General features: G+C 45.5%; 4 protein-coding genes, 1 long non-coding RNA gene and 3 pseudogenes across 6 annotated transcripts; 4 read left to right on the forward strand and 4 right to left on the reverse strand.

The window, feature by feature from the left end:
- The first annotated feature begins 20133 nt into the window (after positions 1–20133).
- On the forward strand, positions 20134–24860 carry LOC123395199 (beta-fructofuranosidase, insoluble isoenzyme 4-like). The gene is made up of 9 exons (XM_045090142.1): positions 20134–20262; positions 20509–20563; positions 20959–21085; positions 22544–22552; positions 22642–23513; positions 23618–23776; positions 23957–24198; positions 24303–24396; positions 24485–24860. Exons 5-9 carry the CDS (start codon positions 22647–22649, stop codon positions 24671–24673), a joined length of 1551 nt encoding a protein of 516 aa, XP_044946077.1. The 5' UTR covers positions 20134–20262; positions 20509–20563; positions 20959–21085; positions 22544–22552; positions 22642–22646; the 3' UTR covers positions 24674–24860.
- A 19190-nt stretch (positions 24861–44050) lies between these two features.
- LOC123395200 lies at positions 44051–45790 on the forward strand (annotated as a pseudogene).
- A 12985-nt stretch (positions 45791–58775) lies between these two features.
- On the forward strand, positions 58776–65407 carry LOC123395201 (beta-fructofuranosidase, insoluble isoenzyme 4-like). 2 transcript variants are annotated; one of them, XM_045090145.1, is made up of 9 exons: positions 58776–58923; positions 59211–59262; positions 60019–60142; positions 63024–63032; positions 63129–64003; positions 64115–64273; positions 64467–64708; positions 64824–64917; positions 65002–65407. In XM_045090145.1, the coding sequence occupies exons 3-9, from the start codon at positions 60136–60138 to the stop codon at positions 65212–65214; spliced, it is 1599 nt and encodes a 532-aa protein (XP_044946080.1). In that variant the 5' UTR covers positions 58776–58923; positions 59211–59262; positions 60019–60135; the 3' UTR covers positions 65215–65407. The 2 variants fall into 2 exon arrangements, with proteins under 2 accessions (XP_044946080.1, XP_044946078.1); XM_045090143.1 differs by lacking the exon at positions 58776–58923 and adding an exon at positions 58996–59083.
- Positions 65408–78953: 13546 nt separating this feature from the next.
- Positions 78954–79733, reverse strand: LOC123399628. The gene is made up of 2 exons (XR_006610412.1): positions 79639–79733; positions 78954–79314 (listed from the first exon to the last, which is right to left on the reverse strand). It is a non-coding gene; the product is annotated as an uncharacterized LOC123399628 (long non-coding RNA).
- Positions 79734–86160: 6427 nt separating this feature from the next.
- On the reverse strand, positions 86161–89849 carry LOC123395204 (inactive poly [ADP-ribose] polymerase RCD1-like). Its single transcript, XM_045090150.1, has 6 exons — positions 88116–89849; positions 87676–87917; positions 87490–87566; positions 86911–87096; positions 86714–86809; positions 86161–86541 (listed from the first exon to the last, which is right to left on the reverse strand). Exons 1-6 carry the CDS (start codon positions 89174–89176, stop codon positions 86464–86466), a joined length of 1740 nt encoding a protein of 579 aa, XP_044946085.1. The 5' UTR covers positions 89177–89849; the 3' UTR covers positions 86161–86463.
- Positions 89850–89944: 95 nt separating this feature from the next.
- On the reverse strand, positions 89945–91911 carry LOC123395205. Its single transcript, XM_045090151.1, has 2 exons — positions 91646–91911; positions 89945–90440 (listed from the first exon to the last, which is right to left on the reverse strand). Exons 1-2 carry the CDS (start codon positions 91657–91659, stop codon positions 90149–90151), a joined length of 306 nt encoding a protein of 101 aa, XP_044946086.1. The 5' UTR covers positions 91660–91911; the 3' UTR covers positions 89945–90148.
- Positions 91912–97050: 5139 nt separating this feature from the next.
- On the reverse strand, positions 97051–97902 carry LOC123399631 (annotated as a pseudogene).
- Positions 97903–99483: 1581 nt separating this feature from the next.
- LOC123397451 lies at positions 99484–100354 on the forward strand (annotated as a pseudogene).
- The last annotated feature ends 43825 nt before the right edge of the window (positions 100355–144179 follow it).

The raw sequence follows: 144179 nt of genomic DNA on the forward strand, positions 1-144179 counted from the left end.
TTGAGCAAAGGGGGTTACTCGTAACGATGAAACCAGTCTCTCGTAAGCGTACGAGTAATGTCGGTCCAAGCCGCTTCAATCCAACAATACCGCGGAATCAAGAAAAGACTAAGGAGGGCAGCAAAACGCACATCACCGCCCACAAAAAATTTTGTGTTCTACTCGAGAAGACATCTACGCATGAACCTAGCTCATGATGCCATTGTTGGGGAACGTCGCAAGGGAAACAAAAATTTTCCTACGCGCACGAAGACCTATCATGGTGATGTCCATCTACGAGAGGGGATGAGTGATCTACGTACCCTTGTAGATCGTACAGCAGAAGCGTTAGTGAACGCGGTTGATGTAGTGGAACGTCCTCACGTCCCTCGATCCGCCCCGCGAACAATCCCGCGATCAGTCCCACGATCTAGTACCGAACGGACGGCACCTCCGCGTTCAGCACACGTACAACTCGACGATGATCTCGGCCTTCTTGATCCAGCAAGAGAGACGGAGAGGTAGAAGAGTTCTCCGGCAGCGTGACGGCGCTCCGGAGGTTGGTGATGATCTTGTCTCAGCAGGGCTCCGCCCGAGCTCCGCAGAAACGCGATCTAGAGGAAAAACTATGGAGGTATGTGGTCGGGCTGCCGTGGAAAAGTCGTCTCAAATCAGCCCTAAAACCTCCGTATATATAGGTGGGAGGGAGGGGAGGAGGCAGCCTCAAAACCTAAAGGTTTGGCCGAAATTGGAGGTGGAGGAGTCCTACTCCAATCCTACTTGGAGTAGGATTCCACCTTCCCACTTGGAAACTCTTTCCACCTTGTGTTTTTTCCTTCTCAAACCTTATGGGCCTTAGTGGGAACTTATTCCAGCCCACTAGGGGCTGGTTTACCTCTTCCCATAGCCCATGAGACCCCTTGGGGCGTGACACCCCTCCCGATGGTCCCCGGCACCCCTCCCGGCACTCCCGGTACACTACCGATGAGCCCGAAACCTTTCCGGTAATGCACGAAAACCTTCCGGTAACCAAATGAGGTCATCCTATATATCAATCTTCGTTTCCGGACCATTCCGGAAACCCTCGTGACGTCCATGATCTCATCCGGGACTCCGAACAACATTCGGTAACCAACCATATAACTCAAATACGCATAAAACAACGTCGAACCTTAAGTGTGCAGACCCTGCGGGTTCGAGAACTATGTAGACATGACCCGAGAGACTCCTCGGTCAATATCCAATAGCGGGACCTGGATGCCCATATTGGATCCTACATATTCTACGAAGATCTTATCGTTTGAACCTCAGTGCCAAGGATTCATATAATCCCGTATGTCATTCCCTTTGTCCTTCGGTATGTTACTTGCCCGAGATTCGATCGTCAGTATCCGTATACCTATTTCAATCTCGTTTACTGGCAAGTCTCTTTACTCGTTCCGTAATACAAGATCCCGCAACTTACACTAAGTTACATTGCTTGCAAGGCTTGTGTGTGATGTTGTATTACCGAGTGGGCCCCGAGATACCTCTCCGTTCACACGGAGTGACAAATCCCAGTCTTGATCCATACTAACTCAACTAACACCTTCGGAGATACCTGTAGAGCATCTTTATAGTCACCCAGTTACGTTGCGACGTTTGATACACACAAAGCATTCCTCCGGTGTCAGTGAGTTATATGATCTCATGGTCATAGGAATAAATACTTGACACGCAGAAAACAGTAGCAACAAAATGACACGATCAACATGCTACGTCTATTAGTTTGGGTCTAGTCCATCACATGATTCTCCTAATGATGTGATCCCGTTATCAAGTGACAACACTTGCCTATGGCCAGGAAACCTTGACCATCTTTGATTAACGAGCTAGTCAACTAGAGGCTTACTAGGGACAGTGTTTTGTCTATGTATCCACACAAGTATTGTGTTTCCAATCAATACAATTATAGCATGGATAATAAACGATTATCATGAACTAAGAAATATAATAATAACTAATTTATTATTGCCTCTAGGGCATATTTCCAACAGAGATAACTCCATTCGAGGAATGGGAAAAGAAAAGGTTAAAACTCTCTTATCTACGAACCTGGGGTTGTTTGGCAAAAGTCAATGTGCCAATCCCAAAGAAGCGCAAGCTAGGACCAAAAACTATGGATTGTGTTTTTCTGGGATATGATTTTCATAGCATTGGATATAGATTCTTGGTTGTAAAATCTGAGGTATCTGACATGCATGTCGGTACAATCATGGAGTCGAATGATGCGAGTTTCTTCGAAGATATCTTTCCCATGAAGGATATATCTACCTCATCTAATCAGGAGATGCCTAATTCATCAAACCATGAATTAGTCACATTTACTGAACCTATCATTTCGATGGAACACTTTGAAAATATTGTGGAGGAGAACAATGAAGTTCCTACCAGGAGCAGGAGACAGAGGACTGCAAAGTCCTTTGGTGATGATTTTCTTGTGTATCTCATAGATGACACTCCCAGTTCTATTTTAGAGGCCTATGCGTCTGAAGATGCTGACTACTGGAAGGAGGCAGTCCGTAGTGAGATGGATTCCATCTTGGCAAATGAAACTTGGGAGATCACTGATCGTCCTTATGGGTGCAAACCTATAGGATGCAAATGGGTATTCAAGAAGAAGTTAGGCCTGATGGTACTATCGAAAAGTACAAGGCACGGCTCGTGGCGAAGGGTTATACCCAAAAGGAAGGTGAAGACTTCTTTGATACTTACTCACCCGTGGCTCGACTGACCACTATTCGAGTACTACTTTCACTAGCCGCCTCACATGGTCTTCTCGTTCATCAAATGGATGTTAAGACTGCTTTTCTAAAGGGAGAGTTGGATGAGGAAATTTACATGGAACAACCAGATGGGTTTGTAGTACATGGTCAGGAAGGGAAAGTATGCAAGTTGCTGAAATCTCTATATGGACTTAAGCAAGCACCAAAGCAGTGGCATGAGAAGTTTGAAAGAACTCTAACTACTGCAGGCTTTGTAGTAAACGAAGCTGATAAATGTGTGTACTATCGCCATGGTGGGGGCGAAGGAGTTATCCTTTGCTTGTATGTTGATGACATACCGATTTTCGGAAAAAATCTGAATGTTATTAAAGAGGTCAAGGATTTCCTATCTCAATGTTTTGAGATGAAGGATTTAGGAGTGGCTGATGTCATTCTGAACATCAAGTTGTTGAGAGACGAAGATGGTGGGATTACATTGCTCAATCTCATTATGTGGAAAAGATCTTAAGTCGCTTTGGGTATAGTGACTGCAAGTCCTCTCCCACACCATATGATGCGAGTGTGCTGCTTCGGAAGAATCGAAGAATTGCTAGAGATCAATTGAAATATTCTCAGATTATTGGCTCGCTTATGTACTTAGCCAGTGCTACAAGACCTGACATCTCTTTTGCTGTTAGCAAACTGAGTCGGTTTGTCTCAAAACCAGGAGATGTGCATTGGAAAGCTCTAGAGAGAGTTTTGAGTTATTTGAAAGGCACTGCAAATTATGGAATTCACTATACTGGAAACCCGAAGGTGCTTGAAAAAACGATCTTAACAAGGTCAACAATGGAAGCAGAACTCACACACTAGATACAGCTACGGTCGAAGCAGATTGGCTTCGTCGGCTCTTGAGTGACTTGTCGGTTGTTGAGAAACCAGTACCTGGTATCCTTATGAACTGCGACAATCAAACTGTGATCACGAAAGTGAGCAGCTCAAAGGATAACATGAAGTCATCAAGACACATACAGAGAAGGTTAAAATGTGTCAGGAAAATGAGAAACTCCGGAGTTATTGCATTGGATTATATCCAAACATCTAAAAATCTGTCAGATCCTTTTACTAAGGGTCTATCACGTAATGTGATAGATAATGCATCGAGGGAGATGCGTATGAGACCCACAATTTGAGTTGTTCACAGTGGTAACCTATTCTTTGTGATCGGAGATCCTGTGAATTAGATGTGGAAGACAAGATGTTGGTCAACTGAGAGGAAAATATCCTTATCATTAATGATACCACTCCATGAAGATGCAATACTTTCCTGAACTGCATGGCAGGTTGATATACATCTTAATATGTTCTAAGTTGCTTACTGAAGCAGAGATGTTGTCCTGCAGAACATCTTTTGAAGAACATACCTATATGAGTTAGATTGTTAAACGTCGCAATCTATGAGAGTAGGGTGCTCTCTAGTATACTCACGAAAGGTCTCGGAGTATGACGCATAAGCTCCATCTGCGGGGAAGTCCCACGGCAGCCTAGTATCGGTCAAGGATCTGTGTGAAGCTAGATTCGCAGAAAACTTGCAGTTCAAGGCCTAGTCCACTGTTCAAGTTGCTTACTAGTGTAGCATAGAGTTCTAGGTGGAAGTTCAACTTAACAGTCTCCACTGTAGTATCGGTATATAAAACAGTGTTTTGGAACCAAAGGCAAATTTTGTGTGCCCCTGGGATCTGGTGGGGGATTGCTGGAATTTTGTATATTTATGGGCCAGCCTAGTATGTTATTTCAGAAATTCCTAATAAATCCTAGAGGCCCACGCAGCCCATTTGTGCAAGGCAAGAGGTGGAAATGTTTAGTCCCACATCGCTAGTTTAGTGGGAGTTGGACCTCCTTAAAAGGGAGGATGTTTCCACACATGTATGAGCTTGAGAACAAGAGAGACATACACGCGCGCTCCTCCTCCTCCGCCGCCCGCCTCGCCACAACGCGACGCGACGCGGGAATGAGCCGAGCCGAACTAAATTTTTGCCATGCACGACTGGTATATGAAAGGCCACTCGGAGAAGCTGTAGTGGATATTGAAAGCTCACGCCGCAGTTTCGTCGCTGCGTCTGTTCGCTTCACATCCCGTCGCTGGCCTCTCGTCTCCTTCTCCTGCGCCTATAAAAGAGAGGTCGCTCCTCTCCAGAGACGACGCATCAGAAGTTCCCACTCGCCACCGGTTCTTCTCTCTGTGCTGCTGCTACGTTCTTCCTCATCCCGTCCTGCGGCGTGCACCGTTCGTCGGGACAGTAGGCCTCCGAAACTCCGTCTCTTCGAGTCCTGTACGGGAGAAGGGCGATAAGGTTTTTGGGGAGCTCTCATCACGACTACTGGCTTCCATCACGGACTCCGACGATCTCTTCCCGAACGACGACTACTTCCCCGACGTCGACCACCTCTTCGGTACCATGGCCAACGACAACGCCAACACCAATCCTCCTGCTGCTGCAACTCAGTACGTACTCATGTGCTTCTTCTTTGAATTCCTATCACACCTTTTTGCTATAGTTTCTCTGCTAGATATGTTCCGTTTCTACTCATTACTCCATATGATACCTTATCTTTGTAGAACGGTTTTACATATGCTCTTTTCTGGATCCTACGTGCACATGTCTTGTGTCTTTTCATCTCTATATAGCTTGCCTTCTTTCGTTGTTGTTATGTTGGTTATGTTTTTCCTAGTTTTTCCTGTAATAAAATCCTATGGTAAATTGCTCATATTTCCAACATCCATCACCTTCCCCCATCTATATTCAGCGGTCCACTCTCCGGCAACCCGTTGTACCCTCTACTTGAACATGGTGCTTTATGCTTCATATTATTATCCAAGGATGTGTTGCCATCCTATGATGTCTGAGTAGATTTTTGTTGTCCTATCGGTGATTGATGAATTGCTATGATTGGTTTAATTTTCTTGTGATTATGTTGTTGTCCTTTGATGCCCATCATATGATCGCGCGCGTGGATCACACCATAGGGTTAGTAGTATGTTGATAGGACTATGTATTGGAGGGCAAGGGTGACAGAAGCTTCAACCTAGCATAGAAATTGATGCATATGGGATTGAAGGGGGACCAATATATCTTATTGCTATGGTTGGGTTTTACCTTAATGAACGTTAGTAGTTGCGGATGCTTGCTAATAGTTCCAACCATAAGTGCATTGAATTCCAAGTAAGGGATGACATGCTAGCAGCGGCCTCTCCCACATAAAACTTGCTATCGGTCTAGTAACATAGTCAATTGCTTAGGGACAATTCCGCAACTCCTACCACCACTTTTCCACACTCGTTAAACTAACGTACTTGTTTCTAACCAGCCCCTAGTTTTTATTTACGAGTTCTTTCTTTTCTTGCAAACCTATCCTTTCACTCCTACAAAGTACTTCTAGTTTCATACTTGTTCTAGGTAAAGCGAACGTAAAGTGTGCGTAGAGTTGTATCGATGGTCGATAGAACTTGAGGGAATATTTGTCCTACCTTTAGCTCCTCGTTGGGTTCGACACTCTTACTTATCGAGAAATGTTACAATTGATCCCCTATACTTGTGGGTTATCATCGACATCCGCGTCATCGGCGTAGTCATCGTGATCGTGACCATCATCATGATTGTCGTCGTCACTATGCGCCTCGTTGTCGATGTTGTCGTTGAGATCTCCGCCTGTGCCGTGCACGGCGTTGTCGCTATCTCCTTGCGACCTATGCGCGTCGTCGTCGGTGTTGGCACCATGATGATCACTACCATTGTGGTCACCTTGGTTGGGTGTCTTGCCAACCACCTGGACATCCTCCCCTGCATCATCATCAGTCGAAAATTCAACCGTGAATATGTTACCGTTTGGAGCATCGTCGGCTGCGGCGCTCCAATTCCACGCTTGGTTTTCTTCAAACACGACATCGCGTGAAATCCGTAGACGCTTGGTTTGTGGATCGTAGAAGCGGTATGCCTTGGTGCCGGAACTCCTCTCATATCCGATGAACACCATCTTGGTGCTACGATCGGCAAGCTTTGAGAGGTGCGGCTCCGTCGTCTTCACATGTGCCACGCACCTGAACGTCCGTAGATGAGACACATTCGGCTTACTTCCATAAATTTCTTCATACGGAGTCTTGCCGATCACCGCCTTCGTTGGAGCCCGGTTGAGAAGATAGACCGCCGTCGAGACAACTTCTCCCCAAAAGGTCCCCGGCAGGTTCTTGCTCTTGAGTAAACTCCTTGACATGTCAACGACGGTTCGAGTGCGCCTTTCAATGACCCCGTTATGATGTGGCGTATAAGGTGCCGTGAGGAACCTTTTTATGCCAATCTTCTCGCAGTAGTCGTTGAACTCGTTCGACGTAAACTCTCCGCCGCGATCTGTGTGTAGAGCGCGAACCTTCAACTTGTGTTCCATCTCCGTTGCAGCCTTTAGCTTCTTGAACGCTTCAAACGCCTCATCTTTAGATCGTAGGAGAACGACCCACATATATCTCGAGTAGTCATCTACCACAAGGAAGAAGTACTTCTTTCCTCCGTGAGTTTCCGGGGTGATAGGGCCACATAGATCACCATGGAGCAGCTCGAGTGCATCACTTGCACGATAGGTAGACTGAGCAGGGAACGGCATGCGGTGTTGTTTTCCAACCAAGCACCCGTCACATACTCGATCAACATGGTCGATAACTGGCATCCCGGATACCATCTCCATCTTTGACATCTTCTTCAAGGCGTAGAAGTTAACATGTCCAAATCTAGCATGCCATAACCACGAATCATCATCACTCTTGGCGAGCCAACACTTCGGCTGAGATTTATCAAGGTTGAGGATATAGAGCCCGTTCCGTGTGCGAGTAACACAAGCTAGCACGTTTCGGAGGTTGTCGAAGATCGTCATCACTCGGTTCTCGATACCCACCTTGCATCCATTCTCGTCAAGCTTCCCAATAGAGATGATGTTGTTGCGAAGCCGTGGGATGTAGTACACTCCGGTGAGTATGCGATGTTCGCCTGTGAGACCCTCGAAGAGGACAGATCCTTGTCCACAAATCTCCATATTTGAACCATCACCATACTTTACCAAGCCTTCAACATCATATTCCAGCTCGAGAAATTTTTCCTTGCATCCCGTCATGTGGTTACTGACACCCGTGTCGAGATACCACGACATGTTGTGATCCCGGGATAACTTAGGTGTCATATTCTTCTCATGACGTAGCACCTTCCGGCTTGGTTTCACAACCACCGTTTCAGCGAGATCACAAACTTCGGCCATCAGAAGACCTGGACCTTCATCTTCCTGCTTTGCCAAATTTTCCTTGATCTCCCGTTTGTCAGGCTTCGGACAATCCTTCGCAAAGTGACCCATCTTATTGCAGTTATAGCACTTGACCTCGGACAAGTCCAAGTTTCGTGGCTTCTGCTCTTTAGATTGGCCCGCCTTACCACAACCTTGTGGTTTGCCTTTTCCGGTTTGTCCATCGCCCTTCGTGTTGCTTGAGCCTTCGCCCCCGTCACGCCTTCCTTTGCTACTTGGGGCCTCCCAATCTGTGCGCGAGTACATGAGTTGGTCACTACCTCCTCCTTTGCCTTTCCGACATCCACGAGCATTCTCTTCCCATCTACGCAAGCGTCCGATCGCCTCCGTTATGGTCATGTCGTCGATGCCGTAAAGCTGCTCGAGCGTGGCGATGAAGTACGTGAATTTATCAGTCACTGAACTGAAAAACTTATCCACGATCTCGGTCTCCTCGAGCTTTGAACCAAGCGCGCGGATCTCTCCCACCACAGTAGTAAGACGCATGGCGTAGTCATTCACAGATTCAGTTTCCTCCATCTGGAACTTGTGAAATTGGCGCTTCAGCACTTGTGCCCGAGCCTTGGTGACGCGATCTTCTACGATCCTCATCTCCTTGAGTGCGTTTCACGCCTCTCTTGCCGTCTCGAACTCCGCCAATGTCATCAGCATGGAATCCGGCACAGACTGGGCTATGGCGGCCATGGCACCTTCGTCGCGCTCCTCGTCGACGTCGTCGTCCTTGATGGCCTCCCACACTCGAAGGGATCGGAGAATAATCTTCATCTTCACCGCCCACACGCCGTAGTTGGCGTCGGTTAGCACCGGGTACTGGAGGAGGATGTTGCGATGCGCCTGGACGTTGGCGCCGCCCATTCCCCCACCACTGGTTGCTGACTTGCCGCCCTTCTTCACCTTGTCGCCGTTCTTGTTCGCCTTGGGACCGCCTTTGCCGGACTTGACCGACTCGGCGTCGCTGTCCGTCATCGTAGATTGTAGATCGTCGAGGCTCTAGATACCAATTGTTGGCTTTTAAACCGTAGATCAAAACACCCAGGAGCACCACGTATGTGTACGTGCAAAGCTAACTCGAACAAGCACACTAGCAGCTTGGTCGATTAGCCCTTGTACACATGTACGTGTAACTAGCCAGAGACTTGCGTATGAATACGCTTCAGCCGGCTAGCTTCGGTTGATTGGATCAAGCACGCGGCAACGGATCAACTCGGCTCTCTCAACAAGAACGTAAAAATGCGAAGGCACTGAATCATTGATGGCCACAGGCTCATGTCGAGCCTGTCGTAATACTTTGTATTGCTTTGCTATCTGATCTTGTGTTACAAGCACCATCCCTAAGGTGCCTTTTATACACATCCACAAAGGACTATGAAAATAGTGTAGGACTAGGTATCCTAATACTACTAGGACTCGGTTTGGCTTTTTTTCCTAATCCTACGTGTACAGGGCAACGTGATTAACTCACATCGGCCCAAATATACGGGGTCTGATGTGATCGAAAAAGGGTCCAAACACGTATATTCACCGGAAATTTATGGTTCGAACACTTTTACTAGAGTTGCTCTCATGGACAATCAAGCTTCACGTTCAAAATGATTGCCTTTCTGCTGAAGAATGTTCTCAAATTTCTGAACCGACAGAATGTCCATCTGTTGGGTTAAGCAGCTTAACCCAAAATAGGCATGTTAAGAAACAGAATGTCTCCATTTGAACTCGAACTGAACTTTCATGTTAGTAGGATCAATTGGTTGGCGTCGACGTGTCCATATTACTCTCTAGTGAACTAGTCTACTCGACAACGGCAACGGTGACCAACAGATTAGCCATAGGTATATTACACCTGACACCCAGTGTATACCTACTCTTTACTTGCCACCATCAGTCCATCACCAAAGCCTTGTTCCGTGAACGGCAATCTAAGTTTCGCTCTCAACTTCTGATAGATACGTAGCTAAGCCAGAGGGAGAAATTCGGAACATATATATTTTCTGAATACCAGTAGCTGCATATCTGCTGAAAATGAATCGATGGTCTTGCTGTTTATCTCTGCTTTGTTCAGATTCTAATTTCTAAACTGATTATAATAAAACAATAACAGTAATCCAAGTGCCTGCTAACCATGCGGATGCAGAGGCCGGGGTTATCCTCTTTTTCAAAAAAAAAACATGGCTGGGTATACCTACCTAAACAAATATGCTTGCCTAGGTATAAAGCCAGGTTTTGACCAGGTTAATTTCATAGGCATTTCTAAAAAATATCTTACTAACTTATATATAATCAATCAATAATAAAACATGTAAAAAATCATGCCTTATTAAGAATAAGCGCACATATAAAAAATAAATTATTCATGAAATTATAAAAATATATATTAAAAATAACATATTTTGAGATATGTTCATTTAACTAGACAATAATTTTTTAAAAGGTTTATATAATTTAAAAAGTGTTCTCATATTTGAAAATGTCCATGTAATTTTTAAAATATTCATATAATTTTACAGCACCATGTATTTTAAGAAGTTTTACTTATAAAAAAAGTAAGGAAAAAACAGAAGTAAGAGTAGAAAAATGAACCAGAGAGAAAAAACAGTAAACCAGAGAAAACATGCACCACGTAAAAAAGCAAATAGAAAACCGCATAAACAAAAAACCTAGTCTCAATCAGGAAAAGTCAAAAACAGCCCGAGACATGGTTTTGGTGACATTGCTACTAAGGTCATACAGTCGCATTATTCACAAAGAAACTTTGATTGGTTTGTGTATCCTCACGAGTTTACTATTCTCACCCAAGCAAGATTTTGTGCATTCCTATATTTCTAAGATAATTGCCAAAATATATCCTACTCGATACTTCACTAAAACACATTTCGTTAAAATTATAAGCTAAATTTTCAAAACAAGATATAAGAATGCATGGCTTTCCGCACCAAAAAAGTGTGCGCCGCGGAAGGCCTCGGAGGCGTCCCCTTTGGTTAGTTGGTTCCAAGGAGAGGGCGCCCCCATACTTCGCACGTTGCGAGTAAAAGGCAGGTGTCGCCCACAACTAGGGCTAAACTGGCTGCAATTAGTGCATCACACTAAAAAAGGGGAAATGCTACACCCACGTAATGTTACGTGAGGGTTCTAGGTAAAGGCTGATTTAAAAGTAGTTAATTGGATTAGGATTAATGGTGGGGCCCATCCAGGTTGAAATCATGGGGGAGAAGAGTATTTAGGGAAGGGTAATGTACACTTTTTTATCAGACATAAAAACTATCTTATGAATCTACATAAAATAATTATTTAATAACAAAATAAGTAATAAATTGTTGTCTTATTCAAAAATAAACAAAAATTTCAAAAATAAAATATTCATGTAATCCTAAAAATACCATGTAGTTTAAAAAGGTATTAAAATATTTTGAGAAATGTTCATGTAACTAAGAAAAGAACACGCATTTTAAGAAAATCCAAATAATTAAAAATTATTCTCATATCTGTAAATATTCGGGTAAGTTTAAGAAATATCCATGCAACTTTACAAAACCATGTACTTTTATGACTTCTAACTATAAAAAATTAAAAAAAGTAAGAAAAAAGAAACTAAGTAAAAAAAGAAAACAAATAGAAATAAAAGGAGAGAAATAAACTAGAGAGGAATGAAATGCTAAAACAAAACAAAAACCTGATTTCCTGTAAAAAAAAAGGTCAACAGAAAACTGCAAAAGAAAAACGAACAAGTCGAAAACAGCCCGAGAGGTGGTTTTGGTGCCGTTATTACTCAAGGCGGCGCGGTCATATCATTCACAAAGAAACTTTGTTTGGTTAGCATATAAGAGACTTAATAAATACCTAATGATTTGAAAATCTTAGTCCTTTTTAAAATTTAAAAATAGAGTTTGTGGGATAACTCTAATTGTAAGCTTTTCTATAAACCAGGTTAGCGCTTCCCATCCAAGCAAGACTTTGTGCATACTTGTGTTTCCAACATAATTAGCGGTAAACCTGGTTCTCGAGAAAAATCATACTCCACTAAAACGCATTTTTGTTAAAATTAGAAGGTAAAATTTACAAATAACGACATGTATAGTGCTTGTGGAAAACGAGGAAGGTGAATGATGTTTGGGTCCCCCTCCTACTGGACCAGCCGACGTCTTACATGATGTTCGTGGGACACATGACAACTGGCCAAATGTTGGGTGGGCGTGACAAATGCCACACGAGGAGGCAAACAGGAGGAGGAGACAATGTTGGATCTACGTACTATAGAAATTGTGAGTGTGGTCACGGTTTTTGAACGGCTCAGCACATCACATGCATGGATCTACGGACCCACGGCAGGGCAGACACACAAATTGAGGAGCAACAAGAAACATGCATACCACACACACACAAGTCATGGGAGCCCCTTCCTAGTACGTACAACATCACTCGTAGGGGCGGCGCCAGCACCTAAAAAGTGTGGGTTCAGTCGCAAAAAATAAATAAAAATAAAATGCATTAATCTTTCTAAAATATCCTATTTTTTTTACTAAAATATAAATAAAACAAAACATGTAGTAAAAAGCCGTGGAATCAGCTGACCCATATCTGACATGTGGGATCACCATTGATACTCGTCTTCCTTCGAGGCGCGACCACATTTGATGTTTTGACCCTTTTGCGAAAGTTAAGGCAGGCCTTGGTTCGACAAAATTTTAGGATCTGACCCTTTTCGTACTACCGGGATCGACGACGGTAGGATATAACTGCCTACCGTCAAGGTAACTAGAAGTAGCCAACTTATCCACTTCGGCATAGTGCAGCCCTACCTCCAAACATGCTAGTGATAGTCTCTGCAACCCTACCGCCAAGGTGTCTGGTGGTGGTTGGTGCAAGCATTGTGTTTGATACTTACATTTTTTTTTACGTTAGGGCATGCGACCCTACCAGTAAGGACATCAGTGATAAGGAGTTATACCCTACCGCCATCAACCCGGACGATAGGAAAAGGATTAACTCGGACTTAACTTTTGCAAAAGGGCCAAAACACCAAATTTTGCCTTGATGCGCTCCCTAGATTCACGCGCTCTATCTGGGACGATAGCGATGACGGCGCAAGGTGAGGGATTCTTTCTTGCTTGTCCCCTCCCTCCCAACCCAGTTGTTAGGGTGGAGGTTTGAGCTCAATCCGTAGTTTTTAAGATATAGGATACAATTTGTTTCATTTTCTTTCATGAAACTAATCCATATATAGTGCATTTAATTATGAAAGAAGTAAAAATATTCATGTGCAGAAGAAAATATTCGTACATGTCAAAAGTAAAAATATTCACGTACTTCTAGAAAAATGTTCGTGATTTACATATATTGTTTGAAAATGTTCATATGACTACAAATTATTCATGTAACTAAAAAGTAATAGCATATTTTTGGAAAATATTTGTGTAATTTTAAGAAATGGTCATGCAATTTCAGAAGGTGGTCCCATGTTTTAAAATATTCCCATGTGTTTATCAAGCTAGCATGGAGCTCCTTGGAGATGGCGCCCACGCATATGGTGCTGATGATGGGCTTCTCGACTACGTCCTCCTTCACGAGGCCACACAAAAAGTGAAGGCGCCCAGCAAGGTGCTCTCCTTGTTAAGCTTCTTTCATTTGATCACTTTGCCAAACGTGATTTGCCCCGACATGTCTAGGTGGAGAGCGTGTCGTTCCGACCGATGAGGAGATCATGGTCTGGATTGATGCAACAGAAGATGCCTTGGGCCATCCTCTTCAAGTTCTTCGCTTGGTGACTGCTCGTCTTTTTACATTCATGGCTTCCTCCCATGTCGCGACCCTTGGCCCTTGGGCTCATCAGGCTTCTCTGGTGTTTCAATTTGAGACCATGCGAAACACGTGTACCTTCTTTTGATTCTCAAGGTCCAGACCTGTTTCCTCAAGTTGTCCTTGTACTTGGAGAAGGCCAAGTCCTCCCATGCCATTTTGAAGGTGGGGGTGATGTGGCTCTCCGAGTGAAGTTCGATGAGGACTTGCGGGGTGGCTCCTTGAATCGTGCATACGACTAAGCATCGAGGTGTCTTGTCTCTCTAGGAGTGATGATGGCTTGCTGGAGCACTCTCTAAGAGGGCGACAACATTCTATGAGAAATACAATGCCATGGAGCTACATGGAATTTATTCAAAGGAAAATGTTGGCTCACCACCAGCTTTCCTCAACAGAACGTTTCTAAAATTCACACACATTATTCAAGCACCTGAATATTTATTCACATTGATGGACATTTTTTCAAACTCACAGTTTTTAGAAAAATAATGTGAACTTACTATAAGTTCGACAATAGTTTTTGAAATCTGCAAATTTATTTCATGACACTTTAAAAATACTTTAAATATCTCAATTTGAATATTTTAAAGAATGCTTAAAAATATAAATGTTTATAAAATTTAGACAAATGTTCTCAAAATTTATGAACTTGAAAATTTATGAAAGCTTTTTTTGTTGATATTATTTATAAATTAGGAAAAAATAAGTATCACATGTGAATGTTTTTATATTGTATGCCAATATTATTTTTCAATTGTGAACATATATTTCAAAAGCAAGTTAAATATGTTCTTAATGTTTTAAGTTTTTTTAAATGTTCGTGCAATTTTCAAAAGTGGCAACTTAAATTTTTTGGTAAGAATAAAAAAATTATTAAAATGATTTGTGCTGGTTTCAATGACTTTTTTTTGGTTAAAAGTTGACATGTCTGTTGAACATGAATTGCCATGGTGTTTACACCGAAGTTGTCATGATATGTTTCAGCTATTTTTTCTTCTGCCGTAAATTTTGATATATTCTAAACGGAGAATTAATAAATTAGACTTGACATGAACCATAAACGAAAATTGTCATGGTGAATTATTTTTTAACATAGTACATACGCAAGCGTTCATACATACGCGCATACATTCACATAGTGAATTACTTAAATTTGACATGATACATGCACTTAAATTTGCCCTGCTTCATACAAAAAATAATTTTCATGGTCAAAGTAGTGGTATTGTCATGGTCAAAATATTAATATTGTCATGATCTATAAATTAAATTTGTCATGATGAATTATTAAAAAATTGCCATGATCCACGCATTAAATTTGCCATGGTTAATGAATTAACATGGCCATGGTCAATTAATTAAAATTTCCGTAAAACTAGTTGAAATTATAGCAATAGATTTAAATCTAGAAGAAAAAAAAGTTAGAACATGTCATGGCAAATTTAGTACTTCCTCCATCACAGTTTATAAAGAATGCACGTGTACCTAGGTCGTCAGTTTGACTTATATAAAATATATTGTTTAACATAAAAATTATATCATTAGAAAATAGAACATCTAAAAATTTTAATGATATATTTTTTGTAATATATGCCTCTCACTAAGTTGGTTAAATTGACGATCTAGGTACATGTGTCGGACTTGTAAACTGAGACGGAGGGAGTATAAACACTATGGTAACTACTGTATAAACATGATGGCAATTTTTGGTCAATTTTTTTCAACGTAACATATATCAAGATGGGATCTAGTTTTGAAGATCTCGTCGAGACGAATTTAATGGTGAAAACGGATTTTTAATTGAATTTTTTATTAGGAGACAAAACATTTTTAATCAAAAATCTGAAAAGATATCTCCTATGCCATCTGTTTTAACGTGACAAAATGGATGATAATGAAGGCGCGGAGGCGTTTGGGCCATGTTGGTTCGTGCCACGCCTGTGGGCGTTAGCTTTTTCGTATATATATTCTACCATCTAGTGATAGTTACCCCTTAACTAGCTAACATTAGATCCATCAAGATTCGTGCACACTTAACGAGTATGTAGGAGAGCAATGAATTGGGTTTCGTTACTTTCTACCCGTTTGGATCTTAACTATATATATGCATTATATGTTCCAGCGATCTGGATAAATCATCCTTTTTCTCTAAGTGGTGCGAAAATAAATTTAGTTACTTGCCATTGAAAAGAACGCCGCTGGCCATTCATGGCTCCGCCATGAAAAAGGTTGACCGGTTTCATAGTTCATCATTGTAATCCAAAGCATCGACGTCCTGCCGATTTGTTTCAAAATCTCCCCTTCTCCCATAATAATAAAATGCGCAGCGTTTCTGACGTCCGTTGTTGGTCATTTTGCAGAAAAGCCCTCGCAGTTTCAGGTAATTAACCCGCGATCCAATTTTAAGTTAGAACGACCCTTTTTTGTCATTTTGCAGAAAAGTCCTCACAATTTTAGATAATCAACTCGCGGTCCATCTTTTAGTCACAGCCGAACCGTTTTTTTTGCATTTTTCATAAAATCCCTGATGTTTTAGGTAATCAACCCGCCGTCCCTATGTAAGTCAGCCGAAACGTTTTTTTGTTTTAACAAAAAAACCCTGACTTTTTAGTTAATCAATCCATATTTTATCTAAAACAAAATTATCCATATCTTTTAAACCGTAACTTCGATTTTAACATGTTATATATGAAATTTGATTGAAAAAATGTGTAGAATCTAAATAGGATGTTATTTTTAGTTGTTGAATACTTCTTAAATATTATTTTTGGTGCAAATTTAATCTGTAGTGCACGGTCCTTTTTTTCCTCTCTTTCCGACGACCATACGAATTGCAATAAATATCCATTAAATTAAAATCAAATTGAGAGAAAAGAAAACATCGTTAACCACACATGCACACCTTTGGAAAATCTCGTGGGGGAGAAACAACATATTTCTCATCTTATTTCGAGTGATTGTACATTCAAACACGTTTTCGTTGTGTGAGCACTCAGGCCATCGTCGACAACACAAATGTGATGCCATGTAAAAATATATTGCGTTCAAAGCATGTGTTATTTTCTCTTCCGTTGCAACGCATGAGTTTTTTTGCTAGTAATAATAAAGCACGCACTGCTTCTGGCGTCCGTCATGGCATTTTTGCAAAAACACCCCTGTAGTTTCATCTAATTAACCCGCGGTACGTTTTTAAGTGAGGCTGAACCGTTTTTTTCACATTTTACACAAAACCCCCTTACTTTCGTGCTAAATAACCCGCAGTCCAAATTATATTCAGAACGAATCGTTTTTTAAATTTTTTACATACACCCCTCACATATGCGCTAAAAACCTCGAAGTCCATTCAGAATAAATATGTATTTTCAAATAACAATATCTTTTAAACCGTAAATCCAATTTAAACATGTTATATATGAAACTTGATTAGAAAAATGTGTAGAGTTTGAATATGTTGTTCTTTTACATATTAAATATTTAAAAAAATACTATTTAGGATACAATGCTAATCAATATTTGTCTTTATTTCGTACCGACTATTTGTATTGTAACATGTTAACTTAAGCATCAATATTTGGAAAATGTTATAATCTTTGAACATGATATACTTGCACTAGGTTCTTTCTTTGTACATATTTTATAATCTAAGACCTTACGTACGTGCCTTTTTTTATTTTTCTCCCGTTGCAACGCACGGGCATTTGTGCTAGTATGGAGAACAATACTCCACCGGTGCAGTACGTTAGAAGATGCACGTGTATGTCTAGCTGATCTAATCTCTGGCTGTAGTTGCACCACATGCAGTTGTTACTTTTGAGATTAAAATCTATTTTTTCTTCCTGGAGATTGCATAAAGACTCGGAACTTCCGTAATGAACGATCTGTTTTCCGATGCCTAACGCCGCCATCTCTAGTGACCAATTAGTCGCCCCCTAGTTATTAACGATATGTTATGGATGGTTCAGGTTCAGTGGATCATGTGGACTACGACAATAATTTACAAGGAGCTAGATTGCTCCATCACCACGACGGAAAAACAACGATGTACGTTTACTCATGGCTGCTAGGTAACTGGTTGACAGTCCTGGCACGATGACGATGACGTACAACAACACACAACGGAGGGCGGCAATCCTGCCTGTTCGGTGGCGACGGCAACGGCGGCGATGAACGGTTGCAAAAGATATGTTGTCACAACAATTTTCATAGGGAGCCGAGGTGTGAGAACATAGCCACATGCAAAGATGGTGAAAGATAATAGTGTATACGAGTGCTTGTTCAATTTAAGGTTGAGAATTCCATGCATGGATGAACCAGTTGTACTGTTGAACAAATAGATGTGATATACTGTGAAATATACTATTTCTTCATACTACCTTCTTTGTTATACTACATACTTCATACTACTTTCTTTGTTATTCTACGTACTACATACTGCCATTGTTTAGTATACTCCATGCTATCTTCAATATACTCCTTCGTCAGACGAATATACTCCTCTCTGGGAGTGATGTATGCTTTTGAGTGAACAGTAACATAAACAAAAGTATTAAATATTTTTAAAAAATTCTGAATTTTTTGTAGATGATTGTATTAGTGTCGATAACATCCATGACAATTTCCGTACGATAAGTGGCAACGGTGTTTCGTCAGCAAAAAAAAAAAAAAACAAATTTAGAATGACATTTTGGGGTAACTTTTGGTGTTTAATTTGTTTTCTTGCACAAGCTAAAATGTTTTACCTTTTTGCCTCAAAATTTACAGGTAACATTTGAATGTGACAAAGAACACAAATAATTTTTGTCTTATTTTTTTTCATTTCAAACTTTTTTTTGGCCCCGGGAACCGAATTGCATTTCCACTCCTCTCATGAATACACTCCCAAAGTGCTACATCATACACACATACCACATAGACCATCCTTGATCATACTCTCTTTCTATATCATTGACATACTCTTTTGTCTTTATACCCCAAATCTTAGTTAAAGTACATACTCCATACGCAGCAAAATAGTATATACCCAAAACGCCTCTGTCCACTCCAAGACATATATGGAGTATATTCTGTTCTTTTTTTGTTAGTATATTCTGTTAACGGATCTTCCCATCCACTAACCCGTTTAGCATTGGCGTACGGGAGGACATGTGATAGCTAGGCAATGTAGTGGTAAGTAGCACTGCCTGTAGATAAAATAGATTCTACCACCAAGTGGTAGTTACCCCCTAGCCAGCTAACGTTAGATCCATCAAGATTCGTGCACTCTTAACGGGTACGTAGGAGAAAAATGAATTGGGTTTCGCATAGAAAATTTTAAAGAATGCTAAAAAGTAAAATAATGTTTATTAAATTTAGATAAATGTTCTCAAAATTTAGGATCTTCAAAATGTGTGAAATATTTTGTTGTTTATATTATTTACAAATTAGGAAAAACAAGTATCACATGGGAATATTTTTATACTGTATGACAATATTATTTTTCAATTGTGAACATATATTTTAAAAAACAAGTTGAATATTTTTTTAATTTTTTATTTGTTTTAATACTTGTTCAATTTTTTAAAGTGGCAACTTAAATATTTGGTAAATAACACAAAGGTGATGCAAAAAATATTTATGCAATTTTAGAATGGGGTCATATATTTAAATAAATACCCATGTATTAATGAAAAGAAGATAAAAAAGACATGGGAGACAAATTGAAAGCAGAAACAAAACCAGAAAGAAGAGCTGGAAGGAAAAAAAATACTAAAATCGGACAAAAACCGGTTCCCCTAAAACCAGGATAAGACCACATGTAAAGAGATTACAGATACCAAAAAAAGAAACACACACAAATCACATGAGACATTATTTTCGGACCAGTGGAAGGAGAAGCCGGAGGAGAAGTGGACAAATGTTGGCTGACCGGGACAGATGCCACCACATAACACAACAACTCGCTCTGAGACAAAACAGCTTGAGAAAGCCAAGAGGACAGGAGGAGGAGACAGATACAGCACATAGTACAATGATGGATGGATCTACGTGATGGATGGATGTGGGCGAGTCATTTTCCACGGCTCATTTCGAACGGCCCAGCACATTCACATTCAGTCATTCACATGCATATTTGTGGATGGATCCGATCTACGTACGTTTGGACCCCAGAGAACAGGTGAAAATGGCATTTGTCTCCAAAAAAAAAAAAGGTGAGGTGAAAAAGACATGGTAGCACGGACCCATCCATGTCGGCCACACAAAATTACTAATTGAGCAAGTGAGCGCACAAGCAAACATGCGTCCCACCCACCTACCCGACCTCAGTTCAAGCCAAGGTGACCGCGCTCCCTCCGCCGTTCGCCGGGGAGCTAAGATTTGCGCGCTCCGCCGCCCGCTCGCCCGCCGGAGGCGATGGCGATGACCGTGCAAGGTGAGGGCTTCTCCCCTCCTGACTTTCTTCTTCCGCAGATTGCAAGTGTATAATGTTTCACTGACATATATAATGGAGTGTCTTCCGCTGCCTGGCTGCTGCTGCTGCTGCTGTCAACTTGCTCTTGATCGATGTCTACCTTGACAGTGTGAGTTCATCTACTGCTGTTCCATTGTTGTTGGTCGAGTTCATTAGCTGTTCGACTTGTTTCTTCTGATTAATTAGTTACTTCTTCTTCTGCTGCAGCTGGCTTGGTGGCCTTGCGTGCATCTTCTCCACCAGCCTTCTCTTCCAACTCGTGGTAATTATGCCTAAGACGATATTCGCTCACTTTCCTCCTACCGTACACTAAAGCTCCTATTTCTTTATGATTTGAAACTTAATCTTATACCTATAAGACGTGCAATGCCTATCATTTGTTTCCGTTACATACACTCTGTTTCGCTCGTCTCTGTTTGCCATGTTCACCCACTCTCTGTTTCGGTAACATATTTTATTTTTACATTGTCTTGTAACAACTGTTTCAAACTGTTGTAATTCAAGCGGCTAGTTTTTGAACGGTTAGTTGTTCCTGTATCATTTTATCAATAATGTAAGCAAGTATATCTTGTTAATAATAATCTTGTAATCTCGCCCAGCACCAAGCTAGGGCCTCCCTAATACTTGAGCTTTGGTGCTGGTTCCCAAATTTCTTAGGCATGGCCCTGCAGCAATGGAGGACCCTTTTTCTTCTGCTCACAGTCTTCAACAAAGGTCCCCTCCATTGTCAGCCAGAGGTACAGGACTGCCTACCACCTCCAGCCTCCCAAAAACTGGATCAACGGTATGTTTATGCCTTTTGGTTCCTTTTTAAGCTTCCTCTCTGTTCAATTTTCTAGGTCATCTGTTCACTTTTGTTTGTCGCAATCGTGCGGTCTCTCTGATTTGATGTGCTCGGTGTAGGTGCTGCTGCATTTAGATTTTGAGTAATAATACCATAGTACGATGGTAGCCATGTTCTTTAGATGCTTCCGCAAAACCCAAATCGTACAATTTGGCAAAATTTTAATAGGAACTCACACAAAATATTTGAAATATGGGCAGAGAGATTTTTGCAGATTTCGGTTTCATGTAATTGGAAGAGGCATCAACAATTTTCCTGGTTTTCCAAACTTATCTGGATACAGTTTGGCTGGGGACGCAGGGACCGACGCCTCCTACGGTGGAGGTGTCAACCCAGGTACCGTGACTGATGTTGGGTTAGGCGTGAAAGGAGGTCCCTTTTACTCTTTCTGTCGTGGTTGAGTCGCTTCGATGGGGACGCTTGGTGGTTTCTCGGGCTTGGACGCCGGGGCACATGGTTGGCTCTCCGGCGGGCACCATGTTGGTGGTGGTGGCTACTCTTCTTGGTCGTGTGGGCGGTGGGTTGCTCGGGCGTGTTCTCTGTCTTCGGTAGTTGCGGCGCCCCGACCCGGGCCTGGGGATCCGTTGTCATCTCACTTGTCTTGAAGACCTCGAGGTGGTACATGGGAGCTACCGAGTGAAAGATCTGCACTTTGTCGCCGACGGCGATGACGCTTGTGGGCGCCGCTATCATCTTAAAGACGTTGTCGTGGTGCTCCTCGTTGTGCCAGGGTTCCGGGTGCGGGTGAAAACCTATGTCCTTTACGGACTCGACTACGGGGACGCTTAGCGTCGTTTTATCTCTTGAGGGCGTTCTGTGAAACCTAGGTGTTTTAGTGCGCAGCGTGTCGATGTACTCAGATCTCCTATTTTCTTTTTCGGTTGTGTATTTCATGCGTGATTTGGTATTCTGGGATCAGTGTTGTACGAGGGCTGCCCCTCCATCTTGTATCGTTCGACCGTGTATTTTGTTTGGATGTTGCTTTATTTATAAAGTGGGGCGGAAGCTTGTTTCGAGATATAAATCATTTAAATGGGGGGGGGGGGGGTATTGCGACATATTGAATGGGCGTATGACAATGGGGAAAAGAGGTGGAGTTGATCCAACCAGAGGCAGAGAGAAAACAAGACGATTGAGGAAAACTAAGTATAATTATAACGCTGAAACAAGGGTCTTAAATCATGTGTCTGAATTATATAAGAGAGATCTAGTATGCTCATATAATAGTAATGAAGTAAGTACTAGCATATTTTAAATCAAGAGTATCTTTGGTCTTGTTTCTACCAATAGTCATACCCTATTAATTGTACATTTCTTGCAAGTCATTGACATTCTCTCAACTTTTCCTCGTATATTTGATGGACTGGCTTCCCTTGGAAATCTACGACAACAAAAAAGATCCATGTGGTATGAATATCTCAGGCACAAACACTTTTAAGTAGAAAAGAGAGGAAATTGGAGCATTCTATCTTATACTGTATTTATAAAAATTTCAGGACCAATGTACTACAATGGTATCTACCATGAATTCTACCAATATAACCCTGATGGCTCCTTCAATCCGAATACCTCGCTCAACATAGTTTGGGGCCATTCGGTCTCAACAGACCTTGTCAACTGGATCACTCTTGAACCCGCAATAGAGCCGGATACCCCAAATGACATAAAAGGTTGCTGGTCCGGCTCAGCCACAATTGTATCTGGTGATCAACCGGTCATTATATACACTGGTGTCATCGACATAGAGAAGCATCAGGTCCAAAATATTGCGCTTCCCAAAAACCGGTCTGATCCGTACCTGAGGGAATGGACCAAAGCAGGCAATAACCCGGTGATCCAATCGGGTGTACCAGGCTTGAACTCGGGGCAGTTCAGGGATCCGACAACCGGTTGGATCGGGCCGGATGGACTATGGAGAATAGCTGTTGGTGCTGAGCTGAATGGCTACGGTGCCGCACTTTTGTACAAGAGTGAAGACTTCTTGAACTGGACTAGAGTTGACCACCCATTGTATTCATCCAATGGCACCCGTATGTTTGAGTGCCTGGATTTCTTTGCGGTACTACCCGGAAGTGACAACGGACTGGATATGTCTTCAACAATCCCATATGGCGCCAAGCATGTTCTCAAAATGGGCAATTTCTTTCAAGATGTGTACATGATTGGGGTTTATGATCTCAAACGTGATGCCTTTGTGCCAGATATTGTCCTAGATGATAGTCGACTATGGCCAAGGATCGATTACGGCAATTTCTATGCTTCAAAAACGTTCTTTGACTCGAAACATGGAAGGCGGATAATATGGGCTTGGACTACCGAGATGGATAGTTCTCCAGATGATGTTGCAAAAGGCTGGGCAGGAATCCATGTAAGAAATCTGCTCTTAATTGACTGTAATTGCACCATACTGAAATAATGATTTAACAAATCAGTGAAACATCTTTAACCTCAGTTTTTCTGTTATACATTTAGTCATTCCCTAGGACAATTTGGTTAGACAATGATGGCAAAAGGTTGCTGCAATGGCCTGTTGAAGAGATTAAATCCCTTCGAAGAAATGAAATCAACCATCATGAACTAGAGCTGAAGAAGGGGGATCTATTTGACATTAAGGGAATTGACACTTTGCAGGTAGTTTCCTTTTCCAAAACGTTCTTACCTGGTCTCCCCAAGAATATTATTACTACAGAAAGAGGCATGCCAGTAAAAGTTGCAGGGTGTTCCGATATTTGTTAATTATACTTATGGAGGTATTTTGTCTGTTTTTGAGAGCAGTTGTAGCTAATCAGGTACATAATTTTCTTGAAACAGGCTGACGTCGAGATAGATTTCGAGCTGGCGTCAATTCATGATGCCGACCCTTTTGATCCTTCCTGGCTTTTTGACACCCAGAAGCATTGCCGGGAAGCGGATGCATCGGTTCATGGTGGCATAGGGCCATTTGGACTTGTTATGCTGGCCTCCGACAACATGGAGGAGCACACTGTCGTGCACTTCAGAGTTTACAAGTCACAGAAAAATTACATGATCCTCATGTGCTCTGATCTAAGAAGGTTAGTGCTTTTTGCCTTAATCTTTGTTAGTCTTTCTACAAATTTCTGTATTTATTGATGTCTGGAAGGAAACTAAAAAGAAAGTTTTTCTTTTCTTTGCGCAGGTCTTCCCTGACACCAGGACTGGACACACCAGCCTACGGTGGCTTCTTTGAATTTGACCTTGAAAAGGAAAGGAAGATCTCTCTCCGAACTCTGGTGAGTTTTGTGGCATTCGTGTCATTTCTCGTGTTACATCTTATATGTTCACTCCCTGATATAACTGAAAATGTACACCGCCGTGCAGATTGATCGGTCTGCGGTGGAGAGCTTCGGCGGTGGTGGCAGGGTCTGCATCATGGCTAGAGTTTACCCGGTGTCACTGGTCGACAACGACCACCAGCCCCTCATGTATGCATTTAACAATGGCAGTGCCACTGTCAGAGTGCCTCGGCTCAGGGCGTGGAGCATGAGGAGAGCACAAATGAGCGTTTAACATGGAAGAACAATTCTGATTTGACACGTGATTAGAGGACTGTATTAAATCTAGTTATTTGATGATTTCAATATTTAGCATGGGTATTTGAACTAGAGTCATAAAGTAGACGCCCACGAGCTACGATTTCAGTTTGCATAGATTTGGAATAAATAGTACTCCTGCCAGAATTCCTGATGGGAATGCATTTGCCCTTGCAAGATTGTAAGATACCGCTCTCCGTCCGGTAAAGCTTGTCGGTGGCGTAGTGTTCTGACGATTTTGCAAAACAAAACTTCTACCTTCAAATCTGTTATAAATAAGTTCATGTCTCCTTCCTCCGTTCGTCGCTGCCGCACTACTAGAGAAAACCCTAGCAGTAGCGTGGGTTTTTGAACTATCAGTAGTGCGGGTGCCCCCATTACTGCTACGACGCTATAGCTAACATTTCACAGTAGGGTCGTTTGCCCAGCGCTACATCTAACGTTTAGCAGTACCGTATCTTAGACAGCGCTACTACTAACCGAGTTATCAGTACCGTGCTTTTCTAACCCGCGCCACTGGTAACGCACATTTTTTTTATATGTATGTTGTATTTACACACGGTTACACATATTAATATACACATCAATAATTATTGAGCCAACAACTATATTTAGTTAAAGTGGATGAATACAAGTGATCATGTTGAATTAGAAGAAAACATCATATTTTCCTTTAATTCAACTTGATCACTTGCATTCGTCCATTTTAATCAAATATATGACATATAACTCATCATCATCTTACTCATTTAATAACTCACCATCATCTTAATCATACTAAGTTAAAATCTCCTAAAACGGAAAAATATCATAATAATCATCATCCTAATCGATCATGCCAAGTTAATATAAACCAGAAGAACTTATCTCTCATAGGACCTAGTCCTCTCTCCTAGATAAAATGTCATAAAACAGAATAACACCTATGTCCCCGTGATGAAGCAGAGAGATCCAACGGTCTCTAACTTGTGGCTTGCGATCCTTCTTTATTTGTCTCCATGCTTCAATTTGGAGCCGTCCTTTTAATTTGCGCTCAGTCGAGTATGGAGAATCGATCTGAGCCCTTAGTGGGCTTTTAATTGTCATATGACCTTATAACAGACGACAAAGAAAAGCTCGTTTGCCGCCAGCTTTGTAAAATCACAAACGGCAAAAAAGTTAGGTAAATACTAAAAATAGCATTTTTTTTCTAGCCGCATATCTGACATCCCGCAAGCAACATATCGAGTGTCTGGCCAACAGTGTGTCCCACGTCCTTTAAGCGCCGTGTCCCGCGTCCTTTGTGCAATGTGTCCGGTGTAGTAGCGGATGCCGCCAGCCATGGCCGGAGTAGCAGGAAACAACGGCGGACATGGCCGGAGCAGCAGCTGACGATGCAGCCATGGAAAGGCTCCGGCGGGCTGCGCACGTACACGAGCGGCACGCAAACACGGGCGGGCTCTGGAGAGCAGCTGCTGCTTTGGTGGTCGTCGGAGTTGCCAACTACCGCAGATCTGGAACTCGGGGCAGAGAGGATGAGTGCGGCAAGGCGCGTCTCCGGCGAGGGGCGTAGAGGAGGTGGCCGGGGAGTCTCGCCCGTGGCAAGGTCCGGTGACGAGCATAAAGGAGGAGGCTTGGGAGGCTCGCTCGTGGCATGGCCCGGCGAGGGGCGAAGAGGAGCACGCTAGGGAGATTCGGTCGCTGCGGGATCCGACGATGGGCGACCGTGGAGGGAACCGGCTATGGGCGATAGCGGCGGAGCTGGCGAGGTGCAGAGAGGCGAGATCCGGTGAGGGGCGGAGAGGGAGCTGCTGGGGAGGTTTGGCCACAAGTACTGCTTTCTGCGCTCGGGGCAGAGAGGAGAGAAAGAGATCGAGGGAGATGGGGTCGTGCACGTGAGAGAGAGAGAGTGGTGGGGTTGGCGTGGGAGAGAGAGTCTGGATGGTCAGTGTGGGTGAGAATGAGATCATGATGTGTGGAGCGGATCATGCCATGTCATCAATTCGTGGGATCGATCTGCGCCGTGTGTTTTCTCTTTGCCGCCTGAAAAAAAAACGCAGACCACAAAGAGCTCTTTGTTGTTTGTATAAAAAACGAAGACGGACAAGTATTTTTGTCGTCTTCTTTTCTTTCTACAGACGATAAAATATATTTTTGTCGTTAGTATTTCTTTGTCGTGAGTTGCTGACGGTAAAAATGGTCTTTATCGTTTGTCCCGATAGAAAGCTGACGGCAAAGATCCTCACAGACCGCAAATTAGCTGATTCATGTAGCGTTAGCTTTTATGTTTCTAGTCCATCGTATCCGATTTATCATGTTTAATAATTTTATGATGATGTTAATCTAGATTAAGACTAAACAAAACATGTCTAATTTCTAACGAAATGTTGGGCGGACGGAACAAATATGACACAACAAGTGCAACATGTGTGAATCTTGACAGCAATAACTCCACAACTTACGACACAGATGGAGAATGGGAAAAATAGTGCTGGGCCAAGAAGACAGGTGACACAAAGAGCGGAGTTTCTGTTCACGGGCTCATTTGTACCCGCACACACGAAAAAAATCTAAATAAGTACTAAGAAAACTAAAAAATTCCAATTTTTTGTGTAGTTGATAATTTGATGTGTGAGAAACGTATCAAATTTCAATTTATTTGAATATCTGAACAGCTTTTAGCAAAAAAAAAAAATCGAGATCTGTAAAAAAGATTTACTGTTCCCGAACTATTCTAATCTGATTTGTCTTTTTTTCCTTGAGCTGCTCAGATGTCTAAATAAATTGAAATTTAAAACAGACCTCATGCATTAAAATATCTACCACAAAAGTAGCCTTGGATTTTCGAGGTGACAGATCCATATCTTGGCAAAAAAATAAATAAATCCATATCTACTTGAAAAGACCAAAACAGTAGGAACCACAGCAAATTGAGCGTCCGACAACAAACATGCATCCCACGCAAGTGAGGGGTGCCCCTACCCACCCACTCCAGTTCATAATTACATCGCTGTTCTTCAGTCAAAACGGGAAGCTTCATTTGCGTGGTGTTCTGCCGCCGGCCGGAGACGATGACGATGACCGTGCAAGGTGAGGAACTCTTTCTTACTTGCTAATTCCAGCTCCATAGTTGATTAGTACTACTTGCCAAGTGTTTGTCGACTAACTTACTGGATTGTCTGCTGCTGCTGCTGGTGGCTTGCTGGCTGATGCTGCCTCTGTCAACTTACTCTTGCTTGATGTGTGTTTTGACAGTGTAAGTTCATTCATAGTTTGATTATTTGTCCAGTTCATTAGCTATTCGACTTGTTTTGTTTCGCCTGATTAATGTGTTTTCTACTTGTGCTGTTACAGCTGGCTTGGTGGCCTTGCGTGTATCTTCTCCACCAGCCTTCTCTTCCAAATCCTGGTAATTAAGCCAGCCATATTCATTCACTCACTCGCCTCTAATTATAGCTAGCTCCTCTCTTTATTCAATACTCTCTCTGTCCTAAGAAAAAGCCGTTGCTTTAGTTTAAATTTATACTAACTTAGTACTAAATGTGCGTCATTTATTTAGAGACCGAGGGAGTAGAATTTAAATTTATACTTACAGGCAATGCCAAACTGCCAATCATTTTTTTTAATTCACGTACTCGCTCTCCGTTTCAGTAACTTTGTTGAGGTGCAATTTTGTCTCACTATCTATTAGTTTCTACAATTCATTCAATTGCGCTCAATAGACCACTAACTAGTACTCCCTGTGATCCAAGTCGCAGCGCTAGTAAAATGTTGTACTAGGGCTGCCACAATTAATTTGGATCGGAGGGACTAATAATTTCTTGATTACAAGTACTCCCACAAACTAACTTTTTTCTATAAGTAAATCGAGCCTAATTAACTTGAGCCCTAATATGTCCATTTAGGTAGGGTCCTGCAGAGAGGGAGTCTTGTTCTGCTCACAGTCTTCAACAAAGGTCTCCTCCACCTCCATTGTCAGCAAGAGGTACAGGACTGCCTACCATTTCCAGCCTCCCAAGAACTGGATGAATGGTATGCATGCTTTGTTGGTTCTGAGCCAACAATTGGTATCTAGAGCTTGGTTTATTGACGTGATCTTCGGAAAGCAATCGAAGGATCATGTCAAACCCGGGCAAGGAGATCGTTGTGGCAGGAGCTAGAGCACCGATGCCGATGGTTGGGGGGTCGCAATTCCCCCGGCTGGATCGAGAGGACTACGCACTATGGGCGATGAACATGGAGGTCGCGATGGAGGGAGCGGAATTTTGGGAAGCTGTCGATCCCGGCGGCGCCGAGTACGCGAAGGGCGCGGCAAAGTACCGGACAGATCGTCAGGCGTTAACGGCGATCTACTCCGCCATGCCGAAGGATGTGCTGCAACACCTCGTCGGAAAGAAAACGACGAAGGAGGCATGGGAGACCATCAAGATCCTGCACCAGGGTCATGACCGTGTCAAGGAAGCACACCTTCAGTCCCTCATGAGAAGCTACGAGTGCCTGAAGATGGAGGAAAGCGAGACGGTTGATCAGTTTGCCTCCCGTCTCAAGACCCTCGTCAACGGCATACGCGGCTATGGTTCAACTCTAGAAGAAGTTGCGATCGTCCGACGATTTTTGCGTGCCGCGCCGGCACGCTACATCCAAATTGTCACATCGATCGAGCAATGTCTTGACCTGAACACTCTCACGGTCGAGGATCTCGTCGGAAGGTTCAAGGCCCACGACGAGAGAATTCGTCTCAGCTTCGGCGATTCGAAGGAGAGTGAGCATCTCATGCTTACAATGGCGCAATGGATGGCCCTGTCGAAAGGAAAGCAAGGTGGATCCACAAGCGGTAGTAAAGCAAAGGAGAAGCAAAGCCCGGCGAAAAAGGACCTCGCTGGACAGGAAGAAAAGGCTAGAAAACCAAGGAGAAAATTTGACATAAAAAAAGTAAGGTGTCACAATTGTGGAATCCTCGGTCACTTCAAGTCTGATTGCAAGAGTCCACCGAAGGAAAAAGCTCTCATGGCCAAGGGAGGCGATGATAGCGATATGATGCTCATGGTCGAAGTATGCGAGCTTATGGACGAGGATGGTCCAGCTCCGAAGGCACCGGCTACCGAGGTTGTCACGCTCGACGAAGAGAAGGTTTACCTTCATGACAAGAAGAGGGTGAACACGGCGAGGCACGTGTGGTACCTCGACACGGGAGCAAGCAACCACATGACCGGTGACAAGGACCAGTTTTCTGAGCTAAATCTCTCGGTTGGAGGCACGGTTCAGTTCGGTGACGGGCGGACCATTGACATCACAGGGCGAGGTACTGTCCTATTTGAGCTGAAGAATGGCGGTCACAAGGTACTCACAGATGTGTACTATATTCCCAAGCTAAAGAGCAACATCATAAGTCTTGGCCAGCTCGAGGAGCGTGGTTGCAAGATTGTGCTCGAAGATGGCTATCTATGAGGGTATGACCGTCAGAGGATGTTGATCATGAAGGTGCAGAGGTCGCCAAACAGACTCTACGTCCTCAACTTGGATCGTGTGGATCCAGTATGTCTCTTGTCAAGCACGGAGGACTCGGCATGGAAGTGGCACGCGCGCTACGGTCATCTAAATTTCCAGGCTCTTCGGCAACTTGGACAAAAGGAGATGGTACGTGGCCTACCGTGCATTGATCATATTGAGCAAGTGTGCGACGGTTGCCTTGTTGGGAAACAAAGGCGGGCCTCGTTCCCGAGAGAGGGAAACTTTAGAGCAAGTAAAGCTCTTGAGTTGGTCCATGGAGACTTGTGCGGACCCATTACACCAGCTACCCCAGCTGGGAACAAATACTTCTTACTCATCGTCGACGACTTCAGCAGATACATGTGGATTGTGTTGTTGAAGACGAAGGACCAAGCTTTGCAAGCCTTCAGGAAAGTAAAGATGGCGGCCGAGGTAGAATCCGAAGCCAAGCTGAAGGCCCTCCGTACCGATCGGGTGGGTGAGTTCAAGTCTCGTGAATTCACAGAATTTTGCGAAGCACATGGGATCAAGCGGTATCTTACGGCGCCATATTCACCGCAGCAAAACGGTGTTGTGGAACGGAGGAATCAGACCGTGGTGGCGATGGCACGAAGTATGATGAAGAGCAAAGGGGTCCCGGGCAAGTTTTGGGGTGAGGCGGTCAATACTGCCGTTTATTTGCTGAACCGGGCTCCAACCAAGAGTGTGGTTGGGATGACGCCGTACGAAGCATGGTACGGACATAAGCCCGCGGTTGATCATCTTCGTACTTTCGGGTGTGTGGCGCATGTGAAGACGGTGGCCGGGCATACAAGTAAGTTGGCGGATCGGAGTACTCCAATGATATTGGTTGGCTATGAAGCAGGCTCGAAGGCGTACCGTGCGTGCAACCCCTCTACCAATAAGGTGGTTGTGACTCGTGACGTGGTCTTTGAAGAAGCAAGGTCATGGAATTGGAACTCTACCGAGCCGGTATACCCGATCTCTGATGAAATCTTTCACGTTGTTTACAACAATACGAGCATGCCGATAATCAACCGGAGACTACAACGACGCCGAGTGATTCTCTGGACAACGGAGCGCAGCCGAACGCGCCAGATAAAGCAGGGATAGAGGCGCGCGAAGGCACGCAGCAGGACGCGGCAGACGATGCATGCGATGGCTCGTGCAACACACCAAGCAATACTCGAAGCGCTCGACCAAGTGACTGCGTACCACAGGGGAGCAGCCTGGGAGCTGCGCCTGGAAGAGAACCTGAATCGCCAGAAAACAGGAGTTTGGCAACTCCACAAGATGAAAATTCCTCGTCTTCGGCAGAACAGGAGACAAGGGAACGTCCGCCGACACCAGTTCATCTTCGACCAGTGATGGATTTATATCCGGAGGAAGCACTTCATACTATTAATCCTGTCAAAGTTATAAGAAGAGGACGACAATGTTTGCTTAGCGTCGAGGAACCGACGAAATTTGAAGAAGCAAATACTGAGGAGTGTTGGCGTCGTGCTATGGATGAAGAGTTGGGATCAATACGAGACAACAAAGTATGGGAGCTCGCTGATCTTCCCAACGGTCACAAATCCATAGGGCTCAAGTGGGTGTACAAAGTCAAGAAGGATGCTGAAGGAAACTTGGTCAAGCATAAAGCTCGGCTCGTAGCTAAAGGATTCGTGCAAGAGCAAGGTGTGGACTTCGAGGAAGTGTTCGCTCCAGTCACAAGGATGGAATCGGTGAGGCTAGTTATAGCTCTCGCGGCTCAAGAATCTTGGAGGCTACATCACATGGATGTAAAATCCACATTTTTGAACGGGGAGTTGGAAGAAGAAGTATACGTGAAGCAACCACCGGGGTACATCAAAGAAGGAGAAGAACACAAGGTGTTGAAGCTACACAAGGCATTGTACGGGCTACATCAAGCTCCTCGGGCATGGAACATCAAGCTTGACCGTACATTGATTTCTCTTGGTTTTGAGAAAAGTCCACTCGAGCATGCTATGTACAAGCGAGGTAAAGGCAAGGATCGTCTCTTAGTGGGCATCTATGTTGATGATCTCTTGATAACTGGAGCAGACGAAGAGGAGATTGCAAGATTCAAGCTACAAATGAAGGAGCTATTCAAGATGAGTGATCTAGGGCTCTTGACATACTACCTCGGGATCGAGGTACAACAAAAGCCGAACGGGATCACAATATGTCAAGAGGCATATGCAAAGAAGATACTTGAAAGTTGTAGCATGGAGGATTGCAAACCAACTTATGCTCCAATGGAACCTCGGCTTAAACTTAGCAAAAGGAGTGAAGCCCCTGCGGTTGATGCAACGGATTATAGAAGTGTGGTCGGAAGCCTAAGGTATCTTGTGAATACATGACCGGACTTGGCCTATTCCGTTGGCATAGTGAGTCGCTTCATGGAAGCACCCACGACTGAACATTGGGCAGCTGTCAAACATATACTCAGGTACATCAAAGGGACTCAACAAACTTCGGTTGTGTCTATTTGAGAGAGAAAAAGAAGGAGATGGTGGAGCTACTTGGCTACAGTGATAGCGACCTGGCAGGAGATGTGGATGACCGTAAAAGTACTTCGGGTCTGGCATATTTCTTGGGCAGGAGCATAGTAACTTGGCTATCACAAAAGCAGAAGGTGGTCGCATTATCGTCCTGCGAAGCTGAGTATATAGCAGCTGCAACCGCAGCGGGTCAAGGTGTGTGGCTAGAAAGGCTACTCGGTGACCTCACAGATAAAGAACCTGAAAGAGTGGTGTTCAATGTTGACAACAAGTCTGCGATTGCCCTGTGTAAGAATCCAGTGCATCATGACAGGAGTAAGCACATAGATATAAGGTATCACTACATACGACAGTGCGTGGAAGAAGGCAAGATTGTAGTCAACTACGTTTGCACCGACGATCAACTTGCAGATATCCTGACCAAGTCTTTGGGACGACAGAAGTTTACAGAGATGCGGAGAAGGATCGACGTCCAAGCTGTAAAATGAGGACATCGTGTTTAGAGGGGTGATTGTTGGAGTTAACCACGGCGTCCGAGTTCGTGTTGAACTGGAACAGTCACCTAGCATAGGATTTGTAATTGGACTAGGACTAGTTTAGGACTAGCTTATCTCCTTTAAATATCCATGTACCCCTGCGTTGTAATAGCACCAAGAGTTGAGATCAATAAACAAAAGAACCAGGCTCCATACGAGCCTGTTGCTATACGCCGGCTACGTGCGTGGGATGCTTCGGATCGATCAAGCAGCTTGCTAGCTTGCTAGCTGTACTATGTTGGTGCAGTACATCTCGACGTAAAATACTCCGTCGAGTTCAGCCAGTGGTTCGTCTTCGTCGTCGATCGTCACCGTCGTCGGAAAGTACTCGGCGTCGGTTCTGGGCCAACATGCTTACCTCTCTATTTTTTCTAAGCTTCGTTTATGCTTTCTGTCGGCTTATATTCGTGGCCAATCAGATATAGTCTCTCTGATTTGGTGTGCTTTTCATGTTCTCTAATTCGCACACACAAAAAATGGTTAGGGTTTCGCCTAACTGGACAAGCTAAGTTAAACCTATTAGCCGATCTAAATTTTGTATGTCAATATACCTGTTAAATATATATACTCCACCTCCCCCATCCATAGTAATTGTCGCTGATGTAGTACAAAGCTGTGTACTAGATCAACAAGAATTAATATGGGCAGCATGGAGTAACATTTGTATAGTAATATCCTTATGAACTTCTCTTTGTGTCAAAACAAATTACAAGCAATGGAAAGCTTCGTAGGCAACTCATTACTTATGCAAATCTGTTGTTGAATGTTGCACAAAGTAGGCACACACTATAACACGCTGCAGTTAGATTTTGAGTAATACTACCATAATATGATGATAACCCTGTTCTTTAGATGCATCCACAAAACCCAAATCATAAAATTTGGCCAAGTTAGCAAAATTTCACTGGTGGAAAAAGGGCCTTTGGTCGCGGTTCGCAACTGCCATTAGTCGCGGTTGCGCAACCGCGACCAAATAGGCGCGACTAAAGGCCCCCCCTTTAGTCGCGGTTGCTTAAGAACCGCAACTAAAGGCCCGTCCACGTGGGCGCCAGGCGGCCGTCGGGGCGGAGGACCTTTAGTCGCGGTTCTTCTGCCCAACCGCGACTAAAGGCCCCCCCCCCCTAAACCTGTTTTCTGTTTAATTTGTATTGTTTTATTTCTTTTGTGCTTTATTTTAATTTTGAAGGAGTTTCACATATTCTACGGTACTACATACATGCATATGAATGTACAATTTCAAACAAATTTGAAATTAGAACCAAAAAGAATTCAAGAGGAATATACAATATATATTCAATATCATCGGATGACCATATACAATTTTGAACAAGTTTCCATACATAATTTAATGCATATGAAGTTCTACGTCCTCGTAATGGTGTTCTCCTTTACGATGGAGGACTTCCCTCCTGAACCATCCAGCTAGTTCCTCTTGAAGTGGTCGGAAGCGAGCTTCTGGACTAAGCATCACCCGGAGGTTATTCCGCTGAGCATTGGTATCACTCGGAACCCGCTCAGAGGTGTATCTCCGGATCATCTCACAGACATAGTATCCACATAGATTGGTCCCCGCTGGCTGAATATCCCCACCATTCTTAGCCTTTGACCTTTTGAATTCTAGCTCTTTTTTGAATTCACCGACCTTTGTATCTACGAACCGTCTCCAAACCCTACGAGGCAAAGAAAATTAAATGAACAAGAGAGTTATTAGTTACTTGATATTAGGAAATGAACGAAATAGGCCGATCGATATAGAGCGCAAATGAATGAAAATAATTACTTCTGCAGCATTCTTCTCATGCCGCCCCAAAGCTTTGGATCCATATTTAGAGAGTCGTGGACGAGACATTCTGAGGTGTCAACTTTAATTACTAGCAGAATCCAGTGGAACCTGCGGACACGATACATGCACAGTACGTCATGCATAACTCATCGATTAGCCGGCCACATATCATGCATGGAGTAAACAAAAGAGAATGTGCTCAAGACAGAAACACTCACCCAAAATGGTAAGGAAATAGAATATCACTTTTGAGTTCCTGCTTTGTAAGAAACTGCCACAGGTCTGCCTCCATGTCGGCGGGGTGATGCTCCAACACATATCCATTAACGATGTGTGGGTCAATGAACCCAACATCATGGATGTTCCTTACTCTGCATTCCTTAATCTTCATTCTGCATGTATAATAGCGGACACAACAATATAGTTACGACATATATATAGTGCAGGCAATATGAACGAGATGGGGTATAAATAAATCACTTACAGAACGTAGCAACTGATGATAGATTTGTCGAGCTCGCGCAGATTGAAAAGCTGGAACAATTCACTCAGATGAATTTGTACATAGTAATGTTTGAAGTGATGCTCATATCTAACTTCCGCATAAATATAATCTTTGGCGTTTTTATTTTTTATGTAACCCTTGTACCATTTCACCAGACCTTTCATTTGTGGAGGTAGATCCTCTTCCTGCGCAGGCTCGACGAGAGGCCCATTCTTCACATATGTAATTACTACCTCCTTCACTGGCGCCTCATCAAGGCCTAACATTTCATGAAGAGTAATACCTAAGTTGGCCGCTTGTTCTCTGGCACTCGTTACAGTCAATCCATGTGCTGCCGCAGCTGCTATGATATCGGGGTCATCCGGACCGGCGGCTTTCACTATAAGCGGGGCAATCGATTGTTTACTTTGTTCCCCGAGCTGGGCAACTCGTTTCCCGCTTTTTTTACTTTCTAATTCCGTTTTCTCGGCCTCCTCCAAGGCTTTGTTCTCCTGGTTCTCCGCCCGCTCTTTCTTCTCCTTCAACATGAGTGCCTGCCTACGAAGTTCACGTGCATAGTCGTCAGGCAGATTCTTCGCGGCTTGGGACGGTGTGCTCAAAAATGACTTAGCCCACTTCTTTTGCTCATCAGAAAATACTGGCTTGGGCTCGGGCTCTCTTTTCTTCTTGCAGTCCGCCTTCCATTTCTCATGATCAGCAGCCGCCCTCGCGGCAGTTTCCTCGGCACTACGTTCCCAAGGCCTTGTGGGGAGAGGCTTCAGTGATGGCTCCGGTACCTTTGTGGTCTTAGGTACATAAGGGTCCGGGTTAATAATCCAGGACTGCTTCTGCTTCTTTGCCGGAGGTGGATTGGGGGGTGGCGTCTGATCACCTGCCGGACGAGGACTGGGGGACGGCGTCTGATCACCCGCCGGACGTTGTGGACCGGGGGGCGTCGGCTGACGTGACGGAGGTGTAGGTGAACCGTCGCCACCACCACCACCACCACCACCGCCACCGCCACCACCACCACCGTAGGGGGGTGGACTTGTTGTCCTTGGCGCCTCGCCTGGAAACTTGATAAACTTCTTTTGCCATAGAATGAAATGGCGCTTGACATCTCCAAGTCTTTTCTCCCCTTCAGGTGTAGCAATGTCAATCTCCAGGTCCTCAAACCCTTGGACTATGTCCTCCACCGTGACACGAGCATAGCCATCTTGAATGGGGTTGTTGTGGTGGAGTGCTCCAGGTAAACATGGTAAAGCACTGCCGATGGCTACCTTCATGGACATGTTCCCGATAGGATAATACAGATGACATTCTTTCATCTCCTTTATATCGTCCACGGGGTAGCGAGGAGGCTCCGGTGCAGTAATTTCGACCACCAGAGGCTCCGGTGCAGTAATTTCGATCGTCGGTGCATCTGCACCAGCCGGTGGGGCCTCCGTGGAAGCCACGCTGCTTCTCCGCTGCTGGCTTCCGAGATCCGCTGGATGATCTTCATGCTGCGCCCGAACATCTCTTTCGGCTAATAGTACACTCACGGTTTTCTTCATCACATCCATTTCCGATGCCAACCGCGCCACAACATCTGCTTCCCGATCCATCTTTCTCTTACGGCTTCTGTAACCGTACGGGTCATCGTTCTGGGGGAACCCTATTTTCCACGGAATGTTCCCCATGCCTCGTACACGTCCTCCGTGTTCAGGATTCCCGAGGGCTTTTGTCAGCGCGTCGTTCTCTCTGTTGAACTTGATCTTCCCCTCTTGAGCATCCCTCATTGCGTCAATAAGGGCTTGGGTGGGTTTAATTAATTTGCCCTGGTAAACACACTCCCCTGTCTCCGGGTTCAGCGTTCCCCCATGCCCGTACCACCAGCTTTTGGCCCTTTGGTCCCATCCCTCCGTACCTGGACGGATTCCTCGCGCCCTCAGCTCGTTCTCCATCTTCTCCAACCTAGGCACCCAAATGCGATACCCTCCTGGCCCCATAATATGATTGTACTCCTTCTTAGCCGCATTTTCCTTATTTCTTTTCGATATTTGAATGAACTGCTCCGATTTCTTTTGCTTCACAAATTCTGGCCAATCATGTTTCAGTTTCTCATATTGTCCTTTGAAATCCGGAGTCTTGTTCTGCTTGACAAAGTCATGGGCTAGATTTTGCTTGAATTTCCGGAATGCGTCGGCCATCTTATGAAGAGCGAACTGTTTGACTAGCCTCCTCCTCTCCTTGTTTTCCTCAATCTTGTTACCCTCCTCATCGAATTTGTTGTATTCCGGAGGTAGAACGAAATGTTCCATAAGCTTCTTGAAGCAATCTTTTTTTGTTCTCTTATCGACAAAAGTGAAACCAGCATTTCGTGCCTTCTTTGGCTCATTCCACTCCTGGACGGTGATCGAGACGTTGTCTCTAACAACGGCTCCGCATTGGCTGACAAACTTGGTGGCGTTCTTGCGGGGCTCCAGCGGCCTGCCGGTTGCACTGTCGACAACCTCGATGGTGCATGTTTCTCCTTGTTTCATCGTCTTGGTTGCGCCACGCTTTGACGACGTACTCGATTGTTTCGACGATCCGGCCGAGGGCTAAAATAAGAAAGAGAGTCGCGCGCGTTAGTACACACATATTTATTCAAATCAGTTAGTTTTTTCATATTTGATAGTCTCTGTTCTTTTTCATATTCGATGAAACTTTTTATATTCGATGAAACTTTTAAATAGATAGTCTCTGTTCTTTTTCTTCCAAGACGTTCTTCCAAGACGAACTACCCACGGGACGTCGGGATGAGATGTTCGTTCTTGATTTCTGCGAGCCCTGTCGGCATCGATGGGCGCGGGGACGAGGGCGGCTATGAGCGCAGCGACGAGCGCAATGCTTCGAGCGGAGGGGGCAGTAGGCGGCGACAGGAAGCGAGGAAGGCGGGCGCGGCGCGGGAAAGATGAAAGGATAGGGGTGAACCCTTTAGTCGCGGGCGAGGGCGACGGCGGGCGGCGACGAGGGCGAGGGCGACGGCGGGCGGCGTCGACGAGGGCGAGGGCGACGGCGGCGGCAGGCCTTCGGCGCGCGCGGCAGAGAATCAGAGAAGACGAGAGAGATGGAGAAGACGGCGGCAGGGGAGGCGACCCGCACTTGTATTTATAGCCCCCCCCTTTAGTCGCGGTTGGGGACGCGACCCGCGACTAAAGGTACCCTTTAGTCGCGGGTCGCCTCCCCAACCGCGACTAAAGGGTTTTTGGCGGGTTTTTTGCGTTCCCGCGCCCCCCCCTTTAGTCGCGGTTGGGGAGGCGACCCGCGACTAAAGGGTAACCTTTAGTCGCGGTTTGCCAGACCAACCGCGACTAAAGGCCCCCCCCAAATCTTCTTTTATTTTCAGAACCTTTTATCTTTTTCTTTTCAGAAAAATCATCATTGCTTTTATAGAAACTTCAAACATTTTATTTTCTGTTTTCTAAGCATATTTTCGTAGGAAAAATATGCATAGAGACAATACATTGAATCTGCCTAAAACGGGACAGAAAAAAGAGAATCCATTTAAAGGGAACATTGGCCACAGCCTCTCTCCCCCCCGGCCGTGAGCGCGCCGCCCCTTTCTTCTCCTATCCGCCCGCTGAGAGGTCGTTTTTGCGTTCCCCGCGCGCAACGACCTTTAGTCGCGGTTGGTCTGGCCTTTAGTCCCGGTTGCACCAACCAGCCGGGACTAAAGGTTAGATGACCAGCTCTGGATTCCTCTTCTTCCCGCCATTTCTTCCCTGTCTTCCCGCCTCTTTCTTCCCGCCACTTTCTTCCCGCCTCCTGTCTTCCCGCCTCCTGTCTTCCCGCTCCCATTTTTCCCGCCATTTCTCACTACATATATGTAGCCCGGCTTGGCCAGCATTATCACATCTCTACAATCTCTCATCACTCTCTCATGGCTTCCACCGCACCCACTCTAACCTACCAGCAGGTGGAGGAGCTTTGCGCCTCGAACTACCCTTGTCCACCGGGCTACCGCGTCCCCACCGGCTGGAGCCTAAGCGCCGGCGGCGTGCCGGTCCCTCCCGTCCCTCAGGGTACTGCGCGCCGGACGGCCATCACGAACCACTACTACCTCGACCTCACGCCGGAGCAGCGGATGAATCCCCGCTGGCATCCCGATAACCAGCATACTTGGGACGCCTTCTTCATCAATCGGCGTGAGAGGGCGCTCGCCAGGTATGAGGAGGACGGTCTGCCTCCTGGGAACTTCCACGAGGCCGGCCGTCGGCTATGGTGGTACGGCCGGACTCTGCAGAGCGTCATGGACTACATCACGGCCGGCGATATCCCCCGCCTGCGCTACCCTCAGTTCGAGCCACGAGCGCCGCCCGACGACAGCGACGACAGCAGCGACGACGACGGCGGCAACTTAGAAGGCGACGACTACCAGTACAACGACGACGGCGGCTATGAAGACTACGAGTATGCATATTATACGCCTAGGCAGGAGTATGACTAAATCACTCCAAATTTCATGTATCATCAGTGGTATCTCGAATCATTCGAAAATGGACACCAAACACATCACGGGTAATATAATTCACATGATCCATTCAACAAAGTTTGGTACAATAAATTATTACACATCATTTCTTCCCTTGTGTCCCTGCTTGCTTACGATTGTGCCGTATCCATGGAGCATCCTCATCATTTAACTTAATGCTTGGGTCGGTGTTCACTTTGAAGGGCGGAATTTCAGCAAACATATTATAATCTTCTGACATGTCTGTCTTGTCCTCCACTCCCACGATGTTTCTTTTCCCTGAAAGAACAATGTGGCGCTTTGGATCATCGCATGATGTACTGATCGTTTTCTTATCTTTCCGTTTCCTCGGTTTGCTACTCATGTCCTTCACATAGAAAACCTGAGCGACATCTTTCGCTAGGACGAATGGTTCGTCAAGGTAACCAAGATTGTTGAAATCCACCATTGTCATTCCGTATTGTTGGTCCACCTTTACCCCACCTCCTGTTAGCTTGAACCATTTGCACCGGAACAAAGGGACCTTAAAGGAGGGTCCATAGTCAAGTTCCCATATCTCCTCTATGTAACCATAATATGTGACCTCTTGCCCATTCTCGGTTGCTGCATCAAAGCGGACACCACTGTTTTGGTTGGTGCTCTTTTTATCTTGGGCGATCGTGTAAAATGTATTCCCATTTATCTCGTACCCTTGGAAAGTCGTTATAGTCGAAGATGGTGTCTTGGCCAACATGTACAGCTGATCTACAACATCATTGTCATTCATTAAATGTTTTCTCAACCAACTGCCGAAAGTCTCCATGTGGGCCTTCCTAATCCAGGATTCAGGCTTCCCCGGGTTGTCAGAGCGTAAAATATTCTTGTGTTTCTCAAAGTACGGAGCCACCAAGCTGGAATTGGTCAGTACAGTGTGGTGTGCTTCAGTCAGAGAATGGCCGTCCATACATATCGTTGATTTCCTTCCGATCGTGCCTTTTCCACTTAGTCTCCCCTCGTGCCGCGATCGAGGAAGACCAATCGGCTTAAGGTCAGGAACAAAGTCAACACAAAACTCAATTACCTCCTCATTTCCATAGCCCTTGGCGATGCTTCCTTCTGGCCTAGCACGGTTACGAACATATTTCTTTAATACTCCCATGAACCTCTCGAAGGGGAACATATTGTGTAGAAATACAGGACCGAGAACGAAAATCTCTTCGACTAGGTGAACCAGGAGGTGCGTCATAATATTGAAGAAGGATGGCGGGAACACCAACTCGAAACTGACAAGACATTGGATCACATCGTTCTGTAACCGTGGTAGAACTTCTGGATTGATTACCTTCTGAGAGATTGCATTGAGGAATGCACATAGCTTCACAATGGCTACTCGAACATTTTGCGGCAGGAGCCCCCTCAAAGCAATCGGAAGCAATTGCGTCATAATCACGTGGCAGTCGTGAGACTTCAGGTTTTGGAACTTTTTCTCCGCCATGTTTATTATTCCCTTTATATTGGACGAGAATCCAGACGGGACCTTCATACTGCTCAGGCATTCAAAAAAGATGACCTTCTCTTCTTTGGTCAGAGCGTAGCTGGCACGACCTTGAAACCATTCCGGATGCCGGTCATCAGGGTCTTTCAAACGTTGCTGGTCCTGCCGTGCTTCCTTTGTATCATTTGTCTTCCCATACACGCCCAAGAAGCTTAGGAGGTTCACGCAAATATTCTTCGTAACGTGCATCACGTCGATTGCAGAGCGGACTTCTAGGACTTTCCAATATTCTAGCTCCCAGAATATAGATTTCTTCTTCCACATGGCTGCGTGCCCGTCAGCTCCCTTCGGAACTGATTGTCCGCCAGGACCCTTTCCAAAGATGACTTTCAAATCCTTGACCATATCAAATAACTCAGCACCAGTGCGTTCCGCAGGCTTCGGCCGGTGATCTGCCTTGCCGTTGTAATGCTTGCCTTTCTTTCTTACTGGATGAATTTTCGAAAGAAATCGACGATGCCCAAGGTACACGTTCTTCTTACAATTTGGCAAATGTACACTTTCAGTCTCATGTAAGCAGTGCGTGCATGCATTGTATCCCTTATTTGACAGTCCCGAAAGGTTACTAAGAGCAGGCCAATCGTTGATGGTTACGAAAAGCAACGCTCGTAGGTCAAATTCCTCTTCTTTGTGCTCATCCCACACACGGACACCAGGTCTGCCCCACAGCTGTAAAAGTTCATCAACTAATGGCCTTAGGTACACATCGATGTCGTTGCCGGGTTGCTTCGGACCTTGGATGAGCACTGGCATCATAATGAACTTCCGCTTCATGCACAACCAAGGAGGAAGGTTGTAGATGCATAGAGTCACGGGCCAGGTGCTATGGCTGGAGCTCTGCTCGCCAAAAGGATTCATGCCATCTGTACTTAGACCAAATCTTATGTTCCTTGCGTCAGCTGCAAAATCTTTGAACTCTCTGTCGATCTTTCTCCATTGCGTTCCATCTGCGGTGTGTCTCAACTCCCCGTCCGACTTACGGTCCTCTTTGTGCCATCGCAACAACTTGGCATGCTCTTTGTTCCTGAACAGACGTTTCAACCGTGGTATTATAGGAGCATACCACATCACCTTGGCGGGAACCCTCTTCCTGGGTTTCTCGCCCTCAACATCGTCACCAGGGTCATCGCCTCTGATCTTATAACGCAATGCAGTGCATACCGGGCATTCATTCAAATTCTCGTATTCACTGCGGTAGAGGATGCAGTCGTTGATGCATGCATGTATCTTCAGAACCTCTAAACCTAGAGGGCATACAACCTTCTTTGCTTCGTACGTACTGGCGGGCAACTCGTTATTCTTTGGAAACATATTCTTCAACATTTTCAGCAAGTTTTCAAATGCCGAGTCAGCTACACCTGCCTGTGCCTTCCATTTCAGCAAATCCAGTGTGCAGCCCAGCTTTTTCAGACCATCATCGCATCCGGGGTACAGCGACTTTCTGTGATCCTCTAACATGCGATCCAAATTCTCCCTCTCCTTTTCAGTTTCGCAGCGTCTCCGTGCATCAGCAATGGTCCGACCAAGATCATCAACGGTCTCATCACGTGCCTCTTCTTCACCTTCACCTTCCCCTTCACCTTCAGCATCCTCCATGAAAGTATCACCGAAATGAGCAAGATAGCTTTCATCCATGAAATCATCCCCTTCTTCATCTTCTTCCATTATAACCCCTCTTTCTCCATGCTTGGTCCAACAATTATAGCTTGGCATGAAACCGTGCCGAAGCAGGTGCAGGTGAACTTCTCTTGAGGAAGAGTAACCCTTCTGATTCTTACAGTCAACACATGGACAAATAACAAAACCCTTCTGCTTGTTCGCATTAGCCACTACGAGGAAATCTTTCAAACCCGTAGTGAACTCGCGGGAGAGTCGGTTACCGTACATCCATTGCCGATTCATCTGCATTATTATAATATAAAATATATAATTAACCATCATGCATTTGTTAAACTAACTAGCTATAAACAATAGAAATTAAACAATGAACAACACACATGCATATATATTTTATCAATGACACACATGCATGAAAGGTTCAAGTTGCTAACCGCGATCGAGGAGGAAAAAATAAATGAGGAACCTCAAGTGTGGCTCCAACACTTCATATCATGTTTGTTTCACGCTCTTGGGGCATTTCATCAAACACCTTGTGTGCATAAGAGGAACCAAAAGCAAACCTACACCCCCTTGTGAAGCTTGTGAAGAGAAGTGGCACCAAATGGCTAAGTGAGTGTGCTGAACTGGTATCTATAGGGGAGGAGATTTAGTCGCGGTTGGCATGGCAAACCGCGACTAAAGGCCTTTGGGCACCTTTAGTCGCGGTTGGCATGGCAAACCGCGACTAAAGCCCCTCACGTGCACCAGCTGGCCACCGAGCGCCCTGGCCCAGGCCTTTGGTCGCGGTTCGTCTGCCGAACCGCGACTAAAGAAATCATTAGTCGCGGTTCCTACAGTGTCGCGACTTATGGGGCTGGACGGAAGCCTCTTTTTCTACCAGTGTTTTGAATTGGAGCTTATCCAAAACATTTGAACTACGCACGGAGATATTTATGTAGATTTGTTTTATATAATCTGGAGGCTTAAAGATATTTTTTTTGATTTTTCCATCTTATTTGGATAGAGTTTGCTTTGTAACTGGAGGTACGGAGGCAATATAAATCATTTGAGTAGGGCGGAAATGAGGAAGAAATATTGTGAGATGGTGTCTAGGGAATGGGTGTATATCAATGTGGGAAAGGTGGAGTTGCTCCAAGCATAGGCACTAAAATCAAAGATCAACACGAGAAAACAAGATGACAAAGAAAAACAACGTAAAATCATAAAGCTGAGACAATGGTGTCGTGGTTTGTGTCTGAATCATATTGGATAGATCTATTATACCCATATGAAAGTAATGAAGTATTGAGATGTTTTGAAATCTAGAATATCTTTGTTCCCGTTTTACAAATAATCATATCCTATTAATTGTGCATCTGTTACAAGCCATGGACATTTTCTCACCCTTTCATATATTTGATGGATTGGCGACCCTTGGAAATCTGCGACATCAATGAAGATCCAAGTGGTATGAATATCTCTGGCACACCCACTTTTAAATAAAAAAGAGAAGAAATTGCATCATTCTATATCTTATACTACCTTTATAAAAATTTAGGACCAATGTACTACAATGGCGTCTACCATGAGTTCTACCAGTATAATCCCGATGGCTCCAACAGTCCCAGTCTCTCCTATAACATAGTTTGGGGCCATTCAGTTTCAACAGATCTTGTCAACTGGATCGGTCTTGAACCTGTGCTAGTACCGGATACCCCAAGTGACATATGCGGTTGCTGGACCGGCTCAGCCACAATTCTACCTGGTAATCAACCGATAATCATATACACTGGTCTAGTCAACATGGAGAAGCATCAGGTCCAAAATATTGCACTTCCCAAAAACCGGTCTGATCCGTACCTGAGGGAATGGACCAAAGCAGGCAATAACTGAGTGATCCAACCGGTCATACCATACTTGAACTCAAGCCAATTCAGGGATCCAACAACCGGTTGGATTGGACCGGATGGACTATGGAGAATAGCAGTTGGTGCCGATTTGAACGGCTCCAGTACTGCACTTTTGTACAAGAGTGAAGACTTCTTGAATTGGACTGGAGTTGAACACCCACTGTATTCATCCATTTCCTTTGACATGTGGGAGTGCCTGGATTTCTTCGCGGTATTGTTGGGAAGTAACGGTGGACTGGACATGTCTTCTGCAATCCCAAATGGCACCAAGCATGTCCTCAAAATGGGCATGGATTACAGTGACAAGTACATGATTGGGGTTTATGATCTCAAACGTGATGTCTTTGTGCCAGATATTGTCATAAATGACTATCGGTTATGGCTGAGGATTGATTATGGCAATTTCTATGCTTCAAAATCGTTCTTTGACTCAAAACATGGTAGGAGGATCATATGGGCTTGGAGCAACGAGACAAATAGTTCTTCAGATGATGTTGCAAAAGGCTGGGCAGGAATCCATGTAAGAAAATCTGCCCTTAATTGGTTGTAGTTGCATCATATTGACATAATGATTTAACAAATCGGTGTAACATCTTTAACCACACTTTAATTATATTTAGTCAATCCTGAGGACAATTTGGTTAGACAGCTATGGCAAGCAGTTGTTGCAATGGCCAGTAGAAGAGATTGAGTCCCTTCGAAGAAATGAAATCAACCATCAAGGACTAGAGCTGAGCAAAGGAGATCTGTTTGAGATTAAGGGAATTGACACTTTGCAGGTAGTTTCATGGTGGCAATGTGTTTACAATTTCTTCCAAAGATTTTTTTTTACTTCAGAAAGTGTCATGCCAGTAAAAGATGTAAGGCCTTCCGATAATTATTCATTGTATATATGGAAATTATATTTTTGGTAACAAAAATATATTATTCATTGTAAATATGGGTCAACTTGCAATTTTTTCATATAACTCACTTGAAAGTATCTTATATATATTTATATCAACATACTCACAATGATAAATTAGTATATATACTGTCACATGATAGTATATAAGACCCGTGGGGTAACTACCCCTAATGATAGTATGAGCTAGAGTCATGAAGTATGCGCCTACGGGCTACGATTTAAATTTGCAGAGATTTGGACTAAATAGTATGAGCATTTGCGCTTTGCCAGAATTCCTGATGGAAAATGCATTTGCCCTTGCGAGATTTGTAAGATATGGGTTAATGACATGTCTTGCTTCATTTTTGCACATTAATTTGTCGTGTCTTTAAATCTTTCATGACTCTTCCAATGATATGTATTGTTTTAAAACCTCGATTAGGAAGGTTATCTATCCTCTAGGAGGCCATTGTTAGAAGTATAATTATGTTCAAGCTACGATTAGGTATTAGAGATAGAATAGGTTTAAACCATATAAGACTTGCCCTCTACTCCAAGTCTCTCTTTCTCATATTATACTCGATATATACCCCACACCAGGGTCAGCTCAATACAACAATAGAAACATTAGCCATCATACAATTTATACATGGTATTAAAACGGTTTCAACAACGCCAAATGTGGGACCTTCTACCACTTCCGCAGCACGTTGCCCTTGGTGGCGCGGCACCCAATCTGATCAAAGATTATATTCGTTCTTTAGATTAGTTTAGATCTAAATTTCTGTTAGATTAGATTTTCTTTAGCCATCAAATAAATTATAGATTCCTTAACCCAACGAGTAAACAAGAGACAAAATGCGGTGCCAAAATCGACATTCATAGGCGTCATTCTGGTTGCAAGCGGAGAGATATCCTGCTCGGCTGCGACGCCGCCTTGCGAAAAAAAGTCCGCAAGTTGCCATTGGGCTGGCCGTGTAGTCTGTAACGGGCTGAAGCGGCCACACTAACGTGTCCAACGGGCTCATGCATATCCCGCATAACTCGCATTACCTACCCCTCGGAGGAAAAAAAAACTTCCTCTTCTTCCTTCCAATGGGGAAAGTTGCCACAGCGACGCCACCTTCGCCCACCTGCCTGGCGTTCACCTCCTCCTCGTCCACGGCCTGCTCTCCCCAGCATCATCCCCAGCTTCTTCACCCTCCGAGCGCATGGACGACTCCACCCTCCGAGCCCATGGTGAGCATCCACTTTGCTGTTTGGTGGACAGACGCATCCTGCCCCGCCTGTAATCTAAGGCGTCCGCATCAACAAGCAGATCGGCTTTGAGCATTGCTCGTGGCCGGGCCATTTGGCATGGACGCTCACTCCTTTATGATTTTCTTTCTTACCAATTTTCTTTTGCTCAGATTTTTCTGCATCCATTATTCAATGGTTTTTCCTAAGAAACAATGTTTGCCAAACTTTTATACAGATATAGAAAAATATAAATATTGAAATTTTTAAATATTTCTTAAAAAAAATAAAAATATTCAAAAACATTCTCGAAATTTACAAAGCTTGAACACTTGTAAATAGTTTTGTTGTTAATCTTATTTAGAATTAAAACAAACAATTTTCATATGTGAACAATTTTCTAAGCTGTTTGTTAATATGTTTTGAAATTTCTGAAAATATTTGAAAAACAACTTAAATGTTTAGTAAATTTCAGAAATTGTATTAAAAACTGTTAATGCAATTTTAAGAAATGCTCATGTAATATTAAAAAGCTGTCGGATATTTTAAGAAATATCCATGTATTAATGAAAAATGCAAAAGTAAAAAAAAAAACAGATATAAGAACCGAAAGAAAAAACATTGTAACCGACAAAAACCTGGTTCCCCGAAAATCAAGAGAAAATCATATTTCAAGAAATAAAAACAGTTCCCAGGAAGAAACACACAAAAATCGATGAGACATTATTTTCGGAGCAGTGGACAAAGGGATGACGGGGACAGATGCCACACGACTCAACATCTCACTATCAGACAGACGGAGAAAGCGGAAGGAGGAGACAGATCAAGCACAATGATGCTCAGGAGGAGGAGCATGTGAGTCGTTTTCCACGGCGCATTTTGAACGGCCCAGCAGCGACACATCACATTCACCACATGTGATCGATCTCCGTAGGCACAGATGAAAGAGACATGCCACCACAAGGAAATGAAAATAGTAGGAATGGCATATAAAAAAAATAGTAGGAATGGACCCCATGTCGGCCACACAAACCCATTAAAGCAACTCTAGCAGACCCCGCATCCCGCCGGCCACAAAACTCGTTTACAGTTCGCGCAAAACAGCTTTTGCGGGCTGGCCCGGACTGACACAAATGTAGACCCCCAAACGGATTCGTAAAAAAATATATTCGTGGAATATATTTTTTTACGGGCCGGCTTTGCGGGATTTGCTCTTTGCGCCGCTCCTTCCCGCATATCATCAGCCCGTAAATATGAAATACAACACAATTCAACAGCCGAAAACAAACTGAATTATTCGAATCAAACACAATACAATAATCATCCACATTAAAAATAATCAGCCGAAAACAAACTTGTCATGAATACACAAACGTCCGAAATAGTCTTGCATCAACATCTCGTTCCCAAGATGGCGATTCGGAGGAATGCACAAACGCCCGACAGTCGATCCTCGCCTCCTCTTCCGGTTCTCGTCTTCATGCTTCTTCACGGCAAGCACCATGACTAATCTTTGCTGATGAAAGGTCGCAAGCATGGTCTCAACATCCGAGCCGTCCGAATTGGACGAATCGGATAGTAGGAACTTCTCGCACGGGGTCAACTCCATCTTCTCGCACAGTTCGCAAAAACCACAAAAAAAGGTACTAACCGGCGGCGGGTGATCCCGGGCGGCGACGAGGCGGTGGTCGATCCCCGGCGACGGCTCTTCTCTTCTCGCCGGATCCGGAGGGGCGATGCAGCGGCTCGCCTGCAGATAAGGCCAGAAATCGCCGGCGGCGGGCGGGCGGAAGCAAGGGCGGGGCGGCGGCGAAAGGAGGAGGAAAATAGTGCGGGCTGAAATGTCCCTCCCGCCAACTGCTTCTCTATGATGCAGGGCACCGCAGCCGCGAGGGGGAAACCCGCGCTTTCCCAGGTTGGGGTCGGGAATTTGCCGCGCCCCCTAAAAATTTTTGCGGGCCGGGGCGGGATGCGGGGTCTGATCGGGTAGGCTTTTCCGCCCGACCCGCATTTTGGTGGTTATTTTGCGGGTTGGGGGCGGATGCGGGGTCTGCTAGAGTTGCTCTTAGGCCAACTCCTACCGTCGACCCTAAACACACGTTCGTTGTGTCCGGATTCTGTCCATTTGGATCAGTAAAATAAACGCTTCGATTTTTAATCTGGTCAGTACACCCAACGCATGGCGCATGCTAAATTTGTATGTTTGTTTTGGACATAAAATATGAAAAATAAAATCATTGCAACATAATTTAAAACATAAATATATTACAATAACTTCAAATTAAAAAGTCCACGATAATCAAGGTCAACACATAGTAATTAAGTTGAAATTAAAAAACATAAAAAAGCTAGATCTACTGCTCGCCGTTGCCGATGATATGGCCGCCTTCAAGCGCCACCATCTACTACTAGGAAAAACCCTAACAGTAGCGTGGGTCGGAAGTCTATGAGTAGTGCAGACAGCCGCACTATTGCTATGACGCTACAGCTAACATTTAGCAGTAGCGCAAACGGCCAACACTACTAGAAATTGGGTTAGTAGTAATGCACTTTCTTAACAAACGCTACTACTTTCCTGCAATAGCAAGCTCTTAGAAGCTGCGCCACTACTAAACGATTGTACTTATTTTTTATATTTATAGTGTATTTGCACATGATTATATTAATTAATATACAATATTAATAATAATTATGCAAAAAACAACATTTTGATTAAAGTGAATCGGTGCAAGTGATCAAGTTGGATTAGAGAGAAAATAGGATGTTGCGAATCGCAACATCATAGTTTCCTCTAATTCAACTCATCGCAACATCATATTTTCCCTCTAATCCAACTTGATCGCTTGCATCCATCTACTTTAATTTAATATGTGTCATATAACTTTTCATCCTCTTAATCATTTAACAACTCATCATCCTCTTAATCATCTAAGAACTCATCATCCTTTTAGTCATCTAACAACTTATCATCATCTTGATCATCATCTTAATCATCTAACAATTTATAATCATCTTAATCATCTAAGAATTTATCATCATCTTGATCATCTAATCATTAGTATATAATGTCATAAACAAAAAAAGCTCATCTCTCTTGGCTAGCACATATTATTCTCTCCTAGGTAGAACCTATTACTCTCTAATGGGTAAAATAGCGTAAAAAGGCAAGCTCCACTCTCTCCATTTTGAATGATGTGATGGACACTCGTCTCTCTTGGCTAGCACATGCCTAATCGTTTACTGTTCATGCTATAATTGTAATGAATGGAAACATAAATGCATGTGTGGATATATAGACAAAACAATGTCCCTAGTGAGCCTCTAGTTGACTAGCTCGTTGATCAAGGATGGTTAAAGTTTCCTAGCCATAGACAAGTGTTGTCGCTTGATGACGGGATCACATCATTAGGAGAATGATGTGATGGACAAGACCCCAACTACAAACGTAGCATATGATCGTGTCATTTTATTGCTATTGTTTTCTGCATGTCAAGTATACATTCATATGACCATGAGATCATGTAACTCACTGACATCGGAGGAATGCCTTGTGTGTATCAAACGTCGCAACATTACTGGGTGACTATAAAGGTGCTTTACAGGTATCTCCGAAGGTGTCCGTTGAGTTAGCATGGATCAAGACTGGGATATGTCTCTCCTTGTGACGGAGAGGTATCTCAGGGCCCACTCGATAATACAACATTACAAATAAGCCTTACAAGAAAGTGACTAAAGAGTTAGCCATGGGATCTTGTATTATGGAACAAGTAAAGAGACTTGACTGTAACGAGATTGAAATAGGTATGTCGATACCGACGATCGAATCTCGGGCAAGTAACATACCAAAGGACAAAGGGAATGATATACGGGATTGTGTGAGTCCTTGACATAGAGGTTCAACCGATAAGATCTTCGTAGAATATGTAGGATCCAATATGGTTGTCCAGGTCCCGCTATTGGATATTGACCGGAGAGTATCTCGGTCATGTCTACATAGTTCTCGAACCCGCAGGGTCTGCACACTTCAGGTTCGGTGACGCTTTCGGTATAGTTGAATTATTGATGTTGGTACCAAATGTTGTTCGGAGTACCGGATGAGATCTAGGACGTCACGAGCGTCTCCGGAATGGTCCAAAAACGAAGATTGATATATAGGATTGTTGCATTTGGCTTCCGGAAAGATTTCGGGCATTACCGGTAAAGTACCGGGAGTGACGAATGGGTTCCGGGGTTTTACTGGGAGGGGCCACCCACCCGGGAGAGGACCTAATAGGCCCATGGGTGGCGCACCAACCATTAGTGGGCTGGTGAGGCCAGCCCAATAAGCCTATTTCGGCCAAAGCAAAAATAAGGAAGGAAAAAAGAAAAAGAAAGGAAGGAGGTGGACAAGATGGGAAGGAGTCCTCCACCAAACCGAATTGGAGGAGGACTCCTCCCTCTTGGCTTGGCCGAATCCTCCTACTTGGAGTAGGAGGCAAGCCACCCTCCCTCTTGTTTCTCCTATATATAGTGGAGGTTTGATAGGGGTTTTGCACCCCAAGCCTTTGTGCAGCCCTCTCTCCCTCCACTACTTCGTGACACCCCGTAGCTAGTTCGGTACGACACGACGAAGCCCTGCCGGAGTAGCTCCATCATCATCACCGCCATGTCGTTGTGCTGCTGGAGAATTCAGCTACCTCTTCATCTCTTTTGCTGGATCAAGAAGGCGGAGATCGTCATCGAGCTGTACGTGTGCTGAACGCGGAGGTGTCGTCCGTTCGGCGCTAGATCGGGACGGATCGTGGGACGGCTGCGATTTGGATCGCGAAGACGTTCCACTACATCAACCGTGTTTCTTAATGCTTCCCGCTTAGCGATCTACAAGAGTATGTGGATCCAATATCCCTCTCGTAGATGATCATCACCATGATAGGTCTTCGTGTGCGTAGAATTTTTTTTGTTTCCCATGCGACCTTCCCCAATAGTTATATTATCTTAAAGGTAGCACTATTAGTGGTACTGATGCTGCTGGTGTTGTTACTTCCGATAAATCTAGTAAAAGTAATATTTGGCATATGCGTCCTGGGCATATGTGAGTAAACTTGGCATGACATAATTGACCAATAGGGAACTCCTCGATGGCTACAACGTAAGTGATTTGGACTTTTGTGATCACTACATTTCTGGCAAGCACAAGAGGATAAAATTTAATGTTGTTGTTGATACCATAGAAGGTATATTAGATTACGTACATATTAATTTGTGGGGACCTTCCCTTAAACCCTCGCTTGCTGATGCTCATTATATGCTTACAATTATTGATGACTACTCCATAAAGTGTGGCCTCATTTTCTAAAAATAAATATGATGTGTTTGATGCCTTTAAGGATTGAAAACTAATGGTGGAAAGGAAAACTGAGAGGAAGGTAAAAAGTACTTCGTATTGACAATGCTATGGGATTTTGTTTAAAAACATTTAACAGTTATAGCAGAAACTTGGACATCGTGAGGCACCATTTAACAGTTATAGCAGAAACATGGACATGGTGAGGCACCACACTGTCCCATACAATCCTAGACAAAATGCTGTGGATGAGTGCATGAACAGAACAATCATCTCCAGAGCTCGCTGCATGTTGTCCAATGCTCGCATGGGCAAACGTTTTTGGGCTGAAGTTGTCTCCACCGTGTGTTACCTCATCGGGAGGTCAAAATCCATTGCACTTAATAAGAAAACTCACATTGGGGTATGGCATGGTACACCAACTGATTATTCATAGTTAAGTTTCCAGTTGCACTGCATATGCACACGTTGATAATGGAAAACTTGAGCCTAGAGCTATTTAGTGTGTATTTGTTGGTTCGTGTTCAGGAGTGAAGGGATACCAGTTATGGAATCCTAAAATTAATAAGGTTTTCGTGAGCAGGAGTATTGTTTTTAATGAGTCTAATATGTACCGTCATGATCCGTCCACAAATACTTTTGATGTAGAACCACTACAAGTTAATGTGGAAGTGGATCACTTTGAGGAGGAAAATGTAATTGTTGATAATGATGATGCTGCTCCAGATGCATAGGTTGATGATGCTCTAGATACAAAGGTTCGTGATGATGATGTTGTGCAGCACTCATCCCACATTTTCCACCGACAAATTCAGTCTCTTGCAAATGGCAGAAGACAGAAAGTCATTAACAAACCTAAACGCCTAATTAAATAGTGTGAGATTGTTCATTATGCTTTCAGTTGTGGAGAACATGTTGAGAACATCCATGAGCCATCCATATACACTGGAGTCGTTGTTTCTAGTGACTGTGAGAGGTCGATTATCGCTATGAAGAAAGAGATGCAGTCACCTAAGAAAATGGCACATGGGATATCGTGCGCTAGCCTAAACAAAAGAAAACAATTTGTTGCAAATGAATCTTCAAAAGAAAGGAAGGTTTGTCTCTTATGGAGACCCCAAGGTTTAAGGCAAGGTTAGTGGCTATGGGCTTCAAAGAGATACCAGGTATTGATTATAATGACGTGTTCTCTCCAGTTGTGAAGCATAGTTCCATTCGTGTTGCTATGCATCATCTTGAGCTAGGGCAGTTAGATGTCAAGACTGTTTTTCTCCATGGAGAACTGGAGGAGGAAATTTACATGGACTAATTAGAATGTTTCATGGTGTATGGTAAGGGTAAAGAGATCCATATATGGTTTGACATAGTCTCCGAGACAGTGCTATAAAAGATTTGATTCATTTATGATAACACATGGGTTTAAGATTTCTGCATATGATAGTTGTGTTTACATTGAATTTGTTGATGGATTACCTATATATGTGTTGTTATAGGTTGATGATATGTTGATTGCTGCCAAGGGCAAGAAAGAAATCACTACTTTAAAGGCACATTTAAAAAGTGAGTTTGACATGAAGGATCTTGGTGGTGCTAAGAAAATTCTAGGTATGGAGATTACTAGGGACATACATTCTGGTTTGCTATTTCTTAGTGAGCAAAGCTACATCCTGAAAGTTCTCATCGTTTTAACATGCACGATGCGAAGTCTATAAGCACTCCCATTGCCCCTCATTTCAAATTATCATCTTCTCGGTTTCCTAGTATGGATGAAGATTTTGAGTATATGTCAAGAGTCTCATATTCTAGTGCTGATGGTTCTTTAATGTATATCATGGTTTGTTTCGGCCTGATCTGTTATTTTCAATGAGCTTGATAAGTAGATATATGGATAACCCCGGTAAAGAACACTCGAAGGCTGATTAGTGGAATTCCAGGTACCTTCTTGGCACTTCCAATGTTTGTTTGAAATTCGGCAGGACCGGTGAGGGACTAGCTAGCTATATGGATTCATATTTTTCTTCCACCGATTTGGACAAGAGGAGGCGCTTAACATGTTACGTGTTCACTGTTGGTGATTGTGATGTGAGTTGGAGGTTAACATTGTCTCGAGTAGTTCCTCAATCTACCACTGATAACCCACAAGTATAGGGGATCGCAGCAGTTTTCGAGGGTAGAGTATTCAACCCAAATTTATTGATTCGAGTCAAGGGAAAGCGAAAGAATATTCTCAAGTATTAGCAGCTGAGTTGTCAATTCAACCACACCTGAAAGATTTAGTGTCTGCAACAAAGTATAAGTAGGAAAGTAGGGTGATAGCAGCAGTAGCAACAGTAACCAGTAGCAGCAGAGTAACAACAGTGGCAACAGAGTAACAGTAGCAGTAGCAAAGTAACGTAGAAAGGACCAGTAGTAAAAGACTCGTAGGCATTGGATCGGTGATGGATGATTGTGCCGGATGTGATTCATCATGTAACAGCTATAACACGGAGAGATATGTGACTAGCTCCTGTTCGTCAATCTAATGTAGGCATGTATTCCGTATGTAGTCATACGTGCTTAGGGAAAAGAACTTGCATGACATCTATTGTCCATCCCTCCCGTGGCAGCGGGGTCCTAATGGAAACTACGGGATATTAAGGTTCTCCTTTTAATAAAGAACCGGACCAACGCATTAACACTTGATGAATACATGAACTCCTCATACTATGGTCATCTCCGGGAGTGGCTCCGGCTATTATTACTCTAGGGTTGCCGGGTCATAACACATAGTAGGTGACTACAACTTGCAAGATAAGATCTAAAACACACATATATTGGCAACAACATAATAGGTTCAGATCTGAAATCATGGCACTCGGGCCCTAGTGACAAGCATTAAGCATGGCAAAGTAGTAGCAACATCAATCTCAGAACATAGTGGATACTAGGGATCAATCCCCGTCAAAACTAACTCGATTACATGATAGATCTCATCCAACTCATCACCGTCCAGCAAGCCTACGATGAGATTACTCACGAACGATGAAGAGCATCATGTAATTGGCGATGAAGGAAGGTTGATGATGACGATGGCGACGATCTCCCCTCTCCGGAGCCCAAAACGGACTCCAGATCTACCCTCCAGATGAAGAACAGGAGGTGGCGGCGCCTCCGTATCGTAAAACGCGATGAACTCTTCTCCTTGAATTTTTTCCGGGCGAGACGGACTAAATAGAGCTGAGATTGGAGGCGGTGGAGCAACGTGGGCCCCACAAGCCTGGTAGGCGCGGCCAGGGGGGTGGTCGCGCCTCCTGGGCTTGTGGCCCACTAGCTCACCTCCTCCGGTGGATCTTTGCGCGGGTATTTTTCATTAATTCCAAAAAACTTCTCCGTAAATTTTCAGGTCATTCCGAGAACTTTTATTTCTGCACAAAAACAACACCATGGCAATTCTGCTAAAAACAGCGTTAGTCAGGGTTAGTTCCATTCAAATCATGCAAATTAGAGTCCAAAACAAGGGCAAAAGAGGTCGGAAAAGTAGATACGACGGAGGCGTATCAACCACTGAAGCAAAATAGATGGCTATTGCAGAAGCATGTAAATAATTAGTTTGGCTGAAAGATTTGTATATTGAGCTTTCGTGGAGATAATTATTGCATTAATCTATCTTGTGACAGTCAGAGTGCCATATACTCCCTCCAATCTTCAATATAAGGTCTATTATATTTATAAAAATATCAAACTTGTCTAACTTTGACCAAGTTTATAGACAAAAATATCAATATCTAGAATACCACATCATTATCACTAGATTCCCCATGAAGTATATTTTTATATTTTATATATTACTATTGTAAATCTTTATATAATTTGCTATAAAATTGGTCAGACATAGGTTACATTTGACTTTTTTGGAAAACTAAGGATCAAATGTTCCATGAGAGAACAAAACACATTGATGTCAAATACCATTGTGGTCGAGACATTGTTGAGCAACGTAAAATTAAGGTATGGAAGATTAGTACTCATGATAATCCTGCTGATATCTTGATAACAAAGTTAGTTCTTATTACTAAGTTTGAGCGTTGCTCGGACTTAGTTGGTGTAAATCATTAGCCCTAGTGGTTGTTTGGTGCTAAAAGTGGTTTCTTTGTTGTTCAGGGAGAAGGTTCTCATTCATGCTACAAGATGGAATTTTGTCTCATGGTGAAGTTTGTTATGTTATGTTCCAAATTCAAGTATAAAGATAAATGCTAACTTCTAACGAGCAAGCGGAGCGAGGCTCGTCGCCGGTAGGATCGGCCCAAAGCGGATAAGTAAATCAGTATTGACCTAGGTCACATGTGTTATATATACCTCTTGAAGCCGCAGGATGGGATAAGTAGATCAGTTGTTAATCCCCGGTGTTTGTAACCTCTTCAGATATAGTGAAGTCCACTAGCTGGCGCCCGTGAGTTTTTCCCTTCGCCTTGGAGGGGTTTTCCATGTTAAAATCTCGTGCCTCCTATGTTGATTTTGTTGTTCGTCTATTGATTTATGTGTCATATCCTTAACATTGCACAATAACAAGCTACAAGAAGATTTGCACTTCCCGATTTGGATGCAGCGGTTCAACTTCAGCAACCTAACCCAGAATGAAGTGGGTGTCACTTGTTTGTGACTCACGAATGAAGAGAATGGAAAGATAAATGCTAACTTTTGACGAGTGAGCGGAGCGAGGCCTGTCGCCGGTAGCTACGCTTTGGCCGAAGCGGATAAGTAGATGAGTATTGACTTAGATCACATGTGTTATATATATACCTCTTATAAAATGCCACACGGGATATGTAGGCTAGATGTAAATCTCCGACGTTTGTAACCTCTTCCGATATAGTGAAGTTCGTTTGTTGGCGTCATTTGTTTTTTTCCCTTCGCTTTGGAGGGGTTTTCCTGGTTAAAATCTTGTGTGGATTCGTTCTTCGTGGATTGATTTATGTGTTGTATCTCTAACATTGTACAATAACAAGCTGCAAGAAGATTTGCACTTCGTGATTTGGATGCAGTGGTTCAGGTTCGGCAACATAATCCAGAACGAGGTGGACGGCATTTTTTTGTCACTCACAAATGAAGAGAATAGAGAGATAAATGTTAACTTTTGACAAGCGAGTGGAGTGTGATCCGTTGCCGGTAGCCTTGGACCGAAGCGGATAAGTAGATTATTATTGACCTAGGTCACCTATGTTATATATACCTCTTCTAAGCCGCCGCACGGGATAAGTATGTCAGTTAAAACTAAATCCCCAACATCCAGTTGTAACTAAATCCTCGATGTTCATAACCTCTTCCGATATAGTGAAGTTCGTTGGCTAGAGTCTATGATTTTTTTTTCTTCCTTTGCCTTGGAGGGGTTTTCCATGTTAGAATCTTGTGTCTCCCGTGTTGATTTCATTTTTCGTCGATTAATTTGCGGGCCATATCCTGACATTGTACAATAACAGGATGTAAGAGGATTTGCATTTCCCGATTTGGATGCAACCATTTAGGTTCGGCAACATAACCCAAAACACGGTGGGCGTCACTTTTTTGGGACTCACGGATGAAGAGAATATAAATATGTATACAAATTGTTGTGATATGGTACGGTTGTTGGAGCACTCGAAGTGTGGAAACAAGACGGTGTTTCATGATGGCTCAGGCGACGGAGGTGCGTGGTTCGAGTGATATTTGTATTTACGGTTTACATATTTGTAACATTTAGAAGAGAAAATATATAATGTTCTTGCTTGTAGGCATTTTCTGGCTGTGTATTAATTTTTTTAAACACAATACAAACGCAAGCGCTAATATATTAAAAGAACATGAGATGAAAAAATATTCTATAATAAATCTAATGATACTAATTTGATATTAAAAACTTTGATAATTTTTTTATAAACTTAATCAAATTTTACAAAAAAAATGGCTTGAGACAATACTAAAACGCAAAGTAGAAAAAGAAACGAAGGAGTACGAGTTACAGCCCAGCTTGTGGCGCTACAGGTAGCTACTTCCTTCATCCAAAAATACTTGTCCTAAAAATAAATATAATGAACGTATCTATAATTAAAATAAATTTAGATACATTCATCTTTAAAACAAGTATTTCCGGACGAAGAGAGTACTATCTATGCTGCGGACCAGCTCTGATATTTTTGCTATCATTGCCGACATGCCGCAGCTAGAGGACGAGACATTTGTTAGGCACGAGATTAACTGTAACACAACACACCCCACGACAAAGACCCTACCACTATTTTTCTAAGGGAAAGACAGATCTCAACGTGATCCTTTTTAGGGAAAGCGGATAGATATTTTTGGAGCGGACAGAAACAGCTCAACAACTCCCTCCCCTCCTCCTCCGTCTATCTCTGTCACTCTCCTCCGGTGCAGGAGGAGACGACGCCCATCGAGAAGCCGAGAGGAGGAGGACGAGGACGACGATGGCGATGGCCATGGCCATGGAAGGTGAGGGACTCCTAGCTAGCTGCCTACCTCTCCCCTCCCGGCCCCTTGGAAGGTGACTGACTTGTTTGCATGTGTGTGTGTATGTGTTGGTCTTGGTCCTTCTCCTTCGTGCTGCTGCTGCTGCGTGGATGGTGATGCTGATGTGTGCCCTGCTCACAGTGTAAGTCCATCGTCCATTAACCGATTGTTTGTCAGCTTCATTTAAGTAACCACTCGACGACTGTTTTGTTTTCTGTCTTGCTTTCACTCACAGAATCAATGTTGCCTGATTGATTGATTGATTGCAGGCTCGCTCGACTTGCGTGTGTGTTCTTCACCACCATTCTTTTGCAGACCCTGGTAAGCTTCAGTAACTCTTGTTTCGGTTAATTACTCGCTGCCTGCGCTTCAGTAACTCTGAGACACTCTGCTTTCACATTCTAGTCATTTCTACACTTGGTTCATGCCGTTAGTCTGTCTATGTGTTGTCACTTGTGCTCAAGATGTATGGAGTGGAATGGAATGTGTGAAAGATTTGTGCCATGGTTGCTGCTCAGGTTTACTTTAGTTAGAGGCATCATAATTCAATCAGCAGAAGCCACACAAGCTACAAAAATCATTAAAAAAAATTATTGTTCCATTCAGAGACTTGCTCTGCACCATGAAAATGAGAATCAGAGAACCCAACATTATAGTAACCACTTGGTCAAACAACAAAGAACATGACCATCGTAATTATGCTGCTCTTTAAGCTTCATATTGAAAATACTATACTACTCCCTCCATCCCAAGATAAGTGTCGCTGCTTTAGTATACTAACTCGATCAGTACTAAATTTGCGTCACTCATTTTGGGACAGAGGGAGTACTATATATAGTAGGTTTGCAGCAGGGTTGTGTCTTTTTCCAATAGGTGTCTATATACAAACTGGTTTTTGGAATGCATTAGGAATAGCAAAACAAATGGTCGCCAGGACGGATCGATATTCTCATGCTGCTATAATAGCAATGAGCATGATTTATCGAAATATTCAGTTTGTCTCGCATGATTTCTTTTTCCAAATATAAGTAGGGCTTGACTTAATTGAGCTTTCGCACTGGCCCCGAAATTTCTTAGGCATGGCCCTTCAGCAATGGAGAGGGAGGCTTCTCCTACCCCCACTCTCCAAAGGTGCCCTCCATTGTCAGCGCGAGGTACAGGACTGCCTATCACTTCCAGCCTCCCAAGAACTGGATGAACGGTATGTTGTTTATGTCCCTGGTTACCTCTCTGCTTCCTTTTTAAGCTTCCTCTCTGTTTCATTTTCTGGGTCATCTGTTCACTTTTGTTTGTGCTTTTCTTATTATTGGTCCAAGAAAAAGCAAGACACCTGATTTGTTACCGATGTGCCTAACCGGAGAAGGAAAAAAAAAGAGCGCCAACCTTAATTTGGTGTGCTAATATTCAGTAATATACTTGTTAAAATGGACAAAATATTTTTGCAGCAGTATCATTACAAACTGATTTTGTGTAAAAAATAACGAAGCGTCCAGAGCTCAGTCGGTTGATAAAATAAGACTGTTATTGTGTTTTCCTTTGGTTCTAAAAGTTTGGGCACAACTCCTGTTTGACGCCTATAGCACCAGTTCGGGGGAAACGGTAAATTTCTTGGGCGGGCCCATATAGACAAGTTTCTCTGAACCTTCCAATGGGGTTTTGGGAAGCTTCTAGAGCTTCACATTGCTCTTTGTTTTTTTCTGCATTCTTGGCCCATTTTTATTTTTCCGGTTTTAGTTTTTTTTTCATTTTTTCTTTTATTTTATTTTCAAATGCATGAATTTTTCAAATTTAGCATCTTCTCCGAAATTCATGATATTTGAACTTCTCTGAAATTTATTTTAAATTCTAAAACTTTTTCAAGATTATGAACTTTTCAAAAATCATGGACTTTTTTTTAAATTCGTTATGTTTTCCAAACTTTTGTGAAGTTTTCTCAAATTTTCAATCTTTTTCGACTTAGATAACTTTTAAAAAAATTTGAACTTTTATAAAACATGTAAATTTTGAAAATTAGCTAACTTTTTAAAAATTCTTGATTGTTTAAAAAATATTATGAAGTTTTCTTAAAGTCGTGACTTTTTTTTATTTTCACAAACTTTTTCAGATTTAAAAATATTTGATAAATTCGTGATTTTTTGTCTTATTTGTTTCGTGAAGTATTTTCCAGGTCAGGATTGTTTTTAAAAAGGTCAACAATTAACATCCATGGTCCATGGTCAAAGTCAATGCAGCAGTCTAACAATCTATGCTTAAATGCGATCGTGGGCCGCGGCCCATATAGGTCGCGTGTGAGAGGGAGCTATAAGCGCCAATTATATTTTAGTTGTTGCAATTTCCTTCTTTTTAGTTGGATTTTTTTCATAACAGTCCAGGCACATTTCTAGTGAAGGAAAAAAAAATCTTCTAGCTGGCCTTATTTGTTCCTATTTTTAAAAAAAGTACATGAAAACATATTATATTTTTAAAGCTCGGGCTGCTTATACATGAAAACCTATTATATTTCTAAAGCTCGGGCTCATTCAGTTGTTTATACTTTCCTGCTTTTGTAATTGCACATGGGATCAGGGGCGAATCTAGCATACAAGCAATGGGGGAAGCTGCCCCCACCCAATTTTCTTTGTGTTTGTAATATGCCAAGCTAAATAATGATTTGTCCCCACTTAGCAAATATATTTTTTCTTATTTAACACATCTTCGGCCCCTCTAAAATTTGATCCTGGGTTCGCCCCTGCATGGGATGTATCATGCACAATTGTGCGTGGATGACCACTATGCAGGTATTGTTGCCCTGGGGGCTTGGAGTGTGTAAAATGCATTGTTTTGCACTGAGATGCCACGCGTGTAATAAGTAGCAAAGATTTTCTAGAAAAAAGAAGAAAGAAAAAACCTACAACAGTTGCGTGTGGGTTACGATGCTTGCGCGCGCCGATGAGCGTTAAGCAGCTGGTTGGGGCCGCACCAGCTGGAGTGTGCAACTGGTACGGCCCCAACGAGCTGCATAACGTCCATCCGCGCTTACAATTGTGACAATAGCTACGGAGAGATGACTTGTGCGGCCCTAACCAGCTGCATAACGCCCATCCGTGCTTACAACTGACATCTTTCTGGTTTCTCCAGACACATGTGTTGCTGCGCTTACAATTTCACACAAGGTGCGTCTTGTGGAGTTGCGTGGGGTCATGGCCATGCAAGTAGTAGCAATGTTTCAAAAGTAAATCCAAAGAGTATTTGAAAAAATCAGGTTCACCCTAGCTACTTGTATAGGAGTATGTCTTACGGCACTTGCAGTCACATATGGGTGTTTCATGCAAAAATACAAAATGAAATCTGGGTCTAGGTGCACCCTAATTGAAAAATATATTTCAAAAATATAAAAGAGAAGTCAAAAAATTCTGAAACTTTTTGTAACGAATCTGGTCTAGTGTTATACCCACGTGTAAAGCTTCACGAAGAAATGGCTTCCGTTGTCTTTAGTGTGGAAAAAGTATTGTTCTTCTATATAAAATGTATTATTCAAGTGTTTGGAAGTTACAGTTTTGTTTTTTCGCCCAAAAGAACACTGAAGTCATTTCTTCATAAAACTTCATGTGTGAGTAGAATACTTAGACCACGTTCGCCATAAAATAATGAATTGTCTGATTTTTATATTATTTGATATTAAAAATGATATGTAGGGTGCACCGGCAACCATGTCCCAAAAATCTACACCATGTGGCATTGTCATCATGTGCAGTGCAAATAAAATCGATGGCATAGAGATAAACCATGCATCTTTGCTGTATGGGAAAATACATATTTTTCTTGTTGATTATACACAAAAATGAAAAAGAAACTACAACAGAAAATATAAAATAAAAATGGTCTGCTCTCGAAACTAGGATGACACATCATGTGTCCAAGAGAGATTTGTTATGCGCATACGAAAGTAATGAAGTACTGACTCTGTTTCGAAATCTAGAATATCATTAGTCCTTTTTTTACCAAAACCATATCATATTAATTGGACATCTGTTGACATTTTCTGAATTTTTTCATATATTCGATGGATTGGCGATCCTTGGAAACCTACGACAACAAAAAAGATCCATGTGGTATGAATACCTCAGGCGCAAACACTTCGTATATAAATAAAAAGGAGAAGAAATTGAAACATCCTACATCTTATACTGCCTTTATAAAAATTTCAGGACCAATGTACTACAATGGCGTCTACCATGAATTCTACCAGTATAACCCCGAAGGCTCCTTTGACCCCAATGACTCCCTCATGAACATGGTTTGGGGCCATTCGGTTTCAACCGACCTCATCAACTGGATCGGTCTTGAACCCGCAATAAAACCAGATACCCCGGGTGACATATGCGGATGTTGGACCGGCTCAGCCACAATTCTGTTTAGTGATCAACCGGTCATCGTATACACTGGTCTCATCGACAGGAAGGCGAATCAGGTCCAAAACATTGCACTTCCGAAAAACCGTTCTGATCCGTACCTGAGGGAATGGGCCAAAGTAGGCAATAACCCAGTGATCCAACATGTCATACCAGGCTTGAACTCGACCCATTTCAGGGATCCGACAACCGGTTGGATTGGACCGGATGGACTATGGAGAATTGCAGTTGGTGCTGAGGTGAACGGCATCGGTACTGCACTTTTGTACAAGAGTGAAGACTTTATGAATTGGACTAGAATTGAACGCCCGCTGTATTCAAACAATGCCCTCAATATGTGGGAGTGCCTAGATTTCTTCGCGGTATTGCCGGGAAGTAACAATGGACTAGACATGTCTTCAGAAATTCCTAGTGGCGCCAAGCATGTCCTCAAAGTGAGCATCAATTCCTGTGACATGTACATAATTGGGGTGTATGATCTCAAACGTGATGCATTTGTGCCAGACACCGTCCAAGATGACAATCGGCTGTGGTTGAGGATTGATTATGGTACTTTCTATGCTTCAAAATCATTCTTTGACTCCAAAAAGGGTAGGAGAGTCATATGGGCTTGGAGTAACGAGACAGACAGTACTTCAGATGATATTGCAAAAGGCTGGGCAGGAATCCATGTAAGATAATCTACCCATAGGTCCTGTAATTATGTCATATTGAAACAATAATTTAATCGATTTAAACAATCAGTGTAATATCTTTAACATAATTGTTTTTGTTACATTTAGTCAATCCCCAGGAAAATTTGGTTAGACAGCGATGGCAAGCAGTTGCTGCAATGGCCAGTTGAAGAGATTGAGTCTCTTCGAATAAATGAAATCAACCATCAAGGACTAGAGCTGAAGAAGGGAGATTTATTTGAGATTAAGGGAATCGACACTTTGCAGGTAGTTCCCTATTTAAAAATGAGCTAGCTTGGTCTTCCAAAGAATTGTTTTTATTTCAAAAAGTGTCATGGCAGTAAAAGCTATAGGATCTTCTGGTAATTATTAATTACTTTATAGATAGTACATTTTTGGCAACAAAAAAATAGGCATATATATTTCGGACCAACTGTAACTAACGGGCACATAATAACAGGCTGACGTTGAGATAGAGTTTGAGCCAACGTCCATCGATGATGCCGAACCTTTTGATCCTTCCTGGCTTTTTGACCCCCGGAAGCATTGCCGGGAGGCGGATGCATCGGTTCATGGTGGCATAGGGCCATTTGGACTTGTTATTCTGGCCTCCGACAACATGGAGGAGCACACTGCAGTGCACTTCAGGGTTTACAAATCACAGCAAAAGTACATGATCCTCATGTGCTCCGACCTAAGAAGGTTAGGGCTTATGCTTTATTGACTTATTTTTTGTTAGCCTTGATTTCCATAAATGTCTGTATCTATTGATGCCTGGAAGGAAACTAAAAAGAAATATTTTGTTTTATTTGCACAGGTCTTCCCTGAGACCAGGACTGTACACACCAGCCTATGGAGGCTTCTTTGAATTTGACCTTGAAAAGGAAAGAAAGATATCCCTCAGGACTCTGGTGAGTTGGGAGGCTTAATTTGTTTCATTAATTTCTCCGGTAGTTCACTCGATGACGGAACTGAAAATGGACGCCATCGTGCAGATTGATAGGTCCGCCGTGGAGAGCTTCGGCAGCGGTGGCAGGATCTGCATCACGGCCAGAGTTTATCCGGTGGCACTTGTCGATGACGGCGCCACCCACATGTATGCTTTCAACAATGGAAGTACCACGGTCAGAGTGCCGCAACTAAGGGCATGGAGCATGAAAAAAGCACAAGTGAATGTGATGAAGGGTGGAAATGTGATCGATGCTTAGCACAAAAGAGCAATTCTAGTCAGTCGTGTGATTGAAAGACTGGCCACGCACTTGTTCATTTCAATATTTACCATGTGTATTTGAACTTTTGAAGTAGTGGCAATTGGTAAGTAAGACTAGTGCTTGTTGCCACCAACGATTTAAATTCGCAGAGGTTTGGAGTAAACAATATTAGCTTGTGCATGCCAGGAAATTCAACTGGGGTAGACAAATGATCTGGTTGTTTCCTGCTTCTCAAGATAGCTTCCCTTTGGTTAGGCAAGATACTGACCAAGCTTCCGAATATATAGCTAGATCACCCACAACAAGAGAAGGATTTAATGATACTCGAGCTGCATCAAAATCACTAGTATTTCGTAAGTCTTCCACGTGGACCGCGACTTCTTTGCTCCATCTGCACTGGAGCTGCATCAAACAGAAGTTCAGAAGCTCCACTAGGAATAAAATTAGATACACAAACAATCTGCAGTGGAAATCAGTAAGGCATACAAATCACCATTTCACATTTCACATCTGTAACGCGGTGGAGCACACAGCCAATGCTTCACAGGCAGCACGTGCACCCGGACCCGGAGAGTCTTCTCTTCCATCTCCGTCAGAAGGGAGAAGAGGATCCAGATGAGATGATGGGGGAGACTCGAGAGGCGACTCGCGAGGCGATCGCCGTCCCGGCGGATGGAGACCGGGGTTTTGCATCCGATGATGAGATCCAGGAGATCTATCCTCGAGTGACTGCTGCTAGCGGCGAGGGAGACTTCTGCACTGCCGGCGGCGGGTCTGTTCAGATCGGGGAGGGGTCTCCAACAGATAGCGCTCATCGCCGGTGGGAGGTTGTTTTCCTGGCTTCGTCCTCGGATTTTCTGGGAGACCGGCAGGGTTTCATCATTCTTCACCTATCATCTCTGTGGACTACCATTAGAGATGCAGAGGGAGACATTCTGGCGGGTCGGTATCTGCAAAAAGATGAATTCCCCAGGGCAGGACAGATACTTGAGATCGATGGCTTCCGTTTGTTAGTGCAGGTGCAGTCGGATATAGGGAATCCTCGCAAGGAATCGGTAAGTGATCTTTCGCCCCCTGTTCGTTTCGTGGACGGTTTTGGGTTCTTGCCGAGCAGGATGACGAGCATGGTGATGGGCTGGCGGAGGTGCTGACGCCGGTAGTCCCATCCCCATCTACCCCTTCCCCGTCGACGGCGCTGCTCCAGGAACGCAAGGTGCGACGAGATCCTACTCTTGCGAGGAAGAAGATGGAGTCGGCACCTCGGAAGCCTTGGATTGGACTGATTCCTAAGGTAATCCGTCAGCCCCTTTCCTTATCTGATTTTTTCAAGCCGGACTGTTGGATCAATTGCACCAAGAGCAAACAGAAGGCGTCTAGCGATGTTCGGCCGTCAGGGTCGGCGATGATCGTGGATTCCGTGTGTGATTGTAGGGCGAATTTTTTGAATGTTGTGGTGGCGGCAGCTGGGCCTGATGTGCTAGCGACTTCCACGGGCTCTCAATGGCCAAAAGCTGGGTATATGACCCAGGAGATTCTGCCTGTGCAGCCCGAATTAGAGTTGGACTCGAGCACGACTGGGTATATGGCCCAGGATATATCAGACAGGATCGTTTCGATCGTGAGCGCGACTACTCTCGGCGGAGTCTCTTCGTCGAAACACCACGCACGACAAACCCCATGTTCGCTGCCGCCAGAAGCTAGGGTTCGTAGACCAGCGACTGGCTTCCCACGGCTGGGACCAGGGAGGGCGATCAGGGTGCCGCCTCCTACTGGTTCTGTTGTGCTAGCTATGGCGGGTCGGGGCTCCAAGCAACCGGCAATGCAGCGGCAGTCGGGGCAGCAGTTGGGGCAGGGGATTCCACCCATAGCTAAGGCTACGGCGACGGCCCCAGCGCAGGCAGGGAAGTCCCACGCCACTGCACACGCCGGGAGGCCGCTTACTGGTGCTGGTGGGCAGGCGAAAGAAAATGTTCAGGATAACCGTACTCAACATCGCGGCCGCTGGGGCGATGACAGATTTACCGGGTATGGCGATGGGCAGAATCGTGGGGGTTCATCCTCTAGAGGCGGTCGAGGGTATGCTTGGCAAAACAATGGAGCTGCTGGTAATGGTTTTAATGCACCTCCGGGCCAGTTTGTTCTGGGGCCTTCTGGTCCTTCGCATCCGAAGAGAGGAGGCTTTAGGTAGCATTCGATTGGCAGAGGGGGCGGGAGGAAACCTAGGCCTCCTGTTCTTATTCCTGAGCAGCCATCTGACCTTAATGATTCTACCGTGGTGACTATGACAGAAACAGTTAAGGAAGTGGCTGATCCGTCTCTGGATGATCAGAGCTTGGTGAGCGCCAAGGGAGACGGAGCAGAGAGACCGTCTAAGTGGGCACGTAAGAAAGAGAAAATGATGTGCTATCGTTGCAGTGAGACAGGGCATTTTGTCTCTGAGTGTAAGGCCGAGCTATGCGTGTATTGCTTGAAGCCTACACATGGTGTTGCTAAGTGTCCTCTTACGATTGGGCCTTTGCCAGTCGTGACTTTCTATGGTGTTTCAAGTCAAGATTTGATGTTCTTTGAGTCACCGGCTGCTACGGCAACTATTCATGCTCCTGATGCTGGCTTCACGGGTACGGTAACGGTGACTCGGGGGGTGCTGACTGTGGAGCAGATAGTGCAGCAACTTAAGGAGCTAGTTTCCTCAACCTTCAGATGGGAACCGGTTTTGATAGCGGATAATGTTTTCAAGGTCGTTTTCCCTATCAAGGAGGATCTAGCCCGCCTGCTTAAGTTTGGGATGTGCAGGGTTGCTAGTACGAGTATTGTGCTTGAGTTTGACGTCTGGAAATGCGAAGAGCCTAAGGGGAGACCCCTACCCCAGATTTCATCACTTTCATAAAGGGACGCTCGATGTTAAGCGGCTCAATTATGGAGTGATTTCTTTGTTGCCTAAAGTTTCGGGACCAGATAGAATCCAACAATTTAGACCCATCTGCTTGCTAAGATGCCCTTATAAGCTTATAACTAAAGTTTTGGATAGACGTGCAGCTGATGTGGCTGATACCTTGATCAGTTCTACATAGAATGCTTTTATTAAAGGGAGAAGTATTATGGATGGGATTTTAGCTTTGCATGAGATTCTTAATCATACTCATGTCAATAAAAAAGTTGGCATTGTGTTGAAACTCGATTTTGAGAAAGCTTATGACAAGGTTAATTGAGACTTCCTTTTGGAATGTCATAGAATGAGAGGTTTTAGTGAAACATGGTGTGGCTGGATTGAAAAGATCCTATATGATGGTACAGTCAGCATTAAGCTCAACAATTGCGTGGGGCCTTATTTTCAGAGTGCCAAGGGGGTGCGGCAGGGTGACCCTCATTCCCCATTCCTTTTTAATTTGGCTGCGGAGTGCCTTTCGAAGATGATTAAGAATGCCCAACGAAACAAGCTTATTGTTGGACTTGATGCAGATCTTATTCCTGATGGAATTGTTGTGCTGCAATATGCTGATGATACAATCATTTGCATAGAGCATGATGTGGAAAAAGCAGTTAACCTGAAGTTGTTGTTATATATCTTTGAGATGATTCACACAAGTCGCATGGATCTGTGGTTCCAACATAAAACGGAGATTCATGCTGATCCGAACCAGCCAGCAGCCACGTCGATCGATCGAGACCAAGTCGGCAACCTGCAGTAAAAACGGATCGTACGTACATATATACGTACATTAGATTTGGTCTACCGTGGAGTAATTGACACCCACGGATCCAATCTTGGCCGGAGGCCATGGCGGTGTCGCTCCCGGACGACCTCCTGCTGGAGATCCTCGTCCGGGTCAAGGACGAGGCCGCTCTCTTCCGCTCAGCCACGGCCTGCAAGCAGTGGCGCCGTCTCATCACCGATCGCCGCTTCCTCCAACGCCGCTGGCCAGACTACTCGCCCTCCTCTTTCATAGGCTTCTTCACCACGGGAAATCGCCGCCAAGAGGAAGGGTCTTTGCCCGGCCCGGAGCCGTGCTTCATCCCAGCACGGCCATCTGCTCTGGGCCCTTGCCGCCGCTCCCTGGGCTCCTTCGTCACGACACCTGCCCTCGCCGCCGGCCTCTTCCACGGCGCGTTGCCGCTCGTCTCGCGCCACGGCCTTGTCGTCGTGCTTCTCCAAGCACGCAACGCCGCCGGCCATCCAGACAAGACCATCTTTCAATTGGGTGTATGCAACCTCCACGCCGCCACCTGCGTCGTGCTCCCTCCTCTAAAAGTTAGCCCAGCCTTCTACGACTATGAGCACGGCAACGGCTATGCCATTCTCACCGGCATAGATTGTTGCTCCAAAGATGCAACGGCGCCGCTGAGCAATCCTTTGTCTTTCTTCAAAGTGGTTGTCATCGGATATAGCAGTGACGACATGAAGTACAATCTTCATATGTTCTCTTCCGGCAAATCAAGTTGGGACAAACGTACCAATTGCTTCGACGGTGATGCGCAGTCGCACGACCATGGGCCGCTCAGAGATGCCGTTGTGCGCAATGGCTTGACACATTGGCTATTTCAGAATTATGGAGAAGGCTGCCTTCAAGTCGTTAATCTGAATGCTCACACCGGCCATATCTCCTTGACCAACCTCCCTTTTAAACAGAACTACCTAGACATTAGTCCCACATGCCTTACTTTGGGCACCAACGGGGTGTTATCACTGCTAAGGATGCAGAAGGAAGGTCCCCAAGTAGAGGTTTGGGAGAAACGCGAGGACCACGGAAACATGAGCGGTACCTCGGAATGGCGATGTACACGAACGATCGAGCTAAAACAACAAGTAAAGAACAATGGAATAAGGGAGCTACTTGTCATGAGAGAGAAACGTGGCCGATTGCTCATCAACTACAACTATGGGCAAGTTTACACTGCCGATCTTGAAACGGCAAAGATGGAGAAGCTAGTGGATTGGCCTTACCGGCGCTTCATATGCCACTGGGATTCCATGCCTTTGGAGATTGATTGGCCCACCATCTTCGTTTCCGGGCTTACCAGAAAAAGTTAAACATTTTGATATATATGCATACTTCTTTTTTTTTGACTTTATTTTGCAATGTATGCTGAATATATGAATACATACCGTTTTACGGGGTTGATCAACTTCCGTGTTGTTCCTCAACTTGTAACATTTCTTAATGGCTGGCTGTTAATCATGTGATTTTGGACTGGTTAATTAGAACTTGACTTGTCCCCTATCATCTCCTAGTGGCGAGAAATCCCTGATAACGAAAAAGTTGCATAGGCAGCATGAAGGCTAAGGCCCGCGGCGGCATATAGAAGTAGGAGAAAAACACGTCGCGTTGGCATAAGGACGTAGATTCGCCGAAGGAAGAGCGCATGGAGCTCAGAGAATATCTGTTACCTAGAATTGTATCTTGGTTAGCCTAGCGTTGAGTGACAGGTAAATCATAGGAGATACATAGATAGTTCAGACAACCTAGAAACATATAGTCAAAACTCTTCGCTCACGGTGTGCCGCCGGTGGATGCAGAAGGAAGAAGTCTTTGGCACCCCCAATAATTTAGATGTATTTTTCAGTTTCTATAAGGTTGGTTTTGTATGGGTTCATGCTACTTAATATATAGCCCATGCCCTTTTGCAAAAAACAAAAACTTTGGTTCCATACTAGTCGAAGGTCTGGTTTTAGGTAATACTAGCAAAAAGGCCCGTGCATTGCAACGGAAGAAAAAAATTATAATCTTCAATTATGATAATCACATTATGTTCTTAAAATTTCAGGACATTTCTTAAAATGCATGAACATTATTTGAATTATGATGAAAATGGCAAAGTATGTTTTGCTAATTAATGATAGCATATGCATAAGAACATTATTTTTATCTTGCTGATATATGTGTTTGCATTTGTAATCTAAGTGAAGTCTTAATTTGGTTGCAAACATATTAGACAGCTTCATCAAAAACAATCAATTTGTAAGTACATGCATACCAAATGTTTCAGGTTGCGTATCAAAATAATTAGCAAAACAGTTTATATATATGAAAGATCAAAGCTAAGCGGGTGCGTGTGGATAAGAAGACCTTGACCATGGGAGGGGTGTTTTAATAAAAACGAAATGTTTTTTAACTAAACAAAGGACCGCGGGTTGATTAACTGAAAACGGAGGGATTTTTTTACAAAAATGTCCATGACGGACGACAGAAACCGTATTCGCTTTATTATTAGGGAGAGATGTGGAGCTGAAGATGAGCCCCAAATTCGCACAGAAAACAACGTCGTACCCAGTGGAGAATCTAGCACGAGACTCAAGGGTGGGCTCAAAACATCACGTCCCTAAACTCAATTAGCAAATGCATTGCAATTGGCATGTTAAACATCTCGATATAATTGTTAAATAGTATATTTAGCTGAAAAGGAATTCTAGAGGGTAGGCTTCAGCCTATTGAAGCCTCCCTAGTGCCCCGTGGATGAAGGTGAAGGGACTGAGGGAGCTGCTGCTGGCGACCGATGGAGAGCTCGTTGACCGGCGCGCTGCCTCCGCTGTGACGGCGGCCCTCATGCCCCTGCCGCTCCCCACCCCCTCGCCGCCGCCGGCCGCCCCGGTTGGGGGGGCCGTCGTTCTGCGTCTCCCGTTCGCCGCAGCGCTGGGCGGACTGGGCCGACGAGGCCGAGGGGGTTGGCGGTGCGCACTCTCCGTCGCACTCCGATGGCGAGGGGAGGGTCAAGCTCCCCATCTCCCTGGGACCGAGACTTCTTGGGTGCTTCCTCGCCACGGCACGGCCGGAAAGGCGGAGCACGGGGAAGGCCCCCAGCCGGAGTTGCGCGGCGGTCTCGCCTCACCGCCACCTTCCGGTGACATGCCCCCGGCCTGCCCTTGCCCGGCCTGGCGCGCCGCCCGGGTTATCCCCTGTGGTGGCCGCCGGGGCTGGGGAGGGCCCCTCCCGGCCAGGCACTGGTGGCCTGCTGCCCTACGCGGCGGCGGCGCCGGTGCCGGCGGCGGGGCGTGCCTCCCCGAAACCCAGGGTGGGCCGGCTCCCGGACGAGTGGGTTGTCCGCCCCCCAGCTGGGTCGCCGCGGGCCCTCTCGCGCCCCCTCTCAGCCGAGGACGTGGCTGGCGCGGCCCGTCGCGCCACCCAGGCGCTAGAGCGGGTCAACAGACGTTGGGCCTCGGCCCAATCTGGTCGTGGGCAGCGATCCGCTCGGCCTGCTAGGGGGGACGATAGGGTTTCCCCCCGTGCGCCGTCTCCCTCTGTTTCGGTCCTCCTGCGCCCCGATTCTCCCCGTCCGTCCCGTGTTCGCAGCGCTCGCCCCTTTGCTCGCCCCGCCGCTCTTTCCCCGCCTCCTCTGCGCTGCCCACCCCGCCCAGCTCGGCCTCCGCCCCGCCCAGCTCGGCCTCGTGTTCGTCCCCTGCTGCGCCGACAGCCGAGGCCCTTGGCTCTACAGCCTCTCCCTGACACCGGCCCCTTCATCCTGCCGGTCCGGTGCGAGCCGAAGCTAGCTCGCCCAGGCCGGTCCTCTGGTCCGCCCCTCGTTCCCCGGTTCGCTCCTACAAGGATGCACTTATGGCGCGCCTTGCCAGAGATGGCCAGCCCCGGCCTAAGCGGGCATCCCCGGCGGACCAGCAGCCCCGTGGCGAGCCGTCTGCCCGTGGCCACGCCTTGGACGAGGGTCTCGGTGGTGGGTCGTCGCGGTCCGGGCGTGGTGGCTCGGACCGGGCAAGGAGGTCGCCGGAGTACTATGCCGGTACCTCCCTTCGCCGTCCCCCGCCGCCCCGGGACCCAGAGCAGGACCCTCGCCTGCCGCTACCGGGATCGCATGGGGACATCCGCCGCCGGGAAGCGGCGCGCCTGAGCCCTCCTGGCCTTGACTGGGAGGTTGCTCTGCGTGCTGAGCTGGTGGCACCCCGGTCGCGTGAGGAGCACGTCCCCCGTGACCCGCCGGCCCGTCCCCCCGCTCCTCGTTCCTCGGCGCCGACTTGGCGGCGGGACCGCCCGGATCCCCGTCGGGAGGAGCGGAGGGGCGGCCCTCCTCCTCGCCACGGTGCTGAGGTCCGCTGCCCAGATTGGCGCCCCTCTCGGGCGGAGGGTGCAGACTGGCGTCGGGAGGATGGGCCCTCGAGGCGGGCATCGCCGATGCTTCCGCCAGGCGCCCCCTCTGTCGCCCCGCCTCTGGGGAAGAAGAAGAAGAGGGCGGCTGGTGCGACCCCGGTGGGCGATGACTGTCCGGCTCCACCGGGGGCCCCTGAGCAGGAGACTCCGGAACTCCCAGCTCGGGTCAGTCGCCAGCGCTCTCGTGAGGACACGATGTGCATCAACTGCGGATGCGCTGGTCACTACCGCTCGGAGTGTGAGCCCCCCCCCCCCCCCCCCGTGATGTCCCACGACCCTGGCCTACCTGGGCTACGGCACTGAGCGGGGGAGTTTCTACTCCATGGATGCCGAGATTGAGGAGGAGGTTGTTCGGCCCCACCTGGCGACGGTCACTCTGGCTCCTGAGCAGGTCACCCCAGCTGGGTTGGTGATCTCGGCCGACCTCATCCGGGATGAGCTTGCGGCCTACATCGGTGACTTCCGCGACTCATCTTTCGCCTGGGAGGTGACGGAGACGGCCCCCCTCGTCTTCTCGGTTCCATTCCCTTCGGCCGAGCTCCTCCGGGTCTGTTCCCACGACGTCATCCGCTGCCCTATCAACAAGCTCATGATCTCCGTCAAGGCGGCAGCAGCCGAACCGGACCCCGTGCCGCCTTTGGAGAAGGTGTGGGTTCTCGTATATGGCCTCCCAAGGGGAGGCAGTGCGGCTCCGCGGGTGGCAAGCTCACCCACATTCTGGAAGCCATCTCCGAGCCGGTGGGCAAGCTGATCACCGCTGACTTGGCTTCTTTTGAGGATGATGGCCCTGCTCGCATTGAGATTCTCTGCCCGGCTCCTGCGGAAATAGATGGTTTGTCACTGGTCTTCTACTTCGGCTCTAAAGGTAGACGCCTCACCTTTGAGCTCGAGTCCCCGGTTCCGATGGACCCCTCGGGTGTGGACCCGGATGACCCGGCGCCTGAGGATGGGGGGCTCGGGGACGAGGGAGGCTCCTCAGAGGAGGGCTCGTCCTCTGAGGGGGATGTGGATGCTGGAGGGGCTCCACCCGAGTCGTCTGGTGCTGGGCGGCTCCCCGCTAACTCGGCTGTCGGGCCGGCAGGACACGCGGGGGGCACTCCAGTGGCGGCGTCAGTGCCATTGTCTGCGTCTGACACTGGGTGCCCTGTCCCTCTCGCGGCCGTGCCCGCGGACACCACTGATGAGGAGGTCAGTGTGGTCCTGGAGGTGTGGCCTTCCTCTTCCCCACGCTCGCCAGGGGTGGTCTGCCTGCTACTCGCGCTCTTCGGGGTCCCCCCCCCCCCGCCTCCTGCCTTGGGGTCCCCGGACCAGGGCCCCCCTCCGATCGCTGACCCTGGCTGGCTCGAGGTCTCCCTTCTAGCGCCCCGCGCCAGACCACGGGAGAGCCCTTCACCCGTAGTGGCTACGTGGCAGAGTGCGTGGATCAGCCAGTCCCGGGTCCTCCAGGATGGTCGTATCCCAACGATCCCCGAGCTGGCGGCCCGCCGTGCCGCGGCCCGTGACCTGTTCCCGTGTACGTCCCCTCCCCCCTACCTATTTTTCTGGTTCCCGGTTTTCTGTGCTCACTAGCGAGATGGTGCCCCATTTGGCTGAGGTAGCCTTGGATAGTGGTGTTGTATTCAGAGGGGAAAAGGCTCCCCTCTAGAGCAGATCTCTGCCTTATGTTCCAAGGAGAGGTTCGAGGGGGCATTGGCGGAAACCCGCGCAGTCGCAGCGCGGGACGAACCCGCCCCCTCGGTGCCCGCCGAACCTGGTCATAGAGAGACCAGGGATGGTGGTGCACCCTCGGCAGTTGGTGGGACGTGACGCCCAGGGTAGGGCACCCCGCTTCGCGGGAGCCCAGGGGCCGTCCTCCCACCCGTCTCCACCCCTCGGAGTCCCGTCCAGGGGTGCGAGGCTCGGTTCCCAGCTCTGCCTCCCCAGATCAGGTGACCTCCGCGGTCCCCTCTGCCCGGGGACGCCGAGGCCGCCCGCTTAAGGATGCACCCCTTCCCGCGATTGCCAGAAGGGCTAGTTCGGCCCCACTTGCGGGGCCTAGGAATCTAGATGAGGTTATTAAATGAAGCTCCTGTGCTAGAACATTAGGGGCTTCGGCCTCACTGGCCGGCGGCAGCAGCTCATCGATTATATGCGTCAGGAAGATATTGACATTGTGGGTTTACAGGAAACGATTCGCCAGGATTTTAGCATGCTTGAGCTCCAGCGGCTGTCCCGCCACCATTTTGCCTGGCAGTGGCTCCCTGCGACGGACCACTCTGGGGCATTTTGCTTGGTGTTAGGGAAGATGTGTTCGCGGTGGAGGACATGGACCACGGGGAGTTTTTCGTGAGCATGGTTATCACCGGCCGACGAGTCCACCTGAGCTGGGAGGTGATTATCGTCTATGGTCCGGCTGACCATGCCCGCTCGGCTGATTTCCTTGCCGAGCTGAGTCTCAAAGTGGAGAGGTGCACCACCCCCGTGGTGGTGGCCGGTGACTTCAACCTCATTAGGTGGGCTTGTGATAAAAGCTCGCTAAATGTGGATCGTCCTCGTATGCGTCTTTTCAATGACTGCATTGCGGACTTGGCACTTCGTGAAATAGCCCGTGTAGGGGCTAGGTTCACGTGGTCTAATAAACAGGTGGATCCTGTAGGAACAGGAGGGAGAGAGGAGTACGGGAGGGAGAGGGGAGTACCTCCAGCAGCTGTGTTTTTTGTGTGGCGGCTGGCTTAGGAACGGGATGGCTGGGAGCATTCTTTTTAGGTCAGTCCCACTACATGGGCCTGGGCCCTAAGAGATAACTTGTATGGGCTGGGCCATACCGGTTCAACACTCCCCCTCAAGATGGGTGGTAGATATCTATCATTCCCATCTTGTGACATGCCAAGTTACAATCCTTTGTTCCCAGACCCTTTGTCAAACAATCTGCAAACTGCTGCCCAGAACTGACATGAGTAAGGCTGATGACCCCCGCATCAAGCTTCTCCTTAATGAAGAACCAATCAATTTCCACATGCTTTGTCCTATCATGTTGAACTGGGTTATTAGCGATGGCTATAGCTGACTGATTGTCACACCACACCTTCAAGGGCCCCTTCCTCAGAAGTTTCAACTCGCTCAGTAGGTACTTCACCCAGAGCATCTCACACAACCCTTGAGATAATGCTCTATACTCAGCGTGTGCTGTTGATCTAGACACAACCAGTTGTTTCTTGCTTCTCCATGATACCAAATTTCCTCCCACAAACACGCAGTAACCATAAATTGATCTTCTATCATCTTGACAACTGGCCCAGTCAGAGTCACTATAGCCATCCACCTCAAGATGTCCACTCTTCCCAAACCACAACCCTTTACCCGGAGTCCCCTTCAAGTATCTCAGGATTCTGTGCACAATATCAAGATGCCCACTCCTTGGTTCGTGCATGTATCTGCTCACCACCCCCGTAGCATACGTAATGTCAGGCCCGGTATGACACAAGTACAACAACCTTCCAACCAGTTTCTGATACTCTTCCTTATTCACTAGCTCTCCTGATTGGCTGTCACTTGGTGATTTTGTTCAATCGGAGTAGGGGCAGTACGACATCCCATCATGCCCACGTCACTCAAGAGATCCAAGGTGTATTTTCGTTGGCACAAAGATATTCCCTTCTCTGTCTGAGCCACTTCAATGCCAAGAAAGTATTTTAGGTTACCCAAATCCTTTACCTCAAACTCCTTGCTCAAACAACCCTTCAATCTCTCTATTTCCTCCTCATCATCTCCAGTGATGATAATGTCATCCACATAAACAGCAAGAATGGTGATCTTCCGATCAGGGTGCTTGTAGAACATCGTGTGGTCACCGGTTACACTGACCATACCCCATACCACGGACAGCACTTCTGAACCTATCAAACCAGGCCCTTGGTGATTGCTTCAGTCCATACAAGGATTTCTTTAGCCTGCATACCTTCCCCGTAGTCTCTGAAGTACCAAAACCTGGTGGTATTTCCATGTACACTTCTTCTTGCAACTCACCATGCAAGAAGGCATTCTTGACATCTAATTGATGCAACTTCCACCCAAAGTTTGCAGCACAGGAGACCAATATCCTTACTGTGTTCATCTTTGCCACGGGAGCAAACGTCTCATCATAGTCAATTCCATAAGTTTGACTATATCCTCTGGCGACCAATCTGGCCTTATACTGTTCCACCTTCCCTTCAGGATTCTGCTTCACTGTATAGATCCACTTACAACTCACTGCTTTCTTTTCTGCCGGCAATGTGGTTAGCACCCATGTCTTTTTTTTCCTTAGTGCTTCCAACTCTTCTATCATCGCTTCACGCCACCTCGGATCTTGCTTTGTAGCCTTCCAATCCTTTGGAATTAACACAGTTTGAAGGGAGGCAACAAACGCCTTATATGTGGGTGACAAAGCCTTATAAGACACAAAATTGCCAATATCAAGATCATCACAAGCATCATCCTTCGGTAGAGCCTTTCTTGCTACTTCACCCTTTCTTGTTGCTTCACGTGTAGCCTTTCGCAATGCAATGGGCAACTCCACTGTGTCATATGAGCTCGTCTCACTATCTTGCTGCTCCCCCTGCACTCTTGCCTCATTGCCTTGCTGCTCCCCTTGCACTCTTGCCTCATTTCCTTGTTGCTCCCCCTGCACTCTTGCCTCATTTCCTTGTTGCTCCCCCTGCACTCTTGCCTCACTGCCTTGCTGCTCCCCTTGCACGTGTGGTTGCCGTTGAGAGTACACTAGGGTGTTCGTCTGCCATCGATCCCGAACAGGAATCCGAAGAGCACCAATCTTAAGTGTATCGACGGTTGGCTCGACAGGAACCTGCACATCATCATCAGTGAGAGTACTAACCGGAATTGTTCCCACTATTGGTTGGACCTGAACTTGCACATCATTAGCAGTGTTATTGCCCACAGAATCACCCTGAGTATGAGACACATCCTTCTCCCCCTCTTGACCATCGTGCACATGATGTAGGTGGTCAAGCTCTGCAAATAGCAGACTGAGATCAGTCGGCGTACCATAGAATGGCTCGGACTCCCTGAAGGTAACATCCATACTCACGAACCTGCGTTTTTCAGAGGGAGACCAACATTTATACCCCTGCTGACTAGAAGAGTATCCCAGGAAGACACACTTCACTGCCCGAGGATCAAGCTTTCCAACAGATGGTCGGTGATCACGAACAAAGCAAGTACTACCAAACAACTTTGGGGAAACAACAAACTTATTATCTCCAATGAGCAACTCAGACGGAGATTTCATACCTAATATCCTGGAGGGTGTCCGGTTGATCAGGTACGTGGCTGTCATAACTGCTTCATCCCATAAGAACTTAGGCACATTCATGGTAAACATTAATGACCGAGCAACCTCAAGAATATGACGATTCTTCCTTTCGGCCACTCCATTCTGAGGTGGGGTGTCCGAACATGAAGTTTGATGAAGAATTCCTTGGTTAGCCATGAAATCCCCAAAAATATTGTTCACATACTCTGTACCATTGTCAGTCCTGAGCACGTTGACCTGCACCTGAAACTGGTTCTTTACAAGAGCATGGAAGTTCTGAAAACAGCTAAACACCTCATCCTTGTGACGCATCAAGTAAATCCAAGTCATACGAGAATAGCAGTCAATGAAGGTAACAAAATACTTCTTTCCATTCATTGACACTACTGGGCTAGTCCATACACCCGAATGAATGAGCATAAAAGGAGATATGCTCCTAAGCCCCTTACTCACATATGAGGCTCGTGTGTGTTTTGCATATTCACAAGCATCACATGTCAACTTGCCCTTGCCTATTCCACACATAACATCTGGAAAGATTCTACTCATCTTATCAAAAGATACATGACCCATTCTACAATGATGGATCATCGCCTACTTCTCCTTGTCCTCCATGGTCACAGCACACACCAAGTCCGGTTGCACCTCCTGGTCCATGTACCAGAGCCCCCTACGCCTGGTGCCAGTCCCAACCGTCTGGCTCGTCTGTCGCTCCTGAATCAAGCAACCGAACTTGTCAAGGATCACACAACAGTCTATTTGATCAATGAGAGCACTGAAAGAGACCAAATTGACGAAAAGCTGGCACATGCAAAACTGACGATAAGGAGATGGTTGAAGTGCATTTGACTGTGCCAACCCCTACGACAGGCTGATTGGTACCATCGGCAGTTTGTATAGTGCCCTTGTGAGTAGGAGCATGCTTATGGTAAGACTCAAACACACAGGAATTACCTGCAACATGCTTAGATGCTCCGGAGTCTAAGACCCACTCTGAAGCACTCTCATTAGGAGTAAGAAATGCCTTCATCGAATTACCTTCATCAGTGGAGGCCAAGTGAGCAAAGTCTCCATAGGCAGCCTCATCAACTCCCTTGCCCTGTGACGTCCCAGTGTCCTCTTCAACTACCATATGCGCCTTGCCCCCTGAGTTTCCTGAGTAGCCACCTCTTCCCCTAGAAAGTTGACCCCCTGAGTTCCATGGGTATCCACCTCTGCCTCGAGCATACATGCCTCTTCCAGTGCCCCCTCTGTTGTATCCCTTGCCTCTACCACGAGTTGGACATTCCCTCTTCCAATGACCTACCTCCCCACAAATATGACATGTGTTGGGATCTCCCCACTCCATGCGCTCAGTGACTGCAAATGTCGAAGCCGGCACAAACTTCACGTTTGCATGCTCAAGAGATAGCCTCACCTCCTCTTGAGACATTGCTGCAATAGTGTCCTCAATAGTTGGCAGGAGAGGTTGGTGCAACAGGGAAGCCCCCTGCCATGAAAGCAACCTCTGAGGCCTTCCAACAGTTTCAGCACACACCTGCGTGCAATCCACTTGCGCCCTGACTCGATGCACGCCGCATCATAGAGTTCCAGAGGATCACAGTTATCCTGCTCTGCCCACAAAGCCTGCAGCTCTGCTACATATGCCATCACTGACATGTCATCGCCTTGGCACAGCCGACTGATCTTCCCCTCAATCTGAGCAATTAGCATGAAATTACCCTTGCCTGAGTATTGGGTGGATAGAGTCTTCCATATCTCGGCGGACGTGGATAGTCCCTCCACAGAGCGACCAATGGAGGGCACCACTAAGTTCAACAACCAGCCAACAAGCACAGAGTTTATGACCTTCCACCGCTTTCCCTCCGCGGTAGTCTTGTCTTCGGGTTCATCAACCGCACCCAATAAGTGCCCATCAAGTTCCTTCTGTTCCACATCCAGCAATGCCCTTCTGGACCAGCTCAAATAATTTGTGGGCCCCTCTAGCTTCATGTCCAGGGGTGACATTTCGAGCTTCTGAGCCACTTCCTGTCGAGGAACGATGGCCCCAGAGTTGGAGTTGGACTCCACGAGGATATTAGCGAGCTTCTCAAAAGCAGCAGCGAGAGCATTTGGTTCAGCCATCTTTGGTGTTCCAGCAGCACCACAGCCTCACTTCTTCTCCACAGCAGAACCAACACACAGCAGCAAAAACAGCAACTCAAATGCACAGCAGCAGGAACAGCACAACAATAGCTCCACTAACAGCACAACAGCAGCTCCAGGAACAGACCACCACCAGCACCTTCTCCTCTAGCAGCAGCACCCAGCTCCCGGTCTCCCCTGTAGTGCACATCGCCACCAGCAGCTGCAACCTCCTTCTCGGGCAAACAGCAGCAGCCGCAACCCCAGACTCCTGCAGCTGCCCTTCTTTCGCTTCCTCCTCTCTCCTTCTCCCTTCCACCTCCAGAAACACAGCAGAACGGAGAGAGATAAGAGAGCCGGGGCAGGAAGGAACCAGCACCAGCCATCGCCCGCGCAGCCGCTTCTCCTCCTCGCGCGCGCACACAGGGCCGCCGTCGATCCCCACCGGACCCCGCAGCCACGCCGGCCGGCGCCGCCGTCCGTCAGGCCTTGCCGGACCTGGCCTGTGATACCATGTAGGAACGGGAGGGAGAGAGGAGTACGGGAGGGAGAGGGGAGTACCTCCAGCAGCTGTTTTTGTGTGGCAGCTGGCTTAGGAACGGGATGGCTGGGAGCATCCCTTTTAGGTCAGTCCCACTACATGGGCCTCGGCCCTAAGAGATAACTTGTATGGGCTGGGCCATACCGGTTCAACAGATCCCATCCGGAGTGTCTTGGATCGGGTCTTTGTGTCTGCCCAATGGGAAGTGATGTTCCCCCTCTGTGGGCTTAAGGCGTTCACGCGGATTGGCTCCGACCATACCCCCCTTGTTTTCTCGACGGGGGATGGCGCCCCTCCTCGATCCCACCATTTTCGTTTTGAGAACTTCTGGATTGAGCAACCTGGTTTCTGCGATTGGGTTCGCGACCGCTGGCGTCTGGCGGCCTCATCCATGCCGCGTGTCTTTTGTGCGGTGGATGTTTGGCACCACTGTGGTAAGCTAACCCGCTAGGCGATGAGGGGCTGGGGGCCAATTTGGGAGCTGATTTATGGGCCCGTAAAGGGGCCCTGCTTGGTCAGCTGCAGGAGTTGGATGACTTGGTTGATGGGCCAGGTTTGTCCCCGGACGACTAGATCAGGAGGAATTCCCTTGATTCCTCACTCATGGATATTTTCAAGAGCGAGGAGCTATTCTGGCAGCGGCATGGGGGCCAAAACTGGCTCCTGAAGGGGGATGCGAACACTGCTTACTTCCAGGCCATCGCTAATGGCCGTAGGCGGAAATGCGCTATTCCGTTCCTCTGGGATGGAGACGCCCTCTTGGAAAGTCCAGAGGAAATCTCATCACATATATAATCCTTCTATAAGGAGTTGTTCTCAGCTGAGCCGCTCGGAGGCATCTCCCTGCGCGAGGACTTCTGGCCGCTACCTGAGCAGGTGTCCGACGCGGAGAATGCAGAGCTTACTATCCCATTCTCCCCGGAGGAAGTGGGACAGGCAATCGCCTCTATGAAGGCGTGCTCGGCCCCGGGGCCCGATGGCCTCCCGGTTATCTTCTTTCAGAGATTCTGGGAGACCGTGCGCCCGGCTATTATGCCAATGTTCCAGGAGTTCTATATTGGCACCCTGGACATAGGCAGGCTTAACTTCGGCGTTATTACTCTCATCCCCAAAGTAGTTGGGGCTTCAGACATCAGGCAATTCTGTCCCATCACGGTGATTAACGTGGTGGCACGCATCTTTGCTAAAGTCTGCGCTACTCGCCTGTCCCCTATGGCGGAACGGATTGCTCACCCCCTCCAGTCTGCATTCCTGAAGGGTAGGCGGATTCATGATGGGATCCTTGCTCTTCACGAGATTGTTCACAAGGTGGCGTCCAAGGGGCTCAAGGGGGTCTTTCTCAAACTGGACTTCCAGAAGGCATATGAGCGCCTTGATTGGTCCTTTTTGAGGTTGGTTATGGAACGACGTGGTTTTGGCGACAGGTGGTGCTCCTGGATCATGCAGCTTGTCAGATCTGGAAACACGGCGATCAACATCGACGGTGACGTAGGCCCCTTCTTCCAGGTGTCTAGGGGAGTAAAACAAGGGGACCCTATATCCCCCTTGCTTTTCAACCTCGCCGTTGACGCCCTCGCTGGAATCTTGGATAAGGCCAAGCTGGCTGGCCATATCCAGGGGGTGGTTGGTCACCTCATTCCGGGAGGGGGGTCTCCCATCTCCAGTATGCGGATGACACCATGGTCATGATAGTAGGTTCGGACTTGGACATTGCTAATCTTAAGTTTCTGCTGCTCTGCTTCGAGGAAATGTCGGGTCTTAAGATTAACTTTGACAAGAGTGAGGTTCTGGTCCTCGGCTACTCCGCCAAGGAACAACGCAGGATTGCCGACAATCTCAACTGCAAGCTGACTGCCCTCCCCATCTCTTACTTGGGGATGCCATTGGCGGAGTCTCAGATCTTGGTTAGCGGGTTCGATCCGCTGGTGGGACGAGTAGTGTCCCGTGCGGAACCCTGGTGCGGCAGATTCACATCTAAGGGAAGCAAGACCGTCCTCATCTCTGCTAACCTTGCGAGCCTCCCCATGTATATGATGGGGATGTATATCCTGCCCGAGAGCGTGCATAGCTCCTTCGATAAGGAGCTGGCTAGGTTGTTTTGGCAGGCAAGGGATGGTAGGCCCAAATATCACATGCTGAAATGGGTTGATATCTGCTTACCGAAGGATCGAGGGGGATTGGGTATTCCTGCGTCCCGCCGGATGAATGTTGCCCTGATGCTCAGATGGGTGTGGCGGATTTTACAGGGAGATGGGGGCCTGTGGTTGCAGTTGCTTGAGGCTAAATACCTCCAAGGCAGACCCCTTCTGGCCTGCTCTCTTTCGACTGGGTCACAGTTCTGGAAATCTATTCAAAACATCAAGCATGATATTAGGCTTGGCCTTCGGATCTCGGTGGGCAATGGAGCTGGGACACAGTTTTGGTTAGACCCATGGCTGGATGGTGATCCTCTTCGCCTGCGTTTCCCTAGGCTCTTTGCTATATGTGGTGACCCTGCCACCCTTGTCGCCGCATCCGCTCGGGAGGACAGATGGCATGTGCCGTTCCGCCGCCCCCTAGGCCCGGCCGAGGTCCAAGAGTGGGAAACCCTGCAGGAAGTGGTGCCTCTCCCAGTCTCGTCGGATAGAGATTATGCGGTTTGGAGTCTGTCCCCTTCGGGAAATTTCTCCGTTGGCTCGGCCTATTTGGCTCTGTGTCGGACGCCGGTCCTCCCGTGGCTATTCTCACTTTCGAAGGCCCCGCTGCCCTTGAAGATTAAGATCTTCGTCTGGCAGCTCCTCCGGGACCACCTGCCTTCAGGGACTGAGGTGTTGAAACGCCACGGTCCGGGTAACGGCACTTGCCCCCTGTGCCACGTCCCGAAGAATGGCACCCACATTCTTTTCTCTTGCGTAGCGGCTCAGGCCCTTTGGGGCTTTATACGGGAGGCTCTAGGTCCTGAGTGGGAGGCCCATGACCTGGCAGACTTCCTGCAGGTACGGGCCACCCAGGCTGGCCGTAAGCGTCGGCTGTTCTGGCTGATCTTCGCCGCTCTCTCCTGGACTCTTTGGACGACTCGCAATAAGATGGTGGTTGAGAGCGGGTGTTCCAGCGACATGCTTCTGACTCATTCTTCAAATTTCTTGCCTTCTTACAGCTCTGGCATCCGCTCGCTAGGCCATGGAGCTGAGCATGTTGTGACTAGAGCGGCCAACATATGATAATTCAACGACGGGCCAACTCTGTCTCATGCAAACGTTTACCATAGAGCAAACGGGGTGGTACAACGAGGGGAGGACGAGTGCCGATGTATGCATGCTGCCATGGAGCCACCAACCCGGCACCGGGGGGTGGGAGGTTAATGTTTGGCACACATATGAATGGGAGAGGGATGGTGGGATGGTTGGAATTGTGTGTGTGTGGATAGCTAGTGGGACGATCCATTGCCGTAGTATCCTAGCAACATTACCCTTAGGTTGTCCATATTTAAGTATGGTATATGAATTCTACCAATTTTGACAACTACATCAGGTAAAATTAAATGATCACTACCATTGGCACGTGATGATTGATTCACTCGCACATGATGTTTGGTGAATCAATCGCATAGCATGATGCCATGGTATATATAACTGACCTCCTATAAATAACTAGCATATTACCATCTAGCAGGGTCGTCACTCTTATTTGGTAGGTGGGCTAAAGGAGGATGACAAAGTGTCGGAGGAGATCACCAATGACGAGATGGTCACATAGCACAATAATCCAATGAGGAATGGGATGCATTGGTAATTTGAGTCGGGGAAATGGCTAGAAACATAGTCATTATACAGATGATGAAGCTAGCAATCACCAAATCAATGGTAGTTCCTTACGACTATTTAGGCCCATCGCGTCTCTGTGTTGTCCGACTGGTTTGATTCAAGCTAGTTCTATTCAACCAATTCAACTACAGTGGCATATGAGTGGGTTTAATCATATCTCTGTCAGTTACTCATTGTACAGAGATACAATCAACTCAAGTAGGCATTCTTGTTTGTCCACGGCTTTCTTTTCTTCATATTGTGATTGCCGCCTATCTATTTTTAGTGCCGCATTTGTCTTTTTGTTCGCTTTCCATTTTGTTCAGATATTGTGTATATCATATACAGTGACAGAGAACCGCTCATCGTCACTATCTACTCCAGGGGTCGGTAGACCGTCCAGATGGCCTGTTACACTCCTTTCAAAGAAAACAATGAAGACGTGTAATACCAAACGAATAAATCACTAAAGGCGACAGAGTTTGTTCCAGCTGCAAGCAGAGAAACGGGATGGTGTGTAATCAATTGGGTCTGCCTCACTCTCCCATGTCCAATGTGTATGCACTTGCATATTCTTATACTAGGACACAATACACATTTGAGTATGACATATACCCGTGATAAGTACACATTTGAGTATGCTACATGTTGGTGATTTGTTTAGTGAGCAGGAGATGGAACCAGAATGTACTATGTTCTTGAAAAGCAGACTTGATAGATAGATGCCTGACTACCTAACTGGCACCAAAGCCATATTTTGTATCTTATTCCAACTCCCCAACAACTCACCACTGTATCATCTTGTTACTACGAAAACCCGCTGGCACCTCTTTTCATTTCTGTTCAGGGAGAGTCCATAAATATATCAAGACTAGCAAGGGTAATTTAAATTCAGCAGTGTATAGCATACTCAACCAGAAAAACTCTGGATTTTGTCTTCCTATAACTTCACCATGTTTTGTCGAACAAATAGAGCCATCAATCATAGTACAACCGGAGCCGAAGAAGCAATGGCCCCAAAGGGGAGATCACATGAGCCAACTCAAGCTCACCATCACTTCTATCAATTCTATTCTAGGCTCGTCAGCAAAATAGAGAAAATGTAAAGCCAGCTGAAACTCAACATCAGCTCAAAATTAAAAGAACAAATCTACCAGGTACATCACGGTACAAGCTGCAAACAGATTTGCACGGAACACGCAGCGGCTACAACAGAGTGTTTCCAGTTACTAACTGACGCCGAGAAACCAACCAACCGGATGGAACCAAACAAAGCTACACCAACTTAACAGGCTGCTCACAGATTACTGACTGGTTTTGTCTATAACGAACTGACATACTGTATAACTTAATGGATGTCCTTGTGCTCTCCGTCTCCATAGGAGCGGATCCACGAGCTGTTATCTCAACGAACTGCTACTTATGGAGGTGCTGCTCTCCCGTGCCGGGTGCTCTTCTTGGTAGCAGTTCAGCACCTGCCATGGGTGGCACTTCCTGCAACAGTCATGGACAACACGAGCAAAGTGTTTAGCAAAGCATATGCTACTGCCAGATGAAGACGACAAAATCACTTATGCGCGACAAAACAGGCTCAACTGAATATGATGAGAAAGACTTTGAATGTATGCACACGACATGGAGGGTTAGCATTACTGCTCTCAAGTACCTTAGGTTGCAGCCTCACTACTGTAGAAACCAGCAGCTTGTCACCGACAATCTGTCTTAGCCGTCTCACAAAATCGGGCCTGCTTATCTTTCTCCTCTGTTTCAACACCATTAACAGGAACATCACATTTAGCACAGTGGCTGGGAACAGTAACTGTAACCAAGTATCTCACAAGGAAAACAGCGTGTGTTAACAACCTTGAATTCTTCATAGTGTCCATGGATTATGTCCATGTCAGAACGAGGAACTTTTGTGGAGATGGCAGCAAAAAGCATTGGGAGGGGCATCCAGGGTGAAGTAGGAGGCCTTCGAGTTGGAGCACGCCCAAACCTGGGTGCTTGTTGTTTATCAGCTGGAGATGCCAAGGACTCGGAACTATCGTCCTGATCACAACAAATAAACAAAAAATATGACGAGCTGAAATTTCCCAAGTAAAATGTCACACCGAAATTAAGTACCAACTACCAAGTCCAATCCATAAGGAGCGCATATAAGTACAAGTAGGCCCCATTGCATCGCAAGCTTGGAAGCAAATTATGACAATCCATAACAAGCACGCCAACAACTTCCAAATCTATGCTTAATCATATTTTTTAAATAAAAGAAGGCCAACGGCCATAAGATGGAAGATAATAACCTATCTGAATACACCTAGCTAATACACACCAAACATGCAGCAATCAATACGTGTGGGGTATTAACATGCTGTCCATTCAAGACACAATGTGTACCAAAGCTGAGATATGATTGTAACCAGTTAAACATAATAAGCATACCTTGATTACACTTTCTTCTGAACCAGAATTTCGTATCTCAGATACGTTGGATGCAGTATCTTCTCTAGCCAAGTATTCTGCAGTAACATCAAATGAATTCTCTTGTGTAAACAACACAGAAGGAAAAATGAAAGATGGAAAGACAGATAAAATCATGAACCATGAGGAGAGTGGCCATAGTAGTACCATTGGTCATGGAAGGTGCTTTGATAAGAACAGCATATTCAGCATAGATATGTCGATGTACATTAGCATCCCATATGATATAGTGCTTTGGCTTTTGAAGATCATCCACGCCACTATCAAATGTTCCATTGGTTGGCTGGAATTGCTTTGATCCAGGAAGTACAACCTCAACATTCCCCATTATAACACGGCACAGCATCATCCTCATGATGCCATTTTCGTCAATATCTGAGTAGCTGGCACTGTGGGGAAAAAATCAAGTAAGACCATAAGAAACTACTGAATATTCAAAGCAAGAGCTATCCAGCAGCAAATCTAAAGATGCATATATACAAACAAATAATCTATTTGTTGCAGTGGGAGTCTTTGAAGAGATGAAGGTACGGCCTAAAGTTGAGATTAGCATACATAAATAAATCAGAAACAGAACAAGTATTTACCAGGTTTGGGCGCAGTTCGCTGGAGCAAGATGTGTGCCAATGCCATACATTGGCCCCAGCATTGGTTTTGTAACTTCCAGAACACCACGCAACATCATCTCCTCCATAGCATCCTTGGAACAAGGCAGCCACGCGTAACGCACATTTGCGTTCCCACGGTGCATCTTGGTGACTTCAAGTTCCTTCTGGAAAAGATTGAAGCGAGCCCGTCCTTGCTGATCAACAAGAGGGGTCCTGTAGATGCCAATAATATCTTCTTCACTGAAAGGTTGGCCTACCCCTTCAAGTAATAATTTCCGCACAGCTGAATCAACACGTTGGCCAATTTTCTGCTTACAAGTAGCAGCATGTATGGTTCCATGAGCAGATTCATTCAAACAGATTGCAGGACCAGCTTTATTTTCAACAACAGCATCATTATGTACCTTCTGTTCTTGCTCCAGTATCTTATTAGCCTTATTAACATGAGGGAGTACTGCATCAACAGAATCTGAACTCAAGCTTTCAGCTGCAGCTGTTAAAATCAAAGTCCCAGCACACTCACCAGCTTCAGATTTACCACTAGGGTCACTTTCCCCATGCTGAGATGGTTTAGATGTTATCAGTCCAGCACATAAATCTGGAAAGAAGCGTTTACCATGAACATCAATCCATGCTATTGGCTTGTTTGTGGTCACCGCAGAATCAATGCAGACCATGTGCATAAAGTCCAACAGAACTTGCTGGTTCTTGAATACAGCATTAGTAATTGGCCTCTTCAACTGGAAGTCCTGCTGTACCAGATTCACAACGTGCTCTGGAAAGTCCTTCCATTTACCCTGGTGATAACAAAGCACGCGCACGGGCAACCCACTTGTCTTGAAGTTCTTATACCACTCCAGAATATGGCCAGCACAGAAGGTCATTTTAGACTTCTTAAGGAGACCAGAACCATCAGCATGCTGAGAGACCTCAGCAGAATCATCTGTGCCAGTTCTTTTCACAGCAGACTCATGTTTCCTCTTGCGGTCAGTAGCTTTCAGAACATTTTCATCCAGCCCCATTCCAGTCTTCCTTTCCATATTTTATAGAAAGCTCAACTAAAACTAAGTATTGACTTTCTTTACAGATTTACACCACTAAGTAAACAAAGAGTATAGCTTAACCTAGCTAGTTAGATTGTGTTAGCACAAATGTAACTTCAAAGCGAACCACGATATCCACAAGGGTAAGCGAAATGGACCTGGGACATAAGCAGAAAAGAAAAAGAATAAAAATATGTACAGAGGGAGAGCATGGGCGGACGGGAAAAAAAGGTACTGTGTGACAAATCATCTATGTATTTCTTTCATGACACACCATGCGCAGAACCAAACCATGAAACAGAGATATCACCAGAAAATAAAATAAAAAAGCAATCTACAGCAATATTAGTTCAATGATTCAGTAAGCCTATCAACTAACAAGTAAAAACAACCTGGAAATGTAATCAGTGCTCACTTGTTCTCCTGATGAAGTGTTAACTATTACGGATTACCATTGGCAGTAGTAAGTTGCAAATCACAAAGGGGTGTGAGTTTCTTCAGGACTAAATCACCAATAAATACTGATGGCGCATGTAAAATTATAAGAATATGAAATAAATAAAATCATGCTCTATTTCTCTGGAAAAAAAACTAGTTGAGTATTCGTGGCATTAACATGTCCTGAAACATTAAACTCGAACCCTTTACGTTGATATAAATGACTTCCTGTAAATGGATGATCGATTATTAAAACCTGTCTTAGACGCTTACAGATGCTAAAGATTAATATCTAGGACAAGGTGCTCCTGCCAGTAGTGCTTTCTCATTTAGTAGCAATTGACTTTATTTGCCAGCTCATATGACATGATATGTAAACAACTAAAAAGGTAGGCGTTGGTAGATCTTGCTATCTGGAGAACGATATTCCATCCAGCCTAGGAAAATTTTCTTTTTCTTGAAAAATACTGGGTGCAATAACACAATTATTAAAGAATAATTATGCCTTTATGATTCTTTACCCATGCAGCTTCACATCACTCCTCCAACCAGGAACGCTGCTGGTGCAGCCACATAAGGGCTCAGCAGCGAACAATGATGGAGAGAAGCTAACACTGCTGCTGCTGCTGCAACAAACATTAGCACTGCAGCCTGGTTGTAAACCGCCATTGTTGCTCTCGGAATCTCCACAACGGACATTACCGAATACAGCAACATCAAGGCCATAGTATAATCCCATGGCATTAAAAGCACCTTATGGCATCGCCATATTAGTCTTGAGAATGGCTGGATGATGACAGCTTGTGCACAAAGCTTGTTGTGCCTATTAGGTAAGCAGCGTTAGTCAGTGGCACTCAGCACATCAAACTTCTAATACTCCCTCCGTCCCAAAATTCTTGTCTTAGATTTGTCTAGATATGAATGTATCTAGTCAAGAATTTTGGGACGGAGGGATTGTTTGTTTAGTCAGTATGCAACTTACGATGTTATGCAGCTGGCAGACACGCGTTGCACTAGACAGGCATTCAAAGTTCATTTTTATCATTTTGGAAAGCATCATATAAGGTTGTTTCCGAATATGTAAATATCTAGCAGTTACGTGCATACTATTAACTTGATACGCAAGGCGTGGTTGACAAATTAAAGCACGCATCTTAAGTAGCACAGGCAATCTCGAGCGCAAAAGGGTGGACTTTGAGCACGGAAATGTCCAATACTCAGCACCGACCAAACTCGTTAAAACAAAGTACGTAACTTGCCCTGTCGTCTAGCGAACGGTAACGGTCATGCAGGAAACTACAGTTAATTAGTACAGACTGAAGGAAAGCTCTAGCTTACTGAAATCTCCGACAATTTCGGCGCTGCACTATCATGACATGCATCACAATTCACATCACACAAGGTTGTCCCCTGACTACGCAAGCATGTTGCATAGCTACTTAGAACACCTGTAGTAACTCAAACACAAGATATCTGCACAAGATGCAGACACCAATCAATATGAAGCAGCAGCAGGGACCAGGTCGAGGGCGAAACGGTGAGCTTTTCGCGCCAACGGCACCAAGCCGGCAACCAATTACGCACATCAAGTATGCGATCCGCTTTGCTAACCTAGCTACCAGGAACGCTCTGGACAAGGCAGACATACAGAGCTATACATTACTGCGGCGCTATTGCTCCCATCCCAGCGGACGAAAACTCTAGCTAGCTTCTACTCCGTTCCTCATCATTTGCAGCTAGGGGATGCAACACCATGACAAACAAGTATGCAAAGCACCGAATAGTTAGATCTTGCATACATATAGCAATCCGTATCCGGATGGATAGGCGATGATGAGCGAAAGCACATGAAACCGAAGCCCATCAGACCAGACATGAGTAGTAACTGAACTCGAAGCAACCTGAACCATCCCGGGCACAGAAATGGGTATCCAATTGAAGCAGCCACCAGACCAGATCAGTCATGAGCACAGCAGAGCAGGAAGCGAGGGAGATAGGGGGTGGGGATTGGGATGAGATAATATATACCTTCGAAGGTTCATGGCGGCCGGGGTTGGGGTGTAGAAAGGGCCGGGCGGCAACGGATTAGGAGTCCACGGCGCTGCTCCGGTTGTTCAGATCAGAGATGTACGGCGGCGGGGTAGGGTAGGGTTGGGGTGTGGGTGGGGGTGGGGGTACAGGGAGGGCTCGAGTCCCTTTTAAGCCGCCGCCGCTGCCGCGCCGCGGAGCATCATCTCGTCCCTTACCGTGGGTGGGTCGCCGGGTTGGCCGCTGCTTCCGGTGGGCGGGGCGGGGCGGGGCGAAGACGGATGGTGCGGCGCCGGGTGGGAGACGCGGGGTAGATCTAGCCGGGCGCCGACCGGGGGTGGCGCGGATCCGGCCGTCGGATGGGTCCTGTGGGCGGGATCGGACGGCTGGCGCGAGATTGGGGACGGGGAGCGGGGTGCGCGTGGGGGTTTCGGCGTGTGGGGTGCGTGGTTTCTTGCGCGGGGGGGCGTGGACACGTGGGCTGACGTGGGCCGCGGCTCGTCCTCATCGTCTTTCTTTATCTCATCGTCATCGCAATCTCGACCGGCTCCCTTTCTCACTACCCGTCAAAGAAAACCTCACTTGCTCTTTCAAAAGATTTTGTTTTTATTTTTTATAAAATACAGACGTAAACACTTGTATAAACGTGTATACATATCCTTATGACTTGCTCTTTGAAAGTTTTTTTTTCGAAAATTGAAAGGTATACCAGAGCTATGTGGTAAGCCGCACGGGTCATGACCCCCTAGCTCTGATCAAATTTGTCAAGGATTTCTTCTGGGAGAGAAGGACTAGAAAAGGTGGAGCCTTTTGACCACGCCAAACATCTATATTTATGTTTGGCCCCCCAAAAGATGTTGCTTAGATCCGGCAATGGTATATCACACTTGTTCTATAGATATAGACCCAAGATGTTTATATGACTGTTTTGCAAACTTGCCTAGATGACACTAGATGGGTCTGATGTTCAAGAAAAAAATGTATCTATGCACGTTATATTTTGAAAACGAAGGAACCATGCCCACGTAGAAGAGCCTCGTCCATGTCTTTTGATTCGGACTACAAACTAAACTCGATGCAGGCAATGGTTCGACGTGTGTTTTGTGTTGTCATTTTTGCTAAAGAATATTAAACGAGTGTTTTTCATTTTCCAAGCGACCTCTTTAGTGTGTATTGCTAGGCAAGTCTTCATCTTCATTGCAGTCCGAATGCGACGCGGATTGCCCTTGTTGAGCAAGTTAAACGCATATTTCGTAGATGCGACATTTCTTTAGGATACTAATCAATGTGGCCTTGAATTCCCTGCACAATATTCAAGAGCAATATCCGATTTGATACAAAAGTTTTGCGTGCCAATTTCAACAATCTTTAAAATATTGACCACTAATTGGTTGGTCATCGAATGATAGCCTTTTTCGCGGGGGACGTGGTGTCTTTCTACGAGATCGCATGCCTATTCATTAGCTCCTACATGTGGTGTACTATTTGCTGGAATGTAGGTATTGTTTATGACCGATTCGATAAAAAAGGAAATGGTGTGCATTTTTTGTTGGGAATTCCCTGGAAGAAAACCTCACTTGCTCTCTTTTTTTCTTTCTTTCTTTGCGGGAAAACCTCACTTGCTCTTCCAAAAGTTATTTTTTTCCAAAAAAAAATATATAATACAGATACAAACGCTCATATAAAAGCGTATACACATCCTTATGACTTGCCCTTTCAAAGGTTTTCTTTTCCTTTTGCGAAAATTGAAACGTATACCGCACTTGTTCTACAGATACAGGCCCAAGATGCTTATATGACTGTTTCGTGAACTTGCTTAGATGACATCAGACAAGTCTGTTGTTCGAAAGAAAAATGTATCTATACCCATTCTATTTTTGAAACAAAGGAAAACCATGCCCACACAGAAGCGGCCAGGTCCATGTCTTTTGATTTGGACTAAACTAAACTCGGTGCGGGAAATGGTTTGATGTGTCATTTATGTTGTCATTTTTCGTAAAGAAAAATAAACCAACATTTTTCATTTTCCAAGCGATCTTTTTAGTACGCCTTGTTAGGCAAGTCTTCATCTTCATTGCAGTCCGAATGCGACGCGGATTGTGCTTGTTGAGCAAGCTAAACACACATTCTGTAGATGCGACATTTCTTAAGGATTTTAATCAATGTGGCCTTGAATTCCCTGGGAAATATTCAAGAGCAATGTCTGATTTGATGCAAAAGTTTCGCATTCCAATTTCAGCAAATTTTAAAATATTGACCACTAATTGGTTGGTCATCAAATGATAGCCTTTTTCTCACACGAAGTCGTGATGTTTTTCTACGGAATCGCAAGCCTATTCATTTGCTCCTACTTGTGGTGTACTATTTTGTGGAATGTAGGTGTTGGTTATATGACCGATTCGATAGAAAAGAGAGAATAACGTGCATTTCCCGTTGGGGATTCTCTAGAATAAAACGCCGCGTCTTCTTTCGATTTCGGCCTAGCCAAACCAAGCACGCCCATCGTAACTACAATTTACCCAACCTCAAGCCATCTAGATCAGACTAGAAGGAGAGGATCAAACGTCGTGTGGCTAAATCTTCTTGGGTACTGAGCATCTCAAGCTCTTAGTGGCTACATTACTTTTACTGCAAAGACTCTTTTGAGGTTTGATACTTCGGTGTATTTTGTAGGGAAACGTGTTGCGCAAAACACATTTTTTTTGCCGTGGATGAACCAGCCAAGATCATTATCGATGTGCAGGTAACGAGGTCATACCATGGATGATCATCAGCGCAGCGGAGATATCGATGATGTCAATGAAGTCCTCCAACTCCCATGGCTAGGTTATAACTCCCAGTTAGGAATGTTTATCCTTGTGACGATTCGTCCCATCTAGTGGCGGCGATTACGCTTCCTCCGAGGTATTCATGCGTACCGATTGATGAAGTATTGTGTGGGCTAAACACTTGAGCTACGACATGTCACGATGGTAGACCTGTTTGTTGTTTCCTCACCTTTGAGTGATAGCATGAACATACACTTCCTTCTTAAATAACAAAAATATGGCCAAGCTTTTGTTGTTGTTTCAAAAATATTTTTTGGTTGAAACAAGTAGCTCCGCCAGTTCCTGGACCCATGTAACTTTCCTAGCTATCTTAAAAACAGTCACAAATTTAACAGAATACCATTTCTGCCTGAAAGCCCGGGTGAGCAACACTCAAGTAGTCGGTGTTGGACTTCGTCGACTACTTGGGCCTGTTGTGCGGCATGCCGAAACGTAAGCATTGTTGGTTCTTGTTCCCGGGTAGATCATATTTGTTGCTTGTTGCCAATGAGTGGTGCAATCGCAAAAACGAAGGGTTGGCGGGCTGGCCTAACTGTCACGAGTGTTTTTCCTCGTATTAAGAAGGTTCTACAAGGATTTCATTTGTTGTGTTCTCATTTCATTTCAATTTTGTTGTTTTCTCGATCGGTTTTTTAGTTTTTATTTCTTTCTTCTCCGTTTCTTATTTATTTATTTATTTTGTTATTAGATTGGATTTATTTGCTTTTATTTTTTTATTTCAGAATTTTCATGGAATCTCAAAAATATTCGCAACCTAAAAATCAGAGATTTGAAGAAATCTTCACCATTTTTTCTGACGGACGATGAATGGCAAGCTCTGGTGCAGATGTGGTCTACCCCAAGACACAAGGTATGTATATGCTCTGTTTGCTGATTTATGTTCTGCACATCAAGATGGGAATGGGCCATGGTCCCCTTCTTCCTCTTCCATGTTTCTGATCACAGTAGGAACAATAGAGAGCATCAACTTTCAAAATCAACACCATATGTAATACACTGACTCTTATATAGTACTAGTTGTTCATGTACTTGAATCAAATATGCTCAGACTCGTATTGTCCTACTATACATAGCATTTGTAGCTGAAACTGTGTCACTATCAATAGCATTTGTTTTTGAAATCAGCAGCTAGCTAGTGGTTGTAGCTCAATACTTTAAATCGGGATGCTATGTTTATAATATAGGTCGCTCGGTCTCGTTGGAATTAAAAATATTGTTTTCTATATCAACTGAAATTAGAATCAATATTAAAATATTACAGACAATAAATAAATAGAAGAGAAATTATGTTATATGCTGACTTGATGTTACTGTCCATGTAGGCAAATATACACTATATATATACACAGAAGATTAGCAAGCCCAATCTTAATTTGTATAGGTTTACAGAAATGTAGGAAAATGTGCGTACAATAGACTCAAAGTGGTCGGACCTTTTCCTGGACCCTGTGCAAGCAGGAGCTACATGCATCGGGCTGACCCTTTTTTTACAGTATCACTAAGAAAAAGATAATTCTACGGTTACTCAATACCTACACTCACGCTTACAATAGTATGCACACACACACACACATAATGTAAATTCTGTAAGTACTGTAACTTATATTTTAGTTTCTTATGCCAATATGAACGGAACTATTTGTATATCAAACATAAATTCTTAATGAGACAACATAAGAAAACCTCTGGTGCAGAATAACTTATTATGCACCCTGGGTGATGAATAGCATTATATCCCCTTTCAAGGCACATGTCACAACATCCAGTAGGTAAAGCATGATATCACACCATTTCATAGTACATTTCAACAACATACCTTTTTCTAACTCCATAAAAGTCCGAAACAATGATATCATGGTAATATTTGGGAAGCTCATGAACAATGGTGTAAGAAGGAAAATAGCTACAGGAAGACTGTGAATAATCAGAGACACATCACGTGGATAAAAGATCTGGACACAAGAATAAAGATGTTAGTTTAGGCCCAAGAAAATGAATGAATTTCATGCTACATATCCTTTAGTGATGCATATTGTAGCTACATTTTACAATGTAGGGAAAGTGATGAAATGAACTTGTTCAGAACATTGATATCATAATATCATAATCGTTCCAATTTGGAAGAATACAGTCAATATACCATGAACCAAGTCAAGTAATCAAAGAAGATAGCTCTCAGATCGTCGATTCCCTCATTAACAACTTTATTGGATCTTTCACTCTCTTTTAGCAGCATCGGAGAATTTGTGAAAGCCTTTATGAGGTTGAATAAATTAGCACCACACGCTTGAATACTTCCAGGACTGAAACAGAAAAAGGATAAGTATATAGTAATAATTACTGTATTTCATATGGAAAGTTAAAATTTTCATCAGGCCAGGAGTTTAATGATACATACAGCAGGTTTTCCAGTGTATCACAAGAAGTATGATAAAAATAACCACCAAGAACAAAGATAATATCAAGTCCTGGGATTTTTTCTACGTCTTCAGCAAATATCCTATGATCTGTATCACCTGGAATTATTCCAAACATATCGTGCATGTACGAAGCACAGTCCATTTCATAAAATACTCCCTCCATTCAAAAATGTAAGATGTTATGGATATTTCAATATAGAAAAAATGTGGAATTCTGCTGAGCATGCATCTAATTGGGTGAGTGTTCATTGCAATGTAATAGTGGAGGGGTGCATTCCCCTCACCTTGTCCATCCTGATTATTTTCCTTATTGGTAGGGTTTTTCTTAACCCCCTTATTTAAAATTACTTCAGCAAAGCTATATGAAGTGGGAGCTACAACAAACAATCAATGAAGGAACTTATGGTGTTGAATCTGACAAGTATATCACAGAAAGTAGAATCATAACCTTGATAATCGCATGCAAAGTTGATACTGCTAGCAGCCAAGGACCACCACAAGTGTCACGCCAACGTAATTTGCCAATCTAATATATGTATTATGCATAAGAGATACCTAGAAAGAGGCCAAGAGAAGAGGAATTTGCTAACAGGTCCAAAGAAGCTAGGTTTCTAAGATCTGGAGAAGCACCAAGGCTATGCCGCTCGATAGCCCATGGGGGAATTGATGATAGTGTGAAGTAAAGAAGGGCGGAATTCATGGTCCAGCTCAAGGGGGCAAAGAGAGAGTTGTCATCGATGGTGGATATGGCGGTTGAACAACACTCGGTTGAACATGAGGAAAATAATAATAATTATTAGGACGGATTGGAACGCGAGCCCAAACCGAACCCGAGAGTAAAAATAATAATCATCCAAGACCGATGATGTCATCTGGTAAATCAACTTAGAGCACAAATGCTCAAGTGCAATATAACCTTAGAACACTAATGTATACTTCGTCTTTAGAGTGTGAGTAGTAAGTTTTTCAGAGCATAAAGATGGAATTTCTACACGCAATTGGATAACATCACGAAAGAGCAACCAAATTGAGCTAAGCACCCCTCTCATTCGGATCAAGGAGCACCGTCTAATCGAGTAGGAAAACAAAATGCTAGGGTGCTAATCCCATTCCCTAATTGGCATGAGAATTGAGCAGATTTAATACAAGCAGATCTTACTATTGCTAAGAAGCTCCTCCTCCTCCGTAGGGGCTCCATCTGTGCAGGCTGTCGCAGCTCACGGTGGCACACACGAGTTGTCGTTGGACGCTCTTCCAAGTGGCCGTCCTCTTCCTCGCCGCCTGGATTCCGGCCCTCCTCGCCGTCGCCTTGGCCTTGGCCACCAGGGCCCGATACTGGAGCACCCTCCACGCGTGAACACAGACGGACGGATCACGAGATGCGCCACCTCGCGCCGCGAGAACCGCCACCATCCCCAAGAGCACGAACGACGTGTGCGGAGGAGTGTCGTGTCGCCGCCGCCGCACAAGCCACCGCTCGCAGTCGAGCTGCTCCAGCGCGGTAGAGGCCCTGTCGCTGCCGGATCCAAACGGGTGACGACGAGGGGAGGAGGATAAGGGAGGGGGTGGGGGTGCTACGCAGGCGGGATGCGCCGCCGCCCGGGTCGCCCTCAGGGTAATTGCGTCGGGGAGAGCTGGGAGTGGATAAGAGGAAGGGGATGACCACGGGTTGGATCGAAACGTTTTTTCCAGATCCACATACACAGAGACTGCGAGTTTAATACCCAAAAGTGGAGGGGCTTTTGTGCAAAAGTGCCGACGACGTACGACAAAAGTGGTACGTGCTTTATTATTAAGGAGAGATTCTAGATATGTCCCGTTCATACACACTATTTAAGATGGTATCTGCATTTTCTTTATGTGATTGCATGACTTGTCTTATATCTGTTATGATAGTGTATCTACTTGATAAATTGCTCATATTTTCAACAGTTTTCTCATTATCCCCTGACGAAAAATGACGTTTAATCAACGTTTAGGATTCCAAATCAGTTAGATAATCTTCAGTTGTCGAGGAAGAGTTGTACTACGATCAAGAATGCACTATATCAAGGATTCGTTTCCTTTGATACATATATTATTATTTTTTTGGAAAAGGAGGATTCCTTTCCTGTAATACACAGTACTATATAATAGGAGTATATATTAGGCTTATACTTATATATGATTACTTAAGAAAGAAGGAAAAGGCAACTTTCCGATCGAATCTCGGAACCCCCGCGCGCGGTGGCCATGGCGATCAAGAAAGAGTGCGTGCGTACGTCATCCGGCAAATTAGATCGTCCCGTTTCTTGCATGTTTTCGATTTCGATTCGGGTTTTATTTAGACAGCAATGCAGCCATATACTTCCTCCGTTCCTAAATATAAAACGTTTTAGAGATTGCACTATAAACTACATACGGATGTACATAGACATATTTTAAAATATAGATACACTCATTTTGCTCTGTATGTAGTCTCCTAGTGAAATCCGTAAAAGGTCTTATATTTTGAAACGGAGGGAGTACTATTATATACACACCACCACGACGATCGATCGAATATCGAATCCTGTAACCCTCGCCGTCGCCGGCCGCAGCCATAATTAATATGGCCAACAACGGCCTCACCTTCCCACGGGTGGTCTTCAACACCTCCGCTCCGGCCTACCGCCGCCACACTATCGCCTGGACTTCCACCGCGAACCCGCTGCTGCCCTTGGATGACGACGAGCCGCCGCCGCCGCTTCTCGACCAGCTGGACACCTCGACCGACTTTCTTCCTCGCCGAGGCCCCGCTCTCGGAGTCGGAGCCCTCGCCGCCACAGCAGCGGCCATGGCGAACAGATACCTCACCTTCTTATTCCAGCCGGTGGTACTCAGCCCGTCGACGCCGACGACCCACCATCCGATCCCCGGGAACGGGAACGTCGCCGCCAACTTCAACGACGAGCCGCCGCTTCTCGAGGAGCTCGACATCGACACGGGTCTCATCTGGCGGAAGGCGGTGTCATTCCTCCACCCGTTCCGCTCCGTCGACCCGTCCGTCCACGCGGACGCCGACCTCTCCGGGCCCGTTGCTGATCCTATTCTCCTTGGCGCTCTTCCAGCTCCTGGCCGGGAAGCTCCACTTCGGGATCGTCCTCGGCTGGGCCACCGCCGCGTCCGTCTTCCTTTTCTTCATCTCCTCCATGCTGCTCTGGCCGGGACGAGGAGGCCGCGGCGAGCTCAGCCTCTACCGGTGCGCCAGCGTGCTCGGATACTGCATGCTCTCCATGACGATATTGTCGGCGGTGTCCCTCTTCCTGGCGCGGGGCGGCGGGCTCATGTTCGGGATGGGCATGGGGTTGGTGCTGTGGTCTACCAGGGTCTGCAGCAGGCTGCTGGTAGCTTGTGGCGGCCATGGCGATGAGCACCGGGGACTCATTGCCTACCCGTGCTTCCTCGTCTTCATGATATTCTCCCTCCTCGTCATCTTTTGATGCTGCTTTTGGTTGGTTTTTGCAAGAACATCATGCCGATTATTATTACCAAGAAAATAATTTGATGCTGCAGATCATGCTCAGAAATCTTTTGCCATGTAGAGTGGTTCACCATGTTTTGCCATGATCTTGTCAGTTGGGATTTTTTCTGTAATGATGTACTACTTCGTATCCTTTGCTGTTCCGTTGGCAATCTTCGCACTCACTATGCTCCGTCGCCAAATGTGTTGCTCCTCCTCCGAACGGTGGATCCATGCATGGCCCCAAAGAACCCGTGCGTGGCCTGGGGCATGAGGGCCAACCCTTTCATGGACTGCAGGCCTGGGGCATGAGGGCCAATCTTTTCATGGACTGCAGGTACAGTGCTATAGCGCACGAAAGGCCGTCAAGTGCATGGGAAAATGTCCATTTTGAACCCTGAATTCGTAGAGGTCGGCCGGAATGAACCCTCAAGTCAAAATTCCGGTCAATTGCACCCTAAACTATGCAATCCCGGTCTAAATCAAACCTTCTGGCCATTTTCCAAACAGGGATTGTCGATGTGGCACACGATGACCGGGATTGGGCTGGCCCAGTTCAATTAAAGCACGTTTTTTCGTTCGTTTTTTTTCTTTTTTGTTTTTTCCTTTCATTTTATTTTTTCCTTCCGTTTTTTGTTCTTTTATCCTTTCATTTAAATTTATCTTTTTTGCTTTTATTTTCTGGTTCTTTTTTCCTTTCGCTTTTTTTTCCTTTTTCTTTTCTTATTCTTTTTCCTTCCTTTTTTTGGGGGTCTTTTTTGCTTTCATTTAAAGGCCGTCCAGTGCATGGCCCAATCGCCACCGATGACATGGGCATAGAGTGTCGCCTCACGCCAAACTAGGCATACACGACAACGAGCCTCTGCCACTTGCATCGACATCAGAATCTTGTCATGCTACCAAGGAGCTTATATCGGACATGTCCGACATCCTAAGCCTTTGAAAGTACATGAACCTCTACAGCCCGACATCGGATGATCGGAGGTACCGGTGCTCGTGTTGGAGGTTGCAGCAAAGCACCCACGTCTAGCAACCATGAGCTAATCAAATCCACATCACCGAGGTCGTCGCTTGAGGCCATGACGACACTTCGTAGGAAACTTCGTGCTTGGAGAGATAGAGTAGATTTGGACGAAGAGAGAAATGTGAAGATTTGATCATGAGTTTCGCCCTCGCCGCGCTTACCCTCCCTTACTTCTCGCACACGAGTACAATGCTCTACTGCATAGCACCCATCGCTAGCGTTGAAGGCCCCCCATTCGGACCGCCACTCTTTCGGCCACACTGCGTAACCATGCCTCCCTTACCTTTGATTAAGTCCTTGCGAACTTCGCACATACTCATGCATATTAGGGCTTCAGAGAATTTGAGAGCTAAGTAGGGGAGGGGGCCGTGTGGTGGCTCACCGTTCTGTTCAAAGAGCTAGTTAGGCTATGCCGCAGGCTTTGTCAGAAACTGTATGTAATTGTAATCTCCTAAGTAGCAATAAAGTTGTTGATCCTCAAAATAGAAAGAATATGTCGAGTGAGGATTGTACAGATACTCACGAAATTTTAAACAAAATAAGAAGAGCACGGAATTTCGAACAACTCCCAACCCACATTTTGAAGTTTCAAAACATTCTGGAAAAAATACACATGTACATAGTGATGTCGGCCACAAGTGTGTACACTTTCATGATGAAGTATATTGTTATGCGAACTACACAAAATAAACAAAATCATGAAATTTTATAGTGAATAGTACATGTCATAGAAATACATGAATTTTGTTTTTGTGTGTACCTCACATCATAATGTATTTGATCCTGAACTGTGCATACTTGTACACTACATCCCGATGTACATGTATAATTTTCAGAATTTTGAAACTCAAAATTTGGAATTTTGATTTATTTTTTTAAACTTGTGTCTACATGAAGCTCGAGCTCCATTAACAATTTCAAGGGATCGCACTTCTTTTAGGAAACTGATTCCTATCATCCGGCTGTTGATAGCCGAACCCGTCACCCACCTCCACGGCCAACCACGTGTTTAGGTGAAGGGCCCATAGCTACGTACGCTACATGCATGGCTTGTTTTCGCTTTTGACGGAGAGACACACTCGTATGTACCAGTACCTACATGATGACACCACCGTCGACAAAGAAAGGTAAAGGGGTGCTTTAGTTGCACACAGCCCGCCACCCAATTATGAACAGGCTCGGCTCTGAGGGAGGGGGGTGGCCACTCTAGGCCCCCAAAATCAGGGGGGCCCCCACATGAGATGTGCATGTACTAGCCTACTCGGCCTCGCTCAATATATCCATGGAAGTAGGCAGGCCGCTAACGCCACAATGAAGGACAACACATCACATCTCGAGGTCACTCTCCAGCCCTATAATGCGAGTGATCCTTCTCGAGGGGTGCTCCTATTTAGCACCCTATGCGCTAGAAAGAGGCACAGCGCGCACCGCTTGCACCCCCGTGCCATTTTTTGCACTAGGCCACGTGTAGGGTGCCATTTTTTTGTTCTTTGTTTTTTGTTTTCCTTTTTTAAATAATTCAGGATTTCAAAAAAGTTTCAACTTTCAAGCAAATGGTGAATCTTGAAAAACAAAAATGTACAAGAAATCAAAAATATTTCGTGGACTACAAATAATGATCATGACCTTAAAAACTGTTCGGATATTCAAATAATGTTCACGAATTTCAAAAAATGTTATGAAAATAAAAAAGTATTCGTGATTTTGAAACAATGTGTACACATTCAAAAAATGTTCATGAGCTCAAAAAATGTTCAGAATATAGGTTCATTGTTTCAAAAAAGGTCTGGAATTCAAAAGAATGTTCATGTAATTCACAGTATATTCGTCCAAACAAACAAAATGTTCATAAATTTTCTACAAGAATAACCAAATTGAAAAATGTTTTCTAATTCAAAACAATGCTCAGGAGTTTCAAAATAATGTTCACCATTTCAATAATATAACCGTGAATTCGGGTAAAAAATATGTTCAAAAAAAGTCCATGAATTTCTGGAAGATATTTGTTAATTTGGGAAATATTCAATGGTTCAAACAATATTAATGTTTAGAAAATACAATCACAATTTTTGAAAATAAACATGAATACGAAAATGTGCACAATAGTAAATAATGCTGACAAATTTGAATAGATGTATGTAGAAAAGAGAAAAAACGCAATAAAAAAGATACGAAATAAAAGTAAATAAAGGAGAAAATATAATAAAAACTAACATAAAAATTAGAGAAAACTTAACTAAAAAGTAAATAAGTATAAATAAAAAAATAAAAAAATAAAAAAGCCTAACCTTTCAGTTAGGCATTTCCCATCGGGTCGGCTTGTACTATTTTTTGCTGACCGACGCCTGCAGCGGGAGCTCCTACCTACCGCGTTGTACGGCAGGTAGTCCCTAGGACGCAAGTCTGGTCACCTAACTGAGCCAGCCCAGTTCTTTTAATTCTTTTCTTTCTGTTTCTTTTTTCCTTTTCTCTTTATTTCATTTTTTTTATTTTTTGGTTCGTTTTTCATTTATTTTTCCATTTTTCTATTTGCTTTTATGAAAACGAGCAAATGTTCAATTTTCCATCATTTTCTGAAAACATGAATATATTTTAAAACGGGAAACAAATTTCAAAGTGTGAACACATTTTTGAAACACGAACATTTCTTAAATATAGAGCACATTTCAAAACAGCGAATAATTATGAAAAATTGTGAACTAGTTCAGAAACCCGAACTATTTTTGAAAGCACAAACATTTTTTGAATCTTCAGAACCGAATTTTGAAATGAAGAACAATTTTGAAAAATCCTGAATAAATCTGAAACCGCGACCAAATTTTTATAGCACGAACATTTTTTGAATCTTGAGAACAAATGTGGAAACCGAGAAAAGTTTTAGAAAATGCTTAACAAATATGGAAGCACGAATATTTTTTGCACCTTGAGAACAAAAATTTGAAATGGAGAACAATTTTGCAAAAACCCGAACAAATTTGGAACCGCAAACAACTTTTTATAGCACGAATATTTTTTGAATCTTAAGAACAAATTTTCAACTCAAGGACGAATTTGAATCTTAAGAACAAATTTTGAAACCGAGAATAATGTTTTGAAACAGAACATTTTCTGAAAATACTGAACAAATTTTAAAAATTCAAAATATTTTTTGGAAATCCAGAACATTTTCTAAGACAGAAAAAGAAAATAAAAAAAACAGAAACCAATAAGGAAAAAAGAAAAAGAAAAAACCGGTTCAATGAACCTTGTAGAAGTTTCTCTAAACCGGAAAAAACAGTCTGGAACCTAAGGAAGGGGAGCTCCTATGCAGCACTGCACAGGCCAGCTAACGATCCACCTGCCCAGGTTTTTTATGTTTTACTTGATACGAAAATGAAAATCTGAAATCAAAAAAGGTTTACATATTTAAAGAAATAAGGTTCATACATTTGAAAAAAGTTCATATATTCAAAAAAGGTTCATCAATTTTACAAAAAGTTCATCAATTCGAAAAGTCAATATTTTTTTAGAAAGTTCAATAAATTTGTAGAAATTCATGAAAATTGAAAAAAGTTCATGTATTTTTACAAAAAGTACATTGAACTGAAAAATTATATCATAAATCTGAAAATAGTTCACACATTTACAATAGGTTGTTCATCAAAATTAAAAAACGCTCATTGATATTCAAAAAATTTGTCAATCTTAAAAAATATTTGCTGCAAGTTTTAAATATGTTCATCAATATGAGATTGTCCGGCCCATTTATGAAAGCCACTGGCGACAGTTAACCCACTAGAATGTTCCCAAAACCGGGGCTCTGTAACCCTCTAAATGGACCAGCCCGTTTAAAAGCGCGAACAATTTTTTAAAGCATGAACATTTGTAGAATCATCAGAACAAAATTTTAAGAAGGAGATCAATTTTGAAAATCCTTGAAGAGATTTTAAAGCGTGAACATATTTTTAAAATATAAACATTTTTTGAATATTTAGAACAAGTTTTAAAACCGAGAACAATTTCAAAAAATCCTGAACAAATTTGGAAGCACGGACTATTTTTGAAAGCATGAACATTTTTTGAATCTTGAGAACAAAATTTTGAAAGGGAGAACAATTTTGAAAAAAGCCGAACAAATTTGGAAGCGCGAACAATTCTTTAAAGCACAAACATTTTTTGAATCTTCTTAGCAATTTTTCAAACCGAGAACAATTTTGGAAAATCTTGAACAAGTTTGGAAGCGTGAGAATTTTTAAAAGAACAGGAACATTATTCTAATTTGTGAACAAAATTTTCAAATTGTGATTGATTTTTAAAATATGAGAGCTATTTTTGAAACACAAACATTTTTTGAAATTTCGATTTTTTTTTGAAAATGAGTACATTTTTGAAAATGAGTACATTTTTGAAAATGTGAACATTTTTTGAATCTGCGAACACATTTTGAAACCGCAAACATTTTTAAATTGGGAACAAATTTTAATGCATGAAATTTTTTCAAATTAGGTTTCTTCCTGTTTTGGAACATGAACAAATTTCAAATTGTTCATGTTTAAAATTTTGTTCAGAGTTTGAAAAATGTTTGCAGTTTCAAAGTTTGTTTGCAGATTCAAAAAATGTTCATATTTTGAAAAAAAATCACATTTTCTTTTCCTTCGAAATTTCTAAAAATGTTTGTGTTTTCAAAAATGCCCTCATTTTCAAAAAACCAGTCACAATTTAAAAAAAAATTACGAATTAGAAATATGTTCCTGTTCTTTTAAAATTTGTTCACAATCAAAAAATGTTCACACTTTTATATTTTTTTCACGAATTTTAAATTTGTTCACAATTAGAAAAATGTTTGCGATTGCAAAATTTGTTTGCAGATTTTAAAAAATGTTCACATTTTGAAAAAAAATCTCATTTTCAAATTTTTGTTTGAACACCATTTGTTCAGAGATTCAAAAGATGTTCACATTTTGAAAAATATTCATGAATTCAAACAAATTTAAAAACGTGAACAAATTTCAAAATTTTCCAAGGGCTAGCCTCTCCGTGTACAAGCGGGAGGACGTGAGTCGAATCTAATGGCGAGGTATTTTTGGCGGTCATTTTTCGTGTTGCGCGATCATGGCCAGCCCAACCAGCCGCTCCTGCGGGCGCCGGTCCCCTTGCGCGGCGCTGAAGGCGCACAATCGCACGTCCCGAATCTATATCGAGCACAATATGTGCCAAATAAGACTGACCATCTTGATCCCTTTTTCTCGTCTAGATGTCTAGTAGTGTTCGCCGTTTCTATTGTCGAGTCGCTGATGCAAGAGGAGACCAGCCGGATTGCGATACTGTCCCTTGCGCACCCAACGTCCACCGCCAGTCCGGGACACCGCGGGCGTGATTTCAGGCTTACTAGGGAGAGTTGGAGAAGAGAATTGAGGTCAAAGATACTAGCTTTCTCCTAGATCCAATCGATCAGGTAAACTGTCGATCGCTCTAGTTGATTCGAAAAAGTTAACTATCTATGAACATGGACTTTTGGCTTGTTTTATACGGGTAATAATATTTTAGCTATCTACAGCTAGATAACATGCTCAATCGTATTTCCTCTCATAAAGGGTTGCCATCATGAGTTCCGCCCTCGCCGCGCTTACCCTCCCTTACTTCTCGCACACGAGTACAATGCTCTACTGCATAGCACCCGTCGCTGGCGCCGAAGGCCCCCCATTCGGACCGCCACTCTTTCGGCCGCACTGCGTAACCATGCCTCCCTTACCTTTGATTAAGTTCTTGCGAACTTCGCACATACTCATGCATGCTAGGGCTTCAGAGAATTTGAGAACTAAGTAGGGGGGGGGCAGTGTGGTGGCTCACCATTCTGTTCAAAGAGCTAGTTAGGCTATGCTGCAGGCTTTGTCAAAAACTGTATGTAATTGTAATCTCCTAAGTAGTAATAAAGTTGTTGATGCCCAAAATAGAAATTTTCGGAAACATAAAGGATTACTTGAATAAAAGTTTTTCAATGAAGGACCTCGGAGAAGCTGCTTACATATTAGGCATTAAGATCTATAGAGATAGATCAAGACGCCTAATAGGACTTTCACAAAGCACATACCGTGATAAGATTTTGAAGAAGTTTAAAATGGAACAATCCAAGAAGGGGTTCTTGCCTCCGTTACAAGGTATAAAGTTGAGTAAGACTCAACGCCCAGTGACTGTAGAAGATAAAGAAACGATGAGTGTCGTCCCCTATGCTTCAGCCATAGGGTCTATCATGTATGCAATGTTGTGCACTAGACCAGATGTGAGCCTTGCCATAAGAATGGCAGGCAGGTTTTAAAGTAATCCAGGAATGGAGCACTGGACATCGGTCAAAAATATTCTGAAGTACCTGAAAAGGACTAAGGAAATGTTTCTCATTTACGGAGGTGACGAAGAGCTCGTCGTAAAGGGTTACGTCGATGCAAGCTTCGACACTGATCCCGATGACTCTAAGTCGCAAACCGGATACATATTTATTCTTAATAGGGGTGCGGTAAGCTGGTGCAGTTCCAAGAAAAACATCGTAGCTGATTCTACATGCGAAGCGGAGTACATAGCTGCCTCGGAGGCGGCTAAGAGGGTGTGTGGATGAAGCAGTTCATGACAGATCTTGGAGTTCTGCCATGTACACTCGATCGAATAAATCTGTTCTGTGACAACTCACCCTGGGCGTTCGGGTATTTCAGTTCGGGTAGTTCAGTTTATGGGTAATTCGGGCACTCAAAAGTATTCTACCAAAAAAAAACCCGAATCCAAATTACCCAAAATTTTGGTTCGGGTAATTCAGGTACTCAAAAAACCCGAAATATTCGGAGGACACATTAAATTTTGATATGAATAATTTTGATAGTATGGGTAATTCGGAGGACTCTATGTGCTTCACTTATATCTTTTAGAGCACGATGGTGCGTGACTTGGTAGTTGGCTTATGCTATGAAAGTAGTCCCAAAGGTGATAGGTACCCATAGAGGATACAAAAACCTCCATCTTCATGTGCATTGAGTAGAAAGAGAAGTCTTGATTCCTCTCAATTAGTTTTGAGACGTGGATTTGGTAATATTAAGAGCTATGTTAGTAGGGTGTTGTGACTCTAAAAATACTTGTGTTGAAGTTAGTGATTCCCGTAGCATGCATGTATGGTGAACCGCTATGTTAGGAAGTCGGAGCATAATTGATCTATTGATTGACATCCTTTGTGTTGAGGTCGGGATCGCGCGATGGTTAACACCTACCAACCCTTCCCCTAGGAGCATGCGTTTAGCACTTTGTTTCGATTACTAATAAAAACTTTCGCAACAAGTATGTGAATTCTTCATGACTAATGTGAGTCCATGGTATAGATGAACTTTCACCTTCCACCTTTGCTAGCCTCTCTAGTGTTGCGCAACTTTCGCCGGTACACAAACCCACCATATGCCTTCCTCAAAACAGCCACCATACCTACCTACTATGGCATTTTCATAGCCCTTCCGAGATATATTGCCATGCAACTCCCACCGTTCCGTCTCATGACTTGTGTCGTCACTCTCATATTGCCATTGCATGATCGTAAGATAGCTAGCGAGATGTTTCAACGTCATACGCCAAGCTAGACCGTTGCACATCCCGGTACATTGTCGGAGGCATTTCCTATAGAGTCATCATTGTTCTAAGCTTTGAGCTGTGAGTAAATAAAAGTGTGATGATCATCATTATTAGAGCATTGTCCCATGTGAGGAAATAAAAAAAAACAGGCCAAAGAGCCCAAATAAAAAAGAGAGGCCAAGAGCCCAAACAAAAGAAAAGAGAGAAATAGAGAGAAGGGACAATGCTACTATCTTTTTCCACACTTGTGCTTCATAATAGCACCATGTTCTTCATGATTGAGAGCCTCTTGCTTTGTCACTACCATATGCTAGTGGGAATCTTCATTATATAACTTGGCTTGTATATTCCAATGATGGGCTTCCTCAAAAGTGCCCTAGGTCGTCGTGAGCAAGCAAGTTGGATGCACACCCACTAGTTCTCCTTTTGAGCTTTCATATACTTATAGCTCTAGTGCATCACTTGTACGGCAATCCCTACTCATTCACATTGATATCTATTAATGGGCATCTCCATAGCCCTTTGATACGCCGAGTCAATGTGACCATCTCCTCCTTTTTGTCTCACAACCACCACCACACTCTATTCCACCTATAGTGCTATATCCATGGCTCACGCTCATGTATTGCGTGATAGTTATAAAAAGTTTGAGAAAAGTAAGAGTGCGAGAACAATTACTTGGCCAATACCGGGGTTGTGCATGATTTACATTAGTTGGGTGAGGATGATGGAGCATAGCCAGACTATATGATTTTGTAGGGATAACTTGTTGGGGAACGTCGCATGGGAAACAAAAAATTTCCTACGCGCACGAAGACCTATCATGGTGATGTCCATCTACGAGAGGGGATGAGTGATCTACGTACCCTTGTAGATCGTACAGCAGAAGCGTTAGAGAACGCGATTGATGTAGTGGAACGTCCTCACGTCCCTCGATCCGCCCCGCGAACAATCCCGCGATCTAGTACCGAACGGACGGCACCTCCGCGTTCAGCACACGTACAGCTCGACGATGATCTCGGCCTTCTTGATCCAGCAAGAGAGACGGAGAGGTAGAAGAGTTCTCCGGCAGCGTGACGGCGCTCCGGAGGTTGGTGATGATCTTGTCTCAGCAGGGCTCCGCCCGAGCTCCGCAGAAACGCGATCTAGAGGAAAAACTATGGAGGTATGTGGTCGGGCCGCCGTGAGAAAGTCGTCTCAAATCAGCCCTAATTGCTCCATATATATAGGAGGAGGGAGGGGGACCTTGCCTTGGGGTCCAAGGGACCCTCAAGGGGTCGGCCGAGCCAAGGGGGGGAGGACTCCCCCCCCAAACAGAGTTGGACTTGGTTTGGTGGGAGGAGTCCCCTTCCCTTCCCACTTCCTCCCTCTTTTTTTTTTCTTTTCCTTTGATTTCTTTTCCTTGGTGCATAGGCCCCCTTGGGGCTGTCCCACCAGCCCACTAAGGGCTGCTGTGTCTCCCCAAAGCCTATGGGCTTCCCCGGGGTGGGTTGCCCCCCCGGTGAACTCCCGGAACCCATTCGTCATTCCCGGTACATTCCCGATAACTCCGAAAACCTTCCGGTAATCAAATGAGGTCATCCTATATATCAATCTTCCCGGTTTACCGGCAAGTCTCTTTACTCGTTCCGTAATACAAGATCCCGCAACTTACACTAAGTTACATTGCTTGCAAGGCTTGTGTGTGATGTTGTATTACCGAGTGGGCCCCGAGATACCTCTCCGTCACACGGAGTGACAAATCCCAGTCTTGATCCATACTAACTCAACTAACACCTTCGGAGATACCTGTAGAGCATCTTTATAGTCACCCAGTTACGTTGCGACGTTTGATACACACAAAGTATTCCTCCGGTGTCAGTGAGTTATATGATCTCATGGTCATAGGAATAAATACTTGACACGCAGAAAACAGTAGCAACAAAATGACACGATCAACATGCTACGTCTATTAGTTTGGGTCTAGTCCATCACGTGATTCTCCCAATGACGTGATCCAGTTATCAAGCAACAACACCTTGTTCATAATCAGAAGACACTGACTATCATCGATCAACTGGCTAGCCAACTAGAGGCATGCTAGGGACGGTGTTTTGTCTATGTATCCACACATGCAAAGGAGTCTTTATTCAATACAATTATAGCATGGATAATAAACTATTATCATGATACAGGAATTATAATAATAACTATACATTTATTATTGCCTCTAGGGCATAATTCCAACAGTCTCCCACTTGCACTAGAGTCAATAATCTAGCCCTCACATCACCATGTGAATTACATTGTAATAAATCTAACACCCATACAGTTCTGGTGTCGATCATGTTTTGGCCATGGAAGAGGTTTAATCAGCGGGTCTGCTACATTCAGATCCGTGTGCACTTTGCATATATTTACGTCCTCCTCCTCGACGTAGTCGTGGATGAGGTTGAAGCATCGTTTGATGTGTCTGGTCTTCTTGTGAAACCTTGGTTCCTTTGCCAGGGCAATGGCACCAGTGTTGTCACAGAACAAGGTTATTGGATCCAGTGCACTTGGCACCACTCCAAGATCCGTCATGAACTGCTTCATCCAGACACCCTCCTTAGCCGCCTCCGAGGCAGCCATGTACTCTGCTTCACATGTAGAATCTGCTACGACGCTTTGCTTGGAACTGCACCAGCTTACTGCACCCCCATTAAGAACAAATACGTATCCGGTTTGAGACTTAGAGTCGTCCGGATCTGTGTCAAAGCTTGCATCGACGTAACCTTTTACGGCGAGCTCTTCGTCACCTCCATACACGAGAAACATCTCCTTAGTCCTTTTCAGGTACTTCAGGATATTCTTGACCGCTGTCCAGTGATCCACTCCTGGATTACTCTGGAACCTACCTGCCATACTTATGGCCAGGCTAACATCCGGTCTAGTGCACAGCATCGCATACATGATAGAACCTATGGCTGAAGCATAGGGGACGGAGCGCATATGCTCTCTATCTTCATCAGTTGCTGGGCACTGAGTCTTACTCAATCTCGTACCTTGTAACACTGGCAAGAACCCTTTCTTGGACTGTTCCATTTTGAACCTCTTCAAAACTTTATCAAGGTATGTGCTTTGTGAAAGTCCTATCAGGCGTTTTGATCTATCCCTATAGATCTTAATGCCTAGAATGTAAGAGCTTCTCCTAGGTCCTTCATAGAGAAACTTTTATTCAAGTAACCTTTTATGCTCTCCAAAAGCTCTACGTTGTTTCCAATCAGTAATATGTCATCCACATATAATATTAGAAACGCCACAGAGCTCCCACTCACTTTCTTGTAAATACAAGATTCTCCAACCACTTGTATAAACCCAAATGCTTTGATCACCTCATCAAAGCGTTTGTTCCAACTCCGAGATGCTTGCACCAGTCCATAAATGGATCGCTGGAGTTTGCACACCTTGTCAGCATTTTTAGGATTGACAAAACCTTCGGGTTGCATCATATACAACTATTCCTTAAGGAAACCGTTAAGGAACGCCGTTTTGACATCTATCTGCCAGATTTCATAATCGAAAAATGCAGCTATTGCTAACATGATTCTGACGGACTTAAGCATCGCTACGGGTGAGAAGGTCTCATCGTAGTCAACTCCTGGAACTTGTGAAAAACCCTTTGCCACAAGTCGAGCTTTATAAACGGTCACATTACCGTCAGCGTTCGTCTTCTTCTTAAAGATCCATTTGTTCTGAATAGCCTTGCGGCCCTCAGGTAGTATCTCCAAAGTCCACACTTTGTTCTCATACATGGATCCTATCTCGGATTTCATGGCTTCTAGCCATTTGTTGGAATCTGGGCCCACCATTGCTTCTTCATAATTCGCAGGTTCATTGTTGTCTAACAACATGATTGATAAGACGGGATTACCGTACCACTCTGAAGCAGCGCGTGATCTCGTCGACCTGCGGGGTTCAACAGAAACTTGAACTGGAGTTTCATGATCATCATCATTAACTTCCTCCTCAACCGGCGTCGCAACGACAGAGGTTTCCCCTTGCCCTGCGCCACCATCCAGAGGGATGAGAGGTTCGACAACCTCGTCAAGTTCTATCTTCCTCCCACTCAATTCTCTCGAGAGAAACTCCTTCTCGAGAAAAGTTCCGTTCTTAGCAACAAACACTTTGCCCTCGGATTTGAGATAGAAGGTGTACCCAACTGTCTCTTTTGGGTAACCTATGAAGACGCATTTTTCCGCTTTGGGTTCCATCTTTTCAGGCTGAAGCTTTTTGACATAAGCATCACATCCCCAAACTTTAAGAAACGACAACTTTGGCCTTTTGCCATACCACAGTTCGTATGGTGTCGTCTCAACGGATTTTGATGGTGCCCTATTTAAAGTGAATGCAGCTGTTTCTAATGCATATCCCCAAAATGATAACGGCAAATCAGTAAGAGACATCATAGATCGCACCATCTCTAACAAAGTACGATTACGACGTTCGGACACACCATTGCGCTGTGGTGTTCCAGGCGGTGTTAACTATGAAACAATTCCACATTGTCTTAAGTGAGTACCAAACTCGAAACTCAGATATTCACCCCCACGATCAGACCGTAGGAACTTGATCTTCTTGTTACGATGATTTTCCACTTCACTCTGAAATTGCTTGAACTTTTCAAATGTTTCAGACTTGTGCTTCATCAAGTAGACATAACCATATCTACTTAAGTCGTCAGTGAAGGTGAGGAAATAACGATATCCGCCGCGTGCCTCCACGCTCATTGGACCACACACATCGGTATGTATGATTTCCAACAAGTCACTTGCACGCTCCATTGTTCCGGAGAACGGAGTCTTAGTCATCTTGCCCATGAGGCATGGTTCGCACGTGTCAAGTGAATCAAAGTCAAGTGACTCCAAAAGCCCATCAGCATGGAGTTTCTTCATGCGCTTTACACCAATATGACCCAAGCGGCAGTGCCACAAAAATATGGCGCTATCATTGTTTACTCTAACTCTTTTGGTCTCAATGTTATGTATATGCGTATCGCTATCAAGATTCAATATGAACAATCCTCTCACATTCGGTGCATGACCATAAAAGATGTTACTCATAGAAATAGAACAACCATTATTCTCAGACTTAAAAGAGTAACCGTCTCGCAATAAACAAGATCCAGATATAATGTTCATGCTCAACGTAGGCACTAAATAACAATGATTTAAGTTCATCACTAATCCCGATGGTAGCTGAAGTGACACTGTGCCGACGGCGATTGCATCAACCTTGGAACCATTTCCTACGCGCATCGTCACTTCGTCTTTCGCCAGCCTTCGTCTATTCCGCAGTTCCTGTTTCGAGTTGCAAATGTGAGCAACAGAACCAGTATCGAATACCCAGGCACTACTACGAGAGCCGGTTAAGTACACATCAATAACATGTATATCAAATATACCTGATTTTTCTTTGCCCGCCTTCTTATCTGCCAGATACTTGGGGCAATTGCGCTTCTAGTGACCCATACCCTTGCAATAGAAGCACTTTGTTTCAGGCTTAGGTCCAGCCTTGGGTTTCTTCGGCGGATTGGCAACAGGCTTGCCGCTCTTCTTCGAATTGCCCTTCTTGCCTTTGCCGTTTCTCTTGAAACTAGTGGTCTTGCTCACCATCAACACTTGATGCTCTTTACGGAGTTCAGACTCTGCGACTTTCAGCATCGCAAACAACTCGCCGGGAGACTTGTTCATCCCTTGCATGTTGTAGTTCAACACAAAGCCTTTATAGCTTGGCGGCAGTGATTGAAGGATTCTGTCAGTGATAGCTTCTTGCGGGAGTTCAATCCCCAGTTCAGCTAGACGGTTTGAGTACCCAGACATTTTGAGCACATGTTCACCGACAGACGAGTTTTCCTCCATCTTGCAAGCATAGAATTTATCGGAGGTCTCATACCTCTCGATCCGGGCGTTCTTCTGAAAGATAAACTTCAACTCCTGGAACATCTCAAATGCTCCATGACGCTCAAAGCGACGTTGAAGTCCCGGTTCTAAGCCATACAAGACTGCACATTGAACTATTGAGTAGTCCTCCTTACGCGCTAACCAAGCGTTCTTAACATCCTGATCAGCCGTAGCGGGTGGTTCATCTCCTAGCGCAACATTAAGGACATAATCCTTCTTCCCAGCTTGTAAGATTAGCTTAAGATTACGAGCCCAGTCTACAAAGTTGCTTCCATCATCTTTCAACTTAGCTTTCTCTAGGAACGTATTAAAATTCAGGATGACACTTGCGTGAGCCATGATCTACAACACAAATATATTCAAAGTGGACTTAGACTATGTTCAAGATAATTAGAGTTCAACTTAATCAAATTATATGCTAAACTCCCACTCAAAAGGTACATCTCTCTAGTCATTTGAGTGGTTCATGATCCACTTACACTATCCCAAGTCCGATCATCACGTGAGTTGAGTACAGTTTCAGTGGTAAGCATCCCTATGCTAATCATATCAACTATATGATTCATGATCGACCTTTCGGTCTCATGTGTTCCGAGGCCATGTCTGCACATGCTAGGCTCGTCAAGCTTAACCCGAGTGTCCCGCGTGCGCAACTGTTTTGCACCCGTTGTATGTGAACGTTGAGTCTATCACACCCGATCATCACGTGGTGTCTCGAAACGACGAACTGTAGCAACGGTGCACAGTCGGGGAGAACACAATTTCGTCTTGAAATTTTAGTGAGAGATCACCTCATAATGCTACCGTCGTTCTAAGCAAAATAAGGTGCATAAAAGGATTAACATCACATGCAATTCATAAGTGACATGATATGGCCATCATCACGTGCTTCTTGATCTCCATCACCAAAGCACCGGCACGATCTTCTTGTCACCGGCGTCACACCATGATCTCCATCATCATGATCTCCATCAACATGTCGCCATCGGGGTTGTCGTGCTACTCATGCTATTACTACTAAACTACGTCCTAGCAAAATAGTAAACGCATCTGCAAGCACAAACGTTAGTTATAACGACAACCCTATGGCTCCTGCCGGTTGCCGTACCATCGACGTGCAAGTCGATATTAACTATTACAACATGATCATCTCATACATCCAATATATCACATCACATCGTTGGCCATATCACATCACAAGCATACCCTGCAAAAACAAGTTAGACGTCCTCTAATTTTGTTGTTTGCATGTTTTACGTGGTGACCATGGGTATCTAGTAGGATCGCATCTTACTTACGCAAACACCACAACGGAGATATATGAGTTGCTACTTACCTCATCCAAGGACCTCCTTGGTCAAATCCGATTCAACTAAAGTTGGAGAAACCGTCACTTGCCAGTCATCTTTGAGCAAAGGGGGTTACTCGTAACGATGAAACCAGTCTCTCGTAAGCGTACGAGTAATGTCGGTCCAAGCCGCTTCAATCCAACAATACCGCGGAATCAAGAAAAGACTAAGGAGGGCAGCAAAACGCACATCACCGCCCACAAAAACTTTTGTGTTCTACTCGAGAAGACATCTACGCATGAACCTAGCTCATGATGCCACTGTTGGGGAACGTCGCATGGGAAACAAAAATTTTCCTACGCGCACGAAGACCTATCATGGTGATGTCCATCTACGAGAGGGGATGAGTGATCTACGTACCCTTGTAGATCGTACAGCAGAAGCGTTAGAGAACGCGGTTGATGTAGTGGAACGTCCTCACGTCCCTCGATCTGCCCCGCGAACAATCCCGCGATCAGTCCCACAATCTAGTACCGAACGGACGGCACCTCCGCGTTCAGCACACGTACAGCTCGACGATGATCTCGGCCTTCTTGATCCAGCAAGAGAGACGGAGAGGTAGAAGAGTTCTCCGGCAGCATGACGGCGCTCCGGAGGTTGGTGATGATCTTGTCTCAGCAGGGCTCCGCCCGAGCTCCGCAGAAACGCGATCTAGAGGAAAAACTATGGAGGTATGTGGTCGGGCAGCCGTGAGAAAGTCGTCTCAAATCAGCCCTAATTGCTCCATATATATAGGAGGAGGGAGGGGGACCTTGCCTTGGGGTCCAAGGGACCCTCAAGGGGTCGGCCGAGCCAAGGGGGGGAGGACTCCCCCCCCAAACAGAGTTGGACTTGGTTTGGTGGGAGGAGTCCCCTTCCCTTCCCACTTCCTCCCTCTTTTTTTTTCTTTTCCTTTGATTTCTTTTTCTTGGTGCATAGGCCCCCTTGGGGCTGTCCCACCAGCCCACTAAGGGCTGCTGTGTCTCCCCAAAGCCTATGGGCTTCCCCAGGGTGGGTTGCCCCCCCGGTGAACTCCCGGAACCCATTCGTCATTCCCGGTACATTCCCGGTAACTCCGAAAACCTTCCGGTAATCAAATGAGGTCATCCTATATATCAATCTTCCCGGTTTACCGGCAAGTCTCTTTACTCGTTCCGTAATACAAGATCCCGCAACTTACACTAAGTTACATTGCTTGCAAGGCTTGTGTGTGATGTTGTATTACCGAGTGGGCCCCGAGATACCTCTCCGTCACACGGAGTGACAAATCCCAGTCTTGATCCATACTAACTCAACTAACACCTTCGGAGATACCTGTAGAGCATCTTTATAGTCACCCAGTTACGTTGCGACGTTTGATACACACAAAGTATTCCTCCGGTGTCAGTGAGTTATATGATCTCATGGTCATAGGAATAAATACTTGACACGCAGAAAACAGTAGCAAAAAAATGACACGATCAACATGCTACGTCTATTAGTTTGGGTCTAGTCCATCACGTGATTCTCCCAATGACGTGATCCAGTTATCAAGCAACAACACCTTGTTCATAATTAGAAGACACTGACTATCATCGATCAACTGGCTAGCCAACTAGAGGCATGCTAGGGACGGTGTTTTGTCTATGTATCCACACATGCAAAGGAGTCTTTATTCAATACAATTATAGCATGGATAATAAACTATTATCTTGATACAGGAATTATAATAATAACTATACATTTATTATTGCCTCTAGGGCATAATTCCAACAGTCTCCCACTTGCACTAGAGTCAATAATCTAGCCCTCACATCACCATGTGAATTACATTGTAATAAATCTAACACCCATACAGTTCTGGTGTCGATCATGTTTTGGCCGTGGAAGAGGTTTAATCAGCGGGTCTGCTACATTCAGATCCGTGTGCACTTTGCATATATTTACGTCCTCCTCCTCGACGTAGTCGTGGATGAGGTTGAAGCGTCGTTTGATGTGTCTGGTCTTCTTGTGAAACCTTGGTTCCTTTGCCAGGGCAATGGCACCAGTGTTGTCACAGAACAAGGTTATTGGATCCAGTGCACTTGGCACCACTCCAAGATCCGTCATGAACTGCTTCATCCAGACACCCTCCTTAGCCGCCTCCGAGGCAGCCATGTACTCTGCTTCACATGTAGAATCTGCTACGACGCTTTGCTTGGAACTGCACCAGCTTACTGCACCCCCATTAAGAACAAATACGTATCCGGTTTGAGACTTAGAGTCGTCCGGATCTGTGTCAAAGCTTGCATCGACGTAACCTTTTACGGCGAGCTCTTCGTCACCTCCATACACGAGAAACATCTCCTTAGTCCTTTTCAGGTACTTCAGGATATTCTTGACCGCTGTCCAGTGATCCACTCCTGGATTACTCTGGAACCTACCTGCCATACTTATGGCCAGGCTAACATCCGGTCTAGTGCACAGCATCGCATACATGATAGAACCTATGGCTGAAGCATAGGGGACGGAGCGCATATGCTCTCTATCTTCATCAGTTGCTGGGCACTGAGTCTTACTCAATCTCGTACCTTGTAACACTGGCAAGAACCCTTTCTTGGACTGTTCCATTTTGAACCTCTTCAAAACTTTATCAAGGTATGTGCTTTGTGAAAGTCCTATCAGGCGTTTTGATCTATCCCTATAGATCTTAATGCCTAGAATGTAAGAGCTTCTCCTAGGTCCTTCATAGAGAAACTTTTATTCAAGTAACCTTTTATGCTCTCCAAAAGCTCTACGTTGTTTCCAATCAGTAATATGTCATCCACATATAATATTAGAAACGCCACAGAGCTCCCACTCACTTTCTTGTAAATACAAGATTCTCCAACCACTTGTATAAACCCAAATGCTTTGATCACCTCATCAAAGCGTTTGTTCCAACTCCGAGATGCTTGCACCAGTCCATAAATGGATCGCTGGAGTTTGCACACCTTGTCAGCATTTTTAGGATTGACAAAACCTTCGGGTTGCATCATATACAACTATTCCTTAAGGAAACCGTTAAGGAACGCCGTTTTGACATCTATCTGCCAGATTTCATAATCGAAAAATGCAGCTATTGCTAACATGATTCTGACGGACTTAAGCATCGCTACGGGTGAGAAGGTCTCATCGTAGTCAACTCCTGGAACTTGTGAAAAACCCTTTGCCACAAGTCGAGCTTTATAAACGGTCACATTACCGTCAGCGTTCGTCTTCTTCTTAAAGATCCATTTGTTCTGAATAGCCTTGCGGCCCTCAGGTAGTATCTCCAAAGTCCACACTTTGTTCTCATACATGGATCCTATCTCGGATTTCATGGCTTCTAGCCATTTGTTGGAATCTGGGCCCACCATTGCTTCTTCATAATTCGCAGGTTCATTGTTGTCTAACAACATGATTGATAAGACGGGATTACCGTACCACTCTGAAGCAGCGCGTGATCTCGTCGACCTGCGGGGTTCAACAGAAACTTGAACTGGAGTTTCATGATCATCATCATTAACTTCCTCCTCAACCGGCGTCGCAACGACAGAGGTTTCCCCTTGCCCTGCGCCACCATCCAGAGGGATGAGAGGTTCGACAACCTCGTCAAGTTCTATCTTCCTCCCACTCAATTCTCTCGAGAGAAACTCCTTCTCGAGAAAAGTTCCGTTCTTAGCAACAAACACTTTGCCCTCGGATTTGAGATAGAAGGTGTACCCAACTGTCTCTTTTGGGTAACCTATGAAGACGCATTTTTCCGCTTTGGGTTCCATCTTTTCAGGCTGAAGCTTTTTGACATAAGCATCACATCCCCAAACTTTAAGAAACGACAACTTTGGCCTTTTGCCATACCACAGTTCGTATGGTGTCGTCTCAACGGATTTTGATGGTGCCCTATTTAAAGTGAATGCAGCTGTTTCTAATGCATATCCCCAAAATGATAACGGCAAATCAGTAAGAGACATCATAGATCGCACCATCTCTAACAAAGTACGATTACGACGTTCGGACACACCATTGCGCTGTGGTGTTCCAGGCGGTGTTAACTATGAAACAATTCCACATTGTCTTAAGTGAGTACCAAACTCGAAACTCAGATATTCACCCCCACGATCAGACCGTAGGAACTTGATCTTCTTGTTACGATGATTTTCCACTTCACTCTGAAATTGCTTGAACTTTTCAAATGTTTCAGACTTGTGCTTCATCAAGTAGACATAACCATATCTACTTAAGTCGTCAGTGAAGGTGAGGAAATAACGATATCCGCCGCGTGCCTCCACGCTCATTGGACCACACACATCGGTATGTATGATTTCCAACAAGTCACTTGCACGCTCCATTGTTTCGGAGAACGGAGTCTTAGTCATCTTGCCCATGAGGCATGGTTCGCACGTGTCAAGTGAATCAAAGTCAAGTGACTCCAAAAGCCCATCAGCATGGAGTTTCTTCATGCGCTTTACACCAATATGACCCAAGCGGCAGTGCCACAAAAATATGGCGCTATCATTGTTTACTCTAACTCTTTTGGTCTCAATGTTATGTATATGCGTATCGCTATCAAGATTCAATATGAACAATCCTCTCACATTCGGTGCATGACCATAAAAGATGTTACTCATAGAAATAGAACAACCATTATTCTCAGACTTAAAAGAGTAACCGTCTCGCAATAAACAAGATCCAGATATAATGTTCATGCTCAACGTAGGCACTAAATAACAATGATTTAAGTTCATCACTAATCCCGATGGTAGCTGAAGTGACACTGTGCCGACGACGATTGCATCAACCTTGGAACCATTTCCTACGCGCATCGTCACTTCGTCTTTCGCCAGCCTTCGTCTATTCCGCAGTTCCTGTTTCGAGTTGCAAATGTGAGCAACAGAACCAGTATCGAATACCCAGGCACTACTACGAGAGCCGGTTAAGTACACATCAATAACATGTATATCAAATATACCTGATTTTTCTTTGCCCGCCTTCTTATCTGCCAGATACTTGGGGCAATTGCGCTTCTAGTGACCCATACCCTTGCAATAGAAGCACTTTGTTTCAGGCTTAGGTCCAGCCTTGGGTTTCTTCGGCGGATTGGCAACAGGCTTGCCGCTCTTCTTCGAATTGCCCTTCTTGCCTTTGCCGTTTCTCTTGAAACTAGTGGTCTTGCTCACCATCAACACTTGATGCTCTTTACGGAGTTCAGACTCTGCGACTTTCAGCATCGCAAACAACTCGCCGGGAGACTTGTTCATCCCTTGCATGTTGTAGTTCAACACAAAGCCTTTATAGCTTGGCGGCAGTGATTGAAGGATTCTGTCAGTGATAGCTTCTTGCGGGAGTTCAATCCCCAGTTCAGCTAGACGGTTTGAGTACCCAGACATTTTGAGCACATGTTCACCGACAGACGAGTTTTCCTCCATCTTGCAAGCATAGAATTTATCGGAGGTCTCATACCTCTCGATCCGGGCGTTCTTCTGAAAGATAAACTTCAACTCCTGGAACATCTCAAATGCTCCATGACGCTCAAAGCGACGTTGAAGTCCCGGTTCTAAGCCATACAAGACTGCACATTGAACTATTGAGTAGTCCTCCTTACGCGCTAACCAAGCGTTCTTAACATCCTGATCAGCCGTAGCGGGTGGTTCATCTCCTAGCGCAACATTAAGGACATAATCCTTCTTCCCAGCTTGTAAGATTAGCTTAAGATTACGAGCCCAGTCTACAAAGTTGCTTCCATCATCTTTCAACTTAGCTTTCTCTAGGAACGTATTAAAATTCAGGATGACACTTGCGTGAGCCATGATCTACAACACAAATATATTCAAAGTGGACTTAGACTATGTTCAAGATAATTAGAGTTCAACTTAATCAAATTATATGCTAAACTCCCACTCAAAAGGTACATCTCTCTAGTCATTTGAGTGGTTCATGATCCACTTACACTATCCCAAGTCCGATCATCACGTGAGTTGAGTACAGTTTCAGTGGTAAGCATCCCTATGCTAATCATATCAACTATATGATTCATGATCGACCTTTCGGTCTCATGTGTTCCGAGGCCATGTCTGCACATGCTAGGCTCGTCAAGCTTAACCCGAGTGTCCCGCGTGCGCAACTGTTTTGCACCCGTTGTATGTGAACGTTGAGTCTATCACACCCGATCATCACGTGGTGTCTCGAAACGACGAACTGTAGCAACGGTGCACAGTCGGGGAGAACACAATTTCGTCTTGAAATTTTAGTGAGAGATCACCTCATAATGCTACCGTCGTTCTAAGCAAAATAAGGTGCATAAAAGGATTAACATCACATGCAATTCATAAGTGACATGATATGGCCATCATCACGTGCTTCTTGATCTCCATCACCAAAGCACCGGCACGATCTTCTTGTCACCGGCGTCACACCATGATCTCCATCATCATGATCTCCATCAACATGTCGCCATCGGGGTTGTCGTGCTACTCATGCTATTACTACTAAACTACGTCCTAGCAAAATAGTAAACGCATCTGCAAGCACAAACGTTAGTTATAACGACAACCCTATGGCTCCTGCCGGTTGCCGTACCATCGACGTGCAAGTCGATATTAACTATTACAACATGATCATCTCATACATCCAATATATCACATCACATCGTTGGCCATATCACATCACAAGCATACCCTGCAAAAACAAGTTAGACGTCCTCTAATTTTGTTGTTTGCATGTTTTACGTGGTGACCATGGGTATCTAGTAGGATCGCATCTTACTTACGCAAACACCACAACGGAGATATATGAGTTGCTACTTACCTCATCCAAGGACCTCCTTGGTCAAATCCGATTCAACTAAAGTTGGAGAAACCGTCACTTGCCAGTCATCTTTGAGCAAAGGGGGTTACTCGTAACGATGAAACCAGTCTCTCGTAAGCGTACGAGTAATGTCGGTCCAAGCCGCTTCAATCCAACAATACCGCGGAATCAAGAAAAGACTAAGGAGGGCAGCAAAACGCACATCACCGCCCACAAAAACTTTTGTGTTCTACTCGAGAAGACATCTACGCATGAACCTAGCTCATGATGCCACTGTTGGGGAACGTCGCATGGGAAACAAAAATTTTCCTACGCGCACGAAGACCTATCATGGTGATGTCCATCTACGAGAGGGGATGAGTGATCTACGTACCCTTGTAGATCGTACAGCAGAAGCGTTAGAGAACGCGGTTGATGTAGTGGAACGTCCTCACGTCCCTCGATCTGCCCCGCGAACAATCCCGCGATCAGTCCCAGAATCTAGTACCGAACGGACGGCACCTCCGCGTTCAGCACACGTACAGCTCGACGATGATCTCGGCCTTCTTGATCCAGCAAGAGAGACGGAGAGGTAGAAGAGTTCTCCGGCAGCATGACGGCGCTCCGGAGGTTGGTGATGATCTTGTCTCAGCAGGGCTCCGCCCGAGCTCCGCAGAAACGCGATCTAGAGGAAAAACTATGGAGGTATGTGGTCGGGCAGCCGTGAGAAAGTCGTCTCAAATCAGCCCTAATTGCTCCATATATATAGGAGGAGGGAGGGGGACCTTGCCTTGGGGTCCAAGGGACCCTCAAGGGGTCGGCCGAGCCAAGGGGGGGAGGACTCCCCCCCAAACAGAGTTGGACTTGGTTTGGTGGGAGGAGTCCCCTTCCCTTCCCACTTCCTCCCTCTTTTTTTTTTCTTTTCCTTTGATTTCTTTTTCTTGGTGCATAGGCCCCCTTGGGGCTGTCCCACCAGCCCACTAAGGGCTGCTGTGTCTCCCCAAAGCCTATGGGCTTCCCCAGGGTGGGTTGCCCCCCCGGTGAACTCCCGGAACCCATTCGTCATTCCCGGTACATTCCCGGTAACTCCGAAAACCTTCCGGTAATCAAATGAGGTCATCCTATATATCAATCTTCCCGGTTTACCGGCAAGTCTCTTTACTCGTTCCGTAATACAAGATCCCGCAACTTACACTAAGTTACATTGCTTGCAAGGCTTGTGTGTGATGTTGTATTACCGAGTGGGCCCCGAGATACCTCTCCGTCACACGGAGTGACAAATCCCAGTCTTGATCCATACTAACTCAACTAACACCTTCGGAGATACCTGTAGAGCATCTTTATAGTCACCCAGTTACGTTGCGACGTTTGATACACACAAAGTATTCCTCCGGTGTCAGTGAGTTATATGATCTCATGGTCATAGGAATAAATACTTGACACGCAGAAAACAGTAGCAAAAAAATGACACGATCAACATGCTACGTCTATTAGTTTGGGTCTAGTCCATCACGTGATTCTCCCAATGACGTGATCCAGTTATCAAGCAACAACACCTTGTTCATAATTAGAAGACACTGACTATCATCGATCAACTGGCTAGCCAACTAGAGGCATGCTAGGGACGGTGTTTTGTCTATGTATCCACACATGCAAAGGAGTCTTTATTCAATACAATTATAGCATGGATAATAAACTATTATCTTGATACAGGAATTATAATAATAACTATACATTTATTATTGCCTCTAGGGCATAATTCCAACAGTCTCCCACTTGCACTAGAGTCAATAATCTAGCCCTCACATCACCATGTGAATTACATTGTAATAAATCTAACACCCATACAGTTCTGGTGTCGATCATGTTTTGGCCGTGGAAGAGGTTTAATCAGCGGGTCTGCTACATTCAGATCCGTGTGCACTTTGCATATATTTACGTCCTCCTCCTCGACGTAGTCGTGGATGAGGTTGAAGCGTCGTTTGATGTGTCTGGTCTTCTTGTGAAACCTTGGTTCCTTTGCCAGGGCAATGGCACCAGTGTTGTCACAGAACAAGGTTATTGGATCCAGTGCACTTGGCACCACTCCAAGATCCGTCATGAACTGCTTCATCCAGACACCCTCCTTAGCCGCCTCCGAGGCAGCCATGTACTCTGCTTCACATGTAGAATCTGCTACGACGCTTTGCTTGGAACTGCACCAGCTTACTGCACCCCCATTAAGAACAAATACGTATCCGGTTTGAGACTTAGAGTCGTCCGGATCTGTGTCAAAGCTTGCATCGACGTAACCTTTTACGGCGAGCTCTTCGTCACCTCCATACACGAGAAACATCTCCTTAGTCCTTTTCAGGTACTTCAGGATATTCTTGACCGCTGTCCAGTGATCCACTCCTGGATTACTCTGGAACCTACCTGCCATACTTATGGCCAGGCTAACATCCGGTCTAGTGCACAGCATCGCATACATGATAGAACCTATGGCTGAAGCATAGGGGACGGAGCGCATATGCTCTCTATCTTCATCAGTTGCTGGGCACTGAGTCTTACTCAATCTCGTACCTTGTAACACTGGCAAGAACCCTTTCTTGGACTGTTCCATTTTGAACCTCTTCAAAACTTTATCAAGGTATGTGCTTTGTGAAAGTCCTATCAGGCGTTTTGATCTATCCCTATAGATCTTAATGCCTAGAATGTAAGAGCTTCTCCTAGGTCCTTCATAGAGAAACTTTTATTCAAGTAACCTTTTATGCTCTCCAAAAGCTCTACGTTGTTTCCAATCAGTAATATGTCATCCACATATAATATTAGAAACGCCACAGAGCTCCCACTCACTTTCTTGTAAATACAAGATTCTCCAACCACTTGTATAAACCCAAATGCTTTGATCACCTCATCAAAGCGTTTGTTCCAACTCCGAGATGCTTGCACCAGTCCATAAATGGATCGCTGGAGTTTGCACACCTTGTCAGCATTTTTAGGATTGACAAAACCTTCGGGTTGCATCATATACAACTATTCCTTAAGGAAACCGTTAAGGAACGCCGTTTTGACATCTATCTGCCAGATTTCATAATCGAAAAATGCAGCTATTGCTAACATGATTCTGACGGACTTAAGCATCGCTATGGGTGAGAAGGTCTCATCGTAGTCAACTCCTGGAACTTGTGAAAAACCCTTTGCCACAAGTCGAGCTTTATAAACGGTCACATTACCGTCAGCGTCCGTCTTCTTCTTAAAGATCCATTTGTTCTGAATAGCCTTGCGGCCCTCAGGTAGTATCTCCAAAGTCCACACTTTGTTCTCATACATGGATCCTATCTCGGATTTCATGGCTTCTAGCCATTTGTTGGAATCTGGGCCCACCATTGCTTCTTCATAATTCGCAGGTTCATTGTTGTCTAACAACATGATTGATAAGACGGGATTACCGTACCACTCTGAAGCAGCGCGTGATCTCGTCGACCTGCGGGGTTCAACAGAAACTTGAACTGGAGTTTCATGATCATCATCATTAACTTCCTCCTCAACCGGCGTCGCAACGACAGAGGTTTCCCCTTGCCCTGCGCCACCATCCAGAGGGATGAGAGGTTCGACAACCTCGTCAAGTTCTATCTTCCTCCCACTCAATTCTCTCGAGAGAAACTCCTTCTCGAGAAAAGTTCCGTTCTTAGCAACAAACACTTTGCCCTCGGATTTGAGATAGAAGGTGTACCCAACTGTCTCTTTTGGGTAACCTATGAAGACGCATTTTTCCGCTTTGGGTTCCATCTTTTCAGGCTGAAGCTTTTTGACATAAGCATCACATCCCCAAACTTTAAGAAACGACAACTTTGGCCTTTTGCCATACCACAGTTCGTATGGTGTCGTCTCAACGGATTTTGATGGTGCCCTATTTAAAGTGAATGCAGCTGTTTCTAATGCATATCCCCAAAATGATAACGGCAAATCAGTAAGAGACATCATAGATCGCACCATCTCTAACAAAGTACGATTACGACGTTCGGACACACCATTGCGCTGTGGTGTTCCAGGCGGTGTTAACTATGAAACAATTCCACATTGTCTTAAGTGAGTACCAAACTCGAAACTCAGATATTCACCCCCACGATCAGACCGTAGGAACTTGATCTTCTTGTTACGATGATTTTCCACTTCACTCTGAAATTGCTTGAACTTTTCAAATGTTTCAGACTTGTGCTTCATCAAGTAGACATAACCATATCTACTTAAGTCGTCAGTGAAGGTGAGGAAATAACGATATCCGCCGCGTGCCTCCACGCTCATTGGACCACACACATCGGTATGTATGATTTCCAACAAGTCACTTGCACGCTCCATTGTTTCGGAGAACGGAGTCTTAGTCATCTTGCCCATGAGGCATGGTTCGCACGTGTCAAGTGAATCAAAGTCAAGTGACTCCAAAAGCCCATCAGCATGGAGTTTCTTCATGCGCTTTACACCAATATGACCCAAGCGGCAGTGCCACAAAAATATGGCGCTATCATTGTTTACTCTAACTCTTTTGGTCTCAATGTTATGTATATGCGTATCGCTATCAAGATTCAATATGAACAATCCTCTCACATTCGGTGCATGACCATAAAAGATGTTACTCATAGAAATAGAACAACCATTATTCTCAGACTTAAAAGAGTAACCGTCTCGCAATAAACAAGATCCAGATATAATGTTCATGCTCAACGTAGGCACTAAATAACAATGATTTAAGTTCATCACTAATCCCGATGGTAGCTGAAGTGACACTGTGCCGACGACGATTGCATCAACCTTGGAACCATTTCCTACGCGCATCGTCACTTCGTCTTTCGCCAGCCTTCGTCTATTCCGCAGTTCCTGTTTCGAGTTGCAAATGTGAGCAACAGAACCAGTATCGAATACCCAGGCACTACTACGAGAGCCGGTTAAGTACACATCAATAACATGTATATCAAATATACCTGATTTTTCTTTGCCCGCCTTCTTATCTGCCAGATACTTGGGGCAATTGCGCTTCTAGTGACCCATACCCTTGCAATAGAAGCACTTTGTTTCAGGCTTAGGTCCAGCCTTGGGTTTCTTCGGCGGATTGGCAACAGGCTTGCCGCTCTTCTTCGAATTGCCCTTCTTGCCTTTGCCGTTTCTCTTGAAACTAGTGGTCTTGCTCACCATCAACACTTGATGCTCTTTACGGAGTTCAGACTCTGCGACTTTCAGCATCGCAAACAACTCGCCGGGAGACTTGTTCATCCCTTGCATGTTGTAGTTCAACACAAAGCCTTTATAGCTTGGCGGCAGTGATTGAAGGATTCTGTCAGTGATAGCTTCTTGCGGGAGTTCAATCCCCAGTTCAGCTAGACGGTTTGAGTACCCAGACATTTTGAGCACATGTTCACCGACAGACGAGTTTTCCTCCATCTTGCAAGCATAGAATTTATCGGAGGTCTCATACCTCTCGATCCGGGCGTTCTTCTGAAAGATAAACTTCAACTCCTGGAACATCTCAAATGCTCCATGACGCTCAAAGCGACGTTGAAGTCCCGGTTCTAAGCCATACAAGACTGCACATTGAACTATTGAGTAGTCCTCCTTACGCGCTAACCAAGCGTTCTTAACATCCTGATCAGCCGTAGCGGGTGGTTCATCTCCTAGCGCAACATTAAGGACATAATCCTTCTTCCCAGCTTGTAAGATTAGCTTAAGATTACGAGCCCAGTCTACAAAGTTGCTTCCATCATCTTTCAACTTAGCTTTCTCTAGGAACGTATTAAAATTCAGGATGACACTTGCGTGAGCCATGATCTACAACACAAATATATTCAAAGTGGACTTAGACTATGTTCAAGATAATTAGAGTTCAACTTAATCAAATTATATGCTAAACTCCCACTCAAAAGGTACATCTCTCTAGTCATTTGAGTGGTTCATGATCCACTTACACTATCCCAAGTCCGATCATCACGTGAGTTGAGTACAGTTTCAGTGGTAAGCATCCCTATGCTAATCATATCAACTATATGATTCATGATCGACCTTTCGGTCTCATGTGTTCCGAGGCCATGTCTGCACATGCTAGGCTCGTCAAGCTTAACCCGAGTGTCCCGCGTGCGCAACTGTTTTGCACCCGTTGTATGTGAACGTTGAGTCTATCACACCCGATCATCACGTGGTGTCTCGAAACGACGAACTGTAGCAACGGTGCACAGTCGGGGAGAACACAATTTCGTCTTGAAATTTTAGTGAGAGATCACCTCATAATGCTACCGTCGTTCTAAGCAAAATAAGGTGCATAAAAGGATTAACATCACATGCAATTCATAAGTGACATGATATGGCCATCATCACGTGCTTCTTGATCTCCATCACCAAAGCACCGGCACGATCTTCTTGTCACCGGCGTCACACCATGATCTCCATCATCATGATCTCCATCAACATGTCGCCATCGGGGTTGTCGTGCTACTCATGCTATTACTACTAAACTACGTCCTAGCAAAATAGTAAACGCATCTGCAAGCACAAACGTTAGTTATAACGACAACCCTATGGCTCCTGCCGGTTGCCGTACCATCGACGTGCAAGTCGATATTAACTATTACAACATGATCATCTCATACATCCAATATATCACATCACATCGTTGGCCATATCACATCACAAGCATACCCTGCAAAAACAAGTTAGACGTCCTCTAATTTTGTTGTTTGCATGTTTTACGTGGTGACCATGGGTATCTAGTAGGATCGCATCTTACTTACGCAAACACCACAACGGAGATATATGAGTTGCTACTTACCTCATCCAAGGACCTCCTTGGTCAAATCCGATTCAACTAAAGTTGGAGAAACCGTCACTTGCCAGTCATCTTTGAGCAAAGGGGGTTACTCGTAACGATGAAACCAGTCTCTCGTAAGCGTACGAGTAATGTCGGTCCAAGCCGCTTCAATCCAACAATACCGCGGAATCAAGAAAAGACTAAGGAGGGCAGCAAAACGCACATCACCGCCCACAAAAACTTTTGTGTTCTACTCGAGAAGACATCTACGCATGAACCTAGCTCATGATGCCACTGTTGGGGAACGTCGCATGGGAAACAAAAATTTTCCTACGCGCACGAAGACCTATCATGGTGATGTCCATCTACGAGAGGGGATGAGTGATCTACGTACCCTTGTAGATCGTACAGCAGAAGCGTTAGAGAACGCGGTTGATGTAGTGGAACGTCCTCACGTCCCTCGATCTGCCCCGCGAACAATCCCGCGATCAGTCCCACAATCTAGTACCGAACGGACGGCACCTCCGCGTTCAGCACACGTACAGCTCGACGATGATCTCGGCCTTCTTGATCCAGCAAGAGAGACGGAGAGGTAGAAGAGTTCTCCGGCAGCATGACGGCGCTCCGGAGGTTGGTGATGATCTTGTCTCAGCAGGGCTCCGCCCGAGCTCCGCAGAAACGCGATCTAGAGGAAAAACTATGGAGGTATGTGGTCGGGCAGCCGTGAGAAAGTCGTCTCAAATCAGCCCTAATTGCTCCATATATATAGGAGGAGGGAGGGGGACCTTGCCTTGGGGTCCAAGGGACCCTCAAGGGGTCGGCCGAGCCAAGGGGGGGAGGACTCCCCCCCCAAACAGAGTTGGACTTGGTTTGGTGGGAGGAGTCCCCTTCCCTTCCCACTTCCTCCCTCTTTTTTTTTTCTTTTCCTTTGATTTCTTTTTCTTGGCGCATAGGCCCCCTTGGGGCTGTCCCACCAGCCAACTAAGGGCTGCTGTGTCTCCCCAAAGCCTATGGGCTTCCCCGGGGTGGGTTGCCCCCCCGGTGAACTCCCGGAACCCATTCGTCATTCCCGGTACATTCCCGGTAACTCCGAAAACCTTCCGGTAATCAAATGAGGTCATCCTATATATCAATCTTTGTTTCCGGACCATTCCGGAAACCCTCGTGACGTCCGTGATATCATCCGGGACTCCGAACAACATTCGGTAACCAACCATATAACTCAAATACGCATAAAACAACGTCGAACCTTAAGTGTGCAGACCCTGCGGGTTCGAGAACTATGTAGACATGACCCGAGAGACTCCTCGGTCAATATCCAATAGCGGGACCTGGATGCCCATATTGGATCCTACATATTCTACGAAGATCTTATCGTTTGAACCTCAGTGCCAAGGATTCGTATAATCCCGTATGTCATTCCCTTTCTCCTTCGGTATGTTACTTGCCCGAGATTCGATCGTCAGTATCCTCATACCTATTTCAATCTCGTTTACCGGCAAGTCTCTTTACTCGTTCCGTAATACAAGATCCCGCAACTTACACTAAGTTACATTGCTTGCAAGGCTTGTGTGTGATGTTGTATTACCGAGTGGGCCCCGAGATACCTCTCCGTCACACGGAGTGACAAATCCCAGTCTTGATCCATACTAACTCAACTAACACCTTCGGAGATACCTGTAGAGCATCTTTATAGTCACCCAGTTACGTTGCGACGTTTGATACACACAAAGTATTCCTCCGGTGTCAGTGAGTTATATGATCTCATGGTCATAGGAATAAATACTTGACACGCAGAAAACAGTAGCAACAAAATGACACGATCAACATGCTACGTCTATTAGTTTGGGTCTAGTCCATCACGTGATTCTCCCAATGACGTGATCCAGTTATCAAGCAACAACACCTTGTTCATAATCAGAAGACACTGACTATCATCGATCAACTGGCTAGCCAACTAGAGGCATGCTAGGGACGGTGTTTTGTCTATGTATCCACACATGTAAAGGAGTCTTTATTCAATACAATTATAGCATGGATAATAAACTATTATCTTGATACAGGAATTATAATAATAACTATACATTTATTATTGCCTCTAGGGCATAATTCCAACATAACTTTCCTTGGCCTTGTTATTTTGAAAGTTCATGATTACCTTGCTAGTTTGTTTGAAGTATTATTGTTTTCATGTCAATAGCAAACTATTGTTTTGAATCTTACGGATCTGAACATTCATTTCACGTGAAAGAAGTTGCAAAGGACAACTATTCTAGGTAGCATTCCACATCAAAAATTCAGTCTTTATCAGTTCCCTACTCGAGGACGAGCAGGAGTTAAGCTTGGGGATGCTTGATACGTCTCCAACGTATCTATAATTTTTGATGGTTTCATGCTATTATCTTGTCAAACTTTGGATGTTTTGCATGCCTTTTATATATTTTTTGGGACTAACTTATTAACTCAGTGCCAAGTGCCAGTTCCTATTTTTTCCATGTGCTTGACCCCTTTCAGGGGAGGATTTTGAACGGAGTCCAAACGGAATGAAACTGCCAAAAAGTTTTTTTCCGAAACAGAAGAAGATCGGGAAACCGGAGAATCAGGGCAGGGGGCCTGTAGGGACCCCACAAGCCCCCTAGCCGTGGCCAGGGGGGCCCGCGCCTCCCTGGCTTGTGTGCTCCCTGGGCCATCTCTGCCCTAGGTTTTGCGCTGTGACATCCTCGACTTTTGCTACAGTAGTGATTGTAATTAAGCTACAGTGATCAACCGCTAATGATGCCACGTCATCGAATTCCCATCTCAGACCCGCATGGATTCGCGTCTGTCCGGATCGATGATTTGAAAGCAAAGGGAAGCACTTTATCGGTTCATTACAAGTGTTAAAAGGATATATATGTAAGGGGAAAGTATTAAAGAAATAATAATAAAAGAAAGAAAGAAAACTGAAAGAAAGAAAAAAAAAGGAAAAGGGTAAAACAAAACAAAACAAAACAAAAAAAAGAAGAAGGAAGAAAGCCCCCCCAGCCGGCCCAACTGGGCCAAGTGGCCCAGCCGGCCTCCCCAAACCCTAGCGCGCCCCTCCCCTGGCGACCAGACCCTCCTCCCCTCGCCAAACTCCCTCCCTTTCCCACGCCGCCGCCAGCCACCCCCCCTCGTGGGGGGCCCCACCCCACGCGCCATCTCCTCCCCCTCTCTCGGCCCCCCACCTCACGAGAGCCCCCCCTCCACGCCAGATCCCCACCTCCCGTCACTCCCATCCCGTCGCCCCCCTCTGCCCCTCTCGCCTCTCCCCCCCCATCTCGCCTCCTCCACCTCGCCCCTCTCCCTCCCCGGCCGGCGGCCACCCCTCATCACGCCGGCGAGCCGCCCCCCCCACGGCTCCTCTCCTCCCCCCGGCGGCCCCGCCCCTCACGACCTCCTTCCTCCCGCCGGCGGCCTCCTATCCCCACGGCCGCCTCCCTCCATCGACCATCCTCTCCCGGCGGCCCCCCCACCTCTCGGCCTCCACCCCGCCGGCAGGGGCGCCGGCCACCTCGGCCCCCCATCTCGGCGGCCGGCCCCTTCCGGGAGGTCCATCTCCGGCGGCCCTCTCTACGGTGGCCGCCCCTCACCGTCGGCGGCTCCATCTCCGGGGGGCCCTCCTCACCGGCTCCCCCTCGTCGGCACATCACCACCATCGGCACCGTCACCGCCTCCACGTCCGTCTCCACCGTCAACTACGTGCGAACTCCGGCTTCACCGGGCCGTCACGTCACCGTCGGTGAGCCCCTCCTCGGGCTCCTCCCACCGTGTCGATCTCCTCGCCGTCCCGGTTCCGTTCCGGCAAACGGGGCCTCGATCCGTCGACGGTGGACTCCGGTAGGAGGATTTGAGTATTTGGTTCTTCTAGGTGGTGTTAGAGAAAGTTGTGTCTCTGTTAACAGAGAGAGGGAGATGAGTGTTGAGAGAAAAGAAAAAAGAAATAAAAACAAAGGTTGTATTCCGTATGTATGTATGAGATGTGATGTATGTATTTGTGTATTTGGATATTTAGAGAAATACGGTATTTGCACGGTTAGGTATCTAATAAAAATAAATGAGAAAATAGCCTTAGGCCACTTACCGGTGGGGCCAATGCACCGCTGTCAATGACACGGAGGCCCCACGCGATAATTAAAAATAATGTTTTCTTAAAATAAATAAATAAATAGATATTTAGTTAAAATAATTAATTAACATAATTAGAGTATGACACGTGGGTCCCTCGTTGAATTAATCCGATTAATAAATATTTAATCTTAAATAAAACTTGTGCCTATGACGTTCGGGACCCGGTGGTCAGTTGACCGGTCAAATGTTGATGTCAGCCTGACATCGCGATGATGTCATAATGGGATTTTATTAAATCATTTAAATCTGTTTTTAATTCCTAAATAATTAATAAACCTTTGAAAATTAATATTAAATAATCCGTAAGTCAGATCAAAATATTTTCAACATGAAAGTTGATCAGCAGAGCGAGACGAACCCGGATACACGGCCCGTTCATCTGTCACGCGTCCCTAGCATTGTAAACATGGAACTTTTCCATCGTTTCCAGTGTAACTGGTTGTAGCCCGAGACCCGGAAAATATCGTCAGATATTCTTCCGACCCGTCTATGACGGATGTTGCTGCGTTAGCTCATGTCTAGCCTGCATATTTCCATGTCATGCCTTGTGTTGCATCGGTGCTATTATTTATTGTTTCTTCCCCCTCTTCTTACCGGTAGACCCCGAGACTGACGCTGCTGCCGGGTAAATCTACGACCCTGCCGACCAGTCCTTTGCCGCAGAGCAGCAAGGCAAGCAAACTCCCCTTGATCATTCCTATATCGCCTATGTCTTTCTTCCTACTGCTTGCATTAGTATTTTGCTACTGTTGTAGTTAGCTCCTATATCTGATGCATAGCCTATTTTTGATGAACTGCTACTTTCAGTCCCGTATCTTTAATATGCTTAGTATAGGTGGAGCAGTCATCCCCTCTGACCCCGTAGTTCAGTTGCCCCGCTTGTTTTCAATCTCGATCTCTGATCGACGAGCCAGACCCGACACAGCACCTTCACCCCCCCTTCGTTGTACGACGCTATAGGGATACTATCGGGTACCGAGGGTGACACCTCGCTAAGTACTCCTGATGATATCTCTGTAGTATAGCTAGTCGGTCGTGGTTATCGAGGGTGATTCCTCTTTCACCATTCCCGATGACGCCTCTGTCGTGCAACCCCGCGAGTGTGGGACCCCCGAGGGTGATTCCTCTAAGCCCACCTTGACGGGTACATCGTTCGGAATCCAACGAGGGTGATACCTCGGATTCCCCCTGATGTTACAACCACACAGTTACTCGACCATGTTACTGGGATCATTGGTGTTTAGTTGTAAGACGGGTGGATTCCCGCGAGACTGTGTTGCTGGCCTAATTAAAATGCTAATGGATTTGGGTATTTGATCTGGGTTGGTCGGAGACCTTTTCGCACTAACCGGCTACGCGGGAAGAATTATGGGTACTCGGCGTCGCGGTATCAGCCGAAGCTTTTCAGATGCCAGCAGTGTAGCGGCGCGTGCCCGAGTGGTCCCGAGATGCATCGCGCTTGTGATTAAGGGATGCTAGGACTGACGTCGGCCGCCCACGCCACGTGCAGGAGCGTGAAGGGGAACTGGGCCCATGAACCCTTTGTGCTTAGGATTTAGACCGGCGGGCTGGCCTCTCTGATTAGTCTTAGGTGGGGCTGCGACGTGTCGATATTCCGAGGCCGGACAGGACCCAGAAAAGTATGTCCGGCCAGAGTGTTATCGAGCGTGACGGGACATGTGGTGCACCCCTGCACGGATGAAAATTAACTATTCGGATAGCCGTGTCCACGGTTACAGGACGACTTGGAGTTGTGCCCCGATCTCTTACAACTACAATTGTTACTTAACTGGAATTAGTTTGCCTCGGGATTGCTTCCTCGCAGGGAGTCGAGGGAGGATCCTTAGGCGTGACCTCACTTTAATATTGCTGCAACAATATGACTATTAATGTTTTACCCGTGTTCTACTCTCGTCTATTGCTGCAAGACCCTGAAGATGCTAGTCTTCGATAGGACTAGGCCTTCTCCCTCTATTCTCGCATTGCTGCAGTCAGTCCACATATAACCCCCTTCTTTGATACTGATGCATTATTAGAATAGTTCTGATGTAAGACTTGCGAGTACTTTGGATGAGTACTCACCGCTGCTTTGCTCCCCCCTTGTTCCCTTGATCCGTTTGCTGCGACCAGATGATGAAGCCCAGGAGATGGAGGTCCCCGCCGCCGACGACTGCTACCCCGACGGTGCCTACTACTACGTGGAGGCCGCTGATGATCAGGAGTAGTTAGGAGGTTCCCAGGCAGGAGGCCTCGCCTCGTTCGATCGTTGTATCTTTTGTGCTAGCCTTCTCTAAGGCACCCCATGTTTTATGTCTGTACTCAGATATTTGTTGCTTCCGCTGACTCGTGTGCTTATCGACCTTTTGTATTCTAGCCCTCGAGGCCCCTGGCTTGTAATATGAAGCTGATGTTATTTTATTTGTGTCTAGAGTTGTGTTGTGATATCTCCCCGTGAGTCCTTGGGTTTGATCGTACGCATTTGCGTGTATGTTTAGCGTACGATTAAGCCGAGGGCGTCACAAGTTGGTATCAGAGCCAACTGCCTGTAGGTAGCCCCCTTTCCAACTCCTTGGCCGAAGTTGAGTCTAGTGTTTGAAAAACTTTACTAACACTGATGTTGTGGCTTACGGGCCCACATCTCAATTGGGTGGTATTAGTATCTTTTACTCCTTTCCTATACTCTGGGCTCTACTTTCTCTTCTCTTTCGGGTCAAAGATTTTACTAACTCTAACATTAGGTTCTCGAATCACATCGATCCGGAGCGCTGGACTATCTACTCATTTTCTCCTGAATATGTATTACACACACTGTCATTGACATCTGTCAATCTTATTTTCAGATGCGTCCCGCAAGACAGCACGTGCGCCTGACACAGGCCACCGAGACGACTGGGTTCCCGGCCATTTTGGTCGATCTCCTGACCAGGCTGGGATATCGCTGGTACCCCGAGTACACTGTGTTCGAGGATTTCCGCGAGTACAACCAGTACCAGTACCAGGCTGAGGTTCGCATCTTCGACCAGAGGGGCGGTGAGACCCTCGAGCGCCACGTGTTCTGTGGTATTGGAGTGTCGGTCGAGATGGCCGTCCACGATGCGGCCTACATCGCCATCACCCGACTCCGTGGAGCGTACCCTCACCTGGAGGAGAGCCCTTTCAGATACATCCCGCATGCTCCTGCTGGGGATGAGACTGGGTCTGATCTCACTGCCTACGCTTCTGACGTTCGGGAGCGCAGCGACCGTTCCTACGTCGCTGTCTGCGCCCCCTACGTGACGCGTCGGTACGACGCGCGGATTCTGGTGCAGTACACTGAGGCAATGGATCGTGCTTTCCGAGCTCTGACTGTGGAGTTGTATGCTACGCGTGCTCGTCTTTACGACGCGTTGACAGAGCTGCAGCCATCACACTGTCCGAGGGTTCCGCCTATGCGCATCCGCGAGCCGAGCAGGACAGAGCTACCATCAGCTCTCGAGTGGACTGATGTTGGGGGTAGAACCCCTGCACTTGGACCTCAGCTGCTCGACTGGATGCGGTACCCTCACCAGAGTCACAACGGGACACAGGGTCCTGTCCCTACCTTCTATCACCGCCAGCTACCAGGATTCGATCGTCCTCTCCGACGTTGATGTAGCCTTATCGCTACATCTCGTTGTGGTACTCTTCCACCGCGTGCCTGCGCGCCGCCTAGTGAGTCCAGGGTATAGTCAAATGCGTCCGGGCTATCGCCAAATTTCGAGTTTTTAATCGTTAGTCTGTAATCGAACTTATGTATGGGTCTGTATGTCGAACTCAACTACTATGGAGTATCTATCGCATTTCCCTTTCATTATGCTTGATTACTCTTGAATGCGTTCGATGCCTTTGCCATTACTTTAAGCTAAACTACCCCTGCTAATTATTTAACAGGATGGTTAGACCAGTTGGCCGTCCGCGTGGCCCTGCCAACGATGCACCACCCCCGCCTCCTGAGTATATGGCGGGGATGATCCAACAGTTTGAGCTGAACCGCCAGTTTATGCAAGGGCTCATGGATCAGTTCCAAAGGCCGAACATGAACCAACCACCAGGCGTGACCCTGCAAGACTTCTGCCGTCTCAACCCTGCGATCTACCGCAGCTCAACTCAGCCTCTAGATGCTGATGACTGGCTCCGTGACATTTCTTATGAGCTAGAGTCTGCCAATGTGCCCCTGGCGAGCTATGTCAACTTTGCCGCATACTTTCTGAAGGGTCCCGCTGCTCAATGGTGGGACAGCCACAGGCGCTCTCAGCCCGTTGGAGCTATCATCACTTGGGCAGAGTTCAAGGCTGCTTTCCGTGCTCGATACATTCCCCAGGGAATCATGGACCGGAAGAAGCGTGAGTTCCGCAACTTGGTCCAGGGCAACAAGACTGTGGATGCTTATCAGCGGGAATTTCTGGAATTATCTCGCTATGCTGAAGAAGACATTGCGACTGATGCACGCAGGCAGGAGAAGTTCCGTGAAGGCATCCACCCTGATATCAAGCTGACACTCCTCGTTCAGGACTATGCTGATTTCGCCACCCTCGTGAACAAGGCTATTCAGGTTGAGACTGGTCTGCAGGAATACAAAGATAGCAGCAAGCGCAACCGTGACATGGGCTCATCTTCGGGCTCATCTGCACAGAAGTGGAAGATCTGGATTCCCAACAACATGTACCATGCACCTGCTCCTACTCCGAGGCCGTCCTATGCTGCACCTCGCCTGCCTCCTCCACCACCTAGGCAGCCGAGGCTTCCAGCTCCACCACCTCGAGTTCCTCCATCCCGTCTTGAGGACGGGCTGTGCTTCAAGTGTGGCCGTCCAGGTCACCGTGCTAGAGACTGCAGGCAGAATCAGAATCAGCTGGCACTTCCCGCAACTGGCCGTGGCAACAACCAGAACCGCAACTTCAACGCTAAGCCTGCTTATGTTCGTGGTCAGGCCAACAACATTGATATGGGTCAAGCTCAAGACCAGCCTGCTACCGTGATGGGTACACTTCTCGTTAACTCAGTACCTGCTTCTGTATTGTTTGATACAGGAGCATCGCATTCCTTTATGTCGGAAAATTTTGCATACATGCATGACATTAGGAGCGAAGAGATGAACATCCCGATAGTGGTAAACACCCCTGGGGGCGAATGCCGAACCTCTGTGGTTTGCCCCCATGTTCCAGTTGAAATTGAAGGATTAGAATTCCTTGCCAACCCCATCCTACTAAAGTCATCCAACATTGATCTCATATTGGGGATGGACTGGTTGAAAGCTCATACGGCATCGATCGTTTGTGCCACCAAAACCGTCCACCTTCTACACCCTTCAGATGAACTAGTAAGCTACCATGCTCATCTCGTCCGTAATGCTGAGGCACGGCTGTATGCCTTGAATGCATTAAATGCGTCACCTCTTGAAGGGATTGAAAACATTCCAGTGGTCCGAGAGTTCCAAGATGTCTTTCCAGAAGAACTTCCGGGGATTCCCCCTGCTCGAGCTGTCGAGTTTGTCATTGACTTGGTACCCGGTACCACTCCTATTGCCAAGCGCCCTTATAAAATGCCACCACATGAACTCCTTGAACTTAAGCAAGAAATTGACAACTCGCTCCGTCTGGGTTTCATCCGTCCGAGTTCCTCTGCTTGGGGAGCACCTTCTCTCTTTGTTAAGAAGAAGGATGGGACAAATCGATTGGTTCAAGACTATCGTCCTATCAACCAGGCCACTATTAAAAACAAATATCCTCTCCCTCGGATAAATGATTTGTATGATCAACTTGCTGGTTCCATCGTTTTCTCTAAGCTCGACTTGAGATTGGGATACCACCAGATCCGTGTTCGCAAGGAGGATATTCCAAAGACCGCCTTTGTTACTCGATATGGATCATACGAGTACACCGTCATGTCCTTCGGCTTAACCAATGCACCGGCAACCTTCTCTCGACTGATGAATTATATATTCATGGACTACCTCGACAAATTTGTCGTGGTATATCTGGATGATATTCTGGTGTTTTCGAAGAACAAAGAAGAGCATGTTGAACATCTTCGTCTTGTACTGGATAAGCTTCGGGAGCATAAACTCTATGCGAAGTATTCCAAATGTGAGTTTTGGCTAGACGAAGTGACTTACCTTGGTCATGTGATTTCCAAGGATGGTATTGCGGTCAACCCCGAACGAATTCAAGCTATTCTTGACTGGACTCCCCCGAAGAATGTCAAGCAAGTCAGAAGTTTTCTCGGACTCGCCAGCTATTGCCGTCGATTCGTCGAGAACTTCTCCAAGATTGCGAAGCCCTTAACCAACCTGCTTCACAAAGGTGTTAAGTATGAATGGACTGATAAATGTCAGGAAAGTTTCCAGGCACTCAAGGACAAACTGACGTCCGCTCCAGTACTTGCTCCTCCAGATACGAAAAGGGATTTCGTCATATACTGTGATGCTTCTCGTCAAGGAATAGGTTGTGTCCTAATGCAGGATCGCAAGGTGATCGCTTATGCTTCACGTCAACTGCATGCTCATGAAGAGAACTACCCAGTTCATGATCTCGAGCTTGCCGCAGTCATTCATGCATTGAAGGAATGGCGACAATACCTTGTCGGTAATCGCTGTGAAATCTACACCGACCACCAAAGTCTGAAGTACTTGTTCACTCAACCGGAGCTGAACCTGCGTCAACAAAGATGGATGGAGCGTATAGCAGATTTTGACTGTAGTATATCATATACCCCTGGCAAGGCTAACGTAATGGCTGATGCCTTAAGTCGCAAGTCATACTGCAACCACCTCCAGGTTCATCAGGTTCACGATCGTCTGCAAGAGGAATTCCGTAAGCTGAACCTCCACATTGTTCCTCAGGGTTACCTTGTTCCTCCTCCTGAAGAGTATCAAAAGATGAACCTTCGTGTTATTAATCAGGGTTCCCTCAGTAACCTAGTGGTTGAACCAGATCTTGTGAGCTCCATAAAGAATATACAAAACTTTGACGATGATGTCGACAGGATTAAGAGTTATATTGCGAAGGGTAAACCCTCCTTTTTAATTGTTGATGAAGGTGGCGTCTTGTATTTCAAGGGTCGCCTATTCGTCCCAAATAAGAAGGAAAATCTCAGGATGACTAGGAAGGTGATGGAAGAAGCTCATGACACACCATTGTCTATTCACCCGGGTAGTACCAAGATGTACCAAGACATCCGGCAAAGATTCTGGTGGCCCAATATGAAACAAGACATTGCATGCTATGTGGCGGAATGTGATATATGCCAGCGTATCAAAGCAGAACACCAAAAGCCTGCTGGAACTCTGCAACCTATCTCTATTCCCGAGTGGAAATGGGATCACGTTGAAATGGACTTCGTCACTGGTTTTCCCAGGTCTCAGAAAGGTAATGATGCTATTCTTGTCGTCATTGATCGACTGTCCAAAGTTGCACATTTCCTGGCCGTCAAAGAAACGATTAATGCTAGTCAGCTGGCAGACCTTTATATGTCAAGAGTTGTTTCGCTTCACGGTATTCCGTTGGTAATCAGTTCGGACCGTGGCAGCTTGTTCACTTCAAAATTCTGGGAAAGTTTTCAGAAGGCTATGGGGACTCATCTGTCCTTCAGCACTGCATTTCATCCTCAATCCCAGGGACAAGTTGAACGAGTCAACCAAATTCTTGAGGACATGCTTCGAGCTTGTGTCATTTCTTTCGGTAAGAAATGGGAGGAATCTCTCCCGTATGCCGAGTTCTCTTACAACAATAGCTATCAAGCTAGCCTGAAGATGGCCCCTTTCGAAGTATTGTATGGGCGAAGGTGTCGGACTCCTCTGAATTGGTCAGAAACTGGGGAACGATCACTCTTCGGTCCGGATATTATTCAACATGCCGAAGATCAAGTCCGCATTATTCATGAGAATATGAAGGCTGCTCAGTCTCGTCAGAAGAGTCAGTATGACCGTCATCATCAAGATATGGTCTATCAACCTGGCGAAAAGGCTTATCTTCGTGTCACACCAATGAGAGGTGCACACCGTTTCGGAATCAAGGGCAAGTTAGCTCCTCGTTATATTGGTCCTTTCACTGTTCTCGAAAGGCGTGGAAGAGTGGCTTATCAATTGGAACTACCGGCGAACCTTTCTCAGGTTCACGATGTCTTCCATGTTTCTCAACTCCGTCGCTGCTTCAAGGACCCTATTCGAGCAGTGGATCACGATATGCTTGAGCTACAACAAGACCTCTCTTATAAAGAGCATCCGGTCCGCATTCTCGACCAAGCTGAACGTAAAACTCGTCGCAAGGTCACTAAGTTCCTTAAGGTGCAGTGGTCAAATCACTCTGAAGATGAAGCCACTTGGGAACGCGAGGATCATCTTCGTGATGAATACCCCGGGCTCTTTCCCTCTACCTCTTAATTCTCGGGACGAGAATTCTTGTTAGTAGGGGAGAATTGTGACATCCTCGACTTTTGCTACAGTAGTGATTGTAATTAAGCTACAGTGATCAACCGCTAATGATGCCACGTCATCGAATTCCCATCTCAGACCCGCGTGGATTCGCGTCTGTCCGGATCGATGATTTGAAAGCAAAGGGAAGCACTTTATCGGTTCATTACAAGTGTTAAAAGGATATATATGTAAGGGGAAAGTATTAAAGAAATAATAATAAAAGAAAGAAATAAAAAAAAAGGAAAAGGGTAAAACAAAACAAAGCAAAACAAAAAAAAAAGAAGGAAGAAAGCCCCCCCAGCCGGCCCAACTGGGCCAAGTGGCCCAGCCGGCCTCCCCAAACCCTAGCGCGCCCCTCCCCTGGCGACCAGACCCTCCTCCCCTCGCCAAACTCCCTCCCTTTCCCACGCCGCCGCCAGCCACCCCCCCCCTCGTGGGGGGCCCCACCCCACGCGCCATCTCCTCCCCCTCTCTCGGCCCCCCACCTCACGAGAGCCCCCCTCCACGCCAGATCCCCACCTCCCGTCACTCCCATCCCGTCGCCCCCCTCTGCCCCTCTCGCCTCTCCCCCCCATCTCGCCTCCTCCACCTCGCCCCTCTCCCTCCCCGGCCGGCGGCCACCCCTCATCACGCCGGTGAGCCGCCCCCCACGGCTCCTCTCCTCCCCCCGGCGCCCCCGCCCCTCACGACCTCCTTCCTCCCGCCGGCGGCCTCCTATCCCCACGGCCGCCTCCCTCCATCGACCATCCTCTCCCGACGGCCCCCCCACCTCTCGGCCTCCACCCCGCCGGCAGGGGCGCCGACCACCTCGGCCCCCCATCTCGGCGGCCGGCCCCTTTCGGGAGGTCCATCTCCGGCGGCCCTCTCTACGGTGGCCGCCCCTCACCGTCGGCGGCTCCATCTCCGGGGGGCCCTCCTCACCGGCTCCCCCTCGTCGGCACATCACCACCATCGGCACCGTCACGGCCTCCACGTCCGTCTCCACCGTCAACTACGTGCGAACTCCGGCTTCACCGGGCCGTCACGTCATCGTCGGTGAGCCCCTCCTCGGGCTCCTCCCACCGTGTCGATCTCCTCGCCGTCCCGGTTCCGTTCCGGCAAACGGGGCCTCGATCCGTCGCCGGTGGACTCCGGTAGGAGGATTTGAGTATTTGGTTCTTCTAGGTGGTGTTAGAGAAAGTTGTGTCTCTCTTAACAGAGAGAGGGAGATGAGTGTTGAGAGAAAAGAAAAAAGAAATAAAAACAAAGGTTGTATTCCGTATGTATGTATGAGATGTGATGTATGTATTTGTGTATTTGGATATTTAGAGAAATACGGTATTTGCACGGTTAGGTATCTAATAAAAATAAATGAGAAAATAGCCTTAGGCCACTTACCGGTGGGGCCAATGCACCGCTGTCAATGACACGGAGGCCCCACGCGATAATTAAAAATAATGTTTTCTTAAAATAAATAAATAAATAGATATTTAGTTAAAATAATTAATTAACATAATTAGAGTATGACACGTGGGTCCCTCGTTGAATTAATCCGATTAATAAATATTTAATCTTAAATAAAACTTGTGCCTATGACGTTCGGGACCCGGTGGTCAGTTGACCGGTCAAATGTTGATGTCAGCCTGACATCGCGATGATGTCATAATGGGATTTTATTAAATCATTTAAATCTGTTTTTAATTCCTAAATAATTAATAAACCTTTGAAAATTAATATTAAATAATCCGTAAGTCAGATCAAAATATTTTCAACATGAAAGTTGATCAGCAGAGCGAGACGAACCCGGATACACGGCCCGTTCATCTGTCACGCGTCCCTAGCATTGTAAACATGG

The sequence above is a fragment of the Hordeum vulgare genome, chromosome 5H (genome assembly GCF_904849725.1).
Source record: "Hordeum vulgare subsp. vulgare chromosome 5H, MorexV3_pseudomolecules_assembly, whole genome shotgun sequence".
In the NCBI taxonomy this organism is placed as follows: Eukaryota; Viridiplantae; Streptophyta; class Magnoliopsida; order Poales; family Poaceae; genus Hordeum; species Hordeum vulgare.

Coding starts and splice junctions, on each gene's coding strand:
- LOC123395199 (XM_045090142.1), top strand. CDS start 22,647: ATGTACTACAATGGTATCTACCATGAATTCTACCAATATAACCCTGAT. Junction 23,777..23,956: donor AGGGAATTGACACTTTGCAG/GTAGTTTCCTTT, acceptor TTCTTGAAACAG/GCTGACGTCGAGATAGATTT. Junction 24,199..24,302: donor ATGTGCTCTGATCTAAGAAG/GTTAGTGCTTTT, acceptor TTCTTTGCGCAG/GTCTTCCCTGACACCAGGAC.
- LOC123395201 (XM_045090143.1), top strand. CDS start 59,052: ATGGTGATGCTGATGTGTGCCCTGCTCACAGT. Junction 59,263..60,018: donor CCATTCTTTTGCAGACCCTG/GTAAGCTTCAGT, acceptor GAAATTTCTTAG/GCATGGCCCTTCAGCAATGG. Junction 64,004..64,114: donor AAGGCTGGGCAGGAATCCAT/GTAAGATAATCT, acceptor TGTTACATTTAG/TCAATCCCCAGGAAAATTTG.
- LOC123395204 (XM_045090150.1), bottom strand. CDS start 89,176: ATGGAAAGGAAGACTGGAATGGGGCTGGATGAAAATGTTCTGAAAGCT. Junction 87,918..88,115: donor GCGAACTGCGCCCAAACCTG/GTAAATACTTGT, acceptor TTTTCCCCACAG/TGCCAGCTACTCAGATATTG. Junction 86,810..86,910: donor GACACTATGAAGAATTCAAG/GTTGTTAACACA, acceptor GTGTTGAAACAG/AGGAGAAAGATAAGCAGGCC.